General features: G+C 42.0%; 2 protein-coding genes across 2 annotated transcripts; both read right to left on the bottom strand.

The window, feature by feature from the left end:
• Positions 1-9,459: 9,459 nt before the first annotated feature.
• beat-VI (beaten path VI) lies at positions 9,460-78,492 on the bottom strand. Its single transcript, XM_002058664.4, has 7 exons — positions 78,402-78,492; positions 45,686-45,731; positions 25,689-25,837; positions 23,979-24,070; positions 23,640-23,750; positions 13,522-13,791; positions 9,460-13,463 (listed from the first exon to the last, which is right to left on the bottom strand). The coding sequence occupies exons 3-7, from the start codon at positions 25,822-25,824 to the stop codon at positions 13,086-13,088; spliced, it is 987 nt and encodes a 328-aa protein (XP_002058700.2). The 5' UTR covers positions 25,825-25,837; positions 45,686-45,731; positions 78,402-78,492; the 3' UTR covers positions 9,460-13,085.
• A 23,217-nt stretch (positions 78,493-101,709) lies between these two features.
• Cyp6d5 (Cytochrome P450 6d5) lies at positions 101,710-103,714 on the bottom strand. The gene is made up of 5 exons (XM_002058663.4): positions 103,151-103,714; positions 102,921-103,073; positions 102,427-102,857; positions 102,125-102,373; positions 101,710-102,053 (listed from the first exon to the last, which is right to left on the bottom strand). Exons 1-5 carry the CDS (start codon positions 103,678-103,680, stop codon positions 101,890-101,892), a joined length of 1,527 nt encoding a protein of 508 aa, XP_002058699.1. The 5' UTR covers positions 103,681-103,714; the 3' UTR covers positions 101,710-101,889.
• Between the last annotated feature and the right edge of the window lie 24,148 nt (positions 103,715-127,862).

Below are 127,862 nucleotides of genomic sequence, written 5' to 3'. Positions count from 1 at the left end.
CACCAAAGCGTTCATTTTGTTTGCAGGTGAAATGCTTCACGCAGCCCGCAAAATGAGAATTTATTGACTTGTGTGTGTGTGTGTGTGTGTGTGTGTGTGTTTGTTTGTCCTCTTCTATAAGTGGGTATGTTTGTGCTCTGCTGTTTCCGTTTGCGTCTTCTATCTGCACCACATGAGTTTGATAAACACACACATGCACACACACCGCAGCTTTGAGACAACTTGAAGGATGCTCGCGCCTTGTTTGCATTTGCGCTTAATAACTCTCGGGCGCTGCCAAGCATTATAGCAACACATACAGACGCACAGACACACGCACATAAATAATTAGCCGCTGGCATTAGTTATGCGCATGTATGTCAATGTGCTTAATTGCAAGTGCAAGGAGCTCGAAAATGTCCTATGAGCCAGGTGTGATATTAACTCAGTGAAAACATATCATATGTACTTTGAGTACCGTTGATGTAATTGAAATCACTTTCAACTATTTAAATATGTTTCTGAGCTTCATTTAAGTCCCTAGGTGAACTCAGATTAAAGATGCAGAGTATTTCTTGGGATAAATGAAAATATGTTTTGAAGACTGGTGTGTTTAGGAAAGATTAACGCGCGTCCTAACTGAGCGACACAAAATCGTCATGATAATAAATTTGATCGTGCTTACAATTGTTTGTAATATCACTTAAATCAGTTTTTTTTGGGAATGAATAAACAGAACAAAAAACAATGGTCAAGAATGTATATTTTGACTAGAAAAAAGAAACACTTAGCAATACTGTTGTATTTTTGAAAGGAGATTTTAATATATGTATTAAAAATTGGCTTTGCTACAGGCTATACCAATTTCAAGCACTTCACGGAATTGGGTTTACATGCATTCAGTTCTTGATTTTCCCAGGTCCGGCAAATTTCAAAGTACTATTAAATGGTGCTGTGCCTATGCCACTGGCAAGCCTTGATCAGTCTAATTTGAATTCGTTAGGCCTAGGCGTCGTCAGCCTTTCACACATGTGGTGCTGGTCAAGCTGCTTATCGGGCAGGACAGCAGCTTACAGGCCACAGTACGTTGAATGCAGCAGTTTACGAAGCTGTCGTTGTATATCCGTTTCCGCAATGCAGAAACTTTCAGGCTGTTGCAGCTTTGGTTTGCTGCCTTGGAGCGAAGGTCTTTGTTCTAGCCTATAAAATGTCGGCAGACATTACGAAATGCTCTGGCTGTGTGGCTGTGCTGGATGCATTTTGAAGCGGGGTGCCTGCCGGTACAGCTTTAATAAATCCTTGCGATTGGGCTCCCCGCTGCCCTTAAATCCGGTCAAATACAAATAGGCAAGCAAATGTGTCCATTAGTGTGCAGAGAATTTCCCATCTTATCTGTCTGCAGTCGTTGTTCATGTGCGTCCATTAATAAACATTGTCAACTTTGAGGCGACGCCTGCAGTGCTCAATTGCAGCGGGATGGGCACTAAAACCGCAACAAGTTCTGTAAAATTCCATTGCACATTGCACATTGGCAAGCTCGCATACTACTACCAGCCTCCGCTTCTGGCAACTGGCAGAGATTGTGCGCTTTGCGGTTATCTAATGAGTCGACGCCTGAGAGAAGATTCAGCCAAACGAACCGCATCCGATGCTGCTGAACTTTCCATTCGGGAGCTGTTCAACCCTTTGATCAAAGCAATTGCCCAATGCAGCATTTTTGAACTAATAAAGCGCCAAACAGACTCTTTTCATTTCTATGTCGGTGCGTGTGCTTTCGTGTAGCCGTAACTCTGTAACACTGTCCAACAAATTGTTCTCTGTCAATGCAAGTTGTACAGTTTAGAGTGGACCTACGAAAACAGCAATGGCTATTTATCGCTATTGTACCTTATATCGATTTCTTTTAGCTATTGTCGATATATATCGATGCAGGGCTTTTCGAACATTTCTACTCATTTATTAAATTATGGTCTTATGGTCTAGCAAGTCAGACCTCTGGAAACAAATTGAAACACGTGAAACACAATTTAATACATTATAATAGCAATTGTTAAATTGACCTTTAATAATAGAAATTGAGAATATCATTGTCATTTAAGTAGCCTTAAAAGGAATGGATAAAACTCACATTCTGTTTTGTCAGTGCAATTTATTGACCTCACCCATGCGCCATGACTGCAACATGTTTGGGCCCTTTGCTTCTACATTAGCCATGCCGTTTAGAGCTCAGGCTAATTAACGGCACAGTGATTGCACAAACACACACACACACACCACCTCACACACACACACACACGCACACACATATACACTCGTGAACGTAGAGGCAGACACACTCAGCTAAGTAAAAAGTAAAGTTGGCTACAACAATATTATGCAAAAACAACTTTTTTGAAAAGTCAAAAACTTTTTGACTGACTTAAGTTTTATCATATTTTTGCGCCAGCGAATCTCAACCAAAGATTCGCCGCCGTCGCTCAGTTTCAGCTCAATTTGCATACGCACTCTGAGCATTATTTTTATTTACCTGATTTAGCGTTGATTTATGATTTTATCTCCTGCAAAATAAAAAAAATCTCAGTAGAGATGAGAGAAAAAACGCGAGCAGAAAACTCAAATTGAAATGCAAACGTGGCCATTGGGCCCCACGGCACGGCTGGACGAGCAGTTGCTGCTCCTGCTGCTCCTGCTATTCCTGCTGCTCGTGCTATTCCTGCTGCTGGAGCTGCTTGTGTATGCTACTGGGTTGGCCATAACTCAAAGCTGAAGCTTTGTTGCTTACCAATTGCTGGCATCGCGTCACGTGTTTTCATTTGGCTTCTTCGCTCTCATGCCAAGTGCTTGGAGAGATTGTCACGTTGCCGTTAAAGGAAATCGCTGGCAACATCATTGGCTCCTGAACAAAGTCGGACGGGGGGGAATGGCTGTTAAAGCAGATAAGAATCCCTTACACTTGCACAGTTTGTGTATTGCTTCAACTGCAGTTGCCTTGGGCATGTTGTGTCAGCAGAATGCAGCTCTTCAAATGATAATGTTGTCCTTGTGCTCTCCGGGCTAATTAATGTCGCAAAGATTATCCAGGGACGGTTATTCGTAATTAGGATAGTGGATATAAGCGTCCATCTCTTGGCTAGGCTAATTACTATTTGCCATATAAGTATATGTCAAAGAGAGTCTGAACTGCCTGTTAATATTTATCTCTAACCGGTTCATTGAGTGGATGGCTCCCTTATGTGACGGACGTACACACTAAGCGCGATTTTCAAGTGACTTTTGTTTATAATCCGATTCACACTTAAATAACTTAGCTGTCAACAATGGCATAGCTGGGGCGACGATCAAAGGAAACACCTCCACCATGTCGCCGATGATATTACAAAGTCTTGTAGTTTCTCTAGGCTTCTCCAGTTAATATTATTTACCAATTACTAATAACTATTTATAAGGAACAAAAATATAAAATACCATTAAGATAAACGGCTTACTGCTTTGAAGATATAGTTCCTGACTTTAGAGAAGAAATCTTGACATCAAGATCTGTCAGCTGTATGATACAGTATATCAACTCGGCTGTTGATACTGACAAAGATTATATAACCTTTTGTGATGCACAAATTTCAGGAAAATATTATAATGGCGTGTACAAGAGTAGAGTTAATATATATGAAAACATAATCAATTAATACTCATTATATTTATTAATTTATTTGAATAGAATTAATTGAAATGGGTCATGTTCATCAAAGTAATTGCATGCACAATTGAGCGGCCGTTAGCTTGTCTTTTTCTGTTATACAGAAAATGAATACAATTTCTTTAATTAAATATGCTATTGATGTTAATTTTATATCTTTTTTGACAGCCCGACAGGATGTGCTGTCAACGGCTGCTGCAAGGACGACGAGTCGAGATCAGCAAATATTGGGCTCAGCCCCCGCTGGCCATTCACCAGGGGCATGTCCTGGCCGATGGCAGCCGTCATGTGGTACTTTCATTAAAATATGCAAGCAATTTTGCGGTAGAAAAACACTCGAAACTCTACAAAAGCGACGACCTGACAAACCGCCGCAAATTCGTTGCCGCCCCCCCACACACACATGTGAGGTAGGTCCCAGCGAATTTTTCATAATTGCATCGTTTGGCACAGTGAAATATTTTGCAATATTTAACAGGCACTGGCACTGGCAGCGGGAGCGGGAGCGGCAGCTGCAGCAACCAGCTGCTGCAACTGTCAGTCTGGTCAGGATCGAGGAATAAACAGACAAGGACGAACACCACGCAGAAAACGAGCGCATGGAGAGCGCATTTATTTGTCACTTATCACACGAAGCTGCCGCTGCCGCCGGAGCCGCCAGCCCGGTGGGCACTTTATAATTTCTATATCCACACATACGCACTGTAGAACACTGGGCTCGAAGCTTTTGAAGAAATTTACTTGATTGCTGCGACACGCACACACACGCACACACAAGTAAGCAAATATGGGCATATGTGAGTGGAGCTGCGGTTTGGGCCAGGACCGCGGCAGAAAGTTTTTATTAATTACCTGCATGCGGTGGCTGTCGGTCACGCGAGGCGTATGAGTAATATACGCAAGACACTCGTGTCCAACGATGTTTTCATTTAATTTCATGTTTTAATTTTCACGCAATTAACGCACAAAACTTTCTCTCCACTCCGCTCTGTTTGCCTATCTGCTTCTTGAAAGTTTAATTGGCCCAGATGACTGACGACACCTGCTATTAAATACGCAGAGCCAAACAATTTAAGGTGAAATGCAATTTAGTAAATGGCAGCTTAACGGGGGCAGCGGCGCGCTTTTATGTTTTCTAATAAATGAAGTGAAAATGTTTTTAGCAAACAAATTTATGAGGCGTGCTATGCCGAAATTATGATAAAAGATTGACGCGTATGCTTCTGAGAACCTACGTATATACGTTCTGGCGTACATATGGGCTCTGGTGTGAGAGCCAAGCAAATATGCGCAATTTCGTGTTTTGGCAGCTGAATAAAATGAAGCACCGAACCAAAAGTGGCGCGTACTCAAATGTAAAATGTTTGTTTGCGGCTCTGGCCTCGCTGGCAGCAGCGGCGGGTGGTGGGGCCACCCCTTCGGGAGGGTTAGCCTTCGTGCAAACATCAATCACAACGCCAGTGCCCCGCGGCACGGGCCTGGCCCAGGGTAACAAGTCAGTTTATACAGAAAGCATGAAATAAGTGTGTACATAGCAACAATTCCGAAATTCAAAAGATGCGCAATGAATGTAGGCATGTGCCAATATCTGTGAGTGTGTGCGCTTGTACAATCATAACTGCAGTGTAGTGGAAAAATAAATATGGCGCCAAGTCGCGATTACACACACACACACACACACACGCACAAGCTTGCGCAGGCACAACACACACCACGCTAATTTCCGTCACGTTGGGCACACAAAGGAGTGGCAGGACACGTGAGGAGCTGGCAACCCAAAAACGCCAGCATGCCCGTGTGTGTGTTTTTGTGTGTGTGTGTGTGTGTGTGTGTGTGTGTGTGTGTCTGTGCGTGTGTGCGCGCGTAAGCGAAAGTCGTCTTGGAAACATAAAACTTGCAACATTCAACATTGTAAAGCAGCTTCAGCAGCACCAATTGGCACTGAGGCGTAAAAGGCAGCAGGAAATGCAATAACAACAACAACAACAACAACGACAACAACAACAGCAACAACCAAAAGCAGCAGTTGCTCTTCAAATTGGGTTGCATGAGTCTGGGTATTGTGAGATCTGCACCACGTTTTTTTAGCGCGTTTGAAAATGGTTTCAAAAAAGGCAGAATGTGACATTACACTTACATTAAAAAAGAAACCAACACTTCTTTGGCAAATTAACTTTTAAAATCACTCGAATAATATGCAGTAAACGACTTGTTGTCTGACAATTTAAATAAATAATGTTGTAGGTAAGCGCAACTAAAAAACTTGAATGCAAATATCGAAAGTAACAAGACTCCCTCAATACGAAAACAATAACAATAACTGGAAATTCTATTCATGCAATTATTACGTTTGATGTTACATATGCGTAATATGTATAATTATTACGTATATATCTTTTGCTTCCTAGATTTTAACATGTTTTATTTCAATATAATGTTATTTTAGTAGCGTAAAGCAAAGCATGTTTGTTTTTGTTATTTAAACACTTATGCATATAGCAATATATTGATAGGAAATTTACACAAAGTATAGAGTTTCATTTATAAAATAATTTGATTCGAATAAAGGCCATTATTATTATTAATTAGCTTGACAATATATTTCAACAAGACTGAAAGCTCAATTTGAAATTTCAGTTTGTTGATTGAGTTTTTTCGTTTTGGTTCCAACCTGGGTTGTCTCATTTTTTTCTAACTCGTTAGAACTCTTCGAATAAAAATTTATTAAATTTCATAAAACTACACTATCGTGAGGGAATTGTCAAAAGGTAAAAAAGTAAAATCTAGTCAGAATCCAGGTTTGTTTAAGCGCTAGATTAGTTAGGCTTTAGATATAGAGGGAGGAAGTTCTCCTCTCGACTAAGAAACAAATGCTTGAAATTGCATATAGTCAAATATATTAATAAATAAACAATAGACTTATTCCTCAAAATAAACTCTTGCAGCTTAAACAGAAACGTTCATTGACATCAGCTCAACATTTTTTCCTTAACCACAGCTCTTTTGTCTCAACCACAGCTTTTCTATCAAAGACAAATGCAAAGTTTTCGCTAAAGTTAAATGTTCAAATGCGTTTATATTGGCATTTGAGAATTTAACTTTCTTCTTTTTCTTCTGTCTGCTATCCAATGATTTTAACAGAAATTAAATCAGCTTTAAGTCAAAAGTCCAGGCCAAAACAGTTTTGCCCGCACTTATAGCTTAAAGCATATTTGCTTTGAATACCCCGTAATTTTGATAATGGAAGAGGTTGTATCAGCCGAAACCTGTTCAGGTCGCGTATTCTCGACCTTTATGCTAATACTCTTTAAAAATGCATTGGCTTTTGCTAATTTCAAAGATATATCAAGCATTGTTTGTAATAGTTTCTGCTGCCAACGGCATTTGGCAGCCTTCTTTGAAAACCTAAAACTATATTGAATCGATTTGAATTTAAACAGAGAAACTAAGCCGCAGGCAAATGAAGTTAGGCGAATCCAGAAACAGAATTCAACACTAATTTTCCTAAAACCATTGCTTGAAGTTTTCACAGAGCTGTGTGAAGCATGTAAAACAATAAAAGCGCGGCACAGTTTGGTTGATTGAGGACGGGAAAGCGGAAAAGCGGGGTGCAGCTTGTTGAAGCGCACGAAAGGGGTATGGGTAGGTTCTAGTGACTTCTAGCCGCGATTTTCAACTTAATTAATTAAAAGCAAATTAAAAGTTTTAATCTGTGCGCGGCAAATTGTTGCTACAAAAGGATTTTCAGTTCGCCCAAAACTCCAGCTGCCTGGTAAGGGGCAAAAAGTGTCTACGGCATTCCATGGGGTAAATATGAAGAAGGCTCAGCTGATGAACAGCAATAATAAACTGTGGCAAAACATTACAAACTGTTGTTGTTGTTGTTGTTGTTGCTACTGTTGCTGCTGCTGCTGTTAATGCTGCTGGCAGTGTCTGATGTGAAAACAATCTTGCCGATGTGCACAGCAATAGCAAAAAGAGGAACAAGAGCAATTTGTTGACTTGTAAAAGGGTTGGCTTTGTTGGGCTGTTTAGTTCTCTAAGCCAGTGTAAGCAGATTTTATCTTAATTCAATGGAAAATTAACAAATTTTCAAAAGCCAAACAGCGGCTGACACAACACGCAAAGTCAATTTGTTAAAATGATTTTCATTGTGTTGCCAACAACTTTACCTGAGAAACAAAGAGCAGAGAACTCAACAGATAAACTTATTTTCAGGAACTCAGTTGAGATTAAAGCTGTTTACTTTACTTTCTCTTGGACAAATCAATAAAATGAATTTAATTCTTGGCTTGGCTTGTGTTCTGCAATCATAAGCTGACCGAGCTGTGTATCTTAACGCGTTTTCGGCAATTTAAAACAGCTTATTGTTTTTCACTGTCATGCTGTTAAATGTGCAGCACTGGCACGATTTTCACTTGATCCATGACAGCAAATCAGAGGCTAACCGATTGCACGTAGCAGCAACATGACCAATACAGCCAATACACTTGCAAGCATATACCCCTCGCCTGATGCTGAACATCACTTGCTGGATTTATGATGTGCTGTCATCGCTGTCGCAATGTGCTGCATTCATCACGTGGCCGTCAGTTGCATGTCCAAGGCGTCGGATGGCTGTCATAAAGGATGCTCATCAACGGCTGCTAACGGGGCTGTAAAGCGTTTATGGGCTGCACAAGAAAGCTGAGCTCTGGCCGAGTGGAAGCTCAAGCTGGAGCTGATTTCTTTCGAAAGACACGCCTGGAAAATACAAGGAATACTTTGAAATGGTTTCTTTTACTAATTGTGCGGCTTGCAACTCACAGGCTGGCACATTCAAATTTATAGGCTGTCTTAGTTGTTGTGGGCGTGGCCAGCGTCTTGTTTTGCATTTACAAATTGAAAATTTGCTGGCCAAGAGCCGCCGTCGCCTACGTTGCGTCCGCCGCCTGCCAAGTAACGTCTACGAGCATGGCGCCGCATTTAGTTGCAACATTTTATTGGTGACTTTTTGGCAGAGTTTGCCATTTGTTGTTGCTGTTCTTGCTGCTGGCGCTGTTGTGGATGCTGTCACTGGCTGGTGTACTCGTAAATGTCAGACCATGCATTTGCATTTCAATTTCCATTACAATATACAATTTGGAGCACCAGCGCAGCGATGGACGCCCACCTAAAATGCCACGCCTCCACCCCGTTGCTGTTTGGCCGCGATTAGCGCGCTATAAATCTACAAATTGTGCTGCATTTTAACAATGTTTTTGGCTTCGCCATGGCAGCCAATATTCTCCGCTTCTCCGGCTGTTGTTGTTGTTGCCAGTGCTGTTAAATGCATGCAGCGGCCATAAACCAAATCATTCAGCACAGCCACGCCCCATTGAGAGCCGTAAAACAAACATGCACGTTGCGAGCCCCGATCAAATACTCCAAAATATCCAGCTCATTTGGCTAAAGCTTGCTCGGAGCTGGGCGCGTTTGCATTGTTTGTTGTCCCATACGCATTTAATTATAAGACCAGCTTTCGCATTTGTCATGGCGTACACTGATATTAACATATAACCCTGGGTGTATCTCATCCATCCCTTTCCGCGATTTATTCAAAAAGGACTGATCAACAATTTAAAAAACCGAATTGTTGCTTTAGTAAACGCTTCTTGAATTTAATATCTTCCGAAGAGCTTTAATTTATATGCTCACGGAAATAGACACAGAATTTGCTTTAGAAAAATAAATGTGTCGCAATGAGAAGAATTTTCTAATTTGTTTCATGTTTCCAATTTCCCAGCTTGTAAAATGCTTTTATAATAATCAATTTTCGTTTGATGTTGGTAAGACTTCAGGAATTTAATAACTCACAATTCCATATTCGATGAAAGACTGACTGTCGAATTGCCGAGATAATATTTTGCTATTCGCAGTCACTTAACTTACAAGCCCTTTTCAAGAGGTCTATTGCGTATGCTCCCAGTTTTCCGGTTGCCAGGAGCGACCATGGATTTGAGCTTTCGTTGTGTTAGCAAAGTTTTCACAGAATTCACAGCGCGTTGTTAAGAGCTTCAGTTTTGGGTAAATTCTTGTGGTACTTGTTCTTTAATCCCTGTGTGTATACCAGCATGCGGCAACATTTTGCCTTTTCATTTTGCGTTACGCATACGCCGCATGTGCCTGTGTGTGCCTGTGTGCGTATGTGTCGATGACGCAGCAAAGCGCGTACGAGGGGAACTTAAGCAGGAGCCCGATGAGAATGACTGCACAATTATGAGGAAGCAGGGAAAATGGGCAAAGTGGCTGCGTCTTGCCTGCAACCAATGGATCGTAAGCATTAAGGGCAGGTAAGCGATAGGGGCCACGTTGTTGTTGGTGCACCTGCCGTGTCTATAACAGATGCGCGTGCACCTCGCGTTGCACTCCGTGTGCCTTTTGAGTCTGCTGAATCTGGAGCAGCAGCAGCAGCAGCAGCAGCTAATTAAGACAAACTAACCTGTGCCTGTGCGTGTGTGTGTGGTCTGGCCTGGGATCTTGGAGAGTGTCCTTGGACGTTGCGGGTGGCAGCGCTGCTCAAGGGCGCACCCAAAGCCTCCCTTCGGCATGCGAGTGTTTTGATATACGGCTTTGTTACAATCACAATGTGTTTACATGGCGCACAACAGCAAATGCCGCATGTGAGACCCGTGAGCCAAGTGCACTTAATTTGTTTGCTTAATTTACAAAACATGAGAGGGCGATGGCAACGGCGCCATCGTGGTAATACCTGAGCTTCAGCCAGGACAGCATATGTTTGTATGTCCTGGCCAACGGCTTGGGCTGATTCGTGTTAAGTCTATTTTCTGCCTGTTTGCATACCACTCGCCACTTTTGCTGGCAGATGCCACTGCATGTACTTAGAAGCAAGTGTACTATATGAAAACAAGGCCATCTCCACCGTTTATAATGCCGTGTAAGTGTTGGGAGTGGTAAGTTAGTGTGTGCTTGTAGCCAGCTTATTGCCGAAATTATGCAATGATATTCGTAATTGGTTTTAATCCCCAAAACTAAAATAGCAACATAATTGGCATTGCCCACGCAGCTGGCTATGAAATAATTGTTATGCTAATTGAGCGAACTTACTAAATTCGACAGGCTTATGGTTGGGTTCTTCTTTACGCCTCATGAGTGCTTTTGTATTTGTATATGTGTGCGATTTTATTTTGTTCGAACCATACTTCTCTTTATAACGATGAACACATATCTCTTATAATTTTCAATATATTTTCATGCGCCTGTTTTAGAATAGGATCTCATTCTCACAATGATGAATTAATTTTGTGTGACACATCTTTTAATCTACAAGTAATTTGTATAGAAAATTAAGTTTGGTTTAAACTATTTGAGATACTTTCAATTTCTATTTTTGCTAATGAAACTCGCTTGAATAATTGTATTTTATTTCTTTATTTCATCATATAATTTTGCCATTATCGTTTATAATTTTGAGCTTAGTTCCTTACGCATCAGCGTTTTTTTTATTTTTTTATTTCGGATTTTTCTTATGGCGTGCTTTGATTTGTTTTCGAATTTTATTTTATTTTTTTGTGTGGCTTTTCTTACCACTCATAAATAATTTATAATTATGCGTATTGTTTAACATATATTTCGGTTTTGACTTTTCTCGCTCTTTTGAATATTTTCGCTACTCCTTTCTTTACGTTTCAATATTTGTTTTTCGTTTCCTGTAGTTTAGTTAGATTTTACATTTGAATTTTTGTTTTCGTTTGCAAGACGTTTTTAGTTTTATTTGTATTTTTTATTTGACAATTTGATTTTCTCATTTGATTTACAACTGTTTAGCTTGCTTTTCATTCAGTTTTGCTTTAAATATAATTTTCAAGTAATCTGCCTATTTCTAAAAGAGGTTTATGCGTCGCAAAGTTCAAAGCTGCTTTCAAGAGTATTTGCTGAACTTTGTGGAATTTTCATGGAATGCGAAAATTTCCATTTTCTTATAACTAGAAATTTACGAGGATATTGCACAGCACATAAACCTCTGCAATTAATCCTATTCATAGATTTTGCTCTGCTTTAAATATTTTATATTTTATTTGGTTTACAATTATTATTCAACTAACATTTACTTTCTAAATTCATTTAGTTTGACATTTATTCTAATCATGTAATTATATAAATATATTTAAATGTAGCCTAAAATAAAGTTCATATTTTGCAGCCAAAAAAATGCTTCACAACAAATACGAAATACGCAAAAAAAAAAATGAAGCCACAAAATAACCACAATGCGAAAATTCAATTAAAATAACTTAACTCCCATTCATTTTATTTATTGGCATTTTCATACAATTATTTTTTTCTTTCTTTTTATTATGTCATAATTAGCCTTTCATTCGAACATTAATTAATATTTGTTTATGTTATTTTTACTTTACGCGCCGTGCATTATTGCATGTATCTATTGTTGTTGCGTTCATCTTGTTTATGATTTTCGATTTGCCTTGCATTTTTTTTTTTGGTGTGTTTTCTGTTTTTTTTTTTTTTTTTTTTGGTTTATGTGTTTATATTTTTTTACAAATAATATTTACATAGCTTACGTGTCTAGGCTGCGGTTGTTGGAGGGTAGGGTGTACTTAATATATAATTATTTTTACTTATATAATATTAATTTTTTCTCTTTTGTTAGTTATAATGTAAATTAGGTTGCAAATGAGTTTTTTGTTTTGTTTTGCAAGTGCATGTATTTGTTTATTTTCGTTTATTGATCTTTTAAATTTATGTTTGTGTATTTGTGTTTTATTTGCAGATTTTGACATCACACCACGCCCTTAACATGCATAATGCCTGTATGCATTAAGTATATATTTTTTATTAATTATGTAAACATATTTTCGTAGTTGCACTCGGATTTGTTGTGCATGTGTTTGAGCGCAATTAATTAACCGCCGGCATTTCGTAATCACTTGTTTTCAGCTCAGATTTTATAAATTTGCAATAGGTAATTTAAAATAATTGGGTTTTAATCATAATCTTAACATTTCTCTTGCGGCAGCGTGAAAAATATTCATTTTAAATGCACGACTCTGATGCCGTTCTTTTTTTTTTTAATTATTACTTTTTTTTTTATATTTGTTAAGCGTACAACAACAACAACATAAGTTATAAGGGTTACCCACAAGGACATGCCGCTTCGCGTTCACAACGCGAACCCGTTTTGAAAACATTTCTTTCTTTATTTTGTATTTTTAATGTTTTTTGTTGTTTTTTTTTTTTTTGTTTTGTCTTTTGCTTTTTTATAATTTGCAAGCTGCACTTTTGTGCATTGTTTGCATTTGTTATTTTTTAATTACACTTCGCGGGCTGCTGGCCCGGAGCCTGTGCTTCGTGTTGTTGCCGTTATTGTGTCTGCTCGACCATTTGCTTATGTGGCATGTCCAGTGTGTCCTGGTCACAGCTGTGCCGCCGCCAGGGTTGCCACGGCCAGAGTCAGAACGCCGATAGCACTGCAGCTGCACTGTGCAGCGCCGGTGAGTGCTGAATTATCCGGATCACCATTGACATAGCGCTTGGAGCCCTCGAGGCCCAGCAAATTGGGTGAAATGGTTGTCGGCGGTGCCATGCTTAGCCCAATGCGCTGCTGTACATTCTTGTGGAACACATGTAGTATTGATACCTCACAGAGCAGCAGTATGCTGGTCTGATACTTGGGCATCGCCTGAAAGAAGCCCTGCAGCACCTGGCTGTGCGGATAGATTTCCAGGGAAGAGTACGTGGTCGAGCCCTCGAATGCGTCCTGCGTTATGCGCTGCAGCGGCGTTTTGTATACCTGTCACGGCATTAATCAGCACCTGGCGATTTACTACAAATCTTTAGTTTGTACCCACCTTGCGGCCGTTAATGTACCAAGTGATGTTCGCCGGCGGATAAGAGGGTCCCACTGTGCACACAGCCTTGAAGTTATCGTTGACGCCAATCACCTTCTTGTCCACCTGCATTGCCGGATCGTCTTTGGGCAGCTCAATCACCTGCATGTACGCCGACCGTATATCTGTATGGAACAACGGTGCATCTTCGGACACCTCACACTGATAGCTACCGGTGAGATCTCGTGTGACTCCTTTCAGTGTGACCGACGTTGCATCCGAGTTGGTGAGCTGCAACGAGAATCGTCTCTTAAATTAAAAGGAGAATTTCAACCGCAGCTCAACCGTTGAATTTCTGAATTAAAATTGAATTAAAAGGAATAAATTGCATTCAAGAGACGTCATGTGGCATGGCCATTTTGTTGATTATACTCTTTGCCAACAGGTTAACTAAGTAGAAACAGAATTCAAAGAAACGAAAAGCGAAAAAAAAATTAACGACGTTTAATTGGAAATTCATATTTGTTTTGGTCAATAAAATCTGAACAGACAGTTTAAATCCTGCTTAAATCCCTGAAATATATTTAATCTGTTTTTAATTGAGAATAGAGTTGAATACGAATATGAATATATGCCAGCACAGAATTCCGCACACAAAAATGAAAGTGAACTGAAAATGTAATAATTTAATAGACAGTTGCTTTCAAACGTTGCGAGGCAACATTTAATGAATGTTCATATATATTTATCAATTGCAATCAATGGCACATTGTAAGGTTTCAAAACCACGATACAATTTATGGTCTCAGTGGATTTAACTGAACAAGAAAACTGTGTCATCATCATAGGAGAGTGTGTAGAAACTTCGTTTGCAGTGTTTTTGGATATTGGCAAACAAATTCTTGTTGCTGGCAGCCTTTTGGCATTTGCTCTGATAATTGGCAGCAACCGCTGGGCCACTTGGCCCAACTCGAGTGAAGCCTGCTGCTCCAAATCCACTTCAGCACACCAACAATAACAGCACACGCGATTAACGTGTGTGTTGTTCGCTGTGTTGCAGATTTGAGATCCTTGCATTTAAGTGCAAACAACCCTTTTACGTTTTGCATATGCCGCCGCCCAATGGCGCACATGTTTTTTGTTCATTTGCATCTGTACTAATCCTCTCTCTGTGTTGCTCTGCCAGCCCTCCTATTGGCACTGCCGGTTGCCAGCTGCTAGTCAGTCCTCCATGGTGTTGGGCTCCGGGCGCCCACTGCTATTTACGACTGTTTCAACACTTTAGCGCATTGCTCTCCTGGCTTTCTATTTAGTTGCCGCTGCCATTGCCATTGCTGCATGGTCATGTGTTGTTTTCCGATATTGTTTTAGTTTGTTTTTTTATACTTGTTCAAAAAGTTAAAAGAGTATATGCGCTTCAAGCAACCTCTTTAAATGTAATAATTGTCAAGTACTTCTGCAACTGTTAAAGTTATCATAACCGAACACCTATCATCAAACGTACAAAGAAATAGAAACAAGATCAAATTTCACGCATCGAGAATTTCTCTTAATTAAACAAATATTATTTTCAAAATGAGTTGAAATACTTCTTCTTAGTGCACTTTTACTTATTTAAATAATCAGCATTTTCATTGCCATTTGTATTAGAAGGGGAACGACGAATTTCATTTGCATCAACACAAATATGAAGCGGGATTCTTTGTGAACAATATTAGTCAACAGAGAGAGTTTTTGTATAGTTGGAGAGTACACTTATTTTTAAATAATTATGAAAAGCTTGCGGAGACGAATGTTGTCGGGTTATGGAAATTGTTCTTAATGGGAGCTTTCACTGGATATGAAGGGTTGGGTCTGTTAAGAAGTCAGGAAATTCTATATCTATATATATAGATACTTGAAATATCAAAAATGTTTCCAGTTTATTCGAATTTGAAAAACAGGCTATTCATGAACGCCTGTTTCTTAATAAATTTGGCTGATATCATAGCTAATGCTGTTTTTGCACAGTGAACGGGTATTCCGCAGTCGGTTCCACCCGACTTCACCATACTAACTCCATTCGTAGAGAATACTATTGATAAGGGCGCCTCAGTAGCTACGCCAGTGCCGTAGCAAATGCCATTGCCATCAAGCCAATAACCACAGCTGGTTTAGTGCTCGCGGCTCCTTTTTGGCATATTGGAATTGGCTGTTGGCTGTTGGCTGTTGGCTCCCGGCCCTGGATTCTGGGTGCCGGGCACTCTCTGGCGGGTTGTGGTTTTAGTGGCTTTTGGATTTGTCGACGTTGATCTCGTTACGCAATCGTAAAATGAAAACAAATGTGAAACGTATTGATAAGGTTATCTATATGGTCTGTGTGCGTGCTGTTGGCGTATGTGTGAGCTATGAATAAATGTGCGATATGCCACAGAATCCAGCTTAGTAATAGCCGCATTTGGCATCCGGGAACACGAGTTATGAGTGCAAAATTCTAGCTGAACTGCAGCAGCACAGTTGGATATTTGCAGTCGGAGTTGGAGCAGGTCACGAATGCCTGTTGCACAGCTGGTCGGCTAGCGATTATAATGTACAACGTGAACAGGATTAGCCGCTTTGAATAATTATCCCAAATGCATGGCGTTATCTGTGGGCATAGCAGATACATAAGCATAAACAATAGCCGAACATTTTAAAACTCTATGTCAAATATTTTCTATTATTCCCGTATACTCTATGTGAGTTGCAAATATGTACAAATAAAAAAAAGCAATAAGATAATGTTGATTTTGTGTTTCGATTTTCATTCCTCTATCGAAGCAGGAGACAACAAAAATCTAGGTCTGAGCACGTTTGGCTAACTGCAGAGCATTAAGCTGCAACAGTCTTACTTGTTTTTAGTTTTTAATCTGTCAGATAATTAGATGCTCTTTATGGAGCTGCAGCTGCGGCAGGCTGTACGCTCAACCCATTCAGAGCATTAAATGACGTTAATTATGTAATCAAACATACATATATGTATGTGTGTGTGTGTGTGTGTGTGTAAACATATACATTTATATTTGTATGTAAATATTGTCCCTCTACAATTTATTTATTTAGCTGTTTGTCGTTGACGTCGTCGTTGTTGTGCTCTGCGGCTGGCTGGAATGATGATGATGGCTCCTGCGCCCCACTTTGTTGTCATATTTATTTAATTGCATATGACTTTTGTTGGTGTTGTTGTTGTTGTTGTTGTTGTTGTTGGTGGTGTGCCGTGCTTCGTGGCTGGCGGAAACGGAAGTGGCAGCGCCAGGAAGCGCGCCAAACAAACGCAAATGTCTGCCATTTTGAGGAACTATGTGCCCGGTCGAATCACAGTCACACACACACACACACGCACACATTTTAGTTACTCATATGAAAATGTAGCGACATTTGTAGCTGCTCTAGCAGGCCGTAGGCAAGAGAAATGAATTCTAACTGAAGCCCAACTCAACTCAACTCATCTCAGCCCAACTCGACTCGAATCGACTCAGCTAAACTGAACTCAAGTTGCTTTTGTTGTGTTGGAAAAGTTTTTGTCGTTGCGCTTTTTTTCCTGTTTTTATTTATTTGTTGGCTTTTAATTTCTATTTATATTTTATATTGCTTTAGTTGCCGCAGCTGCAACTCTGTGGTATAAAAAATTATGCTACTAAAGCGCAATTTTGCATTACAAACATACGAGTATGCACGTGTGTGCTTGTGTGCCTGTGTGTGTATGTGTGTGTGTGTAAGTGAGTGTGAGAGTAAAGTATTGTTTCAATAATTCTGGCTTTATGAAATAATAACTTTACTGCAAAACCGCTTCGCCGGCTGAGCAGCCAACGTCGAGTTGTAAGAATACAATGAATTTCGTTGCAATGCACCCCCCCTCGACCCCTTCCCGATCCTACAGTGTGTGTGTGCGAGTGTGTGTGGGCCATACACTCGAGTACTTTTGCAGCTGCAGCCACGCTTCTCGTTGCTGTTGTTGGCTCCTCGCTGAGTTTCCGCTGTTTGTTGTGCAGCAATTTTAATTTTGCCAACGCTGTCGCATGCAGAACACACACACACACACACACACACGCACATAGACACACATGTAGGCACACATACAAGCGCATATAAGTGTGCGTGGCTCAGCTGCAGCCTCGTTTGCATGCAACACTTTATGAATTATTGCTGTATCAACTCAAGTCGCGGTAGTCAGCCAGCCACACACTCTACACACACGCGCGCACACACACACACACACACGGACACGCACATGCACACACAGTCACACACAGGCACACACATGGGCACGTATTATGTCATTCCGAATTTCCGTTGCCTCGAGCTTTGTTGGAACTAACGGCGCTAGCGTTGGCGGCTCGTTCCCGCTTCCATTCCCGCTTGCATTCAAAGTTCCCGTTCCCCAACCATCCTCCCCCTGCTCGCCCAGCCCATCCCGTTCGCCTTTATAGTTGCCCGTTGGCATTTTACAACTTTGACTGCCTAACGCGCTGAGCGCAGTACGCAGTGCGCCTGGCAAAAACCGACCACAAATTTACTGAATGAGATGTTTCCGGTGCGGTTGTTCTTCTTCTATTTGTTGCTGTTGCTGTTGTTGCCCATTGCCATTTGTTGTTGATTTCGTTGGTGTTGTTGCCGTGCTGCTGTGAACAATTTTTGGTGTTTGGAAAATGCATGGCTTTTTATTGTGCTCATTGTTGGCGACGGCGGCACACGCCATGTGAATGCCGTGCCAGGGAATTGCGCCGGGATATGGACAGTGTCAGATGAACGGACCTACCAGCTAGTTACGAGTATATATCTAGATATATATGTATATATATGCTTGTCTTGAATGCATTGCGCATTTCGCATTTCGCAACTCGCATTTTTATTTATTATGTTTATTTGCAGCCATTTGTCAAACATTTTTACCAAGGCCGCCAAGCACATTTCAAGCCACAACAGCAAATTCAATCTGCAGCGTACATTCTGTAGCATGCAGCTTTACTAATGGTAATTGAAGTTGCCAGGAAAATCTGATATGGTCAGGGTAAAGAGTTCACTGCCCAAAATTTAATAAAGAGCACTTAACGCTAGTAACCAGCTAAAAATATTAAAATATTATTGCCTTTATGTAACTACGATTCGCATAAATAAAATACGATCTCAACTAAATTTGCAAGGAAACTGTTGCAACTATGATTTCTCTTGAATTTTCGTTTCAGCTAAAATTGAACTGCAAAGTTTCATCTTTAAGGCTTAACTATATATATTTTGCAGCTTATCTCAATTTTAAGAAAAGAGCAAGTTACAATTTCATATATCATAGCTTTCAAAGTATTTTCGTAAATGTAACAGAATTATGTATTTATATTAATGCTTGGGAAACGAAACTTTAATAATAATCTCTTACGTAAAAGCACAACTTTTTGCTGTATACACATGCTTTGCAATTACTTTTATTGCAGGCAAAAGTAAATTTTAGCTTTCAATACACATTCAATGCATTTTATGACTTTCACAACATATCACTTACGTTTGTAAAACGTAGTTTAGATTAATGAAAGAAGGTTTTATTAAAGCATCTCGAATGTAGTTGGTAATTTAACTTAAGTTTTTACTTGCTCAATATAAAACTAAACCACTTTGGTAAATATAATTTGTCGCAACGAACATATTCAAAATGATTTATCCTGACTGGCACAGCTTGCACTGTAAGTGCTAAGAAGCTGATATTTTTATTTGTTTTGGGATATCCCACCCACAAGTGGATAAACCGATTAATACGGTTGAATCATACTTTTTTGTTGTCCATTCTCTGTGAAAATTATGCGTGTATCGAATCTTTGATGGAAAATGCTCGTGAAAGGTATTTCTTTTATTTATTGGCTTCAAGCTGCACACTACAAGACCAACATATATATTTAAGCTATAACTTTTATAGGGGATATGAATGGCAAATAGGTGTCTGAAATTTTGAGTAAATGGCCGTAGAATCAGGACTAGCAACATTAAATTAACTTGCAATTATGGCCATTTTTTATGTAACCTTAAAAAGAGAGAATTAGTAAAATATATCACTCTCCATGCAGTGCTCAATTAAACTTTTGCGAGGTCCAAGGCCAACAACTGCGACAGCTACAACTAAAACGCTCTGAGGCTGTGGCCTCGCCCAGTGTGCATCTAATTAACAACATTCAGAGCAGTGCGCCTACCCACGAGGAGCCAGGGCCAAAGCAAGCCAAATTTATCCAGCAACTGCGGGTGGTCTGGATGGCCCATGCCGGGCGCAAAGTTTTCGGCCACTTCTGTTGCCGGCTGCGTCTTCTTTTTTCTGCAGGCAGGCGGCGAGTGCATTAATTTTAAGGGCACATTGCTGTGCATAAATGCGAGGCGGAGGCGTGTCGGGTTATTAACAATGTTAAAAGCAAACGCCAGCAACAACAACAATGCCGGGACAGGACACTAGACCAGAGGACACTTGGTGTGTGACTGCCGCCGCCATTACCGCGAACTTAATGCGGAATAATTCCTTCCGTGTTGACAGTGTGCAAAAAGTTTTCGGGGCACAAATTTCTGGTCCGGCCGACCGACAAGGATGAGTGCGAGCACGAGTACGAGGCCCAGGCTCAGACCGAGGCCGTTTGGTTGGCTGCTCGCTTCGGATTTTTTATTGTTGCGGACAATGAATAAGCCGCAAAAGTTTTGAGCACTTGGCATATCCTATTCCTGTAACTGGCACCCTATATTCACCGCTCCCCCCCTGGCTGGCATATACCCGCCGCTGGCACAGCGGGTGGCCCTGGTAATTGTGTGTTTTAATTGAAGATTGCCAACGTGGCTGACGACGCTGTCTCTAAATTAAAAATTTAATTACATTTAACATGATGATTATTATTTCTCTTTTTGTATAACCACAGCGCAGTAATCGTTGCTGTTCTTGTCGCGAGTGACATGCGACATGTGTGCCCAGGGGGGTTGGGGTGGGGTGGCTTGTGGGCAAGGTATACATATTTCTATGTTGAATGACTTTTGAAGTTTGTTGGCGCGTCGCGGGGGTCTGCAATCAGACGCCCCTTGCTGTCTGTGCCCATGCCTTGATCTGCATACATTTACATTCCAATAAAGCTCAAGTGGACGACAGAAGTGCACTTGGTCGGTTGGTCGGCTAGCCACGCCCACGCCCATGCCCACGCCCACGCCGACGCTCCAGCCCCCGCCGACAAGTGCATTGCATGTCAGTCACAGCAGCAGCAGAAGTAGCAGCAGCAGCAGTATCAGAAGCAGCTGCCATTCAAGTGTTGTCCCGAGCACGAGTGTGACTCTGAATGCACGCCCATCGCTCTATATGGTCTGCCTACGTACACACACACACGCACACACACACACACACACACACACGCTGACATACGTGCACACATGCACACCTATTTAAATGCATGTGCATAATCATAATAGCCACGGCCTGAACTTTTCTCATTAAGCGTGTTTAGCTGCTTGAAATGATTTAGGAAAAGTAAAACAAGTCAAGTTATAATGTTTTAATCTCAATTATGGTACTTGCCACCATTTCGCCTGCATCTCTTTACTTAGCCCGACTTGTCTCAGCCACCGGCACATTCGTATTCCCACACTCCAAGTGCAGATTGTACAGTGATCACTCTGTGTGTCATGTTTGCCTTGGCATAACTTAAAAATTCCATTTCAATTTGCATTTGCGGTTCTGGATGGCCTTTGAATTTTGCCTTCGTTAGCAGCACCCGCAGCAGCTATCAATGTAAATTAGAAAACGTGGTGCTTCATTTCGATTCGTTGCCTTGGGGTGTGGCATATTTTCATTTTCGTTTTCTTTTTCTTTTGCTGTGTTTATTTTTTCACTTTCAAAAGCTGCCTTTCAATATGACCGACATCGGCTGCTGCTGTTGCTGCTGCTGCCAAGCTGAGAATAACCTTCAAACTTAATTGCAAAGCGCACGTTTGCTAAATCATTTGCATTAACCAATGGACACACCGTCCGCCTCAGACCCGCCTCTGGCCCATCCTGTTGCCTGTTTCTGTGGCTGTGTGCTTTTTCACCTTTTGCGGTTCATAGCTCATTGCATCTCAAGTAGTCCGTTTGTTTCAGCACAGAGAAAAGCGAATTTGCTTAAATTAAAAATTGTAGTTTAGTCCTTAATGCCACTTGAGCAGCCCGCGCCCCTAAGTAGGCTACACAATATGCGCATTGATTCCAATGCCAATGGAGGGTTTTTAGTTTCCGATCCGCTGATTATTTGAACCTCGGCATCAAAATATTCCGAATAAAACATAAAATATAATTAACATGAAATGCTAGCTACTTAAATTGCTTCACCAACCGCCGCCCATCCCACACAACTAGTTACAGGCAACTGTAATCGAAATATTTAATTAGTGCGAAAATGCTTTTGAATGCCAATTAGTGGCAAATTAACATTTCCACAGAGCTGCTCGTATTGAACGGAGTTTTTCTCTCCCTCCTTTTTATAATTCTTCTCTTTGTCTTACTTTTTATTTTCCCAGCTACCGCATAGAGCGCAAATTAAAGACACAATCAGAACAAATTAATCAAGTCCGATTGCTGCTACCGCTGATTGATGTGGCCTCTTCTGCTCCTGTTCCCCTCCATCCCTTTGGGTTTCAAAGAGTGAGACAGAGAGAGATATAGAGAGAGAGAGGGTGTGCGAGAGAAATAGCAGACACTGACAGGATATGGTGGGCGGGTGGCAAATTATACTCATAAGCGCATATTTCGCTCTGTTTCGCATTGTACTATGTATATGGGGTAAAACAAACATTGCCCCATCTTTCGGTCCCCTCTCTTGATGCTATTATTTATTATTATTTAAGGTCGGCCACTTGCGAATTTGAAAAATGTTCCATGGAGTATTGGTAAATGAGTTTGGAAATTTTATGTGCGGGCGAATGAGTTTTCAATTTATATTTCGTGTTCAAAAAAATAAGACAAGCAAAAAATGTTGTTCATGGCAAATTCGATTTTATTTATTTATGATTATACGACAAGCGATTTTTACAAGCGCCTGTAGCGCATTGTAGGGTGCCCTCGGGTATGTGGGTTGGTCAATCAAAATAAATGGTATCATTTGAATTTGTTAATCATAATTAAAGCTATTATCTTGTAAGCTTGAAAGAAAAGCAGAGAATAGATTCAAGCATTCAACTAAAATGCGAACCTTTGAAAATGTTTCGGTTTGAGAAACATTCTAAATGCTGTCCCAAAAATGTTGTCGCTTTGCACTTGGCCCGCAATTTATTGCGTACTTTGCGGCTGTTGTTTTTATTAATGAGTGCAGTACAGCGCTAGCACTGCGGCTCTGCTGATATGATCAACTATTACATGCCTTACATGTAAATGATTTAAGCTCCACTCACGCGGTAATTGACTGTTTAAGTCAGACAGTCAGAGAGATTGTTTTCTACTCGATTTAAATCAATTTGTGCATTCATTACAAACTGTTATAACGTATCTTTCAGAATGTAATATACCCAACCATATTTGAAATATAGGGTATATATACAAACATGAATGCGAAACGTATTCAGCGCGAGGTTGCTCTGCTTCAGTTGCTTCTAGTCGCGCCATAAAATATTTTGCACATTGCGCAATATTTCAGTTAGTTGTATTCGCACTTTTCAAATTGTGCAGGACTCACACACACACACACACAGTCACACAGTCACACACTTACACGACACAGCCAAAAAATGAGAAATAAAAATTGCGCATAACTGCCAGTTACTGTGGTTGAGAGAGTGAGAGAGGAAGAGTAAGGAAAGACAGGGACAGCGTGACCGGCAGCTTTATTGGTGTTGTTGTTGCCGCAGGCTGCATTTGGCGCCCTAGTCGCCATTGTGCACATTTAAATAAATATTTACACAATATTTGAATGTTTTCGCAATTCCATTTGTTGAAATGCAAACTTTGCTGAAACGAACAAGACACATACGCGGCACTGCGACGAGAAATTTTGTCCGATTTGTACGTTTAATTGACAAAAGATGAAAAAATGAAATAAAAAAAAAAAATTAATCTATTTATTTAATAACAATCGGCGTGCTGACGCCTGGCTCAGAGACCGGCGAGATAAGCCCTGTGTGATCGCATGCTTAATTTCACTTACATCAACATTAATGCCTGCAACGGGAAAGACAAATGTGGGCGTCGCCTCGCGCGGCACATAGCGATAGAACTCTTCCTGGCCAAAGTACCAGCGCACCGAGTACAGCGCCGCCTGCAGAAAAAGAAGAAGAAGCAGCGTTAATGAAAAGGTTGAATGGATGTCCTCGACAACGAGTACGAGTACGAGTAGGAGTACGAGAATAAGGACTACGACAGCGAAGACAAAGTGCTAGTAATTATAATAATTAAACAAGCCGTCGCCGTTCTCGAGCCCGTGTCCGTTCCTGTGCTCATTCCCATTTCAATTGTTGCACTCATTCCCCAAGGAAGTCTCACTTACCTTCTCCAAATCGTATTGGCAGGACAATGTCGCTGCATTGCCCATGATGACTGCTTCCGGAACGAATATCTTAAGATCCTTCAGTCCATGAGCTGTACAAGTGAAAAAAAAAGAAAGCAAAGCAAAGGATGAGAGATACACATTAAGGCCAGCTGAAAAAAGTAATCAGCTTATGATGCAGTCCTATGTCCATTCCTGTTCACATTGCGAGCCATTTAAGTGTTAAAGTGCATCGCATCGAGAACTTTACGGCGAGTGAAATCCATTGGACTCATGGAAAAGCCTACGGTTTGAACTCGATTATGTCACGGCATAAAAACTTAATTACACGCGCTCAGGGATCGGATGCGCGAGCAGTTGGAATTGTGGGTGTCTGCAGCCGGATCCGTTTACATGTTAATTTATGACAACGCACCGAGCAGCACCGTGTGGCTTGAATTTAATGCAATTTATTTAATTTTTATTTTCGTATTCATGCGCATTTTTTTGTTGTCGCCCTTTGCTTTAATTGAGAAATGTGGCGCATGCTCTGTTAAACAATTAACATTGCATAAACGTGCGCCACACGGCGTATGAGCGATGCGACATAATAAACTTAATTTGTCGCCATTTAGATGGACGGAAAAGGGACTGATTAATTTGGACTTTTATTTTATTTTTATTTAAAATACTATTACGTAGATAGATGATCCGTTACCACAGCTCAAAAGATCAAATGTTCATTTTGCAATGTGGATAACAATAAAAGGAATGTTTTATTATACCCTTAACCCATTAAAAATGGGTATAAGGGTATATTGTATTTGTGCAAAATCCAAATGTATGTAACAGGCAGAAGGAAGTATCTCCGACCCCATAAGGTATATATATTCTTGATCAGCATCAATAGCCGAGTCGATCTAGCCATGTCCGTCTGTCTGTCCGTCCGTCCGTCCGTATGTATGAACGCAAGGATCTCAGAACATATAAGAGCTATAGACTTGAAATTTAGATGGGGCAATTTTGTTAAATAACAAGAGGTAGAGTCACGAAACATGATATGTTGCCTCTAAAATAGAATATATGTATGCATTTGATGTTGGAAGAAGAGGGTTCAGGGTATCCCCTAGTCGGGAGCTTTCGACTAGAACCTCTTACTTGTTTTATTTCGACATGTGACAGACATGTGTAATCTGTTGCATAATTGTTATCGCTTTGAAATCAATTGCATTTTAAAATCTATCATTGATTTTATATGTGTTCTCCTTTGACGGCAACAGAATAATTGAAAATTATATAACTCCTGAAGAGTAGAAATGCCCGCTCTGAAACTGGTCAATTGGCTGACCCCAATGCGGTAGGCCGAATTATGGCAGCTTTAATTGAACAAACCAATATTCATCAAACGCTTTACAGTTCAGCTCGACTGCTCGTGGCGAGTGCCGGGTGAATTATGTGTAATATTTTATAAATTGACTGGTTAACGAGTGTGCGTGCTTTTATATGCACGAGTGTGGGTGAACTGCAATGCATAATGTTAACAGTCATGGGCAAAATTAAATAATCAATTGTAACCACATTTAAGCACGTAGCTCGCATAATAAATTCAGCGGCAAAGATGTACAAAGGGCAGGCAGACAGACAGACAAACAGACAGACAAATATACGAACTCTACTTAACTATTTTATGAATGTAGTATAAGCTACACTTATTTGTGTAAGCATACTTACCGCTCGGCAATAAATTGGAGATTATAATGCAGCTCAAAGCCAGCATATTGAATACTGCATGCAAAGCGGGTAAGCCTTGCCTCGGTCTCAGCACGCAGGATCTTCGTCCTTTTACTTTTACGCCATGGATGCCCATTTTTATAGTTGCGCTGCAAAGAGTTTGAGAGTTAGACGCATGTGTGAGTAAAAGTTGCAAGTTGCATGTTGCAAGTTGCATGTAATCATATTTGAATTGATGCTCTCGTGCTTATTGATAACTGGCCTGGCCTGCTTGTTAAACTTGCCACATGCACCCTGCCACAGCCCCAGTCACAGCGACTGCTGTCGCTGCCGCTGTTCCCGTATAACGCACATCCTTTGTCAGTTTGACAACTTTCTAAGGCTTTTAAATGACACGCGTGCGCAAGTTTCAGCAGCGTCGACGTGCTTAAAAACTTTGCAGCAAGACAAAAACCTTTAACTAAGCAACACAAACACATACATATCAACACGCACACACACTCACTCACACACACAGACACACAGACTCGTGTTGGCAATACCCATACGCCGCGTGCACCAGAAACAGCTCGATGCACAGTGTGATTGAAGACGAGGACCTACCGGTGTCTGACATTTCAAATAGATTGAATGTGTGTGTACGCGTGTGTGTGTGTGCGTGTTTGATTGGCAGTCGAATAGACAGACTGATGGACAGGCAGACATATGCTCAGAAAGCTGACCACAGCATTGAAAACAATTGTCAGCTGCTAGTTGCAGTTGGAACTTTCCTGACGACTTGGCTGTTCGGTTTGCTGCTCTTCTTGCTGTTGTTTCATTGTATCAATTAGACCGCAACTAACAACAACAACAACAACAACAACAGCAACAACAACCGCAACAATAGCCACGACAGCAACAACAAGCAGAAAAACAAGATATCGAGCAACAGTGTTATGCTGTCGTGGCCACAAAAACAAAAGCTAATGGTCAAAAGTTACAAATGTGGCACATTGCCAAGCAACAAAATTTTATAATGATATTAAAGCATTAACTCAGGGCGAGCTAAGAACTTAAGCCTGGCTTCAGGAGTTATTTAGCTCTTTAGCAATTCGAGTAAGCAACACATAAACATAAAGCTCTGGAACGCAGCTTAAATGCCATTTTCAAAAAACACATATACATACTCGAATACGCACAATATTGCGTAAAGTGCCATTAGACTAGCATCGGGTCGGGTCGTTCGCCAAGCAACTCTCCAATCATTTTGTGCTCTTTAGCGAGAGACTCAAAGTTCCTTAACCACACACAACAACAAAAAAAAAAAAAGAAGGCAGAAACAAAATACAAGAAAGCCATTTAACTAACTACTAGCTGAGATGCGAGCTGTGCATTTTGCAAGCCCATCGAGTTGTCGGAGAAACCTTTTCGACACTTTATCTACAACCATATCGTTTTGCAAATTGTCCAGGATATTGGGATGCGTGTCCTTCGATTTGTTTGCCGGCATGCCTGCTCTCATGTGAGCATTTAAATTAAATTTAAATATTATTGTTGGCAAGTCGATTAAGCCCGGGTCATCATTTCAACTTTAATGTCTTTGTTTTATGGCTGTACACGCCGCAGCACGCAGCTCTATGGTATACGGGGCAGTGTTCTAGGAGTCAGTCTCCGTTATGATGTACCAATACAAATGCAAATTCCTTGTGGTTGTCATGACCTTATCCCATGCTGCCGCATTCCGCCCAACTACTAGCCCGATTGTTATTGTTGGCTGGTTCTGCTGCTGCTGCTGCTTTTGTTATTGCTCATGCCATGGGAATTTCCGAAATTTCTATTACGCATAAATTTTATAACAACAAACTCTCAATTATTTCATTATGATTTTAATTAAAATTTTCGATCAGAAACATAAACTTCGCCACTGCGTCAATATGACTGCCGACAGGCTACCGACCGACTGCTGTGCCCTGTAGCCCTTTATTTAAGTTAGAAATCTGCGTTAATTTTGGGCTGAGGAATTTGCTCATTTAAAATTTATTTCAAATACTTTCTTTATATATATAAATTTTCAAATAAATACAATTTGACTACCTCGAAAAAAGATCATTTGTAAAAGTATTTTTTAAAATTTGATCGTTTTTGCTTTCTTTCTTGAAAATCGAGGAAAAGGGTGAGTAAATTATGTGAGTATATTTGCATATTTGAAAACTCGTTTCTAAATGCAATGGACCGAGGAATATAATTACAGAAAAACCTGTTGTTTGAGCTGTCCCTTTTCTTTTCTATAATTACATGCGCATAACTTTATGATTCTTTTTGCTGATTTTTATGAATACGAGGCATAAAGAAAACGTTTCAGCACTTAACAATTCAATAAATCTTGATTTTATTCTATTTAAATGCCGTTTTGTAGACAAAAACCAAACGAATTCTAATGGCAAAATGTTGAAAGTATAATTAAAAAAGTTACAGCTAAGCTCAATAAAACCAACTCGCCTTCTGTGTGCGTGTGTACGCTTGTGGGTGTGTGTGTAAGGCGACCCTAACTTTTTTTAAGTGTAATAAAACAGTTGATTATGACGTCATTAACGCAAGTCTAAGCACGCTAGCAAAATGCCGGAAACCCTGAAAAAATAATCAAATTAATTTTTTATGTAGAAAGTTTGCAATTTACCAATAAGCCGCGAACTCATCATAAGAGCTGAGCCTCGGAAGCTGCGTGAAGCTGAGCGCGGAGAGAAGATGTAACTAAGGAGGGTGTGGTATGGGGGGACCAGAGGGTGGCAATGCTAACGTTGCTTATTCAAATTGGAAATTCAATTGAAAGTCAAATCAAAACAAAACAAACGAAATCCCGTGATTGACAACATTTCAACTGATAATGAGCACTTTGCTTCAAGGCCAAAGGAACAGGCGAGAGTTTGAGTTAAGTGAGATGAGAATGAGATACAACAGGATGTGTCAGCACTGCTATCGGCACGAATATAGGATAGAGAGCTGTCTGTACTTGTAGGTGGATACTGACATTTCTTTCGTGGCATAGAATAAAAAAAGAGAGAGATAGAGAGATAGAGTGCCAGGTCACAGATGGCTGACTGGTGTCCATGACGGAAGTCATGACGTGCAACAATGCTGACCCAGCAGTGAGGCTGCGGCATCCTGGCTGCTCTCAATTGCCAACACTATCGATTTCAGTTTCAGTCTCAGTTTATTTAATGCCAATCTATGCCCTTTGAGCCGGCCACGTAGCCAATTTGCAGATAGGTATCGCCAATATGAGCAGAAATTGGCTTGCTTAGCCGATTAAGGTGGGCTTTAACAATTGCAACTTGAGTCCAGGCTCAACCATACTTAAAGTGTTCAGGCAGCCGTGTGTCAGGGGCCATCATTCACCAACATACATACTATATGATTCATTTGTTAATCGCCAGCTGTCAGAGCAGCGCACACAGCTATACGAAAACAATAATCGCAAGTCAAGAGAAATCGCTGCCAACTCACACATATATATATTTACATACATGTGTAGGAAACAAATACTTATTTATATAAAGCGTTAAATGCGCCTTTGATTGATGCGACACTCGCTCAAGGGCCACTCATTAGGTTTAGTGCCACAGTGTCTGCAACACACACACGATAACTCCAGCTGCCAGGCTCTGCAGAAGTTCCTCAGACTGAGGAGCCGAGCCTCTAATCAATCAATCTGTGTTTATGCTTTGCCTCAGCACAATGGCAGCACAAAGGGAGAAAAAAAAAAACAAGAATAAAGCAGAATGAAGGCGGCGCATAATGAACAAAGCGAAAAGCAAAACTTGGCGAAACAATTGCCTCAGTTGCTGCATCGTTTGACGAATGCCTCCAGGCAAATCTCAATCCAAATACGGAATACTATAATCGGTTCCATGCCACTGGTTAGCCAAGCAGCAAGAGTGCCGCACAATAAAGGCAACCAGCAGCCACCAAAAATTCCTTCTATGTTTGCTTTGTGCGGCGTTGGCGTTTTTACAACTTCCGTTTCTGGGACAGAGTTCATCACAGGTTCACTGAGTGGCAAAGGCATTGGCGAGGGGATTGGCAACGGCAACGGCAACGGCAAAGGCAAGATTCCTGATTGCCAATGAAGGATTAATACGCCGGTTGCTCCTGTTCCTGATGCTGCTGGTGATTCGAGACGCTTTGATTGCAGCAGCGTGTCGCTGCAGGCGACACTCACCAGGACCCTGCGGAAGCTTTGTGTAATGACACAAAGGATTGCAAATTGCCAAGGCACTTCCTGAGAGGACATTGATTTTGGTTTCATTTTTTCTTTTTATGATAATAGCATCAGTTCTGCATGCAGATCATAGCCACAACTGCCCGACTTGGTCAGCAAGCATGGCCACAATCGGATCCCAAGATTTGGCTTTAATTATACGTGGGAGACTAATGAGTTATTTGCCATCCATCACAGATAGTGCAGGATGCCCCATTTGCCGTAGCCCTGTTGTTCAAAATTGAATCAAGTACTAAATGCGGTTTGCCATTTCGACTTGCAGCTAACTCCGGCACCAGCTAATTGCTGCACTAAGTACATGCGGTCAATGCGGCCGGAAGTGGCCCAAATTTGGTTGGCCATGATGATAACGCATTGCGGAATAATATGCATACATAACATATAGAAATAAATAATATTGACTGAAAAGAGTACCGAGTGAATGACCAAACGAATTTTCAATCAATATTGAATCGGGATTAACTGCTTCTAATTATGTGGACTCGATCCAAGCAAGACTATTGCGATTGAAAGTGCAATATGGTAAAAGGTTATATTAGTTAATGCAATGAAAAGGGATAAATGTTGTTGCACAATCAAAAAGATAAAGAAAAATGCTGTTCATTGTGTTGCAGACTTTATCGCAAAGTTATTATAACAGAAAAGGGTAGAAAAAAGCGAGCTCAAATGAGTTGACATTTTGAAAGCCAAAAAGTTTGCGCACCCACGCAAAGATACAAACAGAGAGAACGCTAGAGAGGGGTTGAGATTGCGAGACAGAGTTGGGGAGAAAGATAGAGAGATGGAGGAATAAAGCCGAGAATCAGATGAAAGCCATCTGAAGTTTGTATTAGTTAGTTGCTGGCAATGCCAAAGTCCAAAGTCTGCCGTCCGCTCGGCTTGCGGGCTGGCTGAGGCAAACACGGAAAATGCATTTGCAACTCGAACTGTAAACCTCGAAACCGATAAATCACATGGTGAAAAACGGGCATTAGTATATTTTGAACAAAGGAAACTTAAAGGATTCAAGCTCTGACTGTCCATCGCTGCCGGGCTGCCGGGCAAGAAGGCAATGACGAAGTCCAGACGACGCCGGGGCCCTGTTTGCATTTGGCGCTGTCCGCTGCTATTTATGAAAATAGTTTTTGGAGCAAGTTGCTCTCAGAACCGACCCTGTCGCTATTGCTCCTCTCTCTCTCTACGTCTATTTATGTGTGTTGTGAAAGTTTTCTAACCACTGAAAAGTTGGGCAAATTGTGGCCGAACAATGGACGGCAGTGTTGTGATTTCTCGGCTCCAATTTCAATCATTTAAGTTGTGTTGGCAACGTGTGGCAGCACGAGCTAATAATCTTTGCCGTTTATCGGATTATCGGCTGGAAATTCAATACATGTTTACGCAAGCACAAAGAAAACTGCAAAAATAAACCGTATACCAGCCAATGCGAGTTGCATAATTATCGCAACGCTCCAGGCACAGCTCGCATCAGTTTCCACGTCAAAGTCACTCACATGCTGTTTTTACTTGGTTATTGTTTATAAGCCTCGGAATTTTCCTTTGCCTGTCTGTCTGCGCTGCTTTTTACTTGTTTATTTACAAATAAGCAGCATAATCTTGCAACAGGCAAACAACCAAGCAATGAGGCGAGGCAGCTCACGGAAGATATTGGTTTACATTGCCCGCCGGGCTGAAACTTTGTGCGTATGTCGTGACTGGCTGAGCTCAATTTAGTTTAACTTAAATAATTAATTACTTGCCGTTGCCTGAGTTATGAAATGCGCAATTAGGCGTATTTAATATTTAATTAAGGGCTTATAGCGATCCAACAACAACAACAATCCAACAGGGCCAACTAAACAACGCGTGCCCCGGTGTGCACGCAAACACACAGGAGGTTATGGCACCGGGGAAATGGGACGTGGCAGAGTGGGGGTTCCTGAATCGAGGCGACTGGATTAAGTGGTAGCTTAGGCAGAAAAAAACAGAGGGGCGAATGGCATATAAAGTTCGCCAGGGAATAAGTGACTGAAATATTGTTGGACAGTCGCCATTCGACGGTGCGTATACTTGATTTGCAAAAGATAAGCGAACAACACCACAAGCTCTATATTAGTGGGGGGACGGACAAACAGATTGATAAAATCCAACTACGGGAAAGGCAGCTCATGGAATAAGAGATGGTAAGAAAGATTGCTAAGTGATAAAAGAAATTGACTTGAACTGAATTTTAAGCTGCACAAAATAGATAGCCTGCGACAGGAAATGAAAAAGTGAATTATTTATATTAAAAAAATAAAATCAAATATAGCGCAAATAACAAAATACCTTATGAACTATTGAAGGTAGAATGAAGTCTGCTCTTTCTTATGAAATAAGCACCAAAGACTTTGAAGCATTTACTGAATATATATTTTAATGTTATACCCTGTTGCTATTAAAAATGTGGCTTTGTACAAATGTAAGTGAGAGAAAGACCCCAAAGCTGGATTCATTTAGCCACATCAGATAGTCTAGCTAGAAGCACGACTACCAGACTGCTGCTTAATAGTTTTGAATAATGTTCATTTATGCTGAAGATCTTATTAAATGATTTAATAAATAAATAACAGCCCTTAGTCAATGCTGGCTCCTTCAAACTCGCATGTTAAAGATCCTTATAGACATATTCAAATATATGGGATTGAAGAACTAAGTTTTATGCATGCATCGGCTGCATCCTCATGTATGCGTATCTCTTAGTAGGTATCTTGGATATATATTCTCAGTTATTGGATCGGATAAACTTGTAGATGTAAAAATATGTTTATGAAGCAGCCAAATGGCATGCAATTGGCCATTAGGCAGCACTAGAAATACTTTCAGCTAGTTAACTTGCTGAAGATCCCATGTAGATACAAAGGCTAAAAGAGGCACTGGCTGAAAGTCGTGATAATTTGCTGCTGCCGCCAGAATTTACCATCCAGCCCTCACTTGAACGATTTTTATTTTACACTCATTAAAAGATAAACGAGACAAGCTAATGACATTCGGGCTTAATAGTCAGGGTCGTTGAGGGGTAGCGGGTAGAGCTGACAAGTGACGAAAGCGATGGCGGCAATGAACTGAAAAGAAAATGGCGGCGGCGTCGCCAAGACAAGCCATAAAATGGCAGAAGAAGCCTTGCCAAAACAGAGAAAGAGAGAGTGCAAAGCAAAGACAAAAAAAAAGAGTGTTTGGCAAAAGACAGACAAGAGTTGGGCGTGGCCAAATATCTGTGCCTGGCCTAGAAAAGGGCGCAGCAGATAAGAGTCGTTTATGATGCCAACGTGCCATACGACGCATTCAAAGCCATCGTACATCTTAAATACACACATGGACATGTGTGTGGGTGAGTGGTTGTGTGTGTGTGTGTGTGTGTGTGTGTGTGTGGGTGTGGTTGGATGTGTGCGTGCATGCCGCAAGACAAATTCAAATCCCTGGGTAATTAGGAGTTGTGTTCATGTCGTCGTGGTAATAGTTTTATGTTGCCACATTGTTGGCGACACGATGCGTGGCAACAACAACAACAGCTACTACAAAGAAACAACAATAACAACAACAATGTTGACTGAGATTGAAGCGTGCCCCTGCCATTTTGGGGTTAATGTTTGTCTATGCCGTCGCTTGCGTGACATGCAAAGCTTCTGAATAGTTAGCAGCAACTGCTGCAACTACGACAATCCGCCAGCCCCCTCCTCAAAGGAGCCGATCCACACACAGAGAGTCAGCTCCAAATCCGCTTTCGGTTCTATGAAATTTAGCATTCTTTGCAGCTGGCTCTCATCAGCTGGCTGCATTTAATTTAATTTGCCGACGATATTCCCACTAATTAACCCGTTGCTTAATTTCATTTTGTCTAATTTATTATAGAGCTGCACAAAAGTTGTGGATATATGTACATGTGGGAAATGGGTTTTATTCTTTCGGAATATAAACGGTTGGGGTGAGGTTGGCTTTGTTTTGCTGGCTTATGTTTGCGCATTTGGCATTTTTATTGAAGCTAAAGTTTTGCGGCGGCTACACAGCCAAGAATATAAGAATACATTTCAACGAGGATAAAATTATACATATTTATTTTATTATGAATTTATGATTTTGTTTTTCTGCTGTTGCTGCTACTGCTGCTGCTGCTGCTTGTGCTTGGGCATAATAGAAAGCGGAAGCGGAAGCGTGAAATGAGCTTTTTGCATAAACAGCATGGCACACCAAAACACACACACACACACACACACACGCACACCAATACACACGCACACATAGACTCGCGTTGCCCTTGCAGGTGGCAGTTGCTGTTGTTGCTGTGGCATTTTATGACACGAAACTCATAACTTTTTGGGCGCTGCTTATTTTGCTCATAGTTTGCCACATAAATTCACAGACAAGTCGCTGGCATCGTTGCCATCATTGCAATTCTTCTTCTTTTTTTTCTCTTCTTCTTCTTCTTGTTGCTGTTCTTGTTATTATTGTTGTGGTTGCGGCAGAGGCTGCACTAAATAAAGTGCAGCAGCCTTCCAGGCGCTGCATCGCCCACAAGATAAAGTGCCATTTGAAACTTGCGGTTGATATTTTTGTGCCATTTTTTGAGTTTTTTTTTGTTTTAGGTTGGTTTTTTGTTTTCGAGCTAAGACCGCGCCCTTTTTTTGAAGTTCCTGAGTGCGCTTGCAAATTTTTTATTCGGCATTTGGCGCTGAGACACGAAGACAACTGGCATGGACCAAATATGCAACTCAAAACAGATTCTTCGTTGAGAAAACTTAGTTTAAGATTTGTTGTTGTTTCTGTTGGTGCGGATGGTGGCTCATTTGGCATTTCAGGTGATTAAAATGATCAAAGCGTCGGCGCTTGGCTCGGCTAAATTTTAGCGCTTTTTATGCGCCGCCTTTGTTATAATTTATAGCAAGAAATAATGCGCCATTAAAACTTTGCGAGCCAAAGGAAAGTGGAAAGTGGAAAGTGGAAAGCGGAAAGCGGAAAGATGCCCAGTTCCAGCTCCAAGCTGGGAGCTGTCGCAGCTGCCTCCCAACTTTGCATGCACGTGTTGAAAATGCCAGCGATACAAATCTAAGTCAAACTTGTGGCAGGGGCATGTGGCATGTAGGGCAGCTCAAAATGAAATCAACGCTGGCAGATAAGAATCGTTTGCGTTGCAAGCTCGTTAATACATTTTTGATGAGACACAACAAGTGGCAAACACTTGGTCAGGCCAGCGGGCAGGGCAGTGTGCCAGGGCAAGTTATGAGCAAACTTCTGGCTCACACACAGTCGCGCACACTCACACATATACTGACACACTTTTGGCCGTTTGCGTTGTTTGCCGTTGCTTTTGAAATGTTTCTGCCGTTGCCTACATAAATCAAAGCAGCAAACTAAAAGGCAGCCACAGGCAGCCGTGGGCAGCAGGGCAGCCAGGCTGACAGGCCGACAGGCTGCCAGGCTACCAGGCAGCGCGGCAGGTGCAGGCTGTATCAGGCAGCAACTACAGTTAAATATGTTGTAACAAATAAAGTACAGCAGTTGGCCGAAAGGGATCGGCCAAGTGTGTGGGTGGTTGGGGGGCGTACAGTCCACTGCTGCTACTCGTCAGCTCATTCATATTTATGGCATTTTTGCATTCAGCCGACATCATTTCGTAATGTAATGTGAAGACCAGTTACAGAGTGCTCTGCTATGCCCCGTTGCCCTGCGCCCAACTTGGCCGTGCTTCTTATGCCCTGCAGGCTAACTGAAATCAAGGCAATTGGCACGTTGCTCATACGCAGCGTTGGCCCAGTGGCTGGGCCTGGCTGTGGCTCTGGTTTGGCTGGCTTTATGTTTTGGTCATTTATGAAGCTCATAAATTACACAAAAATTTCTCCGTTGCCTTCTTTGGCGAAAATTACTCGCAAAAAAGGAATTGTCTAATAAACTTTGCAATAAATTCGAGCATAAATTTTGTACACAGCGTCGCAGTCGAACTTCAAGCGTTAAAACTATGCCAACAAAAGCCATTAATTCCAGTCAGCAGAAATGAAGTAAAGTGTCAGTTCGTGGACCAAGCAGACAGTGTGAGGTGGGGGGATGGGCCAGAAGGGTGGTCAGTCGGGCCGCCAGCAGCGGAAATTAAACGCTGCTAGCTGTGGCCCCTCTTCTTGTTGTTGTTGTTGTTGTTGTTGTTGGTTTTGGTTGCTTGTCCAATGGCGAACTCATAATTAGATGATTTAAAGTTATCGCGAAAGTTGCGATGCTTGCACCTGGCAGGTGGACCAGCAGACTTTTCCTCCCCATTGGCTGTTCACTTTGCCAAATGTCTTTTGGAACTTAATTGCAAAGTTTGGCGCTGACTGTGGCCAAATTGATTTTGTTGAACTTTGGCGCATAAATTATGCGATTTTTAAACAGCATACTGGTTGAGGCTCTTATATATAAATATGTATATATGTGTAACATGTGCGGCATTCGTTGCCAAAAGCTTTAAAAACATAAATACATACATACAAATAATTTGGCATTAATGAAATTCACTTTGTAGCGGCTGAACTTTGAACATGCCGCGGGCTTAAAGTAACTGAGAGCATGGACCTTTCACCAGCACAGGACAGGATAATGAGCACACACGAGGCTGATGATCTTTTGAGAAGTGTGTGTGTGTGTGTGTGTGTGTGGGTGTGTTGGTCTATGTTTGCATGTATGCAGAATGGATTAAAAAACTTTTGATTAACCTTATCAAAAGCAAAAGCAGTGTAAACATCGCACAGACGCAGCAATCAGTACAGCGATGCCAACAAGGATGCGTGCTTCGAGCAGCAAAAAGTCTCATGCAAGTTGTTAAAAGAAAATAAGTAACTTTTTGACAGGCTGCCGCTGCCGCTGCCCTTGCCTCTGCCTCTGCTGCTGCTGCTGCTCAGCACACAAAGCTCACACGAGCTAAACTGGCAGCCTAAATGTTTTCTTTTTGTTGCTGCTCTTATAGTTGTTGTTTTTTTTTTTCGTTGTTCTTCCTCTTTGCACAAAGCAAAAGCATAGCAAAAAGTTTTTATTTTTAAAAAAGGCAACTCGCTTAGCCTTTTGCAGGGTGCAGGGCAAGGCAAATAAATTAAAATAAATGCAAGAGGGCAGCAGAGTAAGTCGCTTTAAATTTTATGAAGTATGGAGTATTCAAAGATGATAAATTGTTTCTTAAGATTTCAAACCATTGAGAATTGTTATTTATAGGGTACTCCTGCCTTGGATTTCTGTAATAAGTCGAAACTTAAAAGGACTTGCTTCTAATCATTATCCCTGATTCGGGACAATATGGCACACTGAGTAAACGCTAAATAAAAAACTCATTAGTGCTGTCTTTGCTCATGTTTACAAAAATTCTGTCTCATCAACTGCATAAAAGAAAAACCTTCGGCTTCAAAACTCTCATATTTTCTAATTTAAATTAAAGCAAAAAAAAAATGGTATAATTGCACATGAATGCATTGTAGTCGACAAACCAACTACAGTGTAAGACAAGTTTTAGTAATTTTTGTCAACTCCCACCCATATTTAATTTCATTGTTGTTGGGCGTTGCCAGCACAACGCCCCCATTGTCCCTATTGTGGCCTAATCAACCGACTAGGTAAGAAACTGCTTTCGTTGCACATATTCATATAAATTGTTTCGGCTCAAGTGCACAAAAGAAAAACTTCGGTTTTCATATTTAAAACATTCATATTTTCTTAATTAAATTGAAATAAAATAAAGGGGGTTCTGTTCTCCTTCTTCCGACAAAAATGCATATGTCTGCATTGTAGTTGACAAAAATATCACACGGAAAGAAAATATATATTTGTATTAACACCCATTCATATTTCATTTCTTTGTTGTTTTTTAATAAAAGTTTATTGCTTTATTCTTTGTGAATAATTAAATTTTAAATAAACAAATTTTCAAATAGAGAATCGCACCAGGAGTTGAACCGGCGACTCCTATGTTGGTCCGTAAGAATGTCAGCTTCGTATCTCTAAAGGCAAGCAGTCTGGGCAAACTTTTTTCATGTCATTAAAATAATTATTTAGTTGGGGTTTCGTGCAGTAAAGTATGTTTGTGCATGCTGATAAAAAGCTTATCAATTTCTAATTCAAATATTCCCTCATTTACAGTTTAATGCCTCATTAATATTACTTTATACCCAGTATATCCATTAACAGAGATAAAGAGCATAACTCACAATTAACAGGGCTAGCCGAAGTGAAAAAAATATGTTTATAGCTATAGGACATAGATAATTTCTGAAAGCGACGAAGGCATTAGGAAAATGTCAACTTTTGAATATGGAAATAATGAGCGCAGTTGGTTGACTCTTAGGGTATCTCCAAGTAGAGCACACACGACAAAAAGCATACTTGTATTTTTCCATAACTTTTTGCTGTTTTACCTTTGAGTGCAATAAAGCCACAATTTGGCAGCCGCAAACACACACACACACACACACACGCGCGTCCATGTAAATGTCTCTCAAGTGTCGCACCTTTTACGCATTTACGATTTTTAATAGGATTTGCGGGTACAAAAATAAAAGCCAACGTCGGGGCGTCACGTTTACACAGTTAAATGTGCTTATCGCTGGGGCGTCGCACTTCAATCAGTCAGCTGAAGGGTTGGGGGGGGGGGGGGCGTGGCCCAAGAAGCAACGATGTTGTTTTCTGTTTGCTCTCAAGGAATTAACATGTCACATTTGACGTGCGTGTTCCGCTCCCTCTATGCCTTATATGTGTGTGTGACATCCGGCGTTGCCTTTTTCTTGATTGCCAAATGAGCATTACTTGATTACCCGCAATTGCATTTGCTGTAGTCGTTTTGCGGCACACACACACACACACACACACACACACTTGCACAGAGCGCCTAATTGCCGCATATGCGACATAAAAACCCTGATTTTTAACTTTGCGCTGGCAGCGCTGCTTACAGCATACTTGACATTACTGCGGCTGCGACTGCGGCTGCAAGCATTTTAGGTCAAAATGCTCAACAAATATGGAAACTACATAATACTTTAAACATGTATGTGTGTGCGTGTGTGTGTGTACATAAATGCTGCAACAGCTAGCAGTAGTTTTGTGCTGCATTTAATTACATTCGCAAAGTGGGCGGCGGCGGGAGGTGAAGACATTCGAAACATTTTTCTAGCGGCCTCGGCGGCAGCCAACCGCCAGCTGCAAGCTGGCAAGTTGCAAGTTGCAAGTTGTTTTGTGCCAGCTAAAAATCCGAATGCAACGCATTTCATTAACACAGCGCAACTTCAGCACAACAATGGCAAGACAAATACACACACAAATGCACACACTGGGGAGAAATTCATTTTTTGCTTTTCTGTGCTTGTCGCCAAACATTTAGCGATCCAGGCAGCAGCCAGGCATCTGGGCAGACACTTCAGCCGTAAGCCAAATGCTGCCTGGCATATACTATATGCACACACATAAAAAAGTCACACACAAACACACGCACACACAAACAAAACAATGCACGCACGCACACACATTGCTGACGACCTCAATTTCCAGCCCATAAACATTTGTCCGCAGGGCAGAAATAAAAAGTGAAAAGACTCAAAAATCGGTTTACATTGTGGGTCGGTCAATGGACCGAAATTCATGTCAAATAAAAATAAGTAACAGAAACAAATTTAAACTATACAAATATAAACAAAAGACAGCTGAGCTTAATACTACCTGATATAAAAGCCAGAATCCGCTTGATTTAAATACCCCTTAATTGGGCAACTAAGCCTTTTACCTTTTTAGTTTTTAATGTAAAAAAAAAACATGTGTTTTCCACTTTCTTTTAGCCCATTTTGAGTGACATGAATATGTAAATTTTTGTCTAAAGGGGAAGCCACAAATTTATTTCGTAACACATCACAAATTTGATTCAGAATTAATAAAGAGGCCAAATAGAGATCAAATATATATCTTGTTCGTGACTTTCTATGAGAGATCTTTAAAATAAATTTTTCAAACTATAATTTGCTTTGCTTGTTATGGGACGTGTTCGTTATGGGAGCTTTCATTTAACTCATTTTTCAATGATATATTTAAAGATGAGTTTAATAAGCAAAATATTCAATATTCAATATATTGAAGAACTAATATTTGTGTTTCCTTGGTATCTCCCAGTCGAGTAACCCGGACCAGAGCCCTCTTACTCGTTTGTCAATTCATTGGGATTAAATTGTGGGTGGAGTAGCGCTCGAAATTAGTTCGGAAAGGATACAGGAAATACTATCGTAATAAAAATATGATAGTAATAAATATTCCAAATACCGTAAATTTTATTGTAGTTAAAAAATAAATGCATATCTATCTTTAACATATATATGCTCTCTTTTATGTCGCCAAAGCTACTTTAATGTATTTAGGCGATGAAAATAATAAAGACTGCAGAAATTCTTGCACTTTCATATGTTAAAAAAAATTCATTAGCGTAGTTAAATGGCAATAAAAATATAAATATATTTGTGGAGCAAAATTTAAAAGGAGTTAAGCATGCATAGAATGTATTTTGTTTTGTATTCAGTTTTAGAATTCAGCGAAGATTGTAATAAATATTAAGTATTTCCTACTTGCATATTAAAAACTCTATTCATATTCTACCTAGCTGTAACAACATTATTGCTCTGGTCGAACAAGAGACAAGGTTTCTTGTGGAGCCGGAGGCAACATGTTTACACAAGCAAACTACAGACATATGCACATGTAGTCGTACATATTAATATATTTATGGAAATAGTTGCTGTTACATGTGCTATCTTCAATATAAGTAGACAGAAAGCGGGCGAGTCAATACGCTGCCTTAATTGCTTACAAGTTGTTTTTGTTTCTGTCGCCGGCCGTGTTTATCGTTTAAAGTGGAAAGCCTGACCCCAACTGACCCGGCAATTGGCCGACTGACCAACCGACTGTCCAAACAACCGACCGACTGACAATGGACATCGTTTTGCCGGCCCCAGTCTGTCGGCATTGATTTTTATGGAGCTCTGCTCCCTCCATCTCGCCAACACGAATACATATCTACGAGGCGTGCCTCAAACTGTCCATTTTATGACATTTTTAATTACTTATTTTGCTTAAAACTGTGTGCGGAGTAGGCGAATAAACAAATGCTGTCGCAAATTCTCTCTGTTTGTGTGTGTGTGTGGGAGGGTGGGTGGGTTATAGATGTATAGAATCAGCTTTATCCATGTTGGGTACATACACTTGCAAAAATATGGCTTCGTTTATAGGCAAATAAAATAATGAAAATTGCGATACGAGAATGCTTCTCAGCAGCAGTGGGAGCAGCAACAGAGAGAGAGAGAGAGAGCAGCGGAATCATCACCAGGAGTCCTTTGTTTGTCTTTTATTAGGATAGTAAAAGTCTTTATTGTTGCTCTGCACGCTGCTGTTCGTGGCTGGAATTGTTGTCCGGCCTGTCTGCCAGTCAGACGGCCAGTCGTCCAGTCGTCCAGTCAGACAGCCAGCCACTTGACCAGGCCCAGCAGAATGACGACAATGACGATGCCGTTGTTCTTGTTGTTATTCTGACCTTTTGTCCATCAGCCTGGCCGCTGGGGCATTGGGGCGCTGCCCTGGCAAATTTTTATATAGTTTACCATATTGCTTTGTCATTGTTGTTGTTGTTGTTGTTGTTGCTGCTGTTGCCGCTGTTCCTACAGCTACTGCCTTTTGCTGCAAATATTTTTGAAAGAATGAGGCCAAAAGGCAAACTCTAAGCATGGCATAATTTGGAACGCAACCACAATCCGGCCGAGGGACATTGACGAGAGGACAAACAAGTGCTGCCAGCTGTGTGTAACTCAATTCTCGGCGTTGTCTATGCTGATGTCTAAATGGACATATGCAATTCGCTGCTGGCTCGCATTTTGATTGTGTTCATTTAGTTAAGTTTTATGCTGATTTACTTAGGCCGCAGCCAAAGCGACAGCCATTTACGACATTTTAACGCCTGAGTGATAAAATCTGAACGCGCGATCCATAAACCCCTGGTCAGGCAATAAACTGGGCGCACAATGGACCGCAAAATGGTGCAAAACTCATTGAATTTAGCCTGTCGAACTTAATGCCTGTATCTTTGAAGTTTATCCTATTCAATTTACAATTTTCAATACCCAATGAATTGGGTCGTTGGGGCTCACAGTTTTTTGATTGAAATTAATTTCAAATGTCGTTTCTCACTTGGCGCACGCCACAGTTACCAGGGCGACCCTGACCTCGGGTGCAAAGGGTTCGCCGGATTGTCTTTGTGCCACCTTACCCAGCCGGTTGCCGTGTATCTAATGAATATTTAAAATCCTGCACGCCCTGCAGACACAGACGCACACACACAGACTTACGCACACACCCAGAAAGGGATCTCATGCTGGTTGCGCTGGCAGCGCATTAAATAAAATTGACAAGTATATTGAATGTGAAATTTATTTAAATAACCCGAAATCGTTGGCGCTTAAATAAATCCAGTTTAAGTGCGGATTTTCGTCTATGCGACGTGCACAAAAGGTAAGCACAAGGTCTATAAAATACTTAAAAAGTAGCTGACCCTGCAGCCCAGCTAAATGGTATTTCAGTTTAAAGCACATGTGTTTGCTAAAGTTGTTCTCGATTGACCATGCCTTGGCTTTAAAGTAATAAAATATGTTTGATATAACACATACGCCACGTGGTACGCAAGCTATCTTGCGATATGTGTGCCTGGCTGCCAACCCTGACGCCGTCATCGGCCCCAGAACTCATCTCATTTCGCATCAACAATGTAGCAAAGTTTCTGGGCCATCGCAGACCGCAGCGGGTTTCAGCATTGAAATAGCAGAAATTTTGATTTTACGACCTTGTTGCCATCATTAACGTTATTTTATGATGACGCTGAAACGACCTCAAAATATTGTGGCGCAGCTTCTCTTGGCCCTGGGACTTGCACTGGCTTAGCACGGCCCCCACCGGCAAGTTATGATGCTCGGAAGTATAAGTAAAAAACCAATAAATGTTAATGAAAATACAAGAGACAAAGTTTAGTTTTGGCGGCAGGGGCAACGCCAGACCCTTGATGCAGCATGTGTGAGCCTACTTTGTTCCTGTTGCCGCCTCCCGAGCGATTATGTTATTGTGTGCGTGGCATCGAACATAAGCTGATAATATTATTGCGCTATTAATGGGCTCAGGTTTTTATGGGACTTTTAATCGCTTTTGTTACAGTTACCAAAGTTGCAACTATAACTTGACAATGCTCGTGCCACACACAAAGGAATCGAAGAGAATGTTGCGTGTGACTATGTGTCTTCGACTCTCTCTCTCTCTCTCTCTCTCTTTCTATCTCTCTCTCTCAATTTGCTCGCTCTCTGTCTTGGCTTTCTTTTGTGTGGCTAGCAGTCAATGCAACATTTAGTTGCGGCCAAAGGCAAAAACTAATTGCGAAGCCAAACGCACTGCCAACAACTGTGGCTGTGGCAAGGTGTGCGCCGCAAGCGGAAAAGCAATTTAGCAAATTCTTTGTCGTTTGGCAAATAGAAAAACCAACTGCGAGTGGCTGTCCTCCCACCCACTCCTTTAGCTGCCTGCTGCAAAATCAATTTTAATGACACGATGGAGAAAAAGCAGAGCGCTAAATATATACCCCATATATATGTATATGTATAGAAAACCGCTTGAATAGCAGAGAACTGAAGCGAAGCCGACAAACTCAAATGGCACGTCTATAAAACGCCTCAGACCCTAAATGCACTGCAATTGCTTCACGGGGTGACATATGCAGCCAGTCATTGCTTTTGTTGTGGTTGCAACGAATGAAAACACGGATAAACACCACCAAAGTGTAAGAATTACTTAGAAAACCAAAACCCAAATACCCTAACTTGGTATTTACAGATAAAAGTATTATTAATAAAATTAAGAAATGGTCTGCTTTCAAATGTAAGCTTGAACGGATTGGACAAGCTTTTCATGGCGGACTGTAAATCTTTCTCTGGAATGCCTCTTCACATAATTCATGCCTTTAAGTGTATTCAAGCCGACGTAAGGTGTATTGTACACCCTGCTGGAGGGAGCATCGCATAAAAGGTGTAATGAAGGAGCAGCCAGAAGAAGGTATTTCTTTGTCGCGTTGGCTTGTCGCAATTAACGTTCGCGGAAATTCCTGGCAGTCAAGCAGGCAACGGCAGCTGGCAGTTGGCGGTAGGCAAGCAGCGAGCCAAGCAACGCGCTGGTGCGTAAATAGCACGGAAGTCGTTGGGCCCACGCGGCGTATACGTGCTTTAAACAAGAGAGCGTGAGAGTGAGAGTGAGAGAGAGAGAGAGAGAGAGCGAGCCTTAAGCTGGCAAGTGACCTTCTCTGGGAGTGTGTGTCAACTACTTTTGTTGCATGCTGCATGTTGCATGTTGCATGTGCTTGGCAAATAGCACTTGGCTTAGCATAGCTTCATGTCGTCCCCAGCCTGCACTTAGCGACTTCTTTTTCTTGTTCGCTGTGACAATTTGGCGGCCTACTTGTCGTTGGCATGCCATATGCCAGCCGTACACAAAACAATTGCAGCCATTACAGTTTGTAATTTGGTAATCAGCCATACGAATCTGCATAATGGCAATTGGAGCAGTAGCAGCAGTAGCAGTTGGAGCGGCAGCAGCAGTAAAAGTGCGGCGGGCTTCGCTGCCGTTTAGGTAAACCAGGCAAGAAAAGTTGCCAACTTTTAATTGAAGTGAAAACGACGATAACGACAGCATTGTTGGCATTGCTATAGCTTTGTTGCCAGCCCAAGGGGCTCTGAATGAGGACTCCGCATGGGGCTTTAACACACACACACACACACACATATATATACACACAGATACAGGGGCCCTGGCACACACATGTCGTCATGGCGTGCGCCATTGCAAAAACAGTTGCGGAATTGCTTTTTAAGCCCACAGCGAGTAGCATAAAAAAGCAGCAGAGCTGTACTCTAGGGTCCCAGGGATTGTGCTGGGCTGCTCTGCGAGGGGGCGCTGCAATTGGGATGGGAGGACTAAGCCTTTAAAACTCAAAACTTTTGAGCTGCTTGAAGTTTGGGGCTGTGCGTATTTGCCTCTGTGGTGCCCACACACACACACACACACACACACATGCATATATCCATTATTCAGCTCGTATTGGGCAATGTGCAATGTTTTGCTTGTCCATGAAGTGCATCGGGTCGTTGCTAACCTGTTGCCGTGCTCAACCCTTGGACTGGCTATCAAAGTGTTCTTTGCGATAGCGCGGCAAACTTGTCAGTAAATGGCCTTGAAGGGAGTGGCTAGCAGGTTGGTTCATGGAGTAGGGGTGGTGAGTGGGCATTGCTTGCATAGCAGCACGCAAATATGTCGCCTGGCCCAGCTGTGGCCGTGGCACGCGCCGGCGTGCCATATTCAAGACATCGCCTTGAAGAACCCCATGTGCCTGCCTAGCTGCCAGACGACTCGCCTGCCAGCCTGGCTTTGATTTATTGATTTTAGTCTTGGCACACAGCATACAAAATGAGGCGATATTTGCCGGGCCCCCATTCGGGCCACATGTGGCTGCTGGAGCTCAGCAGCGCAGGACCCGCCGCAGTGTATATCCATTAGCTGCCGCCAGTGCCAGTGCCAGTGCCAGTGCCAACTGCTGTTTAATAAGCCACCACATTTAAAATATGCCAGATAACTAGAAAGTGGAATGCAGCTGCAGGCCAAGTCTGCTTCAGCAAATGGCGCAAGTTCAATTAAATCAAAGCTCGAGCATATTTCTTACCCGTTAGACAGTTCCGGCGCCAGACGCTGTCTGCTGGCGGCAATGTCTGCAAGTAAAAATGGGAAGACAAATTAAATTACGTTTAAAGTGCAAGTGGACCAAAAAAAAAATAAAATAAAAAAAAATAAATGCTTGACTTTGCTATGCAATGTGAACAAAAAATATACGTAATATGAACGGCATTGAATTGATATGCTGAAGCCAAGAAAAATCAAATTGCAAAAGCAGCGTGCTCAACCTGTGGATATCCTCATAAGAGTTGCAAAGTATGTATATCTTAAAAATTATAATACAGTCAGAGGTCTTTATTGTTACAGAGTTAGCTTTTTATATATAATGCATAATAAAGATAATCATATAAGTTATATAACTATAAATTTTTCATTTATTCATTCGCTTGATAAAGGTCAGAAGGCAGTGATCGCTTCCGGCGCAAACTAAAACATGTCAAAAAAAATCAAATAAAAAAAATTAGGGTATTGATAAATAGAGAATTAATATAGCTGGAACGAACAGCTAAACTAGCATTTTTCTTTGGTTAGATACTTTAATTTGTGAGTTCATAATTTCTAGGTCACATATTGAGAATGATGGGCAAAGTGTGTAGAGAATTGAGGATTCCCTGTGGATTACTTAAGAAATTCGCTAAATAGACGAACCTAAGATAATGCTGTTTATTGTGTTGGCCTTCACCATTAGTTCGCACAAATATGCCCATTTCGAACTACGTCATTATTGCAGAGTATAAGAAAAGAAGCCGCCAAAGTGTGAGAAATGGAACCGGCGAACGCCTCGCGCAATGAAACGGAATAGAATCAAGGCAACAAAAAGAAAAATGAATTGAGACTACACATAAAAGAAATGAAATCCATGTGGGCGGTGGCAGGAACCGGCAAGGCGAAGCCAAGCCAGGCCAGGCGCAAGATAAGTAAGAGAACAAAATTAAATTGGACATTTATCAAGAGATTTTTATTGATGCCCCAAGTGCCGGCCAGAGCAAACACAAGCACAAACACAAGCACAAATACAAACACAAACACACACGACGGGGCGCCACAGCCGACTGGAGACAAAGTCAAGTGGCAGGAACGACAAATGCGGGCAATTATCGTTTTGAGTGTAAAGTTTTATTGGCAAACGGAAAGTTGATTTTATTTAAATGTTGCCACTGGCGATGGCAGCAACAAATTGCGGCAAGACACGCAAGCATAAATTAGAGACACGCCCCGCCCCCTCTTCCCAACCCCTCAGGTTGGCTAACTAATTGCGGCCATTAGTGAAGCGGCAACAACAACAGCAGCAATGGAAACAATTATTGCGCATTTAATCACCTGCTGAAATTGTAATTGTGTTGCATACTTTTTGGCTGCCACTGTACGTACATACCTTTGTGTCTACAACTAATTACACGGCCAGCAAAACAAGGGCACCATAAAACAAAACCCGAAGGCCGTCGACTAGAGAAATTCAGACGAAACATGAATTGTTGCCAACGCGATTTTGAATTTATTGCATGAAATTAACTTTCACAAAATAATTCACATAACTTTGGGGCGTGCCGAAGGGCCAGCCAAAGTGGCTTAATAAAATAATTTATGGTTTGGCAAAATGCCCATTTACCGCCACACAGCCCCAACCTTTGTCTTACTCTCCGCTTCTCTTTCTCTGTCTCTCTCTCTCTCTCTCTCTCTCTCGCTCTCTCTATCTGTCCGGATGAGCGCTTGTAAGTCTGTCCGGGCGCAGTCAAGTGCAAAAAACAAAGCAAATTAATTGCAAGTCAAAGCGAACCTTTGACTCCATGAACACAACGCACCTTTGCACACACAATTACACGCACACACACACACACGCATATAGATACAATACACACACAACATAGAAGTGCTATGGCAATGCCTTCATCAATATATCCTTTAAAGCCCAGCTAGCAGAGCCTAATCAAATGGGACAGCAGCTGCTTTTCCCGGGGAGCTTTTCAGGCTGCTGCCCAGTGATGCGTAGCTAATATGCCTTTGGCCATGGACACGCCCCTTTGACCGGATAAATGCGTATCTGACAGGGGGGCTGGGCCATGCCCGTTATAGCCCGTTGCCTTTGCCTCAGCCAAAACCAAGCATTGGACTGCCGGAATCAACAGCTGCCAAACAGTTGCCACGCAACTTCATGTTATCCAAAAGCATTTACACGCGTTTTTTGTCAACAAATTTCACATCCCATTAGCCAGGCGTAAATTGTGGCAGCAATAGAGCATCATTTTATTGCATTAATTGAAGTAATGGATTCGATTTCGATTTCGAGCTCGAAATCAAAGCTGCCACTCATAAGTTGTAAGTGGTTCGGTTGAGAACACAGCGTCATCTTTTAGGGTTTCTGTTGTTGTGCGTTTCTCATTTCTCGTTTCCTTTCTATCTGCCTGACACGTTTGACAGCCTGGCGTTTGTCTTTGCTTAGTGGTTGCCTAGCAGACAAATGACAAAAACTCCAACCAAAGGGCAACATATCGACAAACAGATACTCTTTCAATAGGTTTTCTCTTACGACATGGCGAATTAAGCTAGCTTCAACCAAAACTACTTTTTCTATGAACACCCGCTCCTCACGCTGATAAAAGTTGTTATAAAAAAAGAATCTTAATCAATTGATCTAATAATATAAATATAATATTTGATTGCAACAATATAGTATAATAATGTATAAATGAATCAATTTGTTTAAGAAATCATAAAAGGTGCCAGGCAAATACTTAATGGAAGCTGTACGAGCTAGCAGCAAATATGTAAGGCCTGCAACAAAAACACACAGTTATGAAGCTGAAACAATTTTTGAAAGGGCATCTAGTATGTTTAACAGAAGCAGTCAAAGCAATAGCAACTGGGGAGGGGAGTTCTTGAGTCCCATTTGGAAAATTGACAAAGGGCACAGGTGACAAAGATGGCGACGTCGGGAGCTGCTGCTGCTGCTGCTTAGGGCTGGTTGCTGCAGCAACTTCTTACACTTGAGATGACAGTGCAACATGTGCGATTGTCGAGTGTCAGCGGCAAGCATGCCACAGACAATTCCAGTAAAAGCTTTGCGTTGCGGACAGTTGCGGGTGTTGGCGGCTGAAATTAAACGCGACCCTCCAACCACCCGGCCCGGCCACATCCTGCGCTGAAAGTGTTATCGTGGCAGTTGCAGCGATGCGGCTAAGCATCATAACTCAAGTCAGTGCCTGGCGACTCGTCCTGTCACTCGAGCAGCGTGAAAAACCTGCCAAGATGCTGAAGAGTCATCCTAAGGCGTCGCTGCCACCATTATGCATGCGTCCCAAAGCAGCGGCAGCAGCAGCTGTTCCAGCAGCAACAGCAGCAGCATCTGCCTTTGCATGCACTTAACATGTTGTACCACAAAATCGTCAGCCATATGCGGCGCATATTAATTTGATGGCACTCATATTTATGCCAAAGCAAAGCGATTTCCTTCTCTATGCTGTGTTGCCTGCTTCTACTTCTGCCACTGTTGTTGCGACATTTTTTGACAAGTTGCACTCAGAGTCAGCGTCAGTGTCGCTGGCGAGTCGTTGTAGCATTTGCAATGCGAACAGGAGTCGCAGCAGCTGTTGCAGCTGCTTTGCATACGGACGGACAAGTGGGAAACAGAGGCAGCCCAGAGAAGGGCGTTGTGGCAACTGCAGTTTCAACTGCCCCCCCACTGCGACTTTTCATATTTTTTTCGCAGCACTTTTGCTTCGTTTTTTTTTTTTTGTTGTTCTGGCGCATTCTACTTTAATTATTTCAGCGATGCTGCCGAAGCCGCTGGTAACGACATCAAATTTACATACGCAATTTCATTGTTGCCGCAGGATCTGGCCATTGTCATGCTGCCTGTTGTCCGTCGCAGTCGCCGTCGCCGTCGCCGTCGCCGTTGCCGTTGCCGTTGCCGTTGCCGTTGCCGTTGCCGCCGCTTGTTGCAGTTCGCCTCGTCTGTCTGTCCCTTGCCACAAACGCATTTTATATTCAAATTTTTTCGCTGTTGTCTGGTAGTCATTGCAAATTCTGCCAGTAGTTTGGCTTCCTTTTTGTTTCTCTGCACTTGACTTTTGCTTGGGGCCTGTTGTGTAACCTCTGTTGTCGCGTCCCATCCCCCACTCCACAAAAACTCCACTTGCTGCTTATGTGCTCATAATAATCAGTTGCAGTTACCGCCCCCGCTCGAATTTAGCGTCGATTTTACAGGCACTTACACACACACACACACACACACACGCACACCCGACCCCAGTCGGAGCTATAGCCAACAATAACAAGTTTCTGTATGACAGAGGGCATAGAAGATTTGTGCAAATTTATGGAACAGCCAGGCTAAGAGCAAGCAGTTGCAGATTCCATTTACATATGATTACATAGAACAGAATATCATGGTCGACAGTCTTCGGCACTTGTATAATTCAAATGCAGCAGGAACAGCCTCCAAAGGATAACGAAACCATTTGGAATATATATCCTTAACATTATTTTTTTTATTTTTACATTTTTTAGTACAACAATTGTTTGTCTAACAATACATTAAGTGAATTTTGATAGTTGGAAAAACGGAGATCATTTATAATGTATCTATCTATACAGATAGATGAACGGAACAACTCATTTAAGCACATTTATTTACCAAACGCCAATACATATATCTAAGTTGTTAAGAAAATATCTCGAGCAAATAATCTGTTCATCGCAAAAAGGAAATTTTTTAAATTATAAATTATTTACGAAGCATACCAGGTTTTTTTTTTCATATGCATATTTGCGGCTAACCCTGTGACTGGGGCCTGCGCTGATCTCTAGTGTATCCTTTTGATAGTGCCAATAATCGACTAGCAAAGGAAAGAATTCAAGGATCATGGAGGGTAGTGTTGCGTAGCGTATTGCAAAGCCCGCCAACTTCTTTGTGCATAAACTGTAATATGCATAATTATTCTAAATAAGTTACCATCTCCGGCTTTTAATGCCTTTCGCGGCAGATTGTTTATGAAGTTGAAGTGCAGTTGATGCTTTGGAGCTGTCCAACTGTCAACAGACAGCTTTTAGGCCTCTTGATAGCTGGGCCTCTGCTCAAGTTAAATGTGGCGCAATAATGGGCCGAAAAATTTGCATTTCTTTTGGAGTGGCAAATGCAATAAACTCCGAAATAAAAGTAAATAAAAAGTAATCAGAATTTCAGATTTGGCCATAAAGTAAAATAAACACACGGGCTAACAGAGCCAAAAGGAATTAAAAAGTGTGCTAAATAATTCATTTTTGAATTAAAATATAAATCACTTTCACACCATTTTGTCGGCCGCCATCGACACACACAGCCCAACCTCCCAGTGCGCCCCTTGTTGCTTTCTCGTACTCGTCCTTTTTTTCCAGGACACTTGTTTATTTTATTACTTTTCAACGACGCACAATGCAAATGAGCGGGCAAGAGGAAGCGGTAAAAGAGAGTCAGGCAACGCGAAATCTTTTTAATATAAAACTGAATTACTTTTAGCAGCGATTTCCGAGAATGTCCCGAGTGCCCCGCACATTAAAATTGACGAACTGTAAAGGCGTTGGCACGCCCACATTTCTACTTTGAGCCCTCCCAATGGCCCAGCAGCAGCAGCGGCACCGAGGCTGCCATGTTTGCCACAGCAGGTCGCCTTGGGTTATTAGGGTAGCTTATTAACGTGGCCAAGAGTACGATATAGACCATGACATAGCCAGGGCATCATTATCGAGTGCTTTGCGGCGACGCCTACCCATCCAGCCCGCTAGCGCAAGCAATTTGAACGCGTTGCGTTCTTTTTTAATAGGATTGCGTTTTTGGGAATTACCTGAGCTTAAGGCGAAGTGCTGAGAGCGTGGGACTAGACGTTCAAACGACCACAGGAAGCGGAAAGGGCAGCGGATATGAAAACGGCAACGGACACTTTTAATTTCTCAAAATGGCAACTCGCTGACATCCGCCTGGCGCATTCGATTCATTGATTTAATGCAGAATAACAGAGCGGATGCGGGCTACGGCAACAGCTTCCCGACTGAGCGGGCAGGTGAGAGGGCAGGATGCTGAAAACTGGCTGCTTTTCTTTCATTACCCATCTTGGCAGCGGCGGAGAATTATTGAGACTTGTTGCAAAAGTTCATATCGTGCGAAATAATTCAGAAAATGCCACAGTCTGCTGGCATGCCCACAGCCAAAGGTGGCCAACTGGCTGCTGGCTTTCAACCTGGTTACCTGTCTGCCTGGCTGGCATTGCTGGAATGGCTTGAGAGTGCAGCGCCCGGCACAGCTACCCCATCCCGGCATGTCATTTGTGTTTGTGAAATATGCGTTCAATTTTTTACGCTGCATTTTTCGCTTATCTGCCAACTGGCAACTGGCAGCAACTGCAGCTCCAGCCCCAGCCCCAGCCCCAGCCGCAGCCACGCTAAGGGGAGCGCACACATATCAGACAGCGGAGAAGAAAATGCTCATATCACGTATACGCAATGTTGTGGCTTGTTGGTTTTCTTTTGGGAGCGTGCTAGCACACTGCAAATTAGCCGCGTAACAGGGGGAACTTATAGAGGCGGGCGGGCGGGCAGAGCTGCCTGAAGGACTACTGTGGTATGTAATAATTTACTCATTTCATGTGCCATTAGCTGTCAAGAGGCGCCGCGCTGCCATTAATGTTCACGTCTGTCTCTCGACATGTACATATAAGTATATGTCTCTATGTGCGGCAAGGGTCGTGGTTGGGCCCGGTTCTCGGTTCTAAGTTCTTGTCACTTCATATTTATGTTTTATATTTTAGTTAGTTCGTGTTGCTCGCTCGTTCGCTCTTGTGCCACATATTTATTATGGCTCACTTTTGTGGCGGCTGCCTCTTTCAGCTGAGCTTTGCAGCCTGTGACCCGTTTTGGACATTGCATATCTGCGCTGTATCTCAAAAACTTTCCCATGCCACACACAACACAACATCAACTCGAGCAAGCACAAGAGCTAGAAAAAAGAGCGCAGCCTGGCGGGACAATGGCTTTAGCACTTGCTGTTGCCGCCTGTCCGCTGTTGCACTTGAGCACTTCCTGTGGCCTCTCCAAATACACACACTCACACACTCGCACACACACACACACACACACACTCACATACTGCTATCGTTGCACAGACAATGGCAGCTGCGCTTTTGCAGACGTTTTTGGTGGCGCTTCCAGGCGCTACAGAGTCAGAGTCCCCGGCTGTGACCTAAATTTTTACCAAATTGGATAAATTTTTCGCATTTTCGGTTTACTATTTCTCTTTATTTTTTTTTTGCTGCATCGCTGCGACGGCGACTATTTTAGTTGTTGTTGTTGTGGTTTTGCCTGCTCAGCTGCTCAGCAATTCAGCTTATTGTTGCCGTTGTTGTTGCAATTTCTCGCCACATTTGATTTATCTTGCCTTATGTACAAACCAAGCAACATATAAGTGCGAGTATGTACAATATTGTGCCATATCAAGTTTTTTTTTTTGCCCGCTGCCTTTATCTCTCGCCATTGCTTTTTTGTCGCCCAAGTGAGTGTGTGTGTGTTTGTGTGTGTGAAATGAGTCACCGACTGGTTCACTTAAGCGGCCGTGACTACTCCAGCTACAGCTCGAGCGTCAGCTTCAGCTTCAGCTTCTGCTTTTGCTTGTTTGCCACTTGTATCTCTAGAATTGAATCTCGCCCAGTCGGCGTCTTCGTCAGTCAGTAACCAGCAGCTGCAAAAAACAACAACAGATACAACAGGAATAAGAAGCGCTGCTCGCTTTGTCGTCTCTTTGGCCGCAGCGCTTTTTATTTGAGGTTTGTCCGTTGCCCGTTGTCCCAGTTTGGCTACGTGTTAGGCATAGCAGTAAGTTGTTAGTCAAGGATTGAGCTGTATGTCCGGGCTGGTCTGTGTGTCGCCCGAAGCTTTTAATCATGATTTACGAGCTGCTGCGACAGACAGAGCAGAGGTAAATATAAATGGAATTTTAAAATGTGATCTGATTTAATTATGCAAGGCTGCCCGAACTGTAGGCAACAGCCAGGCCCCGGCAGTCGGGCGGACAGAGCACGTTTGTTTTCTTTTGTTATTTTATATTTTTTTGTCAGGCCAAAAAAAAAACAGACAAGCCACGCGTCCAAAACAGAAGAGCTTGGCGCCATAGCTGATCATTTGTTAGACGCGAACTAGCAGCAGATGGTAGAGCATAAAAAGGAAACCTCTCCAACTGTGGCTCGTAACAGCATCATGCACAACAAAGAAATAAAACTCTTAGCTAATTGAATTTGCATTGATTCCTAGTACTTGGGCTACATAAGTCATAAGCAGTAAGTACGTGCCCATTTTGATTTGTAAGCATATATCCTGGACATTCTACACAGTATAGTATATTTGAATTCTCCTTGTCGAATAGGCTTTCAACTTTAAGTCTATTTAGTTCGAAAGAAAAGAAAAGAAAAATTATCAGAAAAGCTTAATGTGAATAATAATATTTTGATTTTGGTTTTAAGCAAGCGTTTGGTTCTACCATAAAAAGCGAAACATATCTTTATAGTTATCATTAAACAAAAATTATCATCTTACTTTTTCTCTAACAACAAAGTGGACATAGTTTTCAATAAGCTATTTTTGCGAGTGTATACGTTTTAGCTATGAAAACTAAACCTAAAAGAGCTTACAAATATTTACCCTTTCAACGGACATGAAAATTCTTCGCAGTGGGAAAACCTAAGTTGCCTAGCCCATGTCATGAGCTCATGTATTAGAGTTTTAAAGTAACAAGCAATAGTAGTTACAAAAAGTTCAATAACTCAAGAGTAACATATAACAAAAATCTTGCATCACATAAATGAATATTAAAAGCAGTTTTAAGATGAAATCTGAGGATACTTAAGTTTACTTTTAGCAATACAAACAACAGTTTTCAAACGAAACTTGTATCTCTTGAAAAATAAATTTGTATTATATCCAACAAACGTTTCTCCCATGTATATAAACTACAAATTCCTTTGCATTGCCATTACACTGACTCCCACTTTAACATGTGCCCAGTAAAACATGCCCCGTCACGATATTTTGTTGTTATTGTTCTTTTTATGCCTGCATGCTCTGTGCGTCCTAAGCTAACCCTTGTCGACGGCTGGAGCTACTGACTGCTCTCATTGGATCTGTTGTGGTCTGGGCAGCTGCTGCTCTCGCTTTACCCACGCTTGGCATATTCTTTTGTTTTACTCTTGGCACTCGCTCCGCTGCACTTTGTTATATTGCAGCCAATTGGCCGTGGCGTAGGCAACCGGCACAAGGAATTTATGCAGCATGTTGTCTATTAGCTATTAGGGTCAATGTTTTTGCCGCCGCTCGCATTCGTGTTTGCATGTGGCAGGGTTTTGTGGCATCTTTAAAAATCAAATTCCAACAAATAGGCGCGCGCGTTCGGCATGCGAATACATAATGTTGATGTTGATGGGACCCCATTGTGTGTTGAAAACATGCTATGCAAATTGCAAAGGAACAATTTCAAATGAGACATATTCAAAAAAAGGAATATGGGTAGAAAAAAAAAGGAACAAAAAGCGCACAAGTAGTCACCCAAATCCCCGAGCACGACACCGCACACAAACACAAACAGCAGCGAATATGCGTGCGCACGTGTGCGTGTGGTATTTGTATACATATATGCGCAAATATACAAGTATTTGCAGTTCTAACATCAAACGATTTGCTGTCGATGCTCACAGCTTCTGCTAGTCCTGGGCGTCCTTTTCGCCCCCGTTGAGTGCCGAACGTCGAATGTCGAACGTCAACAACGTTGTTTTCTTTGCCGCTGCCATCGTTGACATCGTCATTTTCATCGTCATCGCCATCGCCATCGCCATCGCATAGTCAATATGTTTTCATTCAATTTGCAAAACATTTTCATAAAATTTCCCACAAGAAAAACATTGCGCACATCTAAATGTATATGTGTATATAGTATACTTATATTCCTACGCTTGGCTGATATGCAAGAAACTTTGGCATGCGAGGCACAGCCTCGGCATTGGCAATGGGAAATTATGCGAAATGTGCTCGATTTGCGTAAACAAGCCGGAAATGATGCTGCTTGCTGCCTGCTGTCCATTTTCTTTTTTTTTTTTTTTTTTTTTTTTTTTTTATATTTTGTTTATTAAGAAATCTGGTATCCTGTTACTCTATGTTAGCAACTTTTATCAGAGTGACATAATAACTTAGCTTAGCGATGATTGTGGTTTTACAATTAGTTATACAATTAGGTTAACAGATTACAGAAACATATTTTGGTGTAATTAACGAAGCTTGTCACCTATACATAACGATCGATTAGGTCGGTTGGGTAGGTCCTCTTCAGTCGCCTTCTTCTTCGCCTCCTTAGCAGGCTCCTCGCCAGGATGTTTGGATGGTTGTGGAGCTTTGTTGAGTAGCTCGCTGCTTGCCTGTTGACTACGTCGCCCACCATTGGAACCTTGAGGTCCTTGGCGATGTCGCGTGTGCGAATATACCATTCGGCTCCAGTTATTTTGCGCAGGGTTTTGGCCTGAATGATGCGAATTTTGTTCAGGTGTGTTTTTGCAGCTATACCGTAAACTTGAAGCCCGTAACGCCACACTGGGGCAAGGATTACCTTGTAGATTAGGACCTTGTTTCGGAGCGAGAGTTTGTTTTTGGAGTTGAGGAGCCAGCTCATTCGCCTTATCTTAGATTTGATGTTGCTCGTTACTGCAGAGACGTGCTTACTAAATGTAAGTCGTCTGTCGAGAGTGACACCTAGGTACTTGTGTTGACGATATTGCTCTAGAAGCTCACCATGAAGAAAAAGTCCGGGGCATGAGTCCTTGCGTAGAGTGTGGGTAACCGTGGCGCACTTTCCAGGGTTCACTGCGATGTTCCATCTACAAGCCCAGTTTTCAAATCGCTTGAGGTATTCCTGCAAGAGGTCAGTTGCCACGTACACACATTTGTTTTTTGCAAGGATTGCCGTGTCGTCAGCAAACGTGGCCACCAGAAGGTCCTGCCGATCATTCCGTCTGCTTGCATTTGCTGTGGGCATGTCATGTGTAAACAGGCTATATAGCGTGGGACCCAAGACGCTGCCTTGTGGAACGCCCGCTTTTATGCGTTTGGTTTGAGAGGCTACTCCATCCTGCACCACTTGAAAGGTTCTCTCAGTTAGGAAGCTCGCAATGGTGCTAAATAGCTGCGGATTCAATTTGTCCTTTATCTTGGAGAGGAGTCCTGCGTGCCACACCCGGTCGAAGGCTTCTTGGATGTCGAGGTATGCTGCCACCACATACTCTTTCCTGTGAAAGCCGTCCAAAATATAATTTGTGACCCGATGTAGTTGCTCAGGGGTACCGTGTTTGAGTCGAAACCCAAACTGGAACTTCGGGATCAAGCGTTTTATTTCCGGGGTATCCAGGACCCTTCTGAGGATGCACCTTTCCAGAATCTTACCAAAGGCAGGCAGGAGGCTGATGGGGCGATAGGATCCCAGTTGATTAGGGGGCTTTCCGCTCTTGTGCAACATGATTATATGTGCCTTCTTCCAAGCCACTGGAAAGTAACCTAGCCGAAGAGCTGCATTAAAAATGGCGACGAGAAAAAGCACCGCCTTGTATGGCAGTAGCTTGATTGTCTGGTTGTCCAACCGATCTTCCCCAGGGGCTTTGCTGCTTTTTAATCTCTTCATCTCCTGCTCTACTTCTTGGAAGGTGATTGGCGATACAGGGAGTGACATTTGGAGTGGCGCCTCCAGGATTTGCGCGACTCGCTGTATCCTTCCATGCGATGCGGTCTCAAACGGCTTGAAGCGCTCCTCCAAGTTGCAGGCAAAGGCTTCGGCTCTGTCCATTGGTGATCTGGCCCAGGTGTCATCGGGAAGTCGAACGGGGAACTTTGGCGCAGCTTGCCGCTTGTATCGACTGCTAAGTTTCCACAGCGCGAATTTGGAGCTCTCGTCTGCCGTTGCTTCCTCCAGCATGGTGTCTGTGGCATTTCTTTTCGAGATAATCAGCTCCTTCCTGACCCTGTTAGCAATACGACGATAGATCCTGTCAATCGTGGGGTCCTGGGTACGGACATACTCCCTCCTCAGTCGCTTTTTTAGGGCGAGAAGACCTTCCAATATGGGGGAAAACGTCCTTGGCCGCTGGCTTGTAGGGGCTGAGTAGATATGTGCGGGCGCAGCGTTGGCGGCTGCGGCATGTACTTGGTCCAACAGGGTTTGTACTGCAGCGTCGACGTCCTCAACTGACAGAATCTGCGTGTTTAGGTTGATCAAGCTATTTAGTTCGGCCTTAAATCGTTGGATGTTCGACCCAGGGAGGACAAGCCTGCGCTTTTTTGGGATCCTTTGTGCAGCCGTGTTGATCGTTGTGAGGAGTGGCAGATGGTCGGAAGATAGATCATACTCTTCGCGAACCGATAGTACGCTGTTGGGGATGCCCTTGAATATAAAAAAGTCGATACAGGAAGGCGTACTTTGCCGGTTGTACGGAAAGTGGGTAGGTCTACCGGTGGCCAGTACCTGGGCTGAGCAGGGAGTGAGCGCCTCATGGAGCGCAGTGCCTCTGCTGTCAGCTCTGTAGTTTCCCCACAGTCTGTGCTTAGCGTTGAAGTCGCCTCCAACGATGAATTTGGGGCCAAGCTGGCCAAACAGGGAATCAAATTCCGCTCGGTTCCAGGGGATGTTTGGTGGTAGGTATGCTGCCGCAACGAGGATTTCGCCCAAGGGAGTCTCCACCATGATAGCAGCCAGCTGTGTGTCGCTGGAGGTCACTGTGTGTAGATGGTAGTGTGCTAAATCCTGCTTTGCCAGCACTACAGCACCACCTCTGGCTCGTCCTGTAGGGTGATCCGCACGGTAGCAGACGTACCCCTCCATTGTTAGGTACAAGTTTGTGTGCAGATGTGTTTCTGAGATGAGCATGATGTCTACATCATGCTTTTTCAGAAAAAGCTTGAGCTCGTTAGCATTTTGGAGGATGCCACGAGCGTTCCACGATCCGAGACGTAACTGGGTAGCCATTATTTGCGGCTTTTTGGGAATCTAAGCTGCGGGGAACCTTGCGCATCCTTTAGCTCTTTAATGCTAACCAGAATGGTTGCAACTGCGGCATTCAGTGCTGCAATGGACTGCTGGAGGTTTTGAAGGATGCCTCCAAGGGAAGCGTCTTGCTCCTGAGGTCCTTGCAGTGGTTGTTGGAGCTGCATTGGATTGACGGTGGGCTGAAGAGTGCGCGCTGGGGGTTGGCGGACTTGTACATGATGGCCTGGCCGTAGCGCATCAGCATACGACAGGCCCTGTTGCACAATTCGGGAAGGTACGAACTGCTGAGTGGTTCTTCGTGTATTTTGAGGATGGCTATATCGTGTAGGAGGGGAGACATTGATGGCCGGCTGCCTGGCATTTAGTCTCACCTGATAGCTTTTGCATCCTTTATAGGAAGCAGCATGGTTTCCCTCGCAGTTGGAGCATCGCAGGTCTGCCACTGTTTTGGCCTGGCACTGCTCGGAGTTTGTCCAATGGGACTGACCGCACCTACCACACTTGGGCTGTTTGAGACAGTAGTTTTTGGTGTGGTCGAACTCGAAGCAGCGGAAACACTGCCTTATACTATTGTTCTTCCTCGGAAGCTCAATAGTGACCCGTTGGCGGCCAACCTTGTTGAGCCGCAGCGCTTCCCTGTTGTTAAGAGACTGCTTGAGATCGACAAACCAGAAGTTGCGACTTGGAAAGTCGTTGGTGGAGTCTGCATCACTTGTTGGCTGTCTGGCGCCCGGGTTGTAAAGGTTCGTCACAATATGGCCGTGCGATGTAAAGGCAGCTTCAATCTGGCTTCTGGGAGTGGAAGCGGCCAGATTTTTAACCACAACGCGGTATGGTCTGTCTTCCTTTAGGCAGAAGTGGGTAAATTGCACTCTCACTTCAGTGAGCTTGCGGACAATTGCTCTGTGGGTGTCGGCATCTTTGGCGTAAATTCTTAGATAGCCAGAGGGAGAGACCTTGAATTCATAGGCGTCTGCGCCCACTGCCTGATCTATGGTTCGCTCCATTGCGACAATATCGCTGACTCCAGGGACTGTTATCGGCCTGGGTTTGGAGATCTTTTTCGCTGATTGTTGTTGGTCTGTGACTGGAGGCGCTTCGTCGGCAGTGTCCATCTCGCCGTCATCGATTACAGAGGCGTCTTCCTGAGGCTCAAGGGAGGCATATCTGTTGCTAATTGCCGAAGCGGTACTGGGAGTTGCGGGCTTAGCTCCAGCGCGGCTGGTGTTGCGGTTATTTAGTTGCTTCCCTTTTTTTACGCCTTCGGATAATAATGTAGTCCCACGCCGTTTTTTTGCGGAAACCGTTTGCCAATCTACCAGTGGCTCTTCGAAGGCTAGCGTAGCACCTGCGTTCTTTATGGGAGGCAGAGGGGGGTTTGTGACACAAGAACCAGCTGCCTGGGTGCCATAAGGGGTGGACTGCAAGGTCGGATTGGCGGCTTTGGGGCGGGTCCCGATGGGCTCTAAAGCGGCGCGGCTTGTGCCTGTTGAGGCAGATGTCCTGCAGCCGCTGCTGGATGACGCTGTGGTTGTGGTGGTTGTTGCTGTCGTTGTGCTGACAGTGCCGTGCTGTTGCGGTTGCCAAGTCGAGCATTGCTGGGTACCGGCTGACAGCGAGGTGGAGGCGCCGTTCCGGTTTGCACTACTGGCGAGCACGTTGTTGTAATATTGGTAAAAATCTTCCAGTGGCCTGCTTCCGTCGAGGCGATCGACATTAGCGGCTATATTTGTAGGGGATATTATTGAGCTGTTCGGCAGCGGGTAGATTGGCGAATGAATTTCTTCGTTGTTTTGGGGTCGGTTGTTTGTAGCCATTGTTCTTTACTTTGTTATAATTTTTTCCCCACAGGGAGAAAAAAGAATAAAAAATAAAAACAAAACAAGTTTTTTACACTTAATTACAAAAATAACCCGTATTTTTGTAACAAGTGATTGATCACAAATTGTGACTTTAGTGTCAGCACTGTCACTGCAGTGACTGTTTTGCCAGCACTATCAGTGCAGCTGCAAGCTGAAAGCTCTCTCGCGAAAGCTTTGCTGCACTCGCGCACACACACACGCACTTGAGTTGCGATCAGCTGAGCGCAGCTTAAGTTTTGCAAGAACTTGTTCTCACGCACTGCACGCGGTAATTTTTTTTTGTTAAAATATTGTTAATTTGTATAACACTCCGGCTGCCAGAGGCAGCAGTTGCGTATAGTTTACCCACTATAAGCGGGATTTGTATGGATTGCCCTGGGGCGGGCTTTATACAGTGTCAATGTCACTTTCTTGGTTTATGCCTGCTGCCAGCGGTGCACTAACGCGCACACACACACGAGACTGCAATTTTCACGTCCGATCTCCAGAGAAACACAAACGTGTGTCCATTTTCAAAATGAGCACTAGCATTCGAGGGATGGCACTGATTCCCCTTTTCCCTTTTTCTTTTTCCCTTTCTCCCTTTGTGGCCACAACTGCCTTGCAAAGTATTTATGCATTTATTTATTTGGCAAAAGGATCAGTCGCGTCTCCGCGCTCGGACTCATTGTGTGCCTATTATGCTAATTGAACAGTATAAAAAGCGGGCCACAAAATAAGCAAAACTCGAGCTGAAGTTTATAGGCGGAGCGCGTGCTCTGTGCCCCAAAATAGGCCTAGGCGCGGACCGAACCAGGGGCTCATAAAAATTTTACTCGCAGCACAACTGAAAAGTATATAAATGACCTGAGCACGGGGCGAATGAGCAAATATTTTTAATAAAGTTCATGTCCTAAGCTGCTTTGCTGACCAAACGCTCCACGCAACATAATTAGAGCATTGCCAAGTTAAAGTTGTTGTTGTTGTTGTTGTTGCTGCTTTTGGTGGAGCTGTTCTTGTGGTTATTGCAAATTGAATTAGTAGCCGCCGCAGGAAGTCGACAGCCAGCAAAAATCCTTTTCCCCATTTGCCTTTATGCTACGTGCCAGGCAAATCAAAGGCATTGCCTCCGCCTCCGCCTCCGCCGACCTGCCGCTAACCACAAATGGAAATGCAAATTTTCTGTTGCCGACGCGACCGCAGCCCATTGTACATCCACCAGCCCGGGTCCTACTGATAGTCCTTGCCCCGCCGCAGCCGCGACCCATTGCAGCAATTTAATTTCTTAAGCAATTTTCATAATCTGCAGCAAATTGTTTCTGAATGCTGCCGGGTCTCGACCCAACCGACGCTGACGCTGGCCTGTTACATTTTATGCAGTTTGCCTGTTAGGGCCGGCTGCATTTCAGCCACAAGGCAGCTGTCTTCTCAGCCTCCCCACACCCCACCGCCCACGGTCCACCTGCCACCCCAAAGCCCTCACGCGCACGATTTCGTAATGCACTAGGCAAAGTTTTAGCTATTTTTTAATAATTTTCACTAGCTGCCTCTTGCGCCAGCCTTTGACCGATGCCCTCGTCGCGCCCTTGAGCCACGCCCCTCTCGCTCTCGCCACCGCCTGCTGCATAATTAAAATTGCAGTTAAATTCTAAGCGCGGCCACCGGCAACTGAAGCTGCAGCTGCTGCTGTTTCTTAAGCATCGTTCACACCAGCCAAATATGGCTTGCAGGAAGTCTATGAGATACCCTGTAAGTATATTTCTTATTCAATACGTGACAATATTTCAGAAAGGATTTGGCAGCTTGTTATGTCAGAACATGCCTAGAAAAATACTTTAGAAGCCCTCCAGTTAACTTACTCTTCCACATACAAGAGGTAAAAAAAAGTGACAACTTGCCAATTTGTTGAAAATTTTCAAAACTTATTTGGCGATATATATACAATATATTATTATTCTAAAAAGGGTTTGTCCCCGTTTAATATTAGCTTCCGTAGATAACAATTAGTACATTTAACAATTGTTAAGCAAAAATGTGTCTCAATCCCAAGAGTATTATCTAATTTGCACATTATATCTATTTAGATGTGAATCTCTCGTAATGGCAATAGTTAGATTTGGAGTAGTGTGAACTGTTCTTAAGCGCTCTGCTGCTGCTTGGCAGCTGGGCCAAAAGCTTTTTGCTATGCAATTGCCACACAATGTGGCATTTAGGTTTTGCCAACTATTTGGTGTTGCTGCTTGAGGGCATTTAACAGCATCTGACAGCCGACTCCCCAACTAACTATATCCTGTTTGCACAGCTACCCATTGACTGCAGCTAATTGTCGCCCCATGGGCGTCGTATTTGGCATGGCCAAATTTCGCACGCACAAAAACCAATTAAGACGCCCGCAGCATGTTGTTGCATGCCCCAAAACATCCGACCGACCTGCTTACACCCACGGGGCGCAGTGAGCCGCGCGTGATAAATCAAATTTGGTTGCCTTAACAATATTTGCACATACGGCGTCCTGCAAAACACAAATCAAATCAAATTAAAACATAAAGCGTGCCAGTGTGCATGAGTGTGTGTGTGTGTAACACATGAACATATGTTCCGGCGGTAAGCGGTGAGCCGTTGAGGCTGAGGGTTTGAGCTGAATTGGATATAGTCGTTTATTATTCCGGGCGCATGCAGCCGCCATGTTGAGCCTAGCGACGCGTTTATGACGCTGACAGAATTATGAGGCCTACATGCGTTGATTTCTGATGCCGCCGTCGCCGATGTCGCCGTCGCGTGTCCCCCGCTTTAAATATTTTCACGCAAATAAACTAAACTGTAAGCCGATGCGCAGCACAGGCTCTCAAATGGTTTTTGCAGCAAACAGAAGAAAAAAAAAAATCAGAAAATCGCAAAACGTGCTTCACATATTTGCTGAACATGGCTCATCCTACGGCTCTTACCCATGCCCAAGCCCATCATAAATACATCAGCCGGGTGCAGGCCTGCCAGGAACACTTGAAGCCAGCGACATCATCGCAGACGCCGCCTGTCGCTGGCAGCGTGTCACGCGACCTGTCAGCAGGCATAATCTGACATTTTTATTAAAATGTTTGCGCAGTGAACATTAACTGCGACAACTTAGAGACCCGGCCAGCCCCTGAGAAGCAGGACACCAGCACACCAGGACTGCCTGACACTGAGCCTGACTCTGCCTGTGGGCATCCAGTGCTTGAGCCGGTGCTCGCTCTGCTGCTCACTTGATAATCATCTTATTTGTCATTTGCCCAGCTCATCATTGATTGTCCTGTGCTCCCTGTGCGCAGCATGATGAGCTGTGCTTCTGCTGCTAAACACGCTAAGTAAGTGCTCCTTTGTGCGCATTTCGCACCTGCCCTTTGTTAGCTTTGTTTCGCTCGGCTTGCCTGGCCTTGTCTGGCACACCAAATGTCCGGCACAACCCACTCGTTTTTGCTCTCGTTTACATCATGATGCAGCGTTGCCCTGACAACTCGTTTGTACAATTAAATTTTAATAGAGCTCCGCAGGACGCCCGCATGCATTTACCCAGTATATTTGTGCGTGACTCTAAAAGTTGAACAATAAAATCGATGACAATCAATCGCTTATATTATTATGTTTATAGTATTTACTTCTATTATCACAGCGCAAAGATTGAATCCATTAAATAATATTGTAAAACAACAGCAAATTATATTTTACTTATTTATTACTATTTGGATATGTGAATGGTCGACAAAAGAGCAGAGATCTGGCAAGCTGCGACTAGATTTTCGCTTGGTTTTCATAACTAAATTCTAAATCATTTTAAATGGTATGAAAAACACGTCTGCTAATGTAACTAGGCATCATTTAAATTCTATTTTTAACCTCGTTTGCTGCATGGCACGCGAGAATAAAGTTAGGGTGTGGCATTCAGCTGAAAGTAGCCGTAAGTAGGCAACATAACTGCGCACGGGCAAACAAATACATATAAACGCCAGCTAAAACACACAGACACACTCTCACTCGTTTGCAGCTTACGCACACCCATGTGACGTATTTGGGTTGCCCGCTTGATGCATAAATAAAAAATCGAGCATAATGTACAAATTCATGCAAAGTACATTTTCATGTTGCTGACAGCGGTGCAAAAAAAAATAAATAAATAAAAATTGAAGTAGAGCTGAGCACCTAAGCCTATGCAATATATTTGTATCTTGTTGGGAATATATTTTAAAATGTGTGCTGGCGTGTAAAAAGCCCTTTGATTTAACGCCAAATGGTCCCTGGCGTAGTTCTGTACTGTTTCTATATATACATATGGATCCTTTTGGGTTTTGTAGTAAATGTGTTTTATTTATAGTTTTCAAACATTTTTCGTAAAGTGCATGATAAAATCATTTTATTTGATATTCTCATAATTTGTATCAATATTTTTTATTTTGTATTTATCTTTATGTTTGTATTTAATGACACATAAGTCTCACAAAAATAAGAAGGCTTTTTGGAGAATTCTTTTAAGACCCAGACTTTAAAATATTGTGTAAATATATATATAATTGAAATTGTATGCATTGGAAAATTAAATTGCAACATTCATTCAATTGAAGACTTTCAGCGTTAAAGCACTTACGGCGTCGATCGCAGGCGCGCCCTTATTGAAAATTGTTCAATTTCAAACAATTTTGCGGTGCACACATTTCTGTTTGTTTTGGCGCCAGCCGCTTTTATTTTACTTCTGTTTTTTGGTGGTTTTTTTTTCCCTTCTATTCACACACGCGCCCAGCTGACGCAGCTCGAATCAATCAAATCAATGTGAAGCTGTTGCCCCGAACGGCTCGGCGGCGACGGGGTTCAGGTTGGGTGTTTGGTTTTGGTTGTGGATTCGCAAGAAATGCCAAACAATAAAAAGCAAATACGGTCACAGATAAAGAGCACCCACAATCACACACACACACACACGCACACGCACACATAATACAAAGTGGCGTAAACTAACTAAATAACAGTAACAATAACTTAAGTGTGCTTTTTGTATTAGCAAGGGCAGCGCACGCTTGATGGGCCACTGTTGGGCTGTTGGACCGAGGGGCTATCTCGATATCTGGCTTCAGCTCAGACCACAGCTCGGGATCTCCCTGCTCCCAGCTTGGGGCAACTGCTGCAAAGTTTTTATTTATACACACGTTTCGTGTGCAGCAGCTAGGACAATGGGCATGGGAATGGGAATGGCAATGGCAACGTTTCGTTTGTAACGTTACGTTACGTTTCGTTCGTTTGTTCGTTTGTTTGTTTATTTGTCGTTTGCTTTGTTTCGTGTGTGTGTGTTGGCAATCTATGCCATGCTCCTAAATTGACTAGCCAGGCAACTGGAACACACATTCACACACACACACACACACACACACACACAGGGCGGAGCAGGGCAAACACAGCAGAAGAAGCGAAAGAATCCCATACGATTGTTAAAGCTCACGTACCGCACACACAACAGTGAGACCATCGGCCACATGTCGTATACGTAACGTGGCATATCTTTTCGCCAGGCATCTACACTACGCCCTGCTCTGCCCCGGGCCCACCCATTCAATCTTTGTATTCGCAATCAGCCACAGAGAGTGGCTAGCCGCGCGCCCAAGCGACAAGTGCTCACATTCGCACAGAAATACACACTCGCACACACACACACACACACATACACTTGCACATTGTGAAGTTTCGATACTTTTAATTATTGCGTACATGACCGTAACACTCTTGCCGGACTTTAGAGGTGACAGCAGCCAGGTCCGAGCACTGCGCCCGTTTAGTACACGTATGTATTAATCAGAGAGCTGTGAACTTTTTTCATTCTTCCATGTCCTGTGCCCTCGCTCCGCTTGGGGATATTGTGTGTGTTGTATGTTTGTGTTTTGGGCTGCGCTAGTTTTCTGACTTTGTACCTTTGGCCAGAAAGTTGGCTTCATTAAAAATCAGTAGACGTTTCATATTTTGAAGAACGTGACACAACGTGCCCAAAATCTCAAGAGCCCAAGGCGTGGCTGGGGAACAATTATGGAACCGCATGCCTGTATTTTGTGAGCAGGCCTTGTGGCTAACCTGATTGACGCATAAACAGGCAATTAAATATAAAAAGCAGTTTCAATTGTTGCAATCACCTGCAGCGGAGGTGCGTTAAATGAATTACCACGCACGCGTTTCAAATCAAATTTACGAAAATTTAATTTCAGGCTCGCTTTCATGCTCCGGCAAATGTGCGTGCGTGTCCTCTGTGATACGCAACACACACAGACACACACACACACACAAAACACATACGCACATACACATTCCAAAATCTGAGAGGGCGTGCGTGGGTGTATTTGCCAGCGCCGGGCCGTGTGCTCCTTCTGTGACCGGGACACTGGCACGTTTCTAGATTTGTTTACTTTGTAGCCAGTGCGGCGCACAAATAAATTTCTATAAATTCTTGCGCGGCATTTCATTTGCCGTACTCGTTGTCCAAAAATGCCAGCACAGTCAGTCACAGACCCAGACACAGACAATGTTTCGAGTGCACCCCACGGTCCACAGTCACCCCCCCACCCCCCATTTCCCCACCCACTCATGATCCGAGGGCAGCGGAAGAATCCGGGGGCCTCTGGTTTATTTATTCATTCATTCGCTGCGCTCTCGCAGCTCGTGTGTGTTTGTTTGCAATTTTCTGTGTGAGAGAATATACTAGAGTCGGATGACAGACACATAAGCAGCCAGAACGGGTCCAGCAGCAGCAGCGACAGCAGCAGCGGCAGATGCCTTCAAATAGCAGCTAGAGACAACACGCACAGTGACCCCGGATTGCAAGCGCCCCATTCCAAAGCATATTTAAAAGCATTGCTGCCCATAATGTTGACCCGAATTTTTGGCAAAGTGTGTACACATAAATAAAGCAACAAGAAAATGATTTTTTTTGTGCAATCAGGTCGCACCTCGAATGCCCTTACGAAACAATATTAAATTAAATTGAATATTAATATAATTAGGTCGTGCAATATATAAGTAAACCGAAATAGACCACATTTTTTCATACGAAACAGCGTAAGTCCATACTTTAAGTGTTTAAAATTAAATTTGCTTAGTCCGCAAACCTACAGGATCTTCTATTTTAAAAGGGTATTGCAGGGGCTTAGGCCATTTGAAACAACCACAAATGTTGAGCCGAGGGGGACACTGCGCTGTGTTGGGTCAACAGACGGGTTAAGGTCTTCAATATATTTTATCTTTGCAGAGCAACACTTGGGCTGGAAAAATTGCTAAAGCAAAATAAATAAGATTCGATTTATGTTTGTAGTCCCAAATACGTTTCTCCAATGGGTTTCCGTGTTTATTTATAGACGTTCAAATAGTTCGTTTAGCATCCTTTCCACTTTCCTTTCACCATACGGCAGCAGACGCTCGGCACCCGGCTTTGGGGACTTTTATCACACAAGCTTTCTGTTTCACTTTCAGGCCGCAAACATTTTTATTTGCGTTGCGGATTTGTGTATTGTGCGCCATGTTTCGCTTCTGTGGCAGCAAATTTTTAATGAATTTACACGTCGTGGGGATTGAGGGTTGCCTGCCGTCTACATTTTATACGGGTTTCGACCTCATTTCTTATTCAAAACACATTCGGCAAATATTGATACGACCGCAAATTGTTTAAAATGCGCAATATCCACAGTCGACAGTTCAAGACAAATTGTTAACTAAAAGCGAAAAACGCAAATCACGCGGCTCTCAAAACTTTCTCTGTGCTCCTATAGTACCATACGCCCATGCGGCGTATACTTGATTATTAACAATCAGCCGCAGCATTTGCCAATTCCCTTTTTAGCAAGGCAAAAAGCAAGCTAATTGTATAATTAACGCTGCCAACAGCCGCCCTCCTAACCTAACCCGATCGGGTAAATTAAAATTGATGCTGATGCCAATTTTTAGTTAAAAGTTTTTCCAAACCCGCCACAAAATGATTAATTATGCCTTCAAAGCTGCACGTCAAAGGAGTGAATTTTACTTTTTCTATCGCTACCGCAGGGTATTAGTTCGTAGTGCCATGTTAAAATTGGAGGGGGGCCCTCCGTGCCGGATATCGTTATATGCACATAAAATTTGTGGCTTTTTGTTGAAAATCATTGCCCCATTGGTGCTTCATTGTATAAGTGTAAAAGTTTTTCGATTATACAAAAGTTGATGGCAGGCACACACACACACACACACACACACGCACACACACATGGACACAATTGCTAAGCCTTAAGCTAATTTAGCAATTTTTGCTTTGAATGGGAGATAACAAAAGCAGGAATAGGGGGAATTTTAATTGGAAATCTTTGACTGCACATAACATTTCGATTTCGCACATGTGTGCAATTTTCAGCTATGACTTGCCATGCGAATGCGTAGGAAAAAAAAAACACAATTTGATTGATTTATCTGTCAGTGGATAGGCGAGCAGTAAAATGTTCAGCATGCACAAAGCTCGCACAAGGGGCACAGAGCCGAAGCTTGAATGTAAAAATTGCAATTGTTAACTCAACTGACTGTGCATGAGTTGTTGTTGTTTATTTTTTTTTTAGTTTCCTGCCAAATCCCGCTCTCGACTCGGCGTGCTGTCTATTTTCTGCTTATTTGAGCTGCCTGCATGTCCTTCACTGTCACTTAGCCAGCTCTGGGCCCAGGCGCTGGCCAAGCAAAAAATTATGCAATATTTTTGTTGCCCTTCTTTTGGGCCAGGCCGGTCAGTCGGCCGCTGCCTTTGTATAGGCCCATGTATAATAATGGGCAAACTTCACTCAAAACTCGCATGCCAGGCGTACGCAGCGCATGCACAAACCCATAAACTTGCCACATTTACATAATATTACAAAAGCCAGCCAACGGCCAACGAGCAGCAAAAGTCTCTTGGCACGAAACGTATTTCACCAATAAATTGAGGAAATGCTTAGCTGCGAACCAAGTCCTCTGGCTCAGTCACATGCTTGCCATAGTTTAAGGCCATGGCTGGATTTTTGATTTTTGATTTTTACCCAAACCTCGCTGCTTACATTTGCTTTCCGATGCACATGCAGAAAGCATATCGACACATGCGCCATTTTTGTTGACTGCAAATTTCGATGGTAACTTATATTGTTGCTGTTTTCGCTTTTTTCGTTTTTGTTGGTCTACACAGAATTTTGTTAACATTATCAACAGCAGATGTGTGTATTTGTGTGTGTGTGTGTGTGTGTGTGTGTGTGCTCGGTTCTATGCAAAACATTGACCAAATTTGCACAAAAATGAACTGAAAAAACATCTGATACACAAGATAGCAAAAATTACAAAATAGAACCAATAAGAGCTCTTTAGCCTGAAGTGCTCGACTGGTTAATACCCTTTGTCTGCGGCCAAGTTGCCTTAACAACCATTCTAGCTTCCTTCTACATGCATACACAAAAATCTACCTACTTACACATACAGGCTCGTAAGCCGCATACTTAGCACTCTATGCAGTGACTGTGTTTCTTCTTCACCTAGCTGCTCGCCAATTGAAATGCTTCTGTGATAAGCTTTGTCAGATCTTTCAATATAGTTATTATCGATTTCGGGAAACATAGCCATGTTTTTGATCAATTGTTCAAGGACTAGAAGAGCCAATGCCAATTGCCTGTTTCATTTCCACAAACAAGAAATCGACATGAACAATAAACACTATTTGCATTTGCGTATTGCATTGGAGAATATACATATATTCCAAATTTCAAGTCTCCAGTTTTTGTATTTTCCGAGATCGATTTGCTAATGAATATATACTATATGGGGTCGGACATGCCTCCCTTCTCATGAATTTGTATAAGACCATAAACGCTTTTTAATTGGTGCAGAATGTAAAAAGAAGAAAAATGTTTAATATTTTGTCAAATAGTTGTGCATTTAAAGAAGCAAATAAAAAACACTGATGATTCAATGATGTCACCTGCCGTTTTCATTAAGTAGAAAAAATTCATGGGAGAACTTTATTCAATTTTTCTCAGTTGGCAATTAAAAGAATTTTCAGATGCCATGCAAATTTATACTCAAATGCTGAAAGCAGATTCGAGCAAACTAAGATGTAAGAAAATGGAGTAGGTTTTTTAATTAACAATATGCAAATAATATTAATTTGTCACAAATTTTTCAAATTGTGCAAATGTGATTTAATATACTTATTAATACGATGCTTTAATCTGAAAATTAATAAAACATGCAAACGTGCATTAATAAGTGCATAATTTGCATAAAAACACTTAACAAACTACTATTTAATGGATTAAGGGATTTAACTAGCATTATTATAAATAAAAGTTTTTAAATATGAATCGCTTTTGCCGAGCTTTTATTGTTTTCTATTTCGAGTGATACTAAAAAACATCTTCTGGCTATTGTTCTCATGCGATAACCCCAAATTTAAGGAACTGGATTTCGTATGTGTTTTTTTGTATATGTATTTCTTCAAGGATATTTGAAAATTTAACTCAGTACAGGGCCAGGGCTCAGCTAGGAAGACATTTCCCAGTAGAGCGTGCCTAGCTTTGAGTAGCTTAGCAACATTAGGAGCTCTTAAATACAGTTTTTTTTTTTTCAGCAACAAGAAAATCAAAACCTGTGCGAAATGTCAGTCGGAGGCCGTGTCCTAAATGTAAATGTTTTGCAAGTCTTCGATTAATTCATTTCGGTCGGGCAGCCAGGCGAACTGTCAACGTGCGCCAGTTGTCAATGGTGTAGTTAAGGGCTTAGTTGTGGCATTAGGCGTCGATTTAGCATTGGCCCCGGCCGCACTTCAAGCGGGAAGTTTTGTGCGCTGAGGGCGCTTAAAAGCGCTTCGGGCCAGGCTTAAGCCAACTTATAAGTGCGCGTGATCACAGATATACACACACACACACACACACTTACACATTGTAGCAGTGTCAGAGAGCTGATAAAATGTGAAGCGGATTAAGAGCTGGCAGCAGCCTCCGACTCCGACTACGTCTGCGACTGCGACTCAGGGCGTGTCGCCGTTGTACAATCAGTAAATGACACTTGATTCACGGCGCAAGTGGAATTTTTGATAACTTTACCAAAAAGAGAGCGGCAAAGTTGGTCAAAAAGTTGGCTGTCGCTTTAATGCGTATAAATGCTGAGCTAGGCCAGACCAGGCCAGGCTGGGCCAGCTGGCTGAGAGTGTGTATAAGTAAGTATGATTCGATGCGGCACTTGCCGCTCTCAAAGCCAAGTTAAATCCAGTGCTGACTTTGGGTGTGCTTTACGTGCCATCGTCTATGTTTCTTTCTACTTTCTGCTGCTGCTCTTCATTTTCCTTTTTGTTATCCAAAGTTGACAAAGTTTGCAGCTTGAACATTTGCGCCTCAGCGCACACGCAAACACAAGCTCACACGCACACACTCGCACACACTCGCACACACACTGGCATACGCGCACATATACATAATTCAAGAAGAAGCTGGCGACACGTCACACAAATGTCGCCAAAAGCAACTCTCAATGCGCGCCATCAATCTTGGCCGTGCTCGGCGCAATTGAATTATTACATCGGGTCGAAAAGCGTTTTGCCCGCTGGTCACTTAACCAACGGCAACAACAACAACAACAACAACAACAACAACAACTACAACAATAACAATAACATCAAGAACAACATAACTTGGCAGCCAAGAACACAGCGACACTCATTTGCAGTCATGTTTGTTTATACAAGCTACCCATGCTCCTCCCTCCTCGCTCTGGGCAGGGATGTCACCAATGAAACATGACCATGTCCATGGAGAATATGCGACTAAAAAAAGCTAGAAATTCGATATTCGCTGTCATTCTCTGATTATTAATTAGACAAAAAACTGTTTTCGTTTCGATTGAATTACTAAAAATTTAACAGTCAAGTCGAATTTTAGAGAAAATTTCTGATTTTCTGATTCTGATTTCCGAATGAAGAAGCCAAGCAACGTCTAGTTGGAGCGAATTAGTCTTAAAGTTAAACATAGCTTATCTGAATCATTAATATTATTAATTATTAATACTTTAATACAAAGATTTTAGGATATTTAAGTCGAAAGAAATTCTTGAATTTTAATGTTTAAAACAACTTCTTTTACACAGTTCAGCTATATGTGCGTACGTCATTAAACTCCTTCGTAACGCCTAGAAGAAAATTGTGGAAGTTGCTGCAATCAGGTCCAGAACATTTTTACTCTCTACTCTCGCTTGAAATTAAAAATAAGGTAATTTCGATATCTGAGATATTGAATATTATTGTTTTGCTAATACGTTATATTTGACTGATCATAAAATATTTTAAGATATTTAGCCCTGTATCTTATATATTCCAATAACATCTGTGTTGGGAGATGCCTGTCAAAGTCCAATTTGTACACAAATATATATTTTACTAATATAATTATAGCATTGCACTTAAATTTGTTTAATTTTAGCCAAGCCAACAAATAAATGTTTCACAATGCTCAAAACTGGCCAAAGTTTGGCTACAAAACGGCCGAGTTGCCGGCACTTGTGTGACTTGCTAACCTCTGACCTAGTGACTGTGGCAGCAGCTTGTTCATTTTCTTGTTGTACGCACAGAAAATTAAAACAATTTTAACAGCTACTCTCGATGTCGTTTGTCGCTTGTCGTTTGTCGCTTGTCGTCTACGTTTGCTCCATAAATAAAACATGTCAACTTGTTATTGCCGGCCCCAGACAGCGTTTGAGCCTGGTCCGATGCGACGGACGTTTGGCCTGCAGCTTGTTATTGTTATTGGTATTGGAATTGGTATTGCTTTTGTTATTGAACTATTTACATTTGTTGCCGGCCGCTGCTAATTTACGACTGCTTCCACTCAAGTCGGGAGTCGGCCCTTTTGGTGTCATCGCATTAACGTGGCCTTAAAGCAGCCGGCAAATTGTTGTTCATAAATAAATATGCGGCGCATAAATCGCTGTGCCATAAACAAGCCCAAACAGACGTCAAGCGATTTATAGGCATTGATTTTTCAACGCCTTCCGTGAAGGTGATAGGAGCAGCTCCTACCACAGTGAAAGTGAAACTTTTTTGGTCAAACAAGTTGCCAGGTCAACCGCAGCACGTTAATATGGACTACTATATTGGCCATGTCGGTCGTTTAGGCCTTGTCGCTGTTGCGCCTGCTGTCACGGCTCGACTGACACTTATTAGATAAGTTTTTTCGAGCCGGGTGAGGCTCGTGTTCGAGCTCATCATTTAGCCATTCGCATTGGCAGACAGACTGTGATTTTAATTACTTGGCTAAGCTAAAAATATACTTATATTCGAGCGCCAAGGGCCTGCACTCTAAAGCCAAGGCTTAGGCGCCGCCATTAGAGACTTCGTTGTCTTAGACTGGCATTTAAATTGATCAAAAATATAGCAAAGCGATTTGGCCAGCCTTGGTCTTGGCCCAGACAATTTCATTCAATCTATAAGTAATTTCTTTGCCGTTTTTATCACTGGCCTGCCTGCTGACTGGTGGCTGGTGGCTGGTGGCTGGCATTCGATGAGCTGAGACCACCCACGTGATTTGAATATTTTTCCAATAAACTTCAACAGCTTTTCAACTTTCAGTTTGAGGGGCTCGGGCCTGTGTGGCGGCCAGCTAGGCCGTCTGTCTTTATCTATTGGATTTAAATTCCCAGGCTCACTTTCATGTCCGGCTGAGTGTTTTTCCTGCTTCGCTACGCCTTAATTTGCTCCGCTTCGGTCTGTTCTGCTTTGCGTTTGTGCTCGCGAACTTAAGCTTAATCGAATTTGCCGCAAATTGGCAATAAATTTTAATTCTGAATAGATACCCCAGCGCTGATGGAAGTTAATCAAAGCTCGACCACGTTCCACACTTCAATTCTAGCCCAGACTGACCCCGGCCGGGCCGTGCACTTCATTTACCTACGCCCGCCCACAATGCAGTTCATCTGGACTATGGTAGCTGTTTTTCTTGCTTTTGCTGCAGGGCAATGCACTTTGCCCAAATCCCATTCAAATTGTTAGCAAAAGCATCGCGTTGCAAGCAGAAAACACAAAACAAAAAAGAAAAGAAACGAGAGCAAGCAAAAAACAAAAAGAGCTCAACGGTAAACAAGAGCGGAAGGCAAAAACAACGCCTTTCACCTTAGCCAATGAATAAATTTTTTTTTATGCCAGCCATTCGCCCACCCCAAAGCTTGTCGCGGCTTTTTTTGCAGCCACTTCATCAAATTCATTCACTCGGCGCATACCCTGTAGTTGATGCGCTCGAAGGATTGCCAACAGGCAATAAACTAATGCTCTCACCCAAGACTGAAGATATTTAAAAAAGCTTATCGAGAGCTTATAAGAGAGCAATCAGATTAGTTAGCAGAAGATCTGAGCGTGATATACCAAATGTATTGTATCTCTATGTGCTTGAATTACACGAACGGTTTGCAGGTAATCGGCAAGCTTATCACTTGAGTTGTTTTTCGCATTATAGCCCTAATCAAGTAAAAATGCCATGGCAACCTAAAAATAACAAAGACAACAACTGCAATGCCAGGACTAACGACGGGACATGGAAAATTTTGTTAGTTGACATCGCTGCTAGAAATGCCGCCGGCTGCATGGATAACGAGCAGAACGATTACGCCCACTTTTCCCGGACGGGCTGGGATGCCTGGCCATCACTTGACGTCAGCGTCGACAGCGTCATCATCCACGGCGTCTGGCTGTCGCCTAAAACTCAAGAGCTGCGCGAGTAGCCAAGCCGTTTGCCGTGCGAATGGAGGTTGAATTGACGGGCCGGCAATGGACCGGGCCGTGGTGGACCGCGGCCAGTTGAAAATGCAACGTTTTGACACTAATTTCATTTTGTTGAAGCGCCATTGAAGCAAAGACATGAACCGACAAAATAAGAAAAAAAAAAATAGCATACAAAAAATTGTTGTCACGCATCCGCCTGCGTTGGGCCAAGCATATTGTGGCTGCAATAAGTTGTAATTGAGTTGCACTACATTTAATTTCAATTTGGTTGCTGTTTGCAAAAAGCCCCAAACGAGTTTCGAGAAAAGTTTCTCAAGTGCGAGTATTTATTTACTTTGCGCGCAGTAATTTTGTTTGCATCCTGAGTTAACTGCAAATTGTAAACGGTTTTTAGAGCTGCGCGCCAAAAGCAAATAGACAAATTCCCAAGCAGATGGGCTTAAACAGCAGCAGCCACTGCTACAGATACATTTTCAGATACAGATACAGATACAGCTACAGCTACAGTTGCAGATACAAATTGATGGCAGCCACTTGTTTCGGCTCGTTAAACTAAGTTCTCAAGTGCGTCAGACTAGAGGATTTGCGTGTCGGCCGCAAAGTATGCAATGCAAAAAGCAACTTAATTTACGTCATTGCCACCATGTGCACTTTACACTTTGTGGCAACGCTGCACTGCAAAAAGCGCCTCTCTACATGCTTCTCACTTAAACAAAACGGGACCAAAAACAAAAAACTAACAACTTTGCAACTGCGTAAAAATGCAAATCCCATAAAATAATAAAAAAGTGCCAGCCCGAGTAAGATTCAATTCACATACCGTAGTATTATTTTATTGTTTGAATGGTATTTTATCAGATTCCTCTGTTTTCATTAATTTTTTTATACAAAATTGAAACTGCATTTTTGTATGCCTGTCTGTAGCGAACAATTTAATTTTGTTAAAAATGTGCAAATCTTTTTTGTCCCACAATATATACACAAATAATAATCTCGATTGTGACTTTGAGCAGTGGCAATGTAACCGACTACGTCAATTCGATTTTTTGTGTCAATTCTTTTACACTTGTCGCCATATTAAAAAACTTATTACACATAATTGTTTTTCTGGTAACGTACGTGTATGTCAGAGCTGGTCAGATCAGACACATGAATTTAAAAAAAGAAGTTGAAAAAGAAGTTGAAAATCATGCTCTATAGAGAAATGCCTTACTCTTAGATAAAAAATATTGTACTGGAATGCAAATATTTTGCTGACCGAAAATCGTTTGGCAATGTATATTGAATCAATTTTTATAATTAAAAATTATGTGGATGCGTCTCGCTACGTTTGCGACTTGTGGATACATTGTTGAAGACTGAAAGTAAAAAGCTATCATTCATTTTTGGATCAAATACTTGAAAATACCGAATACCCCAAGCCGCCACGAAATACTGTCTCCTATCCCAAGGATGACTGGAGATCAAACCAATATGTGACGACGATCTGTGGGCAACTGTGGGCAACTGTTTTCTTCTGACTCTCAACAAACTGTATGGGCCACAAGAAGCAACTGTTTTAAATCCAAATTTGTTTAATATTCATTTGTTTGACTTTCGGGCACATGACTTATTACTGCCAATGAATGGCTTAACCGTACACACAATTGCGAAATCAATCGCTGGGATTTAGTGTTTCGTTTGTGGCAATCAGCTTGCCATTCTCTGGCTACCTTCGGTGTCAGGCACAACAACAACAACTACATTGACAACACATCGACAGGCAATGCTGCCACTCCGGCAGGCAGTCCTTGCTTTTATGCGTATCCTATATGGCATTGCGTTGTGCTGTCATCAATTCGCAACGCCAATGCGTGTGTGGCACGCTTTAATGGGAAACTCTGATTGCGCTCGAATGGCTTCATTTATTTTCAACAAAAAAAAAAAAAATGAAAAGAAAATCAAGAAAAAAATGAAAGAAAGCACGCGAAAAAAGCAAGAGAAAACAAACTCGACAGTTGTACATAATATTTCACTTATGCATGTGTGCCCCCCAGTGAGCATGTGTATGTGTGCGTGCGTGTGGGTGTGTGTGTGTGTGTGCGTGTGGAAGTGCAAAGTGAAATGAATGAATGGCATGCGTAACGTTAGAAAATTTGTTATAGCAATTTGAACTGTCAACGCGAAACCGAAAAAGTAAATTAAGAAACATTTGAAATTTAATTCACTCCAACTGACTCTATCCCGCATGTGTGTGTGTGTGTGTGTGTGTGTGTATGTATGTGATACAGTCACAAATGTAACTGCGAGGCAGTCTGGCAGGTGTCAGCTGCTGACTGCCAAGCGACTCTCGTGACACCGAGCCCTTGGGCAAAGTAGCAGAAACAGACATGCAAAATTAGGCGAATGTCACGAATTTAAAATAACTTTTAATTCATTCTTGATGAGGATGCGGCTGCTGCTCGTACCACATGGCGTATGAGTGCGGCTGGTGAATGTGCCTTAGCTGGCTGCCACGCCTCTTAAGTGGCACATAACTCGAGCTTAGCATAAATGTTCGTTTAGCTCAGCCCCAGATCCTTGTCGGAGCCAAGCTACAGAGCAATTGGGGACTATGCCATATAATTATTTAGTTTCCAGCTGAGCGAAATTTGTGCTCAGGCAGTCGAGTATGTAAATAGCAGGTAGCCAAGCGTACGGCAACAGCAGTTCGCAGTCTGTGGCCAGAGTCGCCTTCGATTGCCATAAATCAAGATGATTAGAGGTGTAGGAGAACGGGTAGGTGGGTAGGGGGAACGGGTGCGGTGTCAACTGATTGTTGCTGCATATGCGGTTGGGCCAGGTGTGCCTCAGTTGATGCACGCAGCCAAAAATACTCAGCACAAATAACAGAACAGAGCGGCCGCACGTTCAGCTGAGATAAGAGAGGAGTGCGGGTGGAGAGGGGAGCAAAGCTGTGCGAGTGGAAAACTTTGCTTAAATTATGCAGCAGCGCGCGTTGCTCTAATGGAAAAGCGGTCGGCCAGGTGGCAAGGAAAAACTTAAGCGAAAGGCAATATAAAGCATGGCCAAAACAATAACAACAACTAGACGCTCTGCCAATACTAACCTCTTTTCCGAGCTGTTTCAATAAACTGGCTGCGCTGCGGATGCTGCTGCTGCTGCTGCTGCTGCTTCTTGTTCCCGCGTTGTTGTTGTTCTTATTGTTATTGTTTCAGCTGCTGGTTATGCTTTCTAATCCATGCACGTTTCGCTTTTAATATTTATTTTGCGCTTTTTCACACTTTTACACTCGCACACGCACACGCACACACACCCACACACAGCGACGCACAGAGATAGACAGGCAGCGACTGGTCGAGTTCAAAGGTCGGCTGCGGTTGCTGCTGCTGCTGCTGCTGATATTGTTGCCTTGCTTTAAGGCCTTTGAATATCGATGATTATTATGCTTGGATTTTTAATATGCACGCCGCGCATCGCGACGTAGTTCATCAATGCAAATTGCTAATGTAAATTGAACGGGCAACTTGGGCGGTTCTATAAGAGCCGGCAAATATAAGCGTAAGTCGTATTGGTGGAGATTTATTAACTATCGTAGAAACTGTATAATATTGTTAACTGGCACTCGGGACGAGCTTGGAATGTTATTTAGTTTTTGCATGCTCTCACAATTGTTGTTGTTTACTTTTGAAGCTGGACTGTTCCCAGTGGAACGAAGCGCGTTTCGAGCGCGAATAGATGCCGTTAAAATAGACAACCGAACCGAACGAAAGACATATTCGAACTGATTGCAGTCGAGCGCCGCAACGAAGCGCTGCCGAAAGCACGCGAGATGTCGCACGAATCGTGCATAGCGCAACGAAACGAAATGGAAATGGTACACAACGAATGCCAGCTGCCGAGTGGAATGTGGATGCTGTGTGCCAATGCCAAATGTTTCGGCTGCTGCTGATAAGCGGCTGCTTGTGGCTTTTGACTTGCAATTGGTTTTCGGCCCGCTCAGCTTGACAACAATTTATATTTTGCACGTTGCGCGCATTTAAATGCTTATTGTCCATCTCTCTTCCTCTCACTGTCTGTGAGTGTGTGTGTGTGTGTGTGTGTGTGTGTGTGGCAGTTTTTTAATCACTTTAAAATGTATGCGACACTTTTTGTCGACACGTGCGTGTCAAAATGTTAGCGCTCGGCCAACGGATTAAGATCAAGAAATGCACGGCGATTTGTTGCCAACTTTATTACAGTGACAAACAGGTCCAAGAGCACAAGCATACATATATATACATGTGTGTGTGTGTGTGTGTGTGTGTGTGCTTAAATTAATGGAAATAATTCTGGCAGCTCAGACCTCGCAGTTTCTTTTTACGAGCGCGTAATAAGAAAGAGTGAAACGTGCAGCCAGCCATGAACTGGACGTGATGCGTGGCCACGGTCGCAGCCAGAGTCAAACCTGAGCACACGTTAACAAAACACACACACACACACACACACACACACGCACACAGAGAGAAGTGCACGCTCACTTACGCTAGAGTTTTTATAAATTAAAAGCCTGGCAAAATTAAAAATGCCAACGCCACAAAAGAGCGCAGCTAAAGAGCGCCGAGAAAGCGAAAGAGAGGCATTTTAGCCGTGTTAGCCATGTTAGCCGGGCGCCGTTATGGGTTAGTGGGACATTTTTAGCGGAGTCGTGCCCTGCGGGTCTATGGGGTCTGGCGCTGCTTAAGCCAGCAATTAAAATCAAGTTGGGTTTATTTACTAAGGGCAAAGCTATCACACAGGTGTGTTGCCATGGCATGCGTGTGCATTTCACAGCTACAGCTAGCTCTGCCGGCAAGCTCTAAGTGCACTCAAGCGGCAGGGACAGCGGCTGGCAGCGTCATCGGCTCGACTCCGAACTCCAGCTGAAGTGTTTGCCATTTGACACTCTCTTGAACTTCAGGCAGACTTTGACTGCGACGGAGACAGCGACGGCGACAGCGACAGCGAGAGCGACAGCGACTATGACTACGACAACTAGGAAAACAAGGACAAGAGTTTGCTAAGTATTTTTCAATTAAAACGTCTGCGAAACTTGCACGCATGATAAGCGCAAAAGTTGCTCATTGTCAGCGCCTAAAAGCCTGCTACACAATGCCAGCCAGTCACAACTTTGCCCTGCCAGACACACACACACATGCATAGACAAACAGACACTCGACTCGGGCGCCAATCAATCTCGCTTCGCCTTAGCATACCAAAATATTGCCATTTCAGACTCTCTTTTTTATATCATATGCGACATATTTAAATCAGTCGGCAGTTGGGAGTCGGGCAGTTGAAAAATTAACTTGTCTGACACTGACGAGCTGGCCATAATGACAACTGGCGCCAGTTCTTAAATAAGCCAACTTATAACTAGCTCCAGCCGGCTGCCGGAGGCCTTCTGGTTAAGCAATGTGACAATGCTGACGAATGGCAACTGGGCGCAGCCGGCGGACTGGAAATGTACAGTAATGTTCTGGCAGCCCAATTGCGTCAGTTGGGGTAGCTGTGGCTGCTGGGGGAAGAGGCAGGGCGGGTTGGCTGGGCAAAAGCAGTTTTAGTGGCACAAGCTGCTGGAACGCAGCGCCTGTTGCTCTGTCGCTCTGTCGCTTTGGTCTGCTGACATGAGCTGCAAAGTGAAGCACGTGTTGGCATAGCAATTTGCCACGGCAATAACAACAGCAACAGCAACAACAACAAGAAGAAAAAGAAGAGCAACAACAATGGCAGGCAAACACTTTTATGTGCCGTAATGAAAAACTGTTATCTGTGTGCGCAATTTGAACGCAATTTGGTAACGCGTTTCGCCACATAAAACTTAAGTGACCCGAAACACACACACACACACACACACACGCATACACGCACACACACACACATGAGTGTGGTTGGGGGAATTGCTCTTCGAATGCGTTTTGGCATGTTTGTGCGTGCAGCCTGCAAAACTGTTGACACTCGCAGAAAAGCCAAAAGCCAACAGCAAACAGTCAAAAGACAATGTCAATGACGTTTGCGGCTGCTGCGAGTGTGAGAAATGAAATTGTTTGGTGATTATGCCGCATTAAAGCCAAATGTGCCATGCATAAAGTGCAAACATCCGTTACCAGTCACCAGTCACCAGATACTATCAGCATCAGCATCAGCATCAGCATCAGCATCCCCATCAGCATCCGCATCAGCAGCAGCATTGCCGTCAACGTCAACGTTTCGCAGTCGACGCACTTCAATTTTATTGACATGCCCAGCGGCAACGCCTTGCCACGCCTCGAGTCCGGGCCGTGGGCTGAATTGTTTGCAACAGATTTGTTGCAGCCGCGACGGCAACAGCAACTGCCATTAACATTTGGCCAGGCGGAGGTGCAGCAGGCCGCAGCCACAAACAACTTCATTGAAACAAGCCAAAAAGTGGAAGTGGAAAGTGGAAGAACAGCAGGCAACGACTGCGCGATACCCTATGCCGAGCAAGAGAGTTATTTTTTAATAGTACCAAAAAAAAGGGGGGAGAGCGCTTTTAATTACAGCGATTATTTAGTAAATCAGACGTTTAAATGCACGTTTAATTAATATATACTCTCCTCTCTCGCTCTCAAGCAGTATATTAAACTGTATTTTTTTTTACGGCTCAAGGCTCTTGTTTGCTACTAAAATTTATGAAATATTTTGTTGTTGCTCTTGAGCCCTTTATTGTTGTTGTTGTTGTTGGTTATACACCTTTTATTATTATGCTTCTTTTCAGGTTCCGCTTTGTTGCAGTGTGGGCAAAATTGCAGGCAAGCTTAATCCATGAGAAGCTCTTGGCTCATATTTTTAGCAGCGCACAGCAGAATGCTGGTAGAGCCAGCATACGAGCCAGCTTTTGCCCTTCTGGGATTTTATTTTGAAATATATATATATATTTTTTTATGCATTTTGCATAATTTTCATATAAACATCACTCATACGCCATGTGCAGCATGCAGATGCAAATAATAAGTAAAACAATTTTGCAAGCTTAACACAAATGAACACTTGTGGCTGCCCTCGTGGCCCGCTAGTGCCTTCTTTGGGGCTTATGAGAGCGGTGCCTTGTGACAGCTACCGCCCATGCACTTGGCACTTTTTGCGCAATAAACTTTTAATTTGGCAAACTACAGCCGCAATTGATCAACCATTGCAGCACAAAAGTGTGATATGTTTTTGAGAGTTATGCCAAGCCACGCGCTTAGTCTGAAGGCGATCAAGGGCGATATCGCATGGTAATCAGAAATTAATTAAAATATAAAATAAAATAAATTGAAAATATCCAAACAACAAAAAAAAAAGCGTGCTGTGAATTTACAAATAACATATGTAGATAAATATATATCTTATAGTTATTCTCGTTAGAACTTTATTTTTTTTAAGTAAATTGCAACTTTTGTGAAAACAAAGAATGCATTTTTCTTTGCATGTGAATGCATGCAACTATTTCAACTACACCAAATTAATATAAAACAAGTGGGAGTGCGCTAGTCGGGAGTGCCCGACTGTTTTATACCCTGAGCTCAACAAACTTGATCTGTGCCAGCCATAGAGGAAGCTATTTTTATTTTTTTTTATTTATTTTGTTATTTTTATTAATTATCTGACAAGAATGTGGTTTGAGATATGCGATCATCTGCCTGATAGATAAATTTCCTCAAAACCAATATACCCTTTTGCAATTTAAAAAGGGTATACCAAAACACATTGGAGAAAGGTTGACTCCAGGCTGAAGAACAAATCACATAACTGCAAAACAATCTTTCTCAAAGGGTTCGACATTTTTTGATATTTTTATTTCATATCATTATGAAATATGTAAAAACATTAAATATTCAAGTTAATATTTTATTTCACATATAATTCATGAGAAATAATTTTAAAGCTTACTTGCAATTGATTCTGACTACAGATCATTTGTCCATCTTAAAGAACTACCCAAACAATTGTTATAGAGATGAATCGAAATAATCAAGATAAGTTTCAATAAAAGTTTATGCTCTTAGCCAGACTCAATGTTCTCTTTAAATTGACGTACATCTTTCAGTTACAAAATGTCAAATAAATTCTAGTGAAGCACCAACTGCTGCCATCTTAGGCTAAAGTTGGAATGTTATGTAAGTACTATAAAATCGTCAACAGAAAGTTTTAAAATGCGCTTGACATATGCAGCTTTTACACATTCCGGCCGACTCTTTTGTACCTTTTACCGATGTTGTGACTATCTTTTAGTCGAACATCTTGTGGGCTTTTATTCTGCTCTTACCTGTAAAACTTTCACTGGCAGCACGCCTTAGGCCAGTTCAAGGAACTGCCTTCGTTTGGTAATTAAACGTCAGGCAAAAAGAGAAGAGCTAGAAAACAAAAACAATGCAAACATATTTTCCACTCGCTTGCACTGTAACCTCTTGTCTATTGTTGTTGTTAGTATTGTAGCTGCTTTGTTTGGCTTATAGTTGAGCATAGTTGCGCCTTGCCGAGCCAAATCCAGAGGTAGGTTGTTGTTGCTCCTATTGTATTGCTTATGTATCTTCAGGATAATGACGCGCTCTTCATTATACGATGCTGCTCGCGCTGACTATGGCGCTGCTACCCCTTTATCTTCTCGGGCTGCTCGGGGCGCTTTTGCTTTATGTTTTTGTGTGCTGTTATATTTATTTTCGTTTTTTTTGTTTGTTTGTATTTCTTTTTTTTTAAGTTACTCCGCTCATTGCGTGAAAACTTTTCGACTCCTAGACGTCGCGACGTTTTCCAGAGATAATAGAAACTCGATACGCTGTGCGCATCTAAGCTTTATCTATGGCTGCCTTCTCCATCTACATTTTCCGCTGTTTTGGCATTGTTTCCCCCTATAGATTGCCTTGTGGTCCTTTGTTTTTATTTGCCCACACCGGCGCAGCGGATTTTGCAAGCAGTAAATTTAAGTTGCGGCTCCCTCAGCTCCACTGTGCACTGTGTGCACTGTGCGGTTGAAATAAAAATGTTGAATCGTCATAAATGGCTCCATAAACTACGTCAATAGTGCCCCCGTCCCCATCCCCGGGCCCCTGCGCGTGCCCAAGCCCGGCATTGTATGGCAGACGTTTGCTTGCCCACGACGAGGACATCTCAACCATAGCTGGCAACTTGTAAGGAATCGTCGGGAATGAGCATAAAAATGAAAATAAAAATAGTTGGCCAGCATAAACGCCTCCGTGATTTTTACATAAGACCAACACTGGCCAATGTCCATAGCCGTATCCGTGTTCGTGTCCGTATCTGTATCCATGCCGGAGTCCGGAGCGTAGTATAAGTTCGAGTCCAGCCACTTGACGTACTGCTGGCCCTTTGTGCGCATTTTTTTCTTTATTGTTTGCATTGCGACGTCATTGCCATGGGCGCAAAATGCTAGCAGGAATTAATTAAAATGAATGAGGGGACATGTCATAAACAAAAGCAGAGTCAACTGTTGACTAAGCGAGTCAGCCGGGATGGCTGTGTGGGGGCGTGTGCGTGGGCATGGGCGTGGGCGTGGTGCTTAGATAAAACCACATAACAGAAGAATCTACAAAAATGTAACCAAAAGAGACACCATAAATATTTCAACTCTCTAGCTCGCGAGTGGCGCCATCTATCGATGCTGTATTGCTCTATGTACGTGTGTGTGTGTGTGTGTGTGTGTGTGTGTGTGTGTGGATGCTGTAAAACAAGTCATAAATTACAGCCGAGCACTGTCAAAGTTCAGCTGACTGCGTTGGCCATCCGGCCAACAGCGAATTCAGCCAAGTGCCAAAGAAATGCTGCACAACCAGCAAATATTGCGCATACGCCGCGTGGCCGCTGCTGCATGCCGCCGGCTGGCTGGCTGGCTGGCTGGCTGACAAGTGCAATGAACTCAATTTACAGACGAAAAAAGTTATGAGCGCAACATTTATATTGCGATAAAAATTGAGCTGCGCTGCGCCCGTCCAAAAATGGCCAGTCAGCTGACGTTTAATTAGCAAGAAATCAAAAAAAAAAACCCAAAAAATAAAGACTTAAATAGAAAAGCCAAAGAAAAGGGTCGCTGCACAGACTTTGATGTGGTTTTGAATGGGAACGCTAGCTAGGTCAGGCGGCACATGACCGTTTCAAGCATTTTCGGCTGTAATTAACCAGGCCATAAGCGAAAAGCACGCAGTCATCAAACGTTCTCTAAAAACCCTGCAGAGCTCACATACGCGTAGCGGCAAACCTTTAATTTGACTGAACCCAGCGACTCAGAGACAGACAGAAATAAATACCCAAACTGGGTCTGAAGCCAACTAAAACCCACTCGACACTCGACTCTACTCGACTCGACTTGGCTCACGCACTCAGCAAGCTAATTATGCTGCAAATACCAAATATATGACTCAGCAAAAGGCACTTAACGCCACCGAAATACGACTATGTGCGCGTGTTTGTGTGTGTGTGTGTGTGGGTGTGCGAGCGGTAGTGTATTATTTCATAAAATATTTTCTTAGCTGCTAGCACAAAAGATCAAGTCAAGACATAAATCTCGACATTTCAGTTACGCAAAGCGAGCAAACAGATGATGGAAGCTGCGAAGCCGGCTTAAAGCATTCAGCAAGAAGAAGGCGTACGAGCTGGAAACTAAAATTGTCTACCAGCATTCATTTGGCAACTTGTCTGTAAACACACACGCACACACACACACACACGCAGGCGCGGAGACAAGCACACAAATAATAAAAATACTCGTAGCATATTCTCGTTGTCATTACTTTTGTGGTGCTGACACAGCTAATAACGCGGCACATGATTGTTGCAAACGCTGCGTATGAGTAATCATAATGATGCCCCAAGCCCACGCGCGCACACACACGCAACAAACAAATAAACACACACACACACACATGCGCAAAGAATGTTGTCGAATATTTTTGGGCAATGCGTAAATTATTTTCGCTTGCTAAAGCAGCAGAGAAAAGCGTAGAAAACATAATGAAAAATCGCCTAAATTTTGTAGCTGCAGCGTGCGCTGAAATGTATGCTACAGTTTTTTCTTTGTTTGATTAATACCTCCATATGGCAAGTGGCAAGAAACTCGTCGCGTTCAAATCACATTAATAAAATATAAGAATTTATGGCTTGCTTATTATGAGTACAGACGACAACAGACGCAAACGTATTTGGGCCGCATACAGGGTGTCTGACATACGATATCCGCAACGTATTTCAAGTTCGCTTGTATTGATAGTTTATGTACAAAGTTATCTGAAATGTAAGGGAAAAAAACCCAAGCGTTTTGTATACTCTATTTATTAATTCGTGCGTTCGGTAAACATGCTTGAAAGTTGCCAACTCATCTGCACCCTGCTCACATCGAGCTTACGTGCCGTAGCCCCAGCGAATGTCATATGAAAATTTACTTAAACACAGTTTTCCGTTCCATTGACAAAGTTTGCCCAGCAAAGTGCTCGAAGAGCCAACAATGACGGCTCGCTCGCTCGCTCTCTCTTCAAATGACACACAACAAAGAAGCCAACAACAAGCCACACAAAATGACTGAGAAAGAGCAACCATAGCCAATACGCCGAGCACACTTCTATATGCTATACATTTTATAAATATGTATATGTATATGTACAAGGAGTGCGACAGTTCTTCGGCAGCCTGCTAAGTGTGCGCATTTGTTAGACTTCAACGTGGGCCACGGATTTTATGCCGCATTTAATAATGCCAACCCACAAAAATCACATCCGCCAATTTAGAAGGCAGCGCAACGCTGGCAAATCGAAGCCATGTCCTCGACATTTTCAGGATATCGGCCAAGCAGGGACTGTGTTGTAGGAATAGGCAGTTCAAGTGACGTCTACTCATAAGAGAAATCAGCCAGGACAAACTTTGCAACAAAGTTGTCCTCTACTTATTTGTTGCCTTTTTCACAATTCATTAAATTTGATTAGAGAACTTTTGCCATAAAAATTACGAAATTGTGCCGTTGAAGGCTCACTTCGTCTGCGGATTCCGGCTGCATGTGTGCATGTGTTTGTGTGTGTGGAAGATTTGTGTTTGTTGTGCGTGAATATGATTTCGTACATGTGTGTTTGGCTAAAAGTTTTCAACTGTCAGGTGGCAAAAGCCAATTGGCTAGCCATTGGAATTTTTCACAATCAATAGCCGCGTGCAGCCAGCCAACCCCTAAAAACGCTAGCACATTATTTATATCAGCTTTGGGCGCCATACAAAAAAATGTATATAAAATATATAATTTATTTTTGTATATATTGCTGAGAGTATGTATTCGTAGCCCCTTTAAGCGGGTCAGCAGTACGACACTTGGCAGTTCGCAAAAGTTTGGGCCGTGTGACTTATAATTAAATGCAAACGCTCGTTTGCGATTAAAAACACAGAAAAAACGTAAAGGCAAAGACATTGCCGTTGCTTTTAAGACTAATTAATAATTGAAGCATCTTAATGGACTTGTCCCAAACGAGCAACAACTCGTTCTCACTGTCCTCTCTCCATTCCTGCTCCGAGTCTCTGTCTCCGTCTGCGTCTGTTTCCTCTGTGCGTTCGTAACAAAAACTTCCTTTTAAGTGCAGAGGCAATTGAATTAAGTTCCCACTCAAAGAGAAATGTTATTTTTTTTTTTTTTTTTATAAATATTTGAAAACAAATTAATAATACAAATATCTGCTGGTTCCAGGCTAAGCCAAACGACAGATACGAATACGACGGACATATTTCTAGCTTGGCTGCATTTAATTAGTCTGCGACTAGGATACGCTTATTAAATTTGGCTATAGATTATTTTGGCAGAAATTTTACACAACAACAACAAGGGCTAGGTTGAGAGCACTACACATGAATGCGTGCATATTTCAGACCAATTTCGGACTGGAAAAATGAAAATGTATACCTTTAAGCTTGACCCAAACATAAACTCCAACCGACCACACCCACCAACTGCAAAGCATCCCCGCCTACCGCCCATCACCTACCGACCAGAGCACAATCAGTAAACTATGCGCTTGCTCGCTCGCCATTATAAACCAGCAGCAGCAACAGCAGCAGAGCAGAGCACATTGAAGATTCCGGTATTCGACATAATGTTGTGGTTGAGCTAAACGACTGCATAGAACAAGCTTTTTATGCCATACAGTGCCTGTTAGCAATGTCCACCCAGTATCCATATTCGCACAAACACATGCGAGAGCGGCAGCCCACAGGCCTGGGATGCTTTGCGGTCGGGCATATGCGATTACGGTCTGGCCTCGGTTCCTCACTAATGTGTTTCATTTATTCACATACTTTTAACATGCTATGCAAACATATTTTGCGCCTCTAGACTAAATTTTAAGTTAAGCTCAATTCTTTATTGCTATTCATAAGCTTAACCCAGAGTTTGATCCAGGTGAAAGCAAGAAGCTGTTGATAATAATTATATTTAATATAAAATAACTAGCATTTATTTATCTATTATCCCCACACAGCGCATTTAATTTTCGGCTACGCCCTCGAGAGTTCCCCGTTGCGTATTCAAATGAGAATTGCCGCAAAATCCATTTTAAGTTCCGGCCATGGTTGCGCCGGGCTCCACGGTTGATGGGCCGTCAATGGTTTTGTAACGCGTGGCGCTGTACTTGTATTCAAACTCCATGCGAATGAATACTTATTTCCGAATATTTTTTACACATTTATTACTAAACAGCAGTTTTTTTCTGTGGCATCGGAAATGGCGAATGGGGCACCCCGCCGCGGCTTCTGTCTGTTTCTGACCCCTTATTGACGGTCCGATCACAGCCGGGTTGAAGGCATTCAGCATTTTCATTTTCAGCATTTTACGAATTTGCTTGCCAAAGTATTTGCTTAGATTTTATCACTAACCATAGGTGAGTGATTTTATTCAGTTAAGAAATGAATAGTCGTCACGCACACACACACAAATTTTCAATTTGTACTGGACATCCCAGAAGTTGTGGACACACTATGAAATAAGTTAGAAGTTAAATGGAAAACACCTTTAAACTAAGAAATATTTTATTGTAAATTGATAGAAGTTACATTTCCCGTTCTCTCTTTAACATTGAGTATTGATGTCATTGAATAGAGAGGGTACGACTGTTAGTTCGACTGGCCTCAACGCCAATATTAAGTTACATAATGGAATACTCGAATTCAAATTCATAATTAATTTTTGTATGCAAGACAATGTACATAGCCGGGTATCTAATTAAGCCTTCTGGGCTACTCAGTTTACAGTCTCGTACATTTGTGGTGAAAAATAAAATTTAATTTACGCTCAATAAGCGAAAATGATTGTATTATCAGTTAAGACGATGATGTATATAAATTAAATATCACGTCTCAATTCCTTAACAATTTGTCTAATTTAAATACATAGCTGAAATTTGTACTAAAGCTTCTAGCCACATGAAAAATAGCACAGTCAAATAATTGTGATTACCAAACGCGACACAGCGAGAGAGGTCGCCGGTTCGACGTTAGTAGCTTATGCCAATTTATGTGTTTAATTATTTGTAATTATTAAGTAGACAAATTTTTCAATTGACCCCGGGAAAATATCGATACCAGTTGGATCAGACAGCTATCTAAATGTCATTTATTGCATGAAAAACTATATCAAAATATCTTGACAAAATTCGGCAAGACAAAGGATAGATTAAAAAGACTTATTTGCTAAATCCATTTTTTAAAACGTAAATGAAAACACGAATTAGTGCTGTTTGGCTAACAATAAAATTAAGGTTTAGAACAATATTTATTTTACTCCTCTCTGCAAATACAAAATGCACCTACATTCGACGTGTATGTGTTATATGTATTTATGTGTGCACTTTGTGAACCTTGGCATGCTTTCACCCTATTCTGCATTGGAAAGCTAACGTCAAACTCAACGCTGTGATATCAATTTAACCTAAGGTTTGTTTGCTTTGCCACGCACACAAGTCTGATTGATTTTGTGGGGTTCAATTACATCTGAACACCTTATTATAGACTTCGATGCTTGTCGTTTCTGACAATTGGCACTGTGTTTTTGAATGGCATACATTTTCCAATATATTTGGCATCATATATGAGCTGAGCGAGTGCTAATGGTGAATGCCATTGGCAAATGAGATCCGCATGCGAAAATCGAATGTAATGGCTAATGGGCGCTGTTATTGGATGGGCGGATCCAGAGGCATAGCCACAGCGACAGTTACAGCAAGAGCCAAAGCGAAAGCCAAAGCAGTTGACAAAGAATTGCTGATAATTGACAATGCGAATGCTCTGCTGATTTTCTGCTTATGAAGTAATAATCCAGCCACGTCAACAAATTTGATTGTCAGCATGAAACACTGGCGTCAACCAGCACTTAGACATCAACAGTCAACAGTGAACAGTCAAGGGGAGTGGCTGGAGGTGTGAGGAATCTCAGCAAAATCACAGTCAGCAATACCGCCAGACGAGTCGAGTCGAGTGTATAACAAAATCAGTTAGTAAATCCACTCAAATATACGGCACACATTTCCATAGACACATTGACAGCTGCCCGCATGCCCCGCATGCAATACACACGCCACACATACCACACACCAAAGTCGCGCCAGCGCCAACTGTGGATTTCTGGCCGGCGGCTGCTCATATGAATAGAGTCAGCGGCGCATCGATTTCACTTCATTTAATTTCGACCAGCCAACGAAGCATGGCACAACCAGTACGCCCTGACTGACGGACTGGCTGATAGATAGACAACTCAATAACAAGTCGAGTATAGCACATGCCGCGGGTCGAGGCACATGTTTGTTGTGGCTGTTTCAGATGCTGTGACATCAGATTTTCAATTTTGCGTGCAGACTTAGGGAATAGTCGTGACGAAAAGCCAACAAATATTTCAATAACGTTCCTTTTGGCTTCTTCACTTGCAGTTGCTGTTGCTGTTTCTGTTTCAGTTGCTTGTTGCTGTCGTGGAGTGCTTAATTATTTTTTGCGGTTTTGGACCCCAATCTGAAATTGCTTGAGCCATCAGCCAGAGCCAGTGCCAGAGCCAGCAACAAACAGCAAGGCCGAGCTGCTAATGAAACCCCAGCGAAATTGGATTTTCATGTACATGACAGACAGACATTTAGACATGCGCCCAGTTCAGACAGTCCGACAGTCAGACAGTCGCCTTCAACTGATGGACGGGGCGTGGCCACACGTGCTTGACTAATCATGGCTAATTGAGCGCACGTTCGTAATGAGAGCATATTAATTGTCCACTATGACTAAGCAGTGCGTATAAATAAATCAAGTGCTCTCAAAAGTATACTTGAGAGCATTAGAAAAACCCTTGAAATATATCATGTGAGAGACCACAAGATTGTTGCGTGCACTTAAGAATTTTTAGCTGCCGATATGAAAGCATAATCGAGGCCAAAACTACACAAACATAATTAATATATTTACCAATGCTCTGGCTAGTTAAAGTAAACTAAGTAAGACGCTTAAATAACAACTACTTAGATGGCGGTAGCAGTAATTGGCTTAAGGGTATTTAATATCCAAGTCTATTTTAGCTTTAACCTTTAAGCTTGTTCATTAAGAGCTAATGGAGTGGGCCGAGAGGTTGGCTGGAGACATCTGGCATAAACTGCAGCGGCAACTATAAAATCTTCTGGATTAGATGCAATCAACAATAACAACAGCAACGGCAGAAACAGCAGCCAGGAGCAAAGCCCTAACAGCTGGGTAAACTTTGCGGAGCATAGTATGTCAATTCTAATTGTCATTACGTATACGTAAAGTGCACAGAAAGACAAACGAGTTAGCTACTGATACCCAATGACAGACAGCAAACGAGAAAACGAATGGCCACGAGAACGGGAATGCGGAGTGCGAATGCGACCAGAGAATGAGTCAAAAGTTTTTCGGCCAAAAGAAAAATGAAAGAGCCAACAACTTGGCTGTCGATGAAGACAAATGCAAGGGTAAAAATACCAAAAAAAAAAAAAAACAGCTAGCTAGAAAAACGGAAGTCTACGGCAAGCCGAAGTTTTTAAACACTCGCAAAAATATAATCTATGAAATAAATATGGTTACATAATCAGTATCAATAGAAAATAACAAATTCATTTCTCACAATTGACTTCTAAATTCAACACATTGTTGCAAGAAACTGAAATGAACTGAGATAAAAGTGTGCAAAAATATTCTGGGAAATAGCTAGAAGAACTGTTGGCTCCAAAGGGCACACCATGAAGAGAAACCTGAAAAGATAACAAACCAAAGTAGAGGCCTACATTAACAAACATTATATTGACGAAAAATTAGGTGCTTCGAGGGGGTACCTTAAAAAAGTTACTCACTTTGCCGTAAATCCATCATAGCCTCAGCAAAGAGTAGAGCAATGGCAGAACGATGAAGCTGGCGGCGACTGGTAAATGGCGATGGCAACTTGTCCATTTTGTAAACTTCAACATGTACAGCCCCACATCAAAAGCAGCGGTAAAGCTGGTACTTCCCCCTCTGGTGGTAGTATTGCCGGCCCCCATGGTTAGCCAAAGCCAAACAAAACACTAATGAAGGTAGTCGACGGTGCAGCGAGCACTTGGTCAACGCCAAACCACTCACTCGAGGCAGCAGAAAGAACGTCTTGAGCTTTGTCTTTATTTTAGTGTCCCTTTTTTTTTTTTTTTTTTTTGTGAAGTAAAGGGAGAATAGGGGGTTAGGAGTCAACGACGACGACATACGGCATCGATAAATTACAAAGTTAAACTAAAATTAAATTCTACGCCAAACAATGCATCTTGCTAGGGCCGTCTGCTGCTGCCGCTTCGCTGTTCCGCTGTTCCGTTTTCGGCTGGATTTAAGCTGCCTGTCAGCCAAGGCTCCGGCTCCTGTCCGGCTTTTATATATAGCATTTCCATGCTGGCTGGCGACTAATGCAGCTCGGACGATGGCAACGGCGCCCAGTCTCTTCTTCAATGCCATTCATTATGCTGGACATTTTTGCTGGCCATCGGCTTCTCCTCTACAGCTTCAGTTTCTCCTTCAGCGTTTGCTTCAGCTTCTGGTTCTGCTTCTGCTGCTTAGTTGCCAACAGAAACCAATCATTGTGATACTTTCATTAAATTGTTCCAGCTGCTGGGTCTTTGGCTTGGCATCTTCTTGTCCGCCTTTTGTTTATTGATTTTGTATGTAATAAACGGCATTTGCAATGCATTCCACGGCGCTTCCATAATTTGCACGCCTTCGGAATGCAATTTAATTGGACAATGTTGTTTGGCTTTGTCATATTTATCTCTGTGTTGCATTTGGCCCTCCTGCTGCTTCCCTGGGCTGCCGCGGGGCAGTTGCACGCTCATTACATGACCAGCATATGCACAAGGGTACCCGTAAATTTGATACACTTGTGGGTGCCAATAATTTAAATGAGATATCACCACATGAAAACACACACACGCATGCACACACACACACACACACGCATGTACAAGCAGCTGTGACTTTTGCCATTGGCGCAGGACATAAGGCCAAAGGACACACGGACAGATGTTCGCTGCCGGCTTTGTTGGTGGCATGTGATGCCATAACTGTATCTATTAGATAAAACACCACGGGCAACTCTGCAAGACTCGTGCAACGCATTACCTTCCATTCACATTCACCCTGGGCTTATTTTCTCGCTATAATTGCATTTCAATTTCTTGTATAATTAAATGCACTTGAATGGTGTGTGAAGCACGGAAGCATCTTAATTGGAATACATCGTGCGAAAGCCGTTGTCGGATAGCACATAAAATACGTTGTGAGAAAATAAATACCATTGTGAGAGTACAAAATGTAGTTTACTGAAGTCAAGGTGTCAATAAAAGCTTATATTATTTCTTGAAATTTAAAATTTTACAGACACGTGAAACTTGATATATGGATCACGTATAGTAGTATTTATAATCTTCTTCCCAAAAACTTAAACGGGTCTAATAAAATACAAAAACCAACGACTAGCTATAATTACGTAAAAAGCCGCAGCTTGCCACACGAGGCGTTGGATATAACGTGCCAAGTGACCTACGTTGCGCTTAATATCGCAGCATCGTCATTTAACATTGCTGTCGGACAGGTGAGGGTTGTATCATTTGCGTGAAGGCACCTGTCTGAGTGGCGAAGACACTCACAACACCAAAACCCCAAGCAGTGTAAGCCAGAAAGAATCCTTCATGCCGCAGTGCTTTATTTTAATGCCACGCTTCGTTGCCACATGCTGCGCTTTTGCCTCGAGCGGCAACTGCAAATTGCAGCTGTTATAAAGCAGGGTATATACAAAATAAAAAGCATGGTAATAACAAATAAAAATGCTCACAATATCGCGAGTGGTCGACCAATCAAGACCCTTTACCAAGATACCTTAGTTCAAGTTGATACCTTCAAAAGTAAGTATATTAATTCATATTTATAAGCGAAACCCACTAAAGCAAGTTTAATTGGTTTATTTAAGAATATTTTTTCAAATTAAAATGAGGAGGTCAGAGTAATATATAGATGCAAAAACAATAATGAGTTGTGGATGGAGTATAAGTTATTTAGACTGTTACATTTAATACAAGTTTCAATTTCATACAATACTTTTCTCGCTTGAGTGCAGGGTATTCAAAAAAAAAAACAAAAAGCGAACGCGCTCGCACAAATTTATGTGCTGCAAGTGACACTACAAGGCCGCACACTACCCTCGCACCCGCCGCCCGAGACCCGGCCCGACCCTCATCCGCAATCGCAGTTGAAGTCGCGGGCGCGCTTTCCACTTTTCACTTGACACTCGGCGGCTAACCTTTTGCAGGCAAAGCGTTTTGCAGAGTCCTTGAGTGGCTTTTTTCGGCTGTCGGCTCTTGAATATGCCAGGGGTAGGGTAAAAGAGAGAGAGAGAGAAAGGGATATAGAGAGAGTGGGAGACTTTGTACCACAATTTGTGTTGACATCATCAGATTAAAAATTGGGCGCAAAAACAAGCAGAGATGATTTCTTAGTTGTTGCTACTGTTGCTGTTTTTATATGTGCGCACGCCTACCCCTCCACCCGCGACTGCTTGTGGTCTGGCATTTAACTCGTTTCACTTCATAAATTCACTTTTACGTAATAAGTTGGCTCGGCCCCGCCCGCCATCATTCTTTGCGTTCTTTTCCGTTTTCCATGTGTGTGTGTGTGTGTGTGTCGCTTCCGCCAAGTCGCTCACTTTGCATTTCGCGGCTGGCTGACTGACTCGCGCGTAGGCTCCCAGCCAGCCCAGCCAACCCGACTGCCTTTCTAGTCTTTATTTGAGTTATCATGACACATTTCGCTGAATTCAGTCATTTCTTCTGGGCCGGCATCTTTGGCGCACGGCTGTCACTGCGACATGGCGCCAGGCGAATGCGTGTGTGTAATGCCACATAAGCATGAATCTATGTGTGTGTGTGTGTGTGTGTGCATTATTTTTGTGTGTCTGTATGCGTAGGTGGGTAAGCCCACCTTAAAAGCCCAATGTGCGCCCTTTCCATCCCAAAGGCCGAGTCTGTTTTGCGCTGCTTGGTTGGCTTTGCCATTTTAAAGCAATTTTCAAACAAATTTACTGTCATTAACTTAGACAGTTGATGAAATTTATGTCAGACATATCAACGTCATGACGTCCCTCAGCCTCCCCCCTCAACCTCCCCCTCCTGTCGACAATCACCGGCTTCTGCCTTTGTCTACTCTATTTGGTCTCTGTGTATGGCATGCGGATGGGTTTGAGCCGAGTTTGAGTGAATGACTTCAAAAGCAAAAAGACATTAAATTTTGTTTACACAAACTCAACGAATCCAATTTAATTCAATTCGTGTGTGCATGCGTATGTGTGTCAGTGTCTAAATGTGTGTGCGGGTTTATATGTATTTATATATGTGTACGTATATATGGCTGCATGCATTGCCAACAACAACAAATCGTTTAGCACAGTTCACTGCCTTACATCATAAAACGTCTCGCTCTCAGTAACTTTACCCATCACTGCCAACACTTAAGGCATACACCAGACCCATTTCCCCGCCTACCTATGGCCTCACCCCACTCTCTCACCCTCACCCACACACTCACTGCTTCGCAGGCGCCCTCATTCGGTCCTATTCATTTCACTCCTTTCAGACAATCGATCAATTGGGCTGCAGTAATTTGTGGGCACAGGCGCCAAGTGTTCGCCAGCTGTCGAGTATATATGAGTATATGCCAGCAACAACATCAACAAAAACAAACCTAGGAGCTGCACAACCACAGCAAGCTCTACGTGAACATACCTATGTATATACATGCCGATGTGAAATAGCAGAAGACGTAAAAGTCTGTCCCGATACAAATGTGCCCTTACGGGCATAATTTAAATCAAATTACGGCAGGCAAGACCCAAATATTCTTAATTGTTATATGAGTTACTAAACAAAATGAAGGGTCCACTTGTTTATTCCACATAAATAACGAAGTCGTAACTCAAACAATTTTAAAAATATCTTACTTTCATCTAACAATTGGTTCATATAGCTTTGGCTTTGAAGAGTCAACACTTTCACTATTTATTTCCTTCCTGATTGAAATATTAAATTATTTATTTTAAATAATGTTCAATGGATTAACGAAAACAATTTGTAGAATTATTTAAATGTATATTCCATACATAATAATTTATAATTTTTGAAAACTTAATAGTTTGTGAATCATGCAATAATAATTACTTATTATTTTTAATTGTCTTTTCACATTTGATGTTTTGTTGGTGAAAAGATATTTTAAATTACAAATTAAAATTGTTTAATATTAAATTGATTAATTTTGGATGCAGGCAAAAACTACAAGCATTTGAATTATCATCATCTCTGTTCTGATCTTATAGCGCATTGTTAAATATAATTTTAAAGCACTTAAAGTTAAAGTCATCATCCTTTGAATCCAATTCTCGTTACTTATTTTTCACAATACCATGACATATGGCATGGCATAGTAAAAGTATCAGAGTATGGCCAGATTACCGGAAATGGCATTCCGGGCAAATCGTGTGCAAATTTTAATTTTACGAGTGCTCGCGTCACGCATTCGAGTTCGACTTTGTTGCGACGTCTGTTATAAGGAGCAGTTTATATAGCAGTAGTGTGTTGCCAGCATATTTATCTTCTCGTTAAGTCAGCTTCTGGAACGGGAGCTGTAACCAGGGCAGGCGGGTACAGGGGCTCTGCGAATTAAGTGGCAGTTATTTCTCACGCAACTCGTCCACAGCATCTCATACGAGTGTAAACAAAAATGGCCTATAAATGGCTTTAGGTCGATGTTCGCCGTTCGCTGTTCGATGTTCGATGTGGCACAGAGAGTTTCAGGAAATGCCAGCCAACACTGTCATTGCCAGAGAGTCCTTGTCATCATAGTTAACGCTGTTGCTGCTGCTGTTGGCGTTTGTTAATCCAGCATTGTTTGCCTTATAAATGCGTTAATTTTATGACAAGTTCATTTTATTGGTTTTTTCCTGTTTGCCATCGTTGTGTTCTCGCATTGGTTTTTACAAGCCAAACATAAAACGACAAACAGCAGACAACAGACGACAGACATCAGAGATCAGACAAGTCACAAACAACAACGCAAAATACTCAATTTGATGGTCTGTTAATTGCTTGTTTTAATTGTTGCCTTTGTTCTCGAGCCATCTCTGTTTGTGTGTGTGTGCGTGTGTGTGTGTGTGTGTGTGTGTGTGTGCGTACCAATGGCAATAAACCATAGCCAATAGCTTTAACCATAATCAAGTTCGCAAGCGAGAGTATACTACTGTTATAGTTATCGTGCTTAATTATTGTAGTCTATTGTATTCGTTACTTGTTAGGGTAATCAATTTTGATAGAGCACAGCACTAGGATTAAATTAATTATGTCTTATTAGTAATTGAGCAGTCAGTTATCAAAGGGCTGTAGCATTGTCCATTGCCCAGCCACAAAACAATAATGAACAATTTAAACATACGATTGCATAGCCAGCTACCGAGTATAACTTACTAAATGCTGGCTGCACTGTGACCTCAAGTTTCTCTATTAATTATTTGTAGTTAAGCGCTGCTGGCAATTCCTTTTGCTCGCCTGCCTGCAGCAGGTGGTGAGTGGGTGAAGGGACTTGGCAACAATAAACTTTTAATTGGCAGCCAACTTTAATATCTTTTCACCCTTGACTTTCGACATGCACACTTGAGTTTTTATTAACAGTTGCTGTTGCAGTTGCCGTCTAGCTCTACCCACTGATGCTGTCTTACTGGCTGGCATTGCGTATACGCCATGTTTGCCGCACTGGACATAATTAGCTATAATTCGCCAAATTGGCTTAGGTTCAAGTGTCGCTTTCTACTTGCTCCTAGTTTGCAGCTGCAGCGACAGCAGCAACCTGCTCATCAAACTTACAAATGAACTCGGCTGAAGATAAAGACATGTGGCACAAGTTTATGACAATCGATTGCGACACCTGTGCCCACACCAACAAGCCTTTGTATTAAAGAACTCTCTCTCACTCTCTCCCTCTCCCTCTCTCTCTCTCTCACTCGCTCTGTGTCTCTGTCACTGGGCACAGCGCTGCACAACTGCGCAGTCAATCATGCATGTGATGTCGCCGCCAGGCTCCAGCTCCAGCTCCAGCTCCAGCCCAAGCTCCATCCATAAGCAGAGCAACAGCAACAGCGCTGCGACTGCGTTGTCTACTGTCTGGAAATAAGCTCGTTAGTTGCTTGTATTGGCTTTGCCTGCGTCCCCGACTCCCTGCTATACTCAAACCCTGCATGCTGCTGCTGCTGATGCTGAAACAGCAAAATATGTGCGCTGTGAGTGTACTGATGTGCTTCAGCAGTTGCCTGCAGGCTGGTTGGGCAAACTGCATAAATGTCAGCTTGTTTCCAGTTATCGCACTCTTTTTTAGAGCAAGCGAAGAGGCACTCAGGCGTATTGACATAAAGGAAGCAACCCAAACGTACATTCCCTTAAAGATATATCGACTTCTTAAGCTCGTTTCAATGTCAACGGAAGTAGGTGGGACATGGGCGGCACTCAGTATGTCAATTCAGTTATTGAACAGCTTTAATCTCTATGTATAAAACTGATTGCCCTGACGAACAAGCTTACCTACGGATTGGTGATCAATGGACAGAAAAAATTATAAGAGCTATAGATATATTGTTGAATATTTGCGTTTAGAAATGCATTTTGAAAAATTTAAGCTCTAAGTGCTGGAAGACTATGATCAAGTCAAATCGATCTCAATTGTATTAATTTCAAGCAATTAAAAACGTATATCGGACAACGAATACCAATCACGTGCAGCTCACATCAAGCCAACAAGCGTGAAGTCGTCAAGAGGAAACGCTGTTCTGGCCACTTGATGCAGTTGCTCCCTCTTCGACTGCGCTCTTATTCATTTATTGTGCCAGTATATTTTTTTCCAGTCGACATGCACAGACATATATACCATGGCACACATAAAGCTGGCGAGCAGTCAGAGCAGGAAGGACGACTCATACCGCAGGCTCCGGACCTCACTGCCCGCCGCTTGTCATCAATCTTCCTTAATAGATGTTCACACAATTGAATTATTACATGTGTCCAAGTGGCTGGCAACTGACTGGTTGCCTCTGCCGGCTTCCCTCTGCTTCCTTCGGCTGCTTGAACTGTGCGCACTTGACACTGTTCATATGCGATGGCAACTGCCACAGGAGAGGACCCGCCCGGCTCCTTCTGTTGCCGGAGCTACTGTTTGCATGTGTCGGACATTAATGTTGTTTGAAATGGAAGCGAAACGAAAACAGTTTCTGGACATTATGTGGTTCAGTAAGCAGAGCATTAGCTCTGCCCCTAGAGATATACTTAATATTTTCTTATGATTTCAAACTACAAATATTTTTTCTAGTATGGTATTAAATTATTATTATTGGCAGAAACTGGATATCGTTAAATGGAGTACAAAGCAAAGAGATATTTTATTGTTTCATGCATTTAGCAGCAATAACTCAGTAATAAATACTGAATAGTAGCTAATTTAATTTGCCTTTCAAATTTCATATAATTTTCCCTAAATTTAATTTCCTTTTTAAGTTCTTAGCACTTTTAGCTATAAATGTATTTTATTTATTCTAGTTTCCTTCTGCCCATACATGCACAAAATCCAAACCCAAATACCCAAGCACACATTCCGCTTGGTGACACGCTGCGGGTGTGCTATATCTTTCCTTAACCCCACCCTTGGCAAATGCTTTCCTGATTTACTTCGCAGTTTATTGTGTTTCTGAAATTTTGTAACTAGTCGAAGGAGATATCAGCGTCAACAGCCTATTTGATATAGCCGTTTCCAACTACCTGATTCATTGCGAATCAGGCTTTTAGTCTTAAGGCAATCGTCTTAAAGCTTAGCCGTGATCCGTCTTTCTGTCACAGGCAGTACATTAGTCGCAGCCAAACTGATCTGCCGCCTATATCTATGTATATAAGTATATATGTAGTTTCTATAGGAACTATCGCTACACAACTTTTTTGTTTATTAAGCTATCTGATTCCTACGTGTGTACAAGATCATATTAAAATCTGCTCATTTTAAATTATAGCTACTATAGAAGAGTTCGGTCGAATAGTATGACAAACTTTCTGTTTTCGACCTTCACTCTTCTCAGACATCTGCAAGACCCTAAGGCAAATGTGTTCATACATAAATATATTATATATATTATATTATATACTTTAAATAGTTAAGCCAACTTGGCAAAGACTTTGTAGTCTTTGTCGCAAGCGCCCAATTAAGGGTAAGGTAAATAATTACACGCCGCGACCTGCTTAATTTCTAGCTGCTGCACAACTGAGCAGCCAAAAATAAAGTATGAGTATATGTCTGCGTATATTAAGCGACCTTTTGTATGAAAATTTTGCCTTTTGGTGCATCAAGTTTATAATAAGAAGAACACGGTGTCGGGAACACTGCTGCTTCCTCTGCAACTGGCAGGCGGGAGGCGTGGCAAGCGGGCGTTGCAGCCGCCACCAACTTTTAAGTGAGCGGCATTAAAAGTTAGTCAACTTGTCAACGGCGTGGGCAGCAGCAGCTCCCACACCCAGGTCCGAAATGAATTTTGGCCTCAACAGACAGCGTTCAAGTGAAAACTGATTACTTGACGCTGACGCCAAGTTTCTACGCGCAATTGGCAAAAGCCGAAGAAATTTAATAAATGTAGAGCTCTAATTCAAGTAAAACCCGGCAAGTAAACCCCTAGCGACATTAAGACGTGCGTTCCTAACCATAATCGGATCGGAAAACTAATCTTCTTTAAATTGCTTGTTTTTAAAGTGTAGAAAGAGGAAAAGAAACATATTTGAATGCAGTAAGCAAAGTGTCTGAAATAAAACTATTTAACTCCAATAAACTAAATTCTATACAAGGACTATAGGTTTATAGGCTGCACAATTTATAAAACTTTTATTAAAGATCAGATCGTAAGGAAAAACATATATATTTAAAAAGAAAAAAGTGTTTACTCGTTCATCAATATAGTCCTTTGGTGGCATGAATGTAATCACATTATTTAGTGACAGAAGTGTGGGGATTTTCATTATTTTTCTGGTCTATTTTTTCTTGGAGAGCTTTATAGGAACACCTCCCTTTGAGAGCAGGGGAACTCCGTACACAGTGAACTCGATCTCACGTTTTTGCTGGCGCGTTTCTAAGTTATAGTTCGTAAGTATTTTGGTCAACGCAATCTTGACGTTCAGCTTGCCCATTCTAGCCGCTATAGATAGTCGAAAATAAATGATTTGAATGCACTTTTTACTGAATATATTGGATTTAGCCTCTGCTTACCAATGCACTGACGCGGTCCAACACCGAAGGGCATATAAGCGATGGGGTTGTAGTTCTTATGCTCTTCAGTGAAGCGTTCTGGCTGATAGCTGAGCGGATCCGGGAAGTATTCCCCATCGCGATGCATGCCCAGCAGCGAAATGATAATTTCGGTGCCCTTCTTAAGGACCAGATTGCTATTTGGCAGAGGATAGTCCTGGTTGCACATACGATTGAGTATCGGTAGCGCGGGATATTTGCGAGTGGTCTCTGCACAACGAATATTTTTATCACGATATTTCAGGAAAATATTCGTTACCTACCCATAATGCACAGTTCCAAATACTTCATGTCCTGTATAGCGTCATAGTTAAGCACTCCGTTGTGCTTGGCCAGCGACTGGTTAATGTCGTCCAACAACTTGGCCAGTACGTCCGGATTCTGCGCCAGCTCGTACAGAGTAAATGCGGCTGTTGATGCAGTCGTTTCATAGCCAGCCACAAAAAACAGGAACAGCTGGGCAGCAACGTTATCTTTGGATAGGGCCTTAAACGTATCCACGGTGGCCTTTGCCGACCAAATGCTGTCATCCTTGCTAACCTCTCCAGTGTTACGCAGCTGAAGCAGAAGCTGCATTAAGTCACGGCGCTCCACTTTGCTCTTCTCCCTCATTGAAATGGTATGATGTACCAGCTGGCGCATGTCTTCCACGCCATCCAATTTCCAGCCCAGACGATTAAAGATTTTCTCCACGCTAGCAGTAGATGGAAACCATATCAATTGATGTAAATGGAAATTAATTTAGCATTAGCCATACCCGGGATATAAAAAGGATGTAGTTCCACGCAGAATGTTTTTGGCAGTGTTCTGGGTAACCGCTTTACTTATGCGACGCAGATCGTTGTCGGGTTGTGAAAAGCTGTCCACATCCAGGCCAAATATGGTCGAGGCAATAATGTCAATCACAAAGCTAAAAGTGCAAACGGAGAAGGGGAGAAATTTGTCTAAGCATGAAATACTCCACTGCAAAGTCGACTGCTAACCTACCATGACATCAAGTTCTTTACATCGATTTCCACAGTGCCCGACTGCTGTATTTTTGCATTTAAATGGGCCAACATCTTGTCCGCAACATCCTCCGCGGTACCAAACATGCCCTTAAGTTTGCCAGATGTAAACGAGGGCGTCAACTTGGTGCGCATTGTCTTCCAGCTCTTGCCCTCCATTGAGAAAAGATTTGCCGAAAGGGGATCGTGTTTTTCGTCCACGTAAACACCGCGATCGTGGAAACTGGCAAAATCCTTGACCATCATGTCGTGCACCAGCTGTGCATCGCGCACCAACAGCGCCGGCCTCAGCGTCAGATAGATACCCAAAAATGGCTTTGTTGTTGATAGGTACATGTCATAGATGGCCAAGCCGAAGGAACGTTTGTTCCTGCGCACCGAGTCCAAGGCGCCGAAGGGTATGGTTCCTACGGTTGAAGGGAAACCCTTGCGCTGCCAGAAACTGAAGGTCCATTTCAGATAGATATACAGAAGTGCGACCGCCCCCAGCAGATATACTATTACAATCATTGCGACTACGATGTGTACGACACGCAACTTGGAATTAAACTAACTCATGAAATATTGAGAAATTTTTATAGTCGTGTGCGAAATGCTACCATCTTATCGCAATCGATCCCCGAACGATTCCCGAACCCCCGCTGCCCCCTACTCTCCTCAGAGGTGCTACGTTGCCCTAATCGCTGCCGCTTGTGCCTCTTATCAGTACCTTCGGTTTGCCCACATTTGTGTGGTATATTGTTGAGAATGTGTTGTCGGAAAGCCACCCACTTTAGAGGGCGGTGAGGTAGGGCAAATGAATTTTTTTGAATTTCACAGTGACCAGGCACAAATGTACATTTACTTACTATAAACAATGATATATATAAACGCAATAATTTCCCAATGGGGTGTGCTCGACTAAGGGGACGCGGGTAAGCTTAACGCCGATAAATCAATTTATTAATTTCTTAACTTCATTTAGTGTATAGTAAAAGTGCATAGCTGTTGGATTGCATCATATATATGTATATTGTAAGCGTTTGGCAACCTCGACCCATGACCATTCACAGGGGGAATCTAAGCAACAAGCCAATAAGTGAAGAAGACGGACTATATTTAAGAATATAAGTTTATAAGCCAATCCTTGTAAAGTTAGCGACATTAAGCCATCGTATCCTTTACTGATGTTTGTATAGCGAATATCACTCAGTCAACCTGACGATTCTTACAGTTCAGAAGTGGGATATGTTTCCAAAGGTCTAAGCGACCACGGATACTGCAAGCTGGGATAGGTTCCCACGATCTTAGCGTCAGACTGTTTCGTGAGTTGGAATAGGTTTTCTGCAGTACACGCATGTTTTGGTAAATTTCACAAGGGAATTTCACCATTGAAAATCACAAGGGAATTTCACCATTGAAATTCACAAGGGAATTTCACCATTGAATTTCACAACTTGAGCTAACAGTGCGATTGCTGTTGCGAAGCACTTGAGAGAAGAGTTGGCAACATTTTGTATGAGCACGATTCTTACAATATTATAAATTTGATTCTTTCTGTCTTAAATTCTTTAAGCTATGCGAGATTATATACCCTTTTTCTAAAAAAGGAAACAACAGGGTGTACAACACTTTGCTGGTAATCATGACATTATGAAATATTTCTATTCGCCAGTAAAATTGTCGACTTGCGTTTTAATAAAATTGTCATGGTAAGGTAGCGAATATTTCATTCTATTTTGATAAGATGTTTCTCTACTGACACTTTTCCTCTTATAGGCTTATGTGATAATGACAATAAGCTTGTCCTCAAAGATTCAAGATTGTTAACTATTAGTTTTCATACTTTGTAATGCTTACAATCGATATACATATGTACATACCTACATTTGTACACAAGCAGTATGCCAACCTCAGACATGCTCGTTCATGTAGATTTGAGCTCACTATCAGCAAGTGACTTTTCAATTTGCGCATGGGTTTGATGATTTTGTTTAACCTAGGTCAGGAAAATGTTGTATTGGTCTTATTCATGACCAAACGCAATGTGTTGGGTATTAATTGTTAAACAAGTTTCCTTATCAATATAACTGTATTTACAGTCCCATCTTATCTTTGTTTACGTACCTGGCAGTAAGTGTCATTAGGTCTCGCCGCAGCTTACATAAAATTGTAAATTACTGTGATCTTAAGTACTTAACACCTGTTGCATTCATTGATGTAAGGTAATCCTATTAACTGTGTTATGTAAATCCAATTAAAATGTGTAAAAAGTGTATAATGGCTTTTCTGTAAATGTCTATATCCCTATATTATCTATATATATTCTTGATCAGCATCATGGCCGAGTCGAGCTAGCCATGTCCATGTAAGAACTTAAAACTTCAAAACATGGAAGGACTTTGTTTCCGAAAATAGAAAACTTGCAAACAATCGATAATAATCGTTATCAAAATTATATTTTCTGAACAAATTTTTGCTTAAAGAATAGTATACAAACATTTATAGGCCAATTGTTAAATATTTGCGATTTAAGCCGCAATTTCGTGTGGCTTAACTAAAATTCGTTCATCATTCAATTGAATAAAAACTATATACATATACGCTCGAATCCAATGAATGAATGTTGTTATCGCATTTACAGTTTAAAGATGGCGCAATTAAGCGCGGAAATACATATATTATGCGTGAAAATCAATTTTATTTCAGTATGAGAGGCAAACAATGCGCACAACAGCTCGCTCGTATTGCCTGTTATGCAGGCGAATTTAAATTTAAATTTAAATGCAGAACGCCTCGTTGATATTTAATATCAATAACGTAATATATTGACGTCAATGAAGTGGCGAGGTGGTGAGGTGGCGAGGCGTACGATAGAGCCAGCCGATATGGAGATGGCGCTAGTGTAGGAAAGTAGGTAACAGGTTCGAGTCCCATACATCAATTTGTGTGCTCAGTCATGGCTTGTTCGAAATGCAAATGCTTTTGCAATAAGCTTTCAATGTATGCATGTGTGTCTCTGTGTGTGTGTGCCAGCCAATAAATCAAAATATGAAACTCTAAAAGCATTTTCAGGTATTAGCCACAAGCTGCGCGAGCTAAACACATTTTGACGCCATGAAAACCTTTTGAAGCTGTCTTTGTACCGCACCATCCCTGATCCACGATCCCCCAGTTGCCAGCGACAAATGCGCTTAGTGCTTAGCAGACCAAGAGAAAATGCCGCTGGCAGGCGAGCGGTGCTGAACCCGCGTCTCATTATAAATTTGCCAGTTTTGCACGTTTCCGCTGTGCGCGCCAAAAAATGTCACAAAGTTTCAAATGGCTGCACACACACACACTCACACACACTTACATTGATACAGTCACACACACACACACATAGTCCTTCCAACCGTTGCTTGCAGTGCTGGGTTTGCTTGTGGCTGCCTTTGCAGCCGTCTGTGTTTCTCCTTGGGCTAAATGTCAGCTTTTGTCTTGGCTCGCACGCCAAAAAGTATGCTGAAACAATGTCAAGCATAATTTGCATACAGTTTTAGCTGTGCCCCGCGCACCGCGCCCCATGACTCATGCACCAAGCTGGCCGCCCGCCCGCCTTGTACTACCTCCTGCCTGTTGTTGGCTGTTGCCTTTGCCGGTGGTCATTATGTTTGCCTGCCGTGGCAGGCACGCACAGACACTCGCTCACGCTCACAATGCTCTTTTGACACTAATTTAATTTACGTCACTTCATCTCTTTTGGACCAGACCAGACCAGACCAGTCAGTACAGATGGCCAAACAGCCAGCCAGCCAGCCTGGTTGCTCCAGATGTCATGGAATTGTGCTAAGCTTGTGCCTCAGTGCCAAACGAAATCTATTAACTCCCTCATGTCAACAACGACAAACAAAATACGATTTCAATTTGAAATGCAGCCTTTGAACAGTCAATAGATTTGTCTCCCATAGCTTCTAATTGCTATAGCAGCTATGCAGGTAATATATATAGCCCATAGTGCAGCACTCCTTTTCGAATTTGATGAGTTTCATCAAATGCCAATTTTTTGCGGATCGATTGCTATTAGCATTTACCTACTGAGAAGTGCTGCTATTAAAGAAAATTTCCATTTTAAATGAATTGATAAAAGAGATAGAGGTGAAAGAAATCTCGGAATTAATACCATTTAAAAAATACTTAAATTGACTCCAAGTCAATATTCGTTTCCAACTCAGTTTTTGATTTGATAATGTTATACGACCTTAATTTGATACTTCTAGCTACCTTAACTACATGCTATTGACTATTATTAAGGCTTTTAATAAATAGATCTTAGGCGAAATTGGCAAACTTCCTTAAGGATGTAGTTTAAAAATCTGAAGTCAGTTTCGCCTTGCTGCATATAATCTAATCGTCTGCTTTTCTCTTTGTATAAAATATTAATATTATGTGCACTATCAAACACACATAAATACTTAAAAGTTATTTGGCTGTATACGGTCAAGAAATTTCTGTATTTAAATACGTTTTTTATCCTTGTAGAGAGTATTAAAATTTGTCATGCAATGTGTAACATATTCAAGGACATATCTTCGACTCTATAAAGTATATATAATACGTATCATCATCAACAGCCAACAATGCAAGTAGATCTTCCAGTTTAAAGGATGTTCTCTTGATCCGGGCCGGATCGGGCCACTATATCAAGTACCTACCATAGGAATGATTGGTCGAAAAGTTGGACCTTGTATGAAAAACTGTTTGACCCAACTCGGCATTTGACACTTAGATTATGCTCCTTATATACATACACAATCCTATCATTATCTTTATCAAACCCAGCATTAACAAGTTTCACTGTGCTGTTTAAATATGAGCCAATTCTGATAAGGATTTTCGCTATTATTAAAATAAGCTACTAGATTGTGTTGCCCCGCTTTGTCCTCCGTCGAATAAAGAAGCAAGCCTTAAGCCAATAAACCTTCGGCCTTCAGTCAGAACAAATAGTTTTGCATATAGAGATTTTATGTTTTTGAAAATATGAGAGCATGTGGGCAGAATTCATTAAGTTAAACAATATTCTTGCCGCCCACTTCGATTTAACTAAAACGGTGGCAGAAAGGACACGTTGTTGGGGGGTCCACATCTTTGTTGCAATAACCCATAAACCAGTTTTTATGAATTCAGCCGTGAGTTCATAGTTTTAATTGCCTTATATATGTAAAACATATAAAAATCAAAGCTGCATATGTAACTTTGTAGCCATTTGTCACACAAAGTGCAGCACTTAACAGCTGGCTCATAAATTAAACGCTGGCGTTGAACATTTCTACGGAAAATTACACCTTCACATTTACAAATTAACACACCCGCTTCCCCGGCTAATTGTAATTAATAATGCAGTCCGGTAGGCGGCGCACCTGACTGTGCCACGCCCACCTCACACACACACACACACACACACATGCCCGCATCAAACACTTACCTATACACTGCAATTAATTAACGTGACATATACAACTTGAAACATACAACGATGATGACCACTTCCGCTCATTAACCAGTTGAAAAATTAACATGCGGCTATAAATTATACATATGACAATAAAATCACAGAGAGTGTGTGCGCGGCTAGGCAAATATAATATGATAGAATAGCATGTGCCCAGATCATAACATAGTCCATTTAAAATGGGTAAAGAGGGTAGTTCAACATTTAAATACCGCATTGAGTTTGCATATTATTGATCAGGATTACGAGCTCTGTCCAAACGTTCGTCTATCTGCCTGTCAGTTCATCAGTCGTCCTTTGCATCTACAAGCATATATTCTTCTATAACATACGCAAAATAAATTTATCATTACCATATAATCGATAAGAATCGATTTAAAGAATCACTTAAAAGAAAAACGGATACTGAAATGAAATCAGATAGAAAATATTTTAAGATATTTGAGCTACTTTCATTGGGAACGTAGAAAATCGAGAAAATCTATAGCTATATCAAAGCTAGAGCTGGTTAATTGCCCACAGGGAAGAAACCTGTATGGTCAATACATCTCAATAGATTTTAAGCTTTATTTTACTTGTTTCTCGAGAGCATTGAACATTAGTTTAATACGGATCTCAGGCAGCTTCGAATGGATATTGGACCCCCATTTATGGGTTTTGGGTCTAAAATAAATTTGTACAACTACAACTTTTCTAGAGATTTGTGGTGGAGCATGCACTAACATCACGAAATGTAACTGTACTGTAAAAAAATCAGTTTTGGTTTGAGCCGTGTGCGTTGATCACCGAGCAATCAGTCAGTCAATAAATAAGGATATATGAATACATATGTGATTGTTGGCCTTAACAGGGCTAACATCAACTTCTGACCTCTGTTGTTGTTGTGGGTGGCAGCATTTTAGATGGTCCCATGTTTATATTTGCATAAGCACTGCACTTCTGCATAAACAAAACTCGTTGTCATCAAAAATTTTTCATTTAATTTGCAGCTCAACTCAATTTGAAAAATCTTTAGCCAAATTGTTCGGCCAATGGCCGCCGGCAATATAAAGGAAAATGCTGTGGAAAAAACAAAAGCAAAACTAAGCCACACACATGCATGCACACGCACATATGCTCAAGCTAGAAAAGGCAAAAGAAGAAGTAATAACAAATGAAAAGAGACGGCAACTGCAGGCAGAGAAAAGCAAACAAGGCGATAGCTGAAGGACTGAAGCACCAAGATCTGTTTGCATTATTGATGGCCTGGATTATCTTGAGCTGCGTCGGTGCTATTGACGAGTGCGTTGACAACTATATGTAGAAAGTAGGTGGGAGTCTGTGTGTGAGTGTGTCTGAGTGTATTTGTGTGTGTGAGTGTGGTGGTGCAGCTAAAGCTTAACCAATGCTGCTGCAGCTGCTTCAAGCATATTTGCAATTTAATTAATTTAGAAGTGTTTGTTTTATCAAGTGTTGATTGTCTCACTTGTTTGTGGCACTTACGAGCGTGCCGTTTCAAAGGCGTTACTCGAGCATCATGACAATGCCTGGACCAAAATCGATAAGCCGCATGAATGGTCAAGCTGCTGCAGCAGGACGACCTGCAATCCACCAGTCCCCTCCCCCACACTACACTGCAGTGCATCGCCAGTTCCAATCACAATCCCAGGCGACTCGAGCAGCGTCTGGCGGCGTAGAGCAATGCTTTTTATCTTAATCTGCTGCAAATAGACATTAAATGCTATTTCTTTAGATTTATTCAGACAACAACAACAGCAACAAAATGGCGAGGACCAACAGCAACAGCCAGCAACATAACGACAGATTGGCACGAGCGGGCAGCCAAGTGGCAATTTGTGGCTTTGCACGGCAAACCGACATCATCAGCATTGGATAAAACAAAGGCCAAACGAACAGCTAGCCAGACGGCCAGCCAGCCAGCCAGCCGGGCAGCCAGTCATTGAGATGGAAACTGAAGGAGAGACCGAGTGGGAGGGAGTTGTCGGCATTTGTCCCACGGGCATTGCATGTTTGAAGCAAATTTATTACAAGCAACAGCCCGCAGTCGCAGTTGTCTGGGCCATCAGCACTTGGCTCCGAGGAGCTCGGCTTGGATCCGCTCTCATGGCCTGGTACGTGTCGCTTTGTATTGAGTGCGAATCTGTTATGTGCTGGAGGGGCAGGTGGGTGGGTGTTGCGCTGTCGCTGAGCTGACCCTAGGCCAACTATCGACAAGCATCTTGGACTTCGGCTGTTGACTGTGCTGTCTCTGCTGACTACTTTGCCACTTATAAATTCCAGCAGTACATGGCCCAAACACTTGTTACATCAATTAGACGGCCACAGAGTGGCAAAATCTGTGTGTATCTGCCTGTGTGTGTGTGTGCGAGTGTGTTCCTTGGTCAGAATGCGAAAAGAGATTGTTGGTTTTGCCATCAAGGTGTCCAACTGAGCTGAGTTGCAATGTCAAACGCGCTTAGATGGGCGTGACAATGCCATGTGGCTTTAATTATTAGTGGTAAGGCCAAGCGTCAAAGGTTAGTTGGTTTGCGGATGCCAAAATTGGGATGGGCGATGGCACGAGATATGGGTCAAAAAGTTTATGGAAAAGCTGTGGGGCTGCCATGAGAGCAAGAGGGTGGAGTGGCCGGGCACTCTAGTTGATTACACGTCAATGCTCCCCAAGGGAATTGTAGCGCATTATTGGACGCATTAGACAATCCAAATGCTTATCATTAATTATATTTTATCAATTATTAACTGTGAATTTATTACTGTGCTTGCATTTCTGTTGCCAGTTCGAACAACTTTTTAATTACTTGTGTATGTTGTATATTTGTGTATATTTTTCAAACTATTAGTTTGGCACGGTCAATCTGGCAACAGATCACACTTATGTTAGGCATTATGTTAAGCGTTATGTTAGGCGTTATGTTAACCCGTTATGTTAACCTTGAAAGGCTAAACTCAAACATACTCTGAATAAACTAAATCATTTAAGATGTTATTAATTTCATAATTAAAAATATTTCTCTGCAGCAGGTATAATATAATAAATATAATATTTAATAAGATATATATAATATAATATATATAGTCGAAATGTTAAACGCACTATGTGAACGTAAATATTCAGTTTAAAGCTTAATAAAAGTCTTTTTTGTGTGCATTTAAATATTATTTATTTATTGTATGCCAAATAAAAGCTTGCTAAACAATAATATATAATATCTGATATATTTCCACAGTTATCCTTATACAGCTAGAATTTCAACACATTTTTAGATAAAACGAGTAAAGTCCGCATTATTTCATAACAACTTCCGTCTATTCGTAGCTGCAACCTAATTTTGCATTCTCCAATTACAATAAAAACTAGTTGCACTCGCAAAATAATTGGATACGAGCAATTTCATTTATATGGCGCATACATATAGAGACATCAATGCACATACTTAGCCACTGCCATGATTCCAAATTGGCTGTGGCTTAATTAAATCATACTCGAGTTGAAGTACGGTAGCCGAAAAGCCAATGCTGTCTGCCAGGAAACATATGCACTATATATACACAAAAATATATATATATCTATATATATGTGTGTGTGTGTGTGTGTGTGATATGGACAGACACAGAGCAACACACGTTCACAGAGCCTAGCACATGTGTAAGGGCCAAATTGCATTCTGTAAGCGCATCATAGAATCTGTGCATAATTAAAATTATTTTAGCCAAATTATTTTGTATTTCAATTTGCGCGCCTGCGAGAGTGCGGGTAATTGTGGGCCATAATTTTCTAATTTGAGTGATGCTGCAGTTTTGGCCACTCAATGGTCATTTGACTGCAATGTCAGAAATTATTATTGACATTTTTGGGGTCTACAGCAATTGGTCAGCGTGAGGCGATGTGACAGTTTTGCAGTTCGCATTTATTCATTTATGTTCAATAATTATTTTAGTCTGGTCGCATTTGTAAAAATGAACATGCAAAATAAGTATAATTGCAATCAAGCGAAGACAATAAAAAATTAATGCTCAAAATAATTGAAATCAATTTAAATGTTGACAAACAAGTAAAGCGCGTTAAATCGAAATTTAAAATACAAACTCTTAAACATTGCAATACACTGCCATGCTTTAACTATAGCATAAGCAAATGTTTTTAATTAATACTGTTCCCTGTTTACCATATTTTTGTCTGTGGCATGCATATTATTTATGCACACGCATATTGATTTGTAAGAGTTTTGCTCTGGGCAAATTTCAGTGGCAATTGCCAATCAAAGCAAATAAATTCAGTTGAAAATTAACTAATATCTAATTTATTTTTACCGGTCCAGTTAAACCGTTTTCGACAATTACAAAACCAAATTCCTAAATAACGTTTGTCCAATCAGCCGGCTAAATTATGCTTAACCCGTGTAATTTGTCCGCTCTTTAAACAGAGCTACTAAGCCCCCACGCGTGATTTATTTGATTTTTGTTAAAACTTTTGCTTTTATAAACGAATAATTTGTTTTTTTGTGGTGTATCAGCTTAAGCATACGACAAAAACCATTTCTCAACCAAAAATATCGGAAAATCCACTCATCCTTGGTATTACAGAAGTCAACATATTATTTTATTTATTTGAAATCCCCAAACTAACAAAAATGAATGGTGCAGCCTAATGGTTTGCTGGCCGTGTCTTAGGCTTATTACTTGACAGATTGACAGCTTGACAACCTTGACAATCCAGGTGTTTGCCATGCCTGTTATTGAATTTGTTCATTTTTATATGTTGAGCTTAGCACACTGTATAGTTGGTGAATTGGTATTTTAAAAAAAAAATCGCGTTTCTTTAATACCTTAGTTAAAAGAGCAGTCAATTAAATTAACAGTGTACTAATTTGTTATTGCGATTGAAAGCTGCTTGCATTCATCTCCCACAGCTCCATTCACATCAGTCGCTAATCCTTTCAATTAGCGGGCCAAAGTCGCGCGGATCAATTTGCCATGCCACAAATTCAATTTCGCTGCCATTGAGTCCCGTTTGAAGTTAAACCAAACTGAAAATTGAGTACTGTGACCCACAATGAATTGCTGGCTCTGTCCACGCTCCTCTGCTCTGCTCTGTTTTGCTCAGGGCGCGCGACCACCGATTGCTGGCTGTCCAGCTTCAGCTCAAGCTCCAACTCTCAGCGCTCCGGATCGGGGTTTTGCTGGTGCAATGCTCGCTGATTGCGTGGAGCGACAGCTTGCAGCAAATGAATATTTAAGACCAATGTATGCAAATGCGTTGCCCGCTCCGCTATAAACAAAAGCAAAATATTTTCACGGCGTATTCGTTGACACAGCGTGGAACAATACCAGAAAGTCAAAACGAACAGCGCAAACTAAATACTCTAGCAGCTATTCGATAAATTGTAAATCTTTAGCAAAATAAGTTAATAAAAATACTTAAAACTCTTTTTGATATGGAAAATTATTTAATGTAGGGTAGGAATATCGTTAATTTCATTGGAATATCAATTGGACCTGTTCATGAAAAAATAATATTTCGAGTTTACAGCTAAGCCGGGTTTTTATTGGTACAAAAAACTATAATGTATATAAAAAATTATATTTGTTGCATAGTGTAATATAATTTAACAAACAATTTAACAAATTGACTTTAAATTAGACGTATGAGAGCTCTATCCAAGGATATTATATTTGAAAAAAACTGCATTTAAGCCAAGTAAATTTTATAGAGGGACGAAATTTTATAGAATTTCTCTACCATTTTACGAAGATATTCAAATACATTCCACAAGATTATTTCATGTTGCGAACGCTTGCAAAATACTTTAAAAAAGCAACAAATTAACAAATTGCGCGGCACAAGAAAGTGTAATAAATAAGCGCAACTGCCAAAAACTGCACAAATAGCTGTCATTAGGCGGAACAAAAAGCGGCCTGGGTCTGATAGAGAGCAGGTGCGGCATAATTGCCAAACATTTCGCCCGTTAACCCAAGAAAATTGCCAAGCAGACAAAAACAAGCGCACACACACATGAGAGGCGCCACGCGGAGCCCGTAGAGGAGCCTCCAGGAGCAACGAGTGGCAATAAGAACAACAAGCTTTGCAGCTTAAAATAATTTATTATGCTTAAAGTAAGTAAATGGCTAAATGCCGGCATATGGCAGGTCAGCAATCGAGCACCCTCCTCTCCGCCAATTGCAACATCTGGGCGCTCGGTCATATGTGCGACGGGGGCCAGGCATTATTGCTGGCACTGGTGGCACGCACGGAAGTCAAGTAATGTTAATGTCTGGTCAACTGGAAAAACAAAGTAAATTAATTGTAGGTTCAAAGAACGCCAAGCAGTCGAGGCATGTCCGGGCAACGCCAGGTCGCCCCATCATCAGAGCGCCAAGCTAAGCCTGCACAGGCTGGCGGCCATTCCTGATTATCGAGTGCGACGCGGTCACTGAAGACTTCCTGCTTGACTTGAATGCCTGCCTGCTGGACTGTCTGCCTTCCTTGCCAGGCAGCATTTCTGTGTGAGTGTGCGTGCGTGTGTGTCTTAGTATTGAGTTTTTCAGCAGAGTGCAGCCAAGCGAAACCAATTTCCTATACACTGTAACCAGGCCAGGCCATCCCTTTTAAGTCTGCTGTATGTGTGTGTGTGTGTGTGTGTGTGCATGTGTGCGCGTTTCCTGTTGCAGCTGCCTCGTTGGGTTGACAAAGCGCGTGTTGATGCGCGCGTCAAACTTGCACTGCCTGCCGGAAGTGCTGCCAACAATGGACGCTCGCTCGGCTTGGCGGCCAGCTCGGCTTCGCAGTGCATAACAAACGCGCGGCTTACTGACACGTAATATATCAATGCGCTTCGCTGGATCACCGGTGGACGTTTGGCTAGCTGAAATATGTGCTCATCTCTGGCGACAGCTTTCCTATGCAAATAGTAGTTGGGGCCAAGCTTAGGGCAAAACTTGTAAGCATTGGGCTATAATATTTGTTTACTTAGGTCATAAGCCGTTAACACACATACGCTTAAGTATTTACAATCTGCACACACACACACATACACACGCACGTGCATATTTACAAACTTAATTCGCATAAGCTTGTGTCAATAGCCTTGCTTACATTTATTTCACAGGGTCAACGTCACATTTCAATTCAGTTGGTAATCTCTTCATTTTATAGTCAGCTACTGGTATTTTCCTACAGGAATTTATTTAAAAAATATATTATACGAGTTTCTTAATGCATTATATATCCTCAGCTTTAATTTCAACTAAATATGATACGCTACATTTCCCAGATAAGATCTGCAAACGATGAGTAAATATAATATATACCTACGTCTTATAAAGTTTTAAAAAATATTAATTCATGAACGTTTAAAGCTTTATATGATTAAAAACTAATATTGTTTTTGATCAGTAATAAAATATTGTTCCAAAATATTAAATTATATAAATTTAATATTTAATTTAATGTATTTTAAAAGTTAGTTACAAATGTTAAAGTTTTCTGGTTCTTATGTTCTTTAATGGACCACTATTATTAATTTCTAATTTTGTAGCAATAATAAAGTTCTTTTTATCGCTTTAGGTCCACTGTAGGAGCTGACTTTGGAATTCAACTGCGATTCAATTTTCCAGTGTTTGCCTGCGAGGCAGGGCAGCAGCTCTTGACATGTGGCTGTGTGTGTGTGTGTGTGTGTGTGAGTGTGGAGAGCCCCCGCAAGATGCAAAAAATAAAATCATTTGTTGACAATTTGTTTAGCTGCTGTTGCCACTACAATATTTTTTCTCTCTGCTGGCAGCAGGACACCGGCAGCTGCTGCCGCTGCCGCTGCCGCCTTGCAAGTTGTTTTCACAAATTATTTGGTATGCAAAACACTTTCGGCAAATATTGATTTTGGAAATTTGTACAACAAAAAAAGTACGACAAAACGACAGTGTCTACGCGACATTGTAGCAGCATTTGGCGACGACGGCGACAGGCTAAAGAGACCAAAAGGCACTAAACTTCGTAGCATACTTTTTGGGGCGCACAGTCGCTGTAACGCGTTGCCTGCTCCAACAGCATCAAGAGTCTCGCGAACTGACGTCATAAAGGCTGCTTTCTTACTGCATTGGTATGCACGGACCTCAACTGCAATGTCTTTGCCGTCATGCCGCGCCACACCGCGCGGCACGTGATATGTGCCACATGCCAACGCAGAGACTGTAGATTCGAGGCTTGAGGTCGGCTGTGCACCACTTTAAATTAGCTTTAAAAGTGCCCCAACAACTGTATCATATTTTGTTTGGGATCCAGTAGAGCTTTCCATGGCTGCACTGGTGCAATTTGGGCTAGCATTTAATTAGCTCGCTGCGAGGCTCCGCAAGTGCAACAACCCAAAAATTTGCGCACATAAACGCAGCAGGCAGCGGCTGAATGAATGCCATGAATGCGACGGACGTCTGTTTGAATGGGTCGCCGCTGCCTCAGTCTCATTCGCTATTCGCATTTGCGCCAGCACAGCCAAAGCAGCACACATAGTGCCTATAGACAGCATGGTAGCCGCCTGTAAATGCAAAGTTTTTCGATTTAAGTTCATAATTAAAGTGCAAGCAAAGGCACACTAACAGAGCGGGCGCGAAGTTAAATTGGGTTTAAATTTACCATGTACTCGCATTAATTTGCTAAGCCAGGCGGCGAAGGTCACATGCCTCTATGCTTCTCTTTAACCGAAAGCCCGAAGGCCAGGTTCCTTAGTCAAGCACACCCACACGCACACTCCCACACACACGCACACACACGCATGCCTCGCGCCAGCTGCAATTCGGGTGGTGCGTGTTTAAGGCAATAATTTGGGCAATTTCTGGTAGACTAACGAATTCATACAGCCGCAACTAACCTGGCAAGTCGAGTCGAGTGTCCTGGACGACATTTATTGAATAACTTGGCCGCGTTTCCAGCATTTGAGTTGTGCTAATGCGCGCCCAAAGTTGGGCACCAAGCTGTCAACGAATTGCGCTGCATTTCAAAAATACCAGCTAGCAGTTGCGCGAAAAGTTTGTTCAGTTTTTCGAGTTATCGGATTGTTTGCGACTGGCTTAAATTGTACTTGGGCCAGACTAAAGATGGCTACGCTGATGACGGTGCGATGACAGCGAGCATGACACAAGTTAAACATTTTCGTGGCTGCCAGTTTATGAATGCTGAAAGCCTTTGCGGCTTGCACTGCTATACCCTGTAATAATATTAAGGAGTTAAGAAAAGTATTTTCCTGTAGGTCAAATAACAATTAATGCATATAGAGTATGTCCTGACTATCTGAGCGCACAGTCTAAGCCGCAAGCTTCCTTCTGATTCAAACACTAAGAAATTCGACACACAGGTGAACGAAAAGGATGCTCAAAAGTTTGCACAGCATGAAAACCACAAAAAACAAATCAGTCCTGTATATTTATATATAAATAAAGACGAGGTCATGAACCCATATAGGTTATGTGTCTAAGCATCAGTCTAACAAGCGAAAGGTCGTCGGTTCAACTCCAGCAGCGATTGCCAATATGTATATTTGTTTACTTGAGAAGGGTTAAAACTATGAGAGGTAACAATAATAAGACAATTTTTATTTTGATTTGATTGGTTCGTCCACAGTACTGATGTTGTACTATGCAATTCTGTAATAGGTAATCCATTTCTTAGCCAACGCTTAGTTAGTATGTTGATTTGAGCCCAACAAGGGCAATTGGGCCATCGAACAACCGATGTAACAAACCGGGGTAAGCTCCCAGTGGACATGACAGTATGGATGCTCGTTCATTATACCTATATGGATAATGAATAGCATGGATGAGTATGATGAACGCGTGTTGGTGTTGGTTATTGGTTGTATATTTTAGAAGTTGGTGCGAATTACACACACAATCAGCTGCATTGTCAACATTATTAATTTGACTATGGCGTCGGCGGCACATGGCCTTAATGTATATAGGTAATTGGGTCGTTGATAATGTTCTATTATTACTATGTTAAATGACAATATTGATAACCATGTGCGAAAGGGGAGAGGTGAGGAAGCTGGGAAACTGTTAGAAGATACATGGTTTTCATATGTTCACCTTCTATTTGAACAAGTTATTCTCAGAGATCTATAACTGATATTTTCAAAACATTTTCTTTCGTCATTTAACTGCACATTCTTAATACACAATTGTCTAATGCGACTGTAAAAGAACTTGGTTGGGTACTTTCTAGTCTGGCAGGCTTTTATAGAAAATGTGACTATCTTTTTTCCATATTTGGGCTAACGCGTTCTTCCCTTTGCCAATTAGGAAAAGTTTTTCGCGTCTCAAATGAAAATGGATGCAGAATAAATGCAAGAAATTTGCATTAGTTCTACAGAGAGCGGCAAGGGGCCAGCCGCAGCACAAGCATAATTGCCAGACGTCTAAAAAAAGTTTACATTCAAGTAAAATAGAAGTTCATTATTTAAGTCAAGCCAAGTGCTTTTCTATTAAACTTGTTAAATACATTATTTGTTATAGAAGTAAATGTTTTGATCAACCAGCATCTTTTGATATAGTATTAAATTATTTTAAAGCCCGGAACCTGTGGAAAATGGGTTAAAACAGTAAATTGGTTTTAAGAAATTGGAGGTAGACGCAGGCATCTCTGAGCCAATGATGTGAATATATTCTGTTGATGATGAGTCAAACCTAGCCATGTAATCGTCGATCTAGGAGACATTCTTAGCTAAATACTTGAATACATGAAATCGGTACTGTTGATGAGGCTGAAACTGAGGCTGGACTCGTGCGGCGCACGTACGAAAGAGGATTATATAGCAAGAGCCCGTCGATCTATATGTTCAAGACATTTCCTAGTCAGGATCTTCCGAGTAGAGCACTCTGTAATGTTTCTCTTTATGTAAAAAAAACTTTCATTCGCTGTTTATTGCAGTATAATTCACAAGCTGAAAAAAAATATTTACTATTAATTATGATTATTACGGAAAAGCCACAGCAAACGCTTTACTGCTTTTAAATTTGATTTTTTTTTATGCCACAAGCCCTTCAATTCTACGTTAATTGGCTTACAAACGCGTGGTTGAGTCGAGATTTGCACAATGATTAATGGCCCGCCTGCTGGCAGTAACATTCTTGAGGTTTTACCATGGCATTTGCCTAGTTCATTTGCCCAGCATCAATTGGCATAGCTTTGTAAAAGGCAAAGGCCGCCAGAGCTGCATACAATGTTATTGTGCATTAAAGTCAAATCAAAGTGCATTGCAGCAGGCAAACATTTGTCGCATTACTCGCCAGCTGTTTGCTTTGAGGCAACCAGCAGCAGCAGCAGCAACAGCAGCAACAGCAGCAGCAAAGGCAGCAGTAGCCGAGCAGTCAGTAAAACAAAGTGAAATGTTTTATTTATGGGCGTTTCAGGGGCGTGGCTCTGAGTGTCATATGCGTTGTAGTAACATGACAAACAATGAGGCAGTCACTTGCCTTCGTCACAGTTCTCCTTGTCGTTGTCGTCGTCGTTCCTGTTGTTGTCGTTGTCTCTATACTTTGCCAACTGTTGGGCAAATGAAGAGCTTTAACAAATTCAAGGCGCTGCCTTTGCCGTAGATTGTCATGACATGAAAGATTTGCGCTCAAGTCAAACACACTAACAAAGTCGACAATGACAATGTGACAGGAGGCAGGGGTATATATGCATACACATAAAAGAGCGCCAGAGAGAGAGTTGCACAGCGCACACACACACACAAAGCTAAACTTTCTAATGTTATTTAAAGCACTTTAAGTGCCATATTTCCTGATGCCGCTGCGCTGCCTGCTTTATTTATTATGTGGTGCTGCTGTGCTTACTTTTGGCACTCCAGCAGGAAGAATCAAGTAGTTTTTTATGTTTTCCGGCTGAACTGCAATGCCAACAGCCAGCGGCGGCAGCTCATTGCTGCACTTGTGCACCAAAGATTCTGGCAGTAAGGCCAGCCTGCCCGATAGCAGCCTCACTGACAGCAGTCGGGCTGCTTTTATTCAAAAGTTTAGTGAGCCATTGAGCGCGCCAACGTCGACGTCGTCAGTCAAGATGCGCTGCACTGCGCTGTGCTGCGCTGGCTTGCTGCTGTGCGAGTATCTCGCCAATGTTTGTTTTATGTTGCAAAACTTTGCCAGCGACCAGAAGCTACCGCAACGGATACAACAACAGCAACAACAACAGCAATGGCAATGGCAACACCAACGAATAGCGAGCGGTGACAACGGCAACTTGAACTCTGTGTGTTGCCGGGTACCGCAATTTAATAGATTTTCTATGTAAGCCTCTCAAGGCTGTGCTTCTCCAGATTTGACACCGGCGACCACACACAGACACAAAAGAACACACCCACAGACGTACATGTGTGTGTGTTTGTTGCTTATACATGCCTACAGTTATTTTGCACATCACAAGGACACAACACAACTCGACGTTGTGTGAACACCTCAACAACTTAAAATGTAAATAACTTTTCAAGTGGTTTCACAAAGTTTTTGGCCCCGAAGTTTCCCCCTTCCCCCCTTTCCACACCACTCTCCTCTCCAGTTTCTGCCTTGGTGTCAGTGTTTCTGTCTGTGTGAAGTGCTCTGGCACTCAAGTGTTTCGTTTCAATTTTCGCACGAGTTTTGTGGCCATCCCAATACAAATACATGCCAAATTTTGCAAATTAATTTTGTTTTGATGGACTTTCAAGCGTTAGTCAAATCAAAAAAAAAAAACAAAACAAAAATAATAGAAAAAACTACAAAAAAATAAGAAAAGTGGGAATCAACAAACGCACACACGGCGGATGCGTGTTGTGGGAGCCATTTAAAACACAAAATTCGGTCGCACGTTATCAATTAAAATACACGCAGCGCTTAGCATGTGCATTTCGAGGTAAAAAAAAAAAAAAACAAAAGAAAAATAGAAAAAAAGGGCAGATCAACACGAATAGTGTTTGTGAAAAATTCAATTTATATGCAACCACACAACAAGCACACAAACGAGTTGTTATTAGTACATATATATGCAGGGCGCAAACATATGCAGATTGATGTACAATGGCGAAATGGCGAGGCTGGAAAACAAAAACAATGTGTCAGGCATTTTCACGCACTGCTTCACGGCAATCAACGCTTCATTTCAACTAAATGGCATACAGTTCAGCGTTCAGCAGGTGAAAATGCCATGGATACTTGTTAAGTCTCTGCGACCGTTGCAATTGTCACCTGTGACCATCGCCAAGAGTCGGCTATCAACAAAATATGCGAATATCACAGTTACACGTCATCTGACACTGACAGCTCGCTTGAACTTGATATATTAACAATTCTGTCAGAAACAAAGAAAAAATATTTATATCAAAACTGTGGTTGAAAAGTAGACAACAAATATTCTATATGCTCTTTATTATTATATAGAATATGCGAATATTTATTGTCTACTTTTCAAGCACAGTTTTGATAATTATAATTGATTTGTTAATACATATATATATCAATGTTTTTTGCAGCTTGACGCCAATCCACTTTATTAAATAAAATACTTATTTGAAGACTTAATTTTAGGAATTGAAATAACCATTCCATCAAGAGGAGATAATAAATGTGTCGTAGATATTCGATTCTGTACGTTTTGTTTAGTCTTGCTCAGACAGGCATATCAATTTTAGGCCTACACTTTCTCGTAGCTAAAAATGTGTTTCAGATTTAGATTTCAGATTAGTTAGGCTTATTTTTCTTTCAATTATAAGACATAGCTCTGATTAGTAGTTACAGCTTTTTATTAGAGCTGGCTTTGCGAACACTTGTACTCGAGAGTTGCCGATTCGTGACTTTCATACTTGTTCAGTGAATTGTGTTGGACATAATTTTATGTGTAAGATTTTTGGGAGCTGCCATGATTTGTAATATGGATAGAAAGAATGGAAAATGTGCTAAAGCGGAAAGTAAGCGCCGCTTAAATCCACTTAAATAAATTGATGCTATACACTCACTACTGGAAAAGTTTTGGCCCAGCGCCCCATTCATTACACTTACGAGTAGAATGCCGCGTGGCAGGAAAACGAAACCAAGCCAAGGGAAAAGCTGCAAAGCCGCCGCCTCAGGCGTCGACGTCGACGCAGACGCCTACGTCGGCTTCGTCGACGTCTTCGTTGCCATCGTAGCAAACGCGCCACTTGCGTAAATTGGCAGCATTGTAGTTGAGGGATTAGTGAGGCATTAAACGCAGTTTTTGCACATTACACGCGTGTAAAGCGCAAATCCAGAGTTCGCCAAAGGCGATGCCACACAGTGGGTGTGCCTCAGCCTGAGCCTGGATCTGTGCCCATGTGACCGCCAGCCAACGCCCACATACGTCCTCATAGAACCCGGCTCTTGTTGTCTTGCCAGTTTCTAGTTGCCACTTGGGCCGTGCTTTAACTCTAAAAGGATTTAAACGTGGTGTGAAAATTTGCCGACTGCTGTTTGTTGTGGCGCACTAGATGGAGAACGTTGTGTTTTACTTTAGAGATGCTTTTCGCAAATTGGGAGAAACTTAAAATAATGTCTGTGAAAAACGTTGTACCCTCTAGCAATTGCACGTAAACCAAATTTATCACAAGACCCAAAAAGAATGACTGTTGTGCCTAAAAGTATGATTTAAAACGCGCGTTCTGTTCATTTTAATGGAAGCTCATCAGCAGGCAACAAAACGTGCTGGCTAAATCGCTTTGTCTTTTGCCTGCACAGAAAAATAATGGAGAAGGGGAATTAGTTGGGGTAAGCTTACCAACAAATGGACTATCTAGTCAGCAATAGAGAAGAGGAATTAGTTGGAATGTTTACCTTTCATGAAGCTCTCCGATCTCCTTTCCTTACATCTGCCTAATTTATTATTCTTGTGTCTTTCTCTTAGCTAATTACATTTCTTAACCGAACCGTCGTTTCTCTTAAAATTCCAGTTAAAGACTTTTTACTTATTTCAGGTAGTTTTTATTATAATTTATTTTTAAATAATATATATTGGAGTATAGTAACACTTGAAAGGTCCTGAACCCAATGTGATTACACATTTTTTTAGAATAATATATTATTTACTTGCGTCTGTATGGCTACTATTCAAAGTAAATAAATATATAAATAACCCACCATATGTTTGGAATTGGATTAATAATTAAACATTATGAATTTAAACAGATTTACTAGGTCTAACCAAAGTTATTTGAAACGTGCTGCCTTTAAATATTGGCTTATTAGTTGGGGCGACTGGCAACATTATAATGTTGCTGGTTTTGTCAAATTATAATAAATCTGATAGCATTTTAACAGCAATGGCTTAGACGGCTTAGGCGCAAATCAACAAGCATTCGTGTTGTTGGAAAGCCCAAAAATATTTTAATAAAATTACACGGATTTACACGGTGCGTGAGCCGGCGACAAACCTAATGCGGCCAACAATTTGTAACGCTTCGTCATCATAAACAACAAAAGCTGCCGCATTTTGTGGCATGGCCAACAATTTTGCGTATGTACTGTACAATACGTTTAAAGTTTAGAGCCAGCAGCGTCTGTGGCAGGCAGATCGGCTTGGATACATGTGTAAATTCTCGAAATGAACAGTCATATGCCAGCGTAATACATCACGCAACACACCAGCATGATTACTGGGACACGGGCCTTATTTTTGCGTCTCGCCTGCTTCCAGGTACTCGCACGTTACATGCAGCTGGTTACCTGGCCGACTGGCTGACTGACTAACTGACAGACTACTGGAGTGGCTGGGTGCATGGCATTTGGATGAGGGCTGCTGATATTGTTTGCTCGCCGCCGTTGCACAACAAGCGGGTGGCGGACACCTGACAGGCCGACAGACAGACAAACAGACAGAAAGACAGACAGACACATGAGCAGCGTGCAACATTTTTAAGCAGGCTATTAATATGAAATATATCAGAGAGACGCCCGCCAGAATGAGTGTGCGTAAATATGTGCAGGGTTTTGTGGTGTGGCGCAATTTGGCGGCGCTCCGAGTGTCATAAATAATGCAAAGTGACTTTCGCGAGAATGAATCTCATAATTGAAGCCGAGGTTTCGAGTTGAATGGCAATATTACCGCACGATTCGATTACAAATCGAAATATGCGCAAGCATTCCGAAATCGAGCTGGGCCAAAATATATCATTTCAGGCTTTTATTGTAAAAAATCTGCCTTCACCATTTTCAAAAATGAAAATATATATAGGATATATCTATATATTAGTTATGCTATGTATATATTGGTTAAAATCAAACAAATTTGCATTTTCATATTGTCTCGAATAAAAAAAAAAAACCTCGGACCTCGAGCCAGCTGAACCAACAATTACTTAATGAGAACCTACAAAACCAGCTTGTCACAAAGCCATTCTTTATTTTAGCATGTGGTTGTATAAATATAGACATTTTATCAATATGAATTCATTGTTTGCCTAAAAAAAGTTGGATTAATGTGACTGCCATAAAACCACCAGCAAACTGTATTGAACTTAAATTAAAACATTATAATGAATAAAATGCGGTTTATTTAACATGAACATTATTTACTTACCATTGACAGCAAATATAAAATAAAATATAAAACCCGTGATTGTTTGCAAATCAGCCAAATGAACAAATTTTATTTTGCACATAAGCCAATTGAATATAAAAAAGTATTCCGCTAATACAGCCAAAAACCGCAGCGCACCCGCACCCGAGCCCCCACCCGCACTCAGATGCATTCATAAATAATTCATAACAGTTTTATTTGCATGCAAAATGAGTTAGAACAAAAAGCCAAATATCTAGTGAAGTGAGAGACGCCAAACAAAATGAATGCAGTGCCTGCACTTTTTATGGCATACTAGTTTTTTGTTTGGGGAGAGTTTATACGAGCAAGGTAGCCCGTAACTATTCTCTATGCCAAGTCTGTAGCCCAGGCAACCTCGCTGGCCAGCCACACATTCGGTTTTATTGTTAGTGTTAGCCGTAGCCAGGACGTAGCCGTTGTTGCTGTGGTTGCGCGGACCCAACCGGTGCCGCAGCCCTAGCCGGAGCGGGAGCCGGAGCCACACCTTGGCCGCAGCGACTGCAAAGCCGCAGACAAACGCGTAGGTGTGGCCAGATATCCTCGCTTCCTGCCCGGCCACGTGTCCTGCTGATGCTGATGCTAATGATGAGGCCACACTGTTACCGAGACAGCACCCGTGGGCCAAGCCGGACCAGCGGCAGCGACTGGCAGCAGCTTCAGCTCCATGTTGACTCGGCAGTTTTATTTTTTGTTTTAGCTCGCAGTGCACAGGCTTAGTTAGCTACCTTGCCTTGCCTTGCCTTGCCTTGCCCGTGTGTCTTTATTATGAGCCCCGTGGCTGGCAGTCGTGTTCGTGTACTGTGGGCATTTGCGGCGCATAAGGCATAAACTTTCAAGTGGCCAACAGCGCACTGGGCCACTCGCCAGTGCTCGGTGCTGACATGCTGAAGGACAACTTTTAATTGAGATAAAATGGAAGCACCCTCCCTGCTGTCATGCTGCCAAGCTGGCAGCTAGTCAGCTCACCGGCTCAAAATCAGCATCAGAGTAACTTCTAATTTAGTGGCCGTGAGAGTCCAGTTCAGCCAACATGTAAATCAGCGCTCGCTTTTAGCACCTTTTGCATCGTTCCTGCTTCAGCGGGCAGCGGCATTTCTCGCTTGTTTGCAGGGCAAACTTTGTGTTGTGTTATTCATGTTGTTTTTGTTGCTTTTTGTTGTTTTTGTTGCTACTGCTGGCTACTAGCTCTTGTAGTTGTAATTTGTGTTTGTGGCCATAAAGTTTGCCCGAAGCCTGGCCTCACAACAAAAACATTCAATTTTTTCTGTTTCTGTTTCCTTTCGACTTTTTTATATTTTGATGTTGCTGGAAATATTTACATTTTAGTTATTTGTCACGCTTTTGTTGCCATATTAGCAAACTTTGGCCAAGCGCTGCACACGTTTAAGCATTTTGACATGGTATCCCATGGCAGCAGCAAAGCAGCACACTTCATTAATACACACTCACGCATACAGACAAATTCATGAGCTCCACTTACACACACCGAACATGTTAAGCGTTATAGACCAGAATCGTCGTGGAAACCGCAAACTCGTGCTGAGCTGCTCATGCGTTTCGTGGTCAAGTGCTCCAGAATCTAGCACCACACAAGCACACATACAGACACGCATTAGAGGCAACGGCTAAGCACATTGTAATCGCAAATCCTGTTATAATTAACCAAATGAATCCACAATCCTCCAGGCAGGGTAGCTGTACCACTTAGTACTACACCCACATGTAGCAGGCGAGTTCTATGAGCAAAATCTTTAAAGTCAATTTCAAAATACTTTATTCTCATTTAGAGAAATTTGAAAAATTTGATTGTTCAGCCAGCCAAAGCAAACAAAGGTTTATTTATGCGAAGAATTCTCATGAAATTTATTATAAATAGAGCAAATTCTGCTAACTGCCCAAATAATTCGCCTTCGCCAAGAATTTCATTTTGCTTAAAAACTTTTAGCTGCCTACTTTTGCAGCGCCTGCTCAAAGGTCATCCGGCCAGCAAAAGTTGCTGCAGAAAATTTATTACAAAAAATATATTAAGAAAAAAAAAATGTATGTAAGGCCCATGCAAGTGCAGTGCAGCAGCCACTACTCATTTATTATCGCATTAAAGTTCCTATACTACCCCGGCCGACGCCCTCATCATCATCGTACTCGAGCAGGCGTTGCGGAAATAACAAATTTCTTACTCGGAAATTAATATTTCCATTTTATAGAAAAACTTTCTGTTAAGTGTTGCAGCTATAGCTACAATGTGTGTGTGTTGGAGGGTGTAAGTTCTTGTCCAATTTTCATTCTCAGTCCTCGTTGTTTGTGCATATAATAATAATTTAATCAAATCTAAATCTTGCTTCTTTGTTACAAGCACCAGAGATAAAAATTCTGATGAAAGATATTTTGAAGAAATAAATAACAATGACAAAAAGAAAGCTCTGAATAACGAAGGAATGCTTAGATAAGAAGAAGACTTCTGTAAATAGTTTTTATGAAGAGCAAATGCTTACCCCCAATTCAAGGCGGTATAATTATGAACCAAAAAATAAAAACAAAGCATCGCTTGGTTCGCTTTGGTATGAGCGTATTGTGCAGATTGTCCACTTTTTACGTGAGAGCGCGCAACGCAACGAGCTCAGGTAAATGGTATTGCACTCTGTTAAAATGCTTGTCATT

Source organism: Drosophila virilis, chromosome 2, assembly GCF_030788295.1.
Source record: "Drosophila virilis strain 15010-1051.87 chromosome 2, Dvir_AGI_RSII-ME, whole genome shotgun sequence".
Classification (NCBI taxonomy): domain Eukaryota; kingdom Metazoa; phylum Arthropoda; class Insecta; order Diptera; family Drosophilidae; genus Drosophila; species Drosophila virilis.
Note: the sequence above shows the minus strand (reverse complement) of the source record. Positions and strands in the feature narration are given on the sequence as shown.

Excerpts from the sequence above, each read along its gene's own strand:
- Cyp6d5 (XM_002058663.4), bottom strand. The coding sequence starts at position 103,680 with ATGATTGTAATAGTATATCTGCTGGGGGCGGTCGCACTTCTGTATATC. Across the intron at positions 103,074-103,150 it reads GTAAAGAACTTGATGTCATG|CTTTGTGATTGACATTATTG; the intron begins GTAGGTTAGCAG and ends TTGCACTTTTAG. Across the intron at positions 102,858-102,920 it reads ACATCCTTTTTATATCCCGG|CGTGGAGAAAATCTTTAATC; the intron begins GTATGGCTAATG and ends ATCTACTGCTAG.
- beat-VI (XM_002058664.4), bottom strand. The coding sequence starts at position 25,824 with ATGGGCATCCATGGCGTAAAAGTAAAAGGACGAAGATCCTGCGTGCTG. Across the intron at positions 23,751-23,978 it reads GCCAATACGATTTGGAGAAG|GCGGCGCTGTACTCGGTGCG; the intron begins GTAAGTGAGACT and ends CTTTTTCTGCAG. Across the intron at positions 13,792-23,639 it reads TTGCAGGCATTAATGTTGAT|CTCACCAACTCGGATGCAAC; the intron begins GTAAGTGAAATT and ends TTCTCGTTGCAG.